This window comes from Filicampus tigris, chromosome 6, assembly GCF_054856515.1.
Source record: "Filicampus tigris isolate MCC_2025a chromosome 6, RoL_Ftig_1.0, whole genome shotgun sequence".
Classification (NCBI taxonomy): domain Eukaryota; kingdom Metazoa; phylum Chordata; class Actinopteri; order Syngnathiformes; family Syngnathidae; genus Filicampus; species Filicampus tigris.
Window position 1 is genome coordinate 12,429,470 of NC_141222.1, and position 144,179 is coordinate 12,573,648.

Consider the following 144,179-nt stretch of genomic DNA (forward strand, 5'->3'; position numbering starts at 1 on the left):
TGGTATGCTCGAAAAACAGATATACAAATGATGCTAGGCGCAGATAGGAATGGGTGGTTTGCGCCGTTGTGGGCATGAACACAGCCAACTTGTTTTGCAGCCAATGGAAAAAGCTCATCTCGTTCCCTTTAAAATTGGCAAGTGAGAGGCCTGCAGTCCTTGACATGTCGGAAGCAGCAACTGAGTTGCTGGAGGCCACGCAAGAGGCTGAAGTGCACAAATTACATTTATGAGGAACTGTAAGCAGACCTCCATGGGAAGTTGACCAGGGTAATCACAAATCACTGGTGTGAAGTAGGCACTTGGAGACTGCCTTCCACCCTGTAGGACGTGTCCGTGTGTGTGTGTTTCAATTAGGGCATGTCTGCCATTTTAAGAGCAAGCATGTTTTGCGATCAAATGAACAGTCCAGTTGAATGCTGTCCACCCAAGATGGGAGGGAAAAAATACAAAGTGAAAGTGACGTCATGTGCAAGTAACCTATTGCATGTCATGTCATAGCATTGACATTTAGCCAATCACAAGCTTGGATCTGGGGGACTGGAAGTAATGCTTCATATGATTGACAGAGCCAGGAAAAAGCTAGAGGAGCTTCTTTGTTCCAGGTCTAATTTGAATTATTTGAATCATTTCTCATGCATTAAAAACTAAAGTAACGACTCTGTTTTGAAAATGTGTCAACTAAAAATTACAGATACTGGTGTTGAAATGTAGCAAGTAAGTAAAACGCAGTCTAATAAACAAAATACTGGACAAAGTACTGAAAAAAAATACTCAACTACAGTAGCAAAGTATTTGTACTTCACTACTTCCCATCTCTGATTACAGCATTTCAGAATTTTTGTGTGGGCACTAATATTTTTTTAAACGATTGCAAGTTTATTGGAAATGTTTTTAAAAAGTGAAGCGAAATAGATTGGTTAGATTTTTGTGCGTGCATGACCTTTTTTAGATGGGTGTGGATGATGATCAAGCTTTGTTGCTCGAGGCCAAAATACATCATGCAGCTGTGCCTACTGGTTTTGGCTAGTGTCCGAGATATGTTGTCACTTAATCACACAGCACGTCTATTCTTTGTTTACACAGAGAAAAAAACATCTGGTGTGACACAAAACATATTTTACTAAACTGTCTCACCTGCACAACTCCACGTGAAGAAATACATGTGAGAGAACTGGAATGGGTGTGACGTGACTTTTGCGCGTTTGACAGGGACCACCTGGGCCATTCAGTTAGATGACTCATAATTGTATTATGATAGACTGTGTTGTGTTTAAATACATGTTTTGACTAAAGGGACATTTTCCAAGAGGAACCACTTATTTTCTAACTAACTAACTAACTAACTAACTAACTAACTAACTAACTAACTAACTAACTAACTAACTAACTAACTAACCAACTAAAAGTTGTTTGGTGTCTGGAAAAATAATCAAATGCCAGAAGTTTTTAAAAGTCAAAAATGAAAACATATTTTTAATAATGTCATTGTCATTTCCTTTTTCTATAAGTGAAAATGTTAGATTTTTTTTTTTTAGGTCATATTGCTTAGCCTTAAAGAAAAGTCAACCCAAAATTCACTTTACAATAATATGTTGTATGCTCCCCCACTAGTCTAAATATGTCATTTTGATTACAATTGTGTTTGTGGGATGTGAGTTAAGCAGCAAAATTCACCTGTTTTTATTCATCTCATCGGGCGGTCATTTTGTGACTTCTGTTGACTGAAAATGACATCATAGTTGCTCAGGGCTCAGGTAACAACCACAAAATGGCCACCCCCAGGGACGGATAAAAACAGGTGGATTTTGCTGCTTAATTCGTATTCCACAAACACTTAATTAATCCAAATATCAAGTTCAGTTTAGTTAGTGGGGCTGCATAGAACATACTGGAAATAAACTATTTTGGTTGACTTCCTTTTAATAATGATGTCCATGCTAAAGTGCAGGGGATCCAGAAGCTAAAAGGAATTTTCAGAGCATCAAAATGCACTGGAAAATAGGGAGCTGTCCTTCTTTCATTAGAATTTATGCCGGTTATTCTCGCCTTGAAATCAACATGAACAACTTAATTACATGAAGCAAAAACTCTCCTAGCAAACAATTTATTTAATTAAAAGATCTTTGAAATTATGATCCTTTGAAATTACTTGTGCATCACAGAAACTGTTTTGTCTGTTTCTATCCCATTTGGTGAGTGCATGTCAACGTGAATGAATCTTCTAAGAGGTAAGGGTTTCTGCATCAGCACATCTTCCTTTCAACAACTGCACAACCTGTTCTAACCCTTTTTGATTGCATCAGCAGAGCAGCTCTGTTTTGAGCATTATGTTGCACCATAACGGCCACAGTGGCGGGGAACAGTGTCAGCTTTACAGTAGTACAGTCAGTCTACCTGCTCAACTTTATTTCACCGCTGAAGTTCGAGACTTGCTCCCTATGAGATAAATGCCGCTACGCTACAAGGGAATGAAATACCTGTTCCACCATTCAAACTGCCAGCCCACTTTCTCTTCCATGCAACTTGCTCTTCCAGTCCTGGTTTGGTAGCGCTCCAAGGTCAAAGTCTTGTAAGGTCAGTGAAGAATGACACTAACATTCTCCATCATGTGTCCCTGTCATACTGTTTATTTTTGTACCTTATTAAGAGTTGTGTTGATGTATTGGTACTTTGCCCCATCAGAGGACTGTTGTCTTCAGTTCCTGGCGTACCTGATGATGATTAAGGAGGACTTATGTATAATTACGCTTTTTCAATAGCTCTGGCACTTGTTTTTTTAGCTCTGGCACTTGTTTTTTGTTTTATTTTTACCTAAAATGTAAAATTCATTTTCAGTGGTAAAAAGCTACGGTCTAATCTAATCGTAGGTCTACTTTATCTTAAAGCTTAACATTGGCACTTATATAGTAGGTTTGCATGTAAAAATGACATCAGTACTAATGTGCCCCCCCAAAAGACAATGTCGTGATTTAACGTCTTTTGTTGTGATTAGATTTATGACAAATTGCCCCACGCCCTTTTGGGGCATGGCTTATGTTATGTTTTCGGTCTCAGCGGTCTACGTCATGGGAGGGAGGCAAGCGTGGTAATACTGCTCGCTTTGTCAGTTCTGTTGTCTAAAACGGCTACCGATCGTCACCAAAATGCAAATGCACATTACTACTCTTGTCCACTTCAAACTGTGAAAGTATAAAAGTGTTCTGCTCAATAGTTTGGATTTATTGACATAAAACGTGATCTCATCATGAACACCTCCACAAAATCAAAAATACCGTGGCGATTGCTCCTCCACTTTCACAAGCTGAAGCGGACAAGAGCATGAATGCGCACACGAACCCCGACTGGTTATATTCCGGATTCTGTGTCAACTCCCAGGAGGGAGACGGCGGCTTGCAGCGAGCAGCAGGGCAGGCAGATTGGAGCTTTATACCCCCACACCCTACCCTCCCCGGCTAAAGGTGGGATAACAAGACGGCTGATAGCAACAACTAACTTCAGGCCGTTAAAACAAAAGGCGTTAGCACAACAACATTAGCTCCTTACTGTCGTGTGGAAGTGAACATGAGCCTGCGTCTTCATTTTGCGGGCTTGCCTCCCAAGCAGTCGCGTGCGGTGTCCGACACTGCTTGCAGCCGCCACCTTTTGCCTGAGTGAAGTGGCATGAGAGTGAGGTAAGCCCTCATCAAACAAACGGCAATGTTCAGCGAACAAAAAGTTCCAGCGAGGCTGACTGCACAGCCGAGTGTGGCCGCATTGGAACGTGCCATTTCAGCTGTTACCTTCCAAATTGGACGGCGCTTTGTAAGTCGAAAAACTGGGGCCATTCCTCATCCAAATAAATGTGCACGTCTACTCATTCCCACTTCAGTCTCTGTAAATATCCTGACAGGTGTTTAATACCTCGCCCGTCCTAACCGTGATCAGCGAAGAAGCAGTGTTTTTTTTTTTTTCAAGCAAAGAAGCAGTGTGCGCTGGTCCCAGCCTAAATCTATATAGCTCTGCTCACTTCCACATTTCCCCATTCTCATATAAATCAGTCATGGGGAGGTTAATCCTTTTGATATGTTGAAGTGGGCATTAGTAGGGATGTCCACATACATTTTGGTGCCAATTGATCGCCGTTTTAGGACGTTATAAGCAATGAAAGTACAATGATTTCCAATGGATAGGTTGGAATCGGTTCCTCCCGTGACTTCGGCCGAACAAGGATAGAACGGTAGGGGGCGCAGCCATTCTCCTCATTAACAAGAGGCGTTATTCATGGAGTCACTTATTTCCTATTTTCTCGCAAATTTATTGATAAAATAGAAAATGACAACCCTTTTCATTTTCCTGATCAAATAATATATAAAATGAACTTGTTAGTGAAAACATGGCCATCCCTTTAACTATTTGTGCTGAGTTGACCTTGCATGCTGATGTTGAATGTCTCAAGTGGGATAAGAAAATAAGAAAATCCCATTTCAGGTACTGGTAGTTGTCATTTTTTTTTACCCCCTATCAACAAGGATTCCTGTTAGGCTTAGTGAATTTGACATATTTGCCATTTGAGTGAACAGTTGAACTCTTTTGCTAAACTGTTTAAGATCCATTTATACCACACCAGAATAAGAAGGTTTTAACAGATGTTAAATTTAATGGCCTAATCGGTTTCACTGTGCTTTCTGTTGTTTGTTTGGATTGAAAGCAGAATAATAACCACGAATAATCATTTTGAACAAGCATCTATTTCACATGATATGTAATGATCAAAGGTCAGTTTTATTTTATTTACGGATAGACGGACCGGTCCGTCACATAGACGGAATGCCCAGCTGTGAAAATCTATTGTCAATATGGGTCTATGGCATTCGGAAAAGGTACAGCAAGCCTGACCAGCAGTCAGTGTCTGTTTCCGAAGTTAGGTTGAGTGAACACAACATTTTCCGACAAGGCAATCTTCTGTGCTGTTCTTTACTCTTACTAAAGTTGCACAATTTTGATCAAACTACTTTTACTGGCAAGACCTGTTTAATATTATGATGAAAATGCTGATGGGCAAATAAAGGCCTCCTCCCTTATAAATGTACTTCCCCTAGTGCTCTGTAGATGTCTGATACTCTTTGCAAATGAGTAAATACATGCTTCCAACAAATGTAATGTTCTCATGCATAGACAAAGTCACAAAACACCTGGCATCAAATAAACGGCCAATATTTAAGAGGAATACAGTAGATGGTAGAATAGAGTCACTGATATTGTTGTGGTACACGCGCCCGAGTTGTGTGCGGGCAGCGTGGGATCGATTCCCGCTGGGTGATGGTGTTTGTGTGTGTGCCCTGCTAATAGGGTTGCGTCAGGAAGGGCATCCGGCGTAAAAATGTTTTGCCAAATCATTGATGCGAATCGCGCGTGCACTTGATTCTCTGTGGCGACCCCCTGAGGGGACAAGCCGAAAGGATAACAACAACAGTATATGGTAGAATGCATATAAAAGGACAAAAGTTAAAAAAAAATTTAAAAAAAGACAATAGAAAATTCTTAAACCACATAACTGCTAAATCAATTCGCCAAGCCCCTGCTGTTGTTTTTCCACATTTTCAACTCCTGCTCGTCTCTCTGTTTCCCCATCTGTGACTGTTAGTCATCTTTTCTTTCCTATTTGCCCTCCGCCACTTCTCTTTTCGTAAGCTGAGCTGTCCTGCACTCAGCTGCCTCGCTGTCAACGACATATAAGTTGTCTCCTCATATTATGATGATCCCAAATGTTTATCTGCATGCATACCTTTACCGGATCTTTCAACCTTTCTTTACATCTATTCTGCGCTATTAAAAAAACAAAAACAACAAAACAATTCTCTGCCAGAGCTAAGTCAACCTTATTTTAGCCTGTGAATTGGAATGGTTATGTTGCATGACTATAATGCTGTGGCTGGATTTAATGCAGTGTAGTGCATATTAACTGCATCCAGTCTCCACCGGTCTTAAGTGATTCTGAAGTAAGCCAAACACCAAACTGGAGATAGTACAACAGACTTAATTATTGCTTTATGAGAAGGATAATTGACACCACTTTTATTGGGTATTATGATTATTTAGAAGGCAACGGTTCATAGTACTGTGCGCTATATTCGTAAGTGTCCATTATATACTATACATACACTTCAGTCTTTTGGTTGACCAATTTATAAAATCATGATTGTCAAACTCCATTTTATTATTGACTACAATTCACATTAATGTCAGCTACGGCACAATGTTGATCTCAGAACCATTTTCTTGGCCATGGATGATGCTCTCCCAGGCATGTGTTGTTAATACTTTCACATGGCTGGGATCATCCTGTGGTCTAACAGCCACTGATTTCTGCTTCAAACGAATGTGTTTATTATCACACTGCGTGTTTCCCTGATAAATAACATCTGTTTGCTTGATGAGTCACCGGCAAGATGCAGCATCAGCCCCAGCCTCAGTATTTCATTTGTGTGCATGTACTAGGGTGAATGACTTCAGATTTGTTGTTGTCCACGCTAAGCTGATGATAGTCAAGTTGACTTTGACGATTCATGTCATTAACTTGCTGTGTGCCAAACACAAGCTGGTTCACACACTCTCCCGCTTTCATCCAATTACATTCAGGTACCGTCATGGCTTTGCCAACGGGCCAATTTTATAAAAGACTCGCAAAAATCACATAATGCAACTGCAGTGTTGCTGCTCGCTACAGTTTAATATAGTAATTGTATGGGGGGAAAAAAGCGAATAATTTTGCAATATTGTGTTGTGGCAAACCTGCAGTTGTGTTTTGTGGATTGTTTCCAGAGTTATATGCAATTGTCTGTGAACCATGAAGGTGTCTTGTGATTTGTGAGTCTGTCATTTTGTGTATGCATGCATTTATGTGTGTGCGAGTGTGATAGTGTGTTGGGGTTCTGAGCTGCAGCCCCAGTGAGTTGCAATCGGGGTGCATGCAGCCACACGCTGTAGCACAAATCCAAACAAACACATGACGGCATATTGTGGCAACTCTTTTGATTCTCTCATAAACAAACAAACACACACACACACACACGCACACACACACATACACACATCTTAGACTTTTTCAGACAGAACACAGGCGTGTCGAAGTGGTTTTCCTAATAACGCTCATACGTTCACTTTCGATTTGAATGCTCACAGTCACAAACAACAGCTTTATCTGATAAACGGCAAGGAAGGTTGTGTTGCAATAAACAAACACTCAAATAAACTTTCACATTCATACATGCAATTGGGCAAGTGAGTGCACAGTCCTGCGCTTCTCAATTGGATGATTCATTAGTGCCTCCTCGTGTCGCAAGCAGAAACATGACAAAGGAGGACGAGGCAGCAGGAGAGCAGCAATGCAGCTCTCTGTACATATGTGACCTGACATTGGTCAACAAAACTATACACACACTGCACTTTTTAATGTGTAAAAGTTGCATTTAGGACTGCTTTTTTCCCCAAATTGTTTGATTTGTGATGTATTGTTCCTTTAGCATTTGATGATTCTCATTCAGCATATTGGAAACAGTTTTCTCCTGTGCTTTAAGTGAATTTTGCACTTTCACACTCTCCTTTTACAGCTGTTGTTGTTTTTAATAATATCACAGATGCCCACAATGTATTCATCCAGGTGTATTCTGGAATGTCTCTTGAATTCTTGGAAACAAGCTGATGAAAGCACATTTAGTGTAATTGTTACCAGCCTGACTACTTGCTGCTACCTAATGTACAATTTGGTAGATTACGCCTTAGGGCTTTTCAATTTTGCCTAATAAGAAAATCCCGATTATTTTCTCTCAAATCCGATTTTACGATTACAATTTCTTTGTAAAATAAAAAATAACGAAAAATGAAGTATTTTGAATGTCTTTTATTTCAACTTAATTTTTCTTTCTTTGAACGCAAAATGCCAGTCAATTAAACTTAATACACACAGAACAATCCATTGGGATTAACAGCATTTTACTTATACAATAGATTTCAGATCCGTTCTTAATTAAACCAATTATGAAAGAAGAAAGTGCATATACCATCTGAAACGAAATCATCAACATGAGAGAAAGTAGACAGTCAAGTCTGTAAACCAAACAGTCTGTCAGCAAGTCATTTTGCCAACCAGCCAGCCTTTCACATTTCTCCCTGGTCTTACTTAAACATAAATCAATGATTAATGCAAAACTGTCACTCAATAATACATCGTACTGTCAAGCTCAAGTACGGATGCATAGTCCGGCTGGACCAGAAGTCCATTGTATAGAGGAGAAAAAAAGACGTTTCAGACGTTGAGTTAATTGCTCACAGGTTGTATTGTACATGCGGGGCACACACTACACTACAGATCTATTTTTGCCCGATTTATTAACTAAACGCTCACTTGCCTGATCAAATAGCAGAATCGCCGGTAGCCATGGATGCTGTCGTTGTTTCGGACTGCGCGCTCGTAGGAGGAAGCGGAAATTCAGAGGAAACTACGGTGGCTTAGATACACCAAAAATAACAAAATCGAACGTGCCGATTTGAACGTTTTTAACATCGTTTTGTCCAGAAAATTCGGTCACGGTTCAAAATGGCTTAATCGAGCACCCCTATTACGCCTTCATCGAATGCAGCACTTCATCCAATTGAAAATGTCATACACTTCTTAGAAGAAAAAAAAAGATCCCAAAAGAAGATGTTCCACACGCAAAAATGACCTGTGCTGGACAAATCCAATGTTTCCTGGTGGGATACAATAAACATGTAAAAATGCATGCAGTCATTAATGTCTCTGGCAGTCTCCGATGGAAACATGCTCGGAAGTGGAGTGAGTGTCATGAGCAACAATACTTGGCAGTGGTCTGTGTCTGCAATACTTGTCTGTGTGTTTGTCCCACGGTCTCCTCTGCTGTCAGGCAGACATGAACGCTCAAATTGCAGCAACCCTAACACCCCCAAGACAGAGAGACAAAATACAAGACTCTGGGGAGTAGAATAATAAGTTTAACATTAAACGAATATATAAATTAACATCTTATGGAAGCTTCTGTACCACAGGTTTCACACATGTAGATGTAAGGTAACATTACAAAATATTACACTTTTTTTTTAGAAAACGTATATTAGTTCTGCATTCAAAGGTGAGAGTGTATTCTTTGCAGTAACACAGCAGGGATTACGTTGAGACGCTTTACACCTTCTAACATGAAGACCGAAGTTATTTTTAGCTAAAATGTGCTATCACATGCTGGTAATTTGATTAAAGTCCATGTCACAAAGTGCATTTAGGCCTAATGAGCTCCCCCTGACCTTGTGCCAGACATGAACTCATTACATGAAGCACCAGGTTTGCCTCTGTCACATGAGGTTACAGTCAACATAGGAATTAAAGAGACTAAATCCCCCCACTCACCCTCACTTTGCCCTCCAACAGACAAAGGGTAAGACTCAGAGTATGCCCATTGCGTTCACTGAAATGGGAGATGGCCTCAGGATAGTCGAGCAAACACTTCTACAGAATATTAGGGAATAATAAATTGAAATAATTAAGGCAACATTTTGGAAAATGTTTCTTTCTTTTTTATTTTATTCATCAACATTGAAACACAGCCAGAAACATCGGAAGTAAACACAGCCAGTGAGGTAATGTTCTGGTAGTTGTTGCGGGAAGCTAACGTGAAGCTAGTGTCATGTATCAATCATGATAATGTCTGCAGTATTGGAAATATTTGAATGTGGAAAGTGGAGACAGTGCAACGGCGACGTGCAATGTATGCTTGCTGTTCCCATTAATGAATGTGAGTATAAAATACACCACCATGACCAGGATTGTTCCTTTCAATGGATTTCATCCGGTTGTTGAGCCATTTGATGGCCCGGGCTATTTATCAAAGAATGCTTGCAACCAAAGTATTCTTTGTTATCGAATGTACAGTATGCATTTTGCAGATCGAATGTATTTACATGGCCGTCTTACACCACGTAAATTAAGGATGCTTATCACAGCTGATTTAAGAATTCACTCACACTATGTTCAGTCCCCCCCCCCCCCCCCCCCCCCCCCAAGGAGGCATGCAGAAAAGAACTAGGTGGTCATAAATAATCAAGATGCACATCCATTTTTGAACCCACAGAGAGGGCTTTGACCTTCTACACATTTGCCGCAAACGTTGTAATGTTAGACCAGGCATCCAGCTACAGCTACGCTTCCTGAGAGGGGCAGGGTTATTTTGGGACAGGTATGTGCTTCTTCAGGGAGACAAATTCTGCTGCGTACTGTACATGTTAGCATCTTTAAAATGAAGTGATGCACATGAGAGATATCAGAGTGAGGGGCCTGCATTTGGATGGATGTATTTGGACACATTGCTCAACTGTTTGCTTGGCAAGCAGCAGTGCCATAATGATATTTGAGCCATTCCATTTGTTTATTTTTGAAGAACCAAAGACGGAGAATTCTGCCGCCTCAGCTGATGTTATTTTGATGAAATGTTTCATAATTAGAGACATGCCACAACAGATTTGCTGGAAAATTATTGCTTGCAGTCCTGACAAGGGATTAATTGAAAAACAAGGACCCAAAGTCCCAAAACCCAAGTTGCTACAAAGAGAATAAGTGTAAGCAGGGAATCACTGCCACTTTAGGATGGACACTACACTCTTAAGAATAGTTGGTTTATTTAATCAAAAATCATGGATTGTTTGTCTTGGTCAAATTTGGGGTCAAATTAACCATTTATTGGTTATATGGCTGATAAATCAAGCAATAAATGGTTAATTCATTGATCAATCGACAAAATAATCAACAGATTAATCAATTATTAAAGCAACCGTTTGTTGCAAATAGGGTTGGGCATCATTTGAATTTGGACGACTCCGGTTCCAATTCCGGTTCCTCGATTTGGTTCCGCTTTCTAAAGATTCTCAATTCCGATTCTTTTCGGAAAGATAAAATCAGACTGCACTGCGGCTATGTGTTACCACACTGATAGTCTGAGCCGGAGTCAGACGGAAGGAGGAAGATCAAAGGAGGAACGGGACAGTCACAATCAACTGTATTCTGTTTATCTGAGGTGTTTTATCATTTTTGAAGAGCAAATCTTTTGATATTTTTTAATGACCTGTGTTGCACTGAGCATAACACTGAGATTTTTATAATATATATATTTTCACAAAGTTCAGCCACAGTTTTGATCCCCGCAAAATAGTGTTATCGTAACTCTGACTTGCGAGTATCAACTACACACTTCCAGCTGCTTCTTCTTCATGTGTATTCACAGCTTTCTTTGTGCCCCGCGCAATGTGTATTGTTGTGCATCACGCACACTCATTTCCAGTTGATCATCGTTCGTTCATGTTCGGCAGGCATAGAAATGTATTCACCCACAAGTGGTGATCTTGCAGTTCCTTATAAACATAGTTTGCGCTCCCAGATCTCCTCCATGGTTTTCAACGAGTCTGGTCCTGCTTCTGCAATGTAGACCGCAAACCTCACCTGCGCTGAATTTAAAGGGAACGGGAGGAGCCACTTTGATTGGCTGGAAATTAATCTGGCTGGGTTTACTCCCACAACGGCGCAAATGTCCATTTCTAACTGAGCCCGTCTACAAAAATGCCGAAAGAGAGAAAACTCCAGTTAGACCACTAGACTTTCATTTTCATCGTGAGCCTGCGGATGTTCCGGAATTCTTTCGAACCATAATGGCGGACGCGGGAGCGCTGAAATGAGTAACGGCACTGATATAGATGACGCGCTTCTGGACTTTGAACCAGTGGAACCAGTCCATCGTGATATATGATAAAGATATATATTTGTAGTCAATGACGATATCGTCAGCTTTGTAACAGAATAGAGGATGGTAATTACCACTCGATTTTTTTGTTATTAAAAATAGTTTTTCCCTTGCACTGACACTTTATTTTTACATCTTCGACTGAGACAGTAAAGACTGATAAACTCAGGCCTGTGTGCAAGCCACATGTCTAAGGTCTCAAATTATTTTCAAATGATGTTTCTGTCTGCTAGAGGGGCTGAGATATTAATTATTTTGGAGGTATTGAATTTCTGGGAAAACTTCAATTTTTTCCAGGGTAATTCCAAACACGACCTTAGGTTTTGGGGAGCTGTTGAGCCAGGTGCGTTAGGCCTTAATGGTATTTTAATGGCTTAAACTTCAGTAAAGTAGTAGTAAAGTAAAAACTCGGGCTTGGGCTTCCAGTCGATGGTAGCTATGGGCTCCATTATTTGCACTATACAATAATGAGCCATTATTTACACTGTACAGGATAAGCGGTGCATGTGGAAGATGAGGTGAGATGAGGATAAACAGGTAAACGGTGACTCGATCGCACTTGCACATATAAAAGTGTAATAATTCGATTTTTACACTGGAAAATGCATTGTTTCTGTATTGGTCAAGTCTGCAATGAATTGTCAATTGTGGTAATATGCTTCACCTGAGGGGTCGTGGATGCAGGCTCAGCCGAAGTGTGGAACAAGGGCGTAAAAAGGGACGACCGAGCACTTTGGAGAATTGGGACACGCTATGCCTGATTTTTCCTTTCCACAAAATTCAAGGCTACAAAGATCTTTTTTTTTTTGTCGTACCAACACACATTTCCACATGCCATGGCATGAAATACAACCCTGAGATTTCAGGTTAGCCCAGTAAGTCCCACGTTTTGTGAAAATAACATAAGATATAATAAATACGATAAAGAGATAAGGTCAATGCTTCAATGTGTGCAAAGATGCTAGGCATCAAAGGTGTGGCTGGAGCAGAGTGTTACACCGCCCCCCACCACCACCCCCCCCTCGCGCCATCACAACCACGCAATAAATTCACACCATGCTGGCTAGTTCTCCGCGGCAGATAAGATGTGACTTTTCTCAGCATAGAACGAGATAAAGCAGATTGTTCGTGCTTTAGGGGGAGGACAGAAGAGCACGGGGGGGGGGGGGGGGGGGGGAGTAGAGGGAGTGAGCGAGGGAGAGATGGGAGGAGCGTGAAAGGAGGGCAGCTGGAGCGTTAGGCGACTTTGACAGTGTTGGGCTCGAATGAGAGTCGTGCAAGAGAGAGAGAGAGAGTGAGCAGCAGTGCTGGCAACGGACTTACTGCAGTGCAGGTGGATCACATCCTGCTGCTCCAAAGGGAAGATTCTGAGCCACCGAGAAGCACGTTGGCTTTTAACAAACAGGTTGGTTGCACTTTTTTTCTTCTTCAAAACTGTAGCTTATTAGTAGCCTGGCTTGTGTTCTGTGACAGACATAATGAACACAGTGTTCTCCACCAACAGGGCTCTTATCTCACTGCCCTGCATTCTTATTGACTGTGCAGTTGTGATGTTTCCCAGAGCTGCCAGTGCCAGGGAACTATGACCTGCATGCACGATTTTAAGATTGCCATTTTTCCTGTTGTTGCATGAGATTCAATAAAGAGAGGGTGGACATTCCATTTTGGCTGCTTCAAGTGTCTAGCACGTTAAATGAAATAGCAGAGGGCCGTCTTCCCTCCTTTCACAGGGCCCCTTTTTACTACAGAGAAGAATAGAATGGGAAGATGTGAATGGGCCCGAGACGGCTTTCTGTGTGCACAAGAGAGGTGCCGCCCTCTCAAGGGTCAGCATGCTAAGCCAGTAGATGCTGAGATTGTGCGCGCGTGTGAGTCCGTGTACGGTGCGCGTGTGGGTGCGTGTTTGTGCGTGTGCGTGTGTAAGGGGCTGTTACATGTGTTTGTAGTTTGTAGATGGGGGCTGGGCTTTTGCAACTGGGCGCATTCAGAAAAAAGAGATAAGCTATTACCTGTGCTCCCCTCTTCATGTTGCACGTGTGAAAAGTGCGGGATTTTGAAGTTGCTTCCTCCGACTCTTTCCGCCCTAGTGTGACCGTGGGTGACGGACATAAGCTTTCGTCAATGCCTTTTTCGTGTCTGTAAAACACAAAGTTAGTAGTAAGAAGGCTCATTCTTCCTATTTCTGGCAGTTGCCGAATTTTTTTTCTTTGCATATTTAACCCCACCGACCCCTACCCCCTAAGTACACACAGATATTTTCACCCCTGGTTTGCTGGTGTTGTTATAACTGTTTGGCAATGTGTCTGCCGCATGCGCCACATGCACAGATGAGATCCTCACACTACTTGACGTGTGGTTAAACATGTAATTTGCCACTTCCACATGTTCAACTAAAATTAGCCTGCCATTTTATGGGCACATGTGCACTTCACACTCACTTGTTTCCCTTGGAAGTAAAATTCAGTGCTTACAACGTCTCTCTTCTTGGTTGTCATGGAAACGCAAAGCCGTATTCGCTTTTCAACCCCCCAGTAGATGGGGGTAGGGTCAGCAGTAGCTCCTCTAATAACCCCAATTCTAATAGCTGGGGATGCTCAAACAGGAGTTAATGTTCAAACTGATGAAATTGTTTTGTTTTTTGCAAATATTCATTCATTCTAAATTTCATGCCTGCAGCACATTCCCATAAAAGCTGTGACAAGGGCAACAAAAGTAATGCTAAAAAAGGAACCTGTTTGGAACATTCCACAGGTGAACAGGTTAATTGGAAACAGGTGAGTGTCATGATTGGGTATAAAAGGAACATCCCGTAAAGTGAAAACGTGTGTTGTGGTCTAAAGAGCCCACATGACAAATTTTGGGGGAAATCCTAGAGGTCTTGTCCTGCAGGCTAAAGAGGAAAATTACCATCAGGGGGTGTGTTAGTGACCATGGCATGGTTAACTTGCACATCTGTAAAGGCACCATTAATGCTGAAATGTACATGTAGTTTTTGAAGCAACATATTGTTCGCCGCCACCCAAGCAACGTCCTTTTCCGGGACATCCTTGCTTATTTCAGCATTTTGCATGTGTTACAACGGCATGGCATTGTAGTAAAAGAGTGGTAGTATTAAACAGCCCTGGCCAACAGTCTAGACCTTTCTCCCATTAAAAATGTGCGGCACATTATAAAGCACGAAATGTAACAATAGAGACCACCGAAGTTGTACATTAAACAAGAATGGGGAATAATTCCACCACCACCGCTTCAAATACACGCACCCTCACTTCCTAAATGCCTATGATTGTTCTTAAAAGGAACATTGATGTAACACAGTGGTAAACATGACTCGGTTCCAGCTTTTATGAAATGTGTTACAAAACAATAATATTACTAGCTTGAACATTAAATGTCTTGTCCCATCTGAATATAGGTTGGAAAGAATTTGCAAACCATTGTATTGTGTTACAACTCTTTAATTTTATTGGACTTTGGTGTGTACATGAGATAGAAGGTCCCCACAAACAACTGGTCAAAATCAACAAGAATGATAAATGGGTCTGTGAGTCCACTAGTAGTTGGAAACATGCTAGTCTGCTGCCTGACTACTGTTGAATTGGCCCTGCAGGACTGTTTGTGTGTCCTTCACACTGACATCTCTCCTCGCCTACAGTTCATGCGTGTGTATGAGTCGGGTCTCTGCGGTGGGAAACACACAACATACAGCAAAGTGTAAATTGAACCATCCCTTGAAGGTTTGTAAAAAACGAACAAAAAAAAGAAACAAACAGATAAGTGTGGTGTATTTTTGATTGTTTGAGTAGTTTGACAGAAGCATGTTTGAGATGCAGGCATTTTATTAACGTCCGAGCTCTTTCAAAAAATACATGGTAATACTTCTCCTTTGTTCAAGTGTAGTGCTTTTATGTTTTGTTTTTAAACCAAAACACAAAACATGGTTCCGACATCTGCCTACCACCTCAGTTCCAGTGAAATTTGCCTCAAATCTCTCTGCAGTGTGTTTTGACTGGCAGCCAACTGTTACCAACAGGATTGGGGAGGGACCTAAGAGATTAGGGTCCAAGTTATGTCTTGTGCTGCAGTTGATTTTAAGATAACAACCAAGTCAAACTGGTGTTAAGTGTTAGCACTGCTCGGTGTTTCTTCACTTTCTGACGTCATTCATGCATGCGCCTACATGGCATAAAACATAATGAATCATTGACTCAAACAGACTGGGTAACTGCTGTGTTGATCGAGTAATATTGCTGTAGACTAATTTTCAGACATCACGAAACTATACAATAGACATTTTTAATCCAAGCGGTGACGCTGGATCAACTCAAAATTGGTTTGTCTTTTCGAAATCGGTTTTAATGAATGAATACTTAAGTACATACAGTGCACTTTTTTAGTAATATTAAGAAATACTTCACATTACATACATAAAATCTTGCAGCCCGAGTCAACCGCAAAATTGTTGCCAGTTCGCCAGGAGAAACGCAAACGTTCCGCTGATGTTGTTTCACAAGACGGGCAACTGATTCTTATCGGGTCATAAGCGGAAGTGACGTAGGAGCTGCCTCGCAAAAGTAGCAGTAATATACTTTATATTGTCTTTTATTTAGTAATCCAGAACATACAAACACAACAGTCAGCGAGAAACAAAGAGGCAAAGAAATATATTACAGAAATATATTATAACGCGTGACGTCATCAGCAGGCGCGCAGCCCACCGAAGGACCGTGATACAATCTTGCAACCCGATCACATCTTTGACCCACACCGGCTCAGAATGGGCGCCGAAACAATACTACTATCAAAAAAAGAGCTAAGTGGGGCTTCCATCTGGCCTTTGACAGAAGAACTAATCACCTCTTTGCTTTCATGCAGATTTGCACTCCGGGCCCCAAACTCACCGTGATCAAGTTTCTTTACTAACCGTCGAGATCTCTTTGTTTTGTTATTGCTGAGGTTGCTCAGAGTTCAATTTCTGTGGACAAATTGGCCTTGATTTCCCTATTACCAAAATAAAATGTGCCGCATATCATTATCAGATTCAGTCATGTAAGGTTTGTAGAAAGGAATTACTCAGTCACGTCTGAATATAAATTGAAACGTCTGAATTATGCCACACAGGTAGTTACCCCAACCAGAGTCCTGACACAGCCTTTACCGTAACTAGCTATGGCTTGTTGGATGAAATTAAATTAACAGAGATGGCACATCCAGGTCCAGAAGATAAAAATGATCTTGTTTACCTGCCTGTTGAGTAGAACCTTTGGCTAAAGCCAAAGTGTGGCAGTGCCACCTCTGAAAATCAACACTTCAAATAGATCATGATAGGGAGGTCATGGGAAGGCTTGTCTGAAGTCTGTCCTCATGTGTATAGGTTTGTAGATGTTAATAGATATGTTCATGTAAAATGAGCGAATAATAAGTCACTCTGAAATTGTCATAACGAATGATTTGAAAAAAAACCCCATACAGTAGCAGAAAAAGCAATGAAATTTCTGTTTGTTAGATTTTTTTCTTAGTTAGCTCCTTGGCAATACATGTTATACCATTGCAAAGCCTGTTTATTACCCTTTTAAATGGTGCCACATTTGTAATGAACAAACATTTGTGGGAAGACCAGCAGGGGTGAGTATGTGGGTCGTGGCCATGAAAAATTCCCCCTAACTTCTCTGCCTGTGCCAGACATCTTAATTTGCTGTTGCTATTGACTCTTGTTTGTTTTTGGGTGGATTGGATGATTGAAGTTTGCAGAAACAACTTCATTATTTAACAATCAAGTGCCTGACTTGTATGTGGAAGATCCATCCACAGCCACAAGAGCTGGGCACCTCCTTCTCATGGTGGTCACCAGCCTGGCCGTACGCTGCTGTGGGACACTCTAAATTGTCCCTAGGTGGGATTGTGAGTGTGACTGGTTGGTTTTCTAACTTCTGCCCTGCGATTGGCTGGCAACCAGTTGAAGGTGTACACCGCCTACTCCCCATAGACAGCTGGGATAAGCTCCAGCACGCCTGCGCTTCTTGTGAAGATAACCGTGTTGGATAATGAATGGATGGATGGATGCCTAAGATGATCCCACAAGTTTTCATTGAGATTGAGGTCAGGACTGCTGGCAGGCTATTTCTCCCTTTCCAGTCCTGGATGAGTGTTGTCATCTTGGAGAATAGAGTTCGATGTATGTCTCTTTGCATGGAGATTGCCTTCAGTGATGACAAGCTTTGTTCCCCGCCCTCCCCAACACTTTGCCCCTACGATTCAACGATTTCGTGGGGCCCTGTAGGCATAAATAAATCATTTTGGTTGATGCTGTTTACAATTGACAATGTTTTAAATGTGTATAAGCTTCCTGATTTAATACATTTTTTCATTAGAAAACTGTATATTCTGCCCTTATACAAATTTCGTTTATCCATTTAAGTTTTGGCAGCACTGTGGAACATTTGGTCATAGTTTCCAATCCCAACTTGGTCCCTGTCTTTGTGGCTCGGTTAATTGAGGACTCAAAAAGTTTACGTAGGTGTGAATGTGAGAGATGGTCGTCTTGTCTATACTATACTGTATGTGCCCTGTAATTGTACCCTGGAGCGGTGACCCATTCAGGTGTAACCCTTCCTCTTACCCAAATTCAGTTGGGATAGGCTCTAGATCACTTGAACAGGATACAAACAGACGAGAGAGCTTGCTATTGTGATATAAATTCGACTCAAATTCTTTCCATAAGAGAAAAGCAACCTTAAATAGGGAAACTGCTTACTGATAGTTAAACAAGACACAGCCAAATATCAATTGCAGGCTTGTTGATGAAATAACTGGAAACACAGAAGCCATCTGGACTGAATATGCCCAGTTTGATGTGAATAAAGAACGAAATGATCTGATGAGAATGAATGGTTCATTTCTGTTTTCTCACTATGCTGTCATTTCCTGTGCAGCTGGTTCCGTCACAGAAAAACAGAACCTAGGAGATGAGAAGTCTAAACAGCAGTCCTGCTCGTGTGCTGGGCGTTCCCCACTGCTGACACACGTACAGTCAAATGGATTGTCTTATATCATAATATGAAGCTAATGCGGCGCTGAGAAGGCGATGATCACAAAGACACGGATGTGAAGCAGCATTTGTGTTAAAAAAAGGTTTGATGAAGTCAAAGTTTAATTGACCAATAATGCACACAAGATCCGAACGCTATTTTGACATGAAATTTTTTGATAGAATTGTAGACCGTCCGTATTACATTGTGGTCTGGTGGACCACAGGGCACCAAAGAACCTATTAAACATGGTGGGATCAGAGGTGGTTATTTGTCCAGCTCTCTTAAATCGGGCTCTCTATTTGTCCTGCCAAGCAGTTCCAGAGATTTATTGTGCATCCATAACCCTCAGCAGAGAATTGCATCGAGCTTTGGTGCACAGAGTTCATTCAGGTTCCACTTGACATCCAGTAGGCCTTTGCTCCAATAAAATACACCAATATCACACCTGACAGTAACCTGCTTCTATTAATTACGACAAACGGTAGATATGTACACATGCAGCACTGTGCACTTGCAGGACAACTTGACATTATGGGATAGTAGTGCCACAAAATGCTTGACGGTGTTTACGTTCTATCTTTTGCAATAACTGTGTACCAGTGTGACTTTGGGACATGCTGTTTTGGCTATAGAGTAAGCATATTTTTTGGGGGCCAACATACCATGCCAATCATGCAATGTCTTTTCAAAGAATTCTTGAGTTACAGCAAGGATAATTGGCTACCGGAGTAGAACATATTCTTTTACAAAATAACAAAAATTGCTTCATGGAAACACATTTTTAAGAACAGCCAACGGGGCAAACCACTAAGAGTAAACTTGAATATCAGCAAATATTTAATATTATTTTAAACCCTGATAATCATGTTAATATGATAAAGCCCTCCAGGCCGGGCTGTTGACTGTTGCTTTTGGAAGTCTAGGAAACAAACCTTTAAGAACAAACAATGGACACACTTGGAAAAGCAAACTTTTTGGAATAAATATCATCATATATTGAATATCGGTAACAGGACATTCATCCGTCATCAGTCCGCTGTAGTCATTTCTCTCATACAATCATAAAAACAAGTTACCACCTTGACTTATTATTAAAAGTTTAAAACAAACATTGACACATATTATGCAACTTTGGCATGGAAATTAAATTGTAATTTTTTTTTTATTAATGAATAAGTCCTTGGGGACAAGGGTGCAGCAATAACATTAACACATCACACTATTTTTTAAATATACAGCCAACACCCATTTATCACCATGCTACGTTCCACCCGCAGTAGGTAAACATCCATTATCGAGACCATACAAAAATGATGAAAGTCAAAAGAAAGAAAATTCATTTGGGAGCTTGACCAATATGTTTGTAACATGATTAATACAATGAATTTAAAGTTCAATGGAAAATCTCAAGTTTTTGGAGGTGAAAAGGGGAAGTCTCAAAGGCACCTTGTTATATTGACTGAGAACATGTATTATCAGATCACAGGTATGTCCGTCTGAGATAACTGTTTTAACGCAGTTCACCACTTCAAAGCATACATCTTGGCTTTTGTCCACACCACTCGTCATCAGTGAATGGAAAGCAGCTCTTTCTGAGTCTGTTGCTTGCCTCGTGCTGCCTGGCGTCTGGCAGGTAAATGGATCAGTCTTATGGAAGTCATTAAAATTCCTTGGGAACATGTGGACACTTGTTTATTTTTCCACCCAAGCCTTGAGAGTGGCAGGCTGCCAGGATAATGCACTGTCCTTCCTTTTCCTCAGAGGAGATTGCGAGTGGAGCGACATAAAGACAGGTGGGAGGGAGTAAAAATGTCAGATGCAGAGGACAGATGTATGGAGGATGAAATGAAGTTGAGTATGGAGGGATGATTGTAAAAGACGCTGTCTACTGAATGACAGTGAATTTGAATGGATTTCATTGAGCTGGATTAGACTTACTCAGACTCAAACTTTGTTCTGAAAACGGTACTGTTTGGTTCCGTTCTGTATAGTCTGTGTGCATGCGTAGTTCTCCATTTCATTTTTAGAATTCCATAACGACTAAAATAACAGACTGTTACAATACCAACTGCGGTATGTACAGGATGATTGACAGTCATCACTTACGTGGGACAACAGCAATGAACGGAAGTTTTGTTAATTTTTTTTTATGTATGTGGCATTGTATGAACGCAAATCTTTAGTCCAATGCCCAGCTTTGGTATAGGATCAGCAAAATGTTGACAAACAAATACACGGACACACACACATGCATTTCATTTGACTGAAATCTGGCGACGGGTCTGTCTAAGAGCATTCTAAAGTCACAATGGGCTTTTTCCCTGATTGGTAAAACAGAGAAGGAGCTCTTGAAGGAGATATAAATGCTTTGGTAGGAGCATTCTGTATGCTCCGTCATCCACTTTGTAAATCAACTTTGAAGATTTTACCACAGTGAACATACCCTCCACCATTGCTTCAGAATGTTGTGTCATTAAATGGGAAGATACCTCCATCGCTTCAGCAGAGATAATGGATGAGGGGTCACATTGTAATGCCTGAAGAGGGAGGATAAAGAAAGAGAAACAGGTCCTTGATTTGTTGGAGCATGTCAATGTGCAACAGCTGAAAAACGTATCAGAGTGAACGCTATTACTACAGATAGTCCCGTCTGTGTGGACCAAGAGACAAATATTGCAGCTGCTTGCCATTATTGATGTCACTCTTTATCTGTCTGTCTTTTCTTTCCATTTCCCGCATGTATTTATTTCTCTGTATTGGAGCATGGATCATCCTAAGTGTAACTGACATTGCAATGTGGCGCCCAGAGGTGATCCTCACTTTTAATTTTGAGACGTAACAACAGTGGTTTATGTTCTAAATACGACACCACTATAAACTTCAAACACAGCATATTGTTAAATTAGTCACGCTTATTGTGGATATTTGCAAGCTGTTTTATTGGATCTCCTTCAATTATATAGGTCAAACAAATCCTGTGGATGGTTAACGTACATGTGTGAATATTGATTGCATTTAATAGCCAAATTGATCAACAGATTAATCTTATCGTACAATTTGATTCAGCTCGGGCTTTCCAGGTATAAATGTTATGTGCAATGCTGGAACAACCGAATTGAGCCCATTTAAATTGACAAGGATGTTTAGTATGGTTTAGTTTAGTTTAGGATGTTTGGCGATGGCACCAACCTAACCATTAACCTTCAGGAGATTTTCTTCCGTTAATGTCTGACTCATCTTAATGGGACAATGATCACAGGCCTGAAGCTGTAGTTCAAAGGAGCATGCCTTTTGCTTTTTGATCTTTCGTCATTTGTCTAATCCACATTTTACATTCTTTGCTCTGCTTCTGCCAACTTTTACTGAAAATAAACATTGGTTGGTGCCCTGCGGTACAGATAACCTCTTTGGTATGTTGCCGCTCTCCCTGATGTAGATGTGTGATGGGCGTACGGGAGTGTTGCATGACAGCTTCACAATACCTCCTGTCAACTTGACAAGCAGATAAAAGAGCCAGAGAAGGTTGATAGTGTTCATTGTTTGTTATACTGCACTGTATATTGAAAAACAGTTGGGTACATAGTGAAATACACAACTTTTGTTTACGAAAGATCACTGTCGAGAGTCGAAATGGAATTGTCTGCATCAAAAATGGATCTTACTGATTGCATCACTAGGTCATGATGGCAACTTTGAGTCATAAAGCTCATACATTGCCAGGAAAAATCCAATCCATTGTGTTTACTGTGGATCTTCTTTAAATTAATCTGGATTCGGAAGGTTGGTTTATTTATGTGCATGTTGGCCTGCAAGCAGGAATTTGAGTATGCTAAGGAAACAGATGTAAAGCGCACTCACAGGGATCAATAGCCATTGTTATTTGATCCCCCATTTGTTTTTATGGCCCATAAATACAACATTTTCCAGTCATCTCTAAAACAAACCTCAGAATTTTGATGCTGCTAAAATTAGACCGTTTTTGTGCTTACACAGACAGAAAGGTAATACTACTAGTACTAATGGCAAAGAGGAAAAGTTGAGTGGAGTCGCAAGCCACGATGTGCATGTTTGGGAATTTGGCTAATCTATCTGCGCCATGCTGTACCGAGGGCATTTCGTTTGATATACACCCGGTACACCTGACAATTTGGTGTCTAAACTTTATGCTTGCTGGAACCATGTCTAAACATTGCCTCGTGCGTGAAAATATTTAAATGTTGTACTCTCATGTGATCCAAAACATATGTATGCATGCAAAAAAAATTTAACTTGATTTGGGTGAATTTGACTGAGGCACGGGCAAACAGTATTCTGAGCTCTGCGGACATGCATAGTAGATGTCATCGTACTCATTAATTTGACAATTGTTGTCAGGGTTTCGAAATTAACACCTGCCAAACGACCAAATGTTTGGCTTCCAGCTGGGGTAGGGCCAATCCATGGAGATGAATGTAGAAAGCTGAAAGGACTTGAAAAGAGTGTAAGAAAAGACATCTATGAGATTCACTTCTCCGCGTGGTCTCACTGTGTGTGGTTGATTGAGAGGCCCAGAGAGAGATGCTGATAATTGGACTTTTTTGGCTTCAATTGGAATGCTACATTCCACAATATCATGAATGAAAACTTTCCTGCGGCATAGGGCTAAAGTCCCATTCCACACGGGAGAAGTATTTCCCATCTTCAGTGAAATGCGCAGTCAGCGTTTATAGTCAAAGTTGACGATTTCACATGAATGAATGTGCAGTCAAAAGGATAACGCTCTCACACAGTCCTACACATCACTAAGTTGTGACTTCTGACACTGTCCCTTAACTGGACCCCACATCCTCACAGGAAGCTTGTCCTTCCTTCACGCTCACATGCTTGCCCATACACACTTGGTGTGTGGGTGTTTGTCAAGTGGGAACAGGCATTGAATATGAGCTGGAACCTCACCCATGCAGCCACCAAATAACATGATAAGGAGATGGATGAAAAAGCACACATACAGATAAACTCAGGAAATGATACTTAATCTATAGCCCAGCCTTGAACCCCTGAACAGTCAAGAACCTCTGTGCTTGTGTGGGTGTGTATGTGTGTATGTGTGTATGTATATATATATATATATATATATATATATATATATATATATATATATATATATATACATTATTATTTTGCCGATTTTCTTTTTTCTTCCTTGAAAGTTGGACCAGCCAAAAATGTCAATTTTTGGAGGGAAAATATGTTTTACAAAAACCGAGACATGGGTGCGTTCGGAAATACGCTCCGAGCACGCTGCTCAGAGCATTCAAATACTCAGACTGTTGTTCAAATCTGTCTTTCGGTTATTCAGACTGTTACAGTTAATATTAACCTCACTGTATATAAATGACCTACAATGACCGAGCACCTAATATTGAGGCACTTACTTGCTAATGCACATTGTGCATATTCTGAATTGGGTCAATTTGTGGAGGAACTCAAATGTGTTATGTTCCCCGTCATCTGGCGATTAGAGCGAATGGTAGCTTGACAAAGTTGGTATTCGGAAACTCTACTGGCAGCCCGTTAAAAATGATAGGCGGACCGCCATTACAATTTTTTCCGGCGGATAGACGGACGGCGGAAGTGTAAACTGGCTGTAGGCGGTAGGGGATGAACGGACCGCAAATTAGTAGTAAAATGCCCAGCTCTGTATATCTGTCATTATTTGCCAGACTTGACGAGTGCTGTGACAAGAATGCTCAATAAATTGTTGATGATGTGAAGAAGACTCTTAAGAGTCTGCATCAAGGTGCTTGACCTTCTCCGTGTCATTGACTTTCCCTCTCATTGATGGATGTTTTGTTTTGATTTGTGTAACAACCCCCCCCCTCAATAGGCTTTTGGCTGACAAGTTCGGAAACACGGGGGACTCGTTTGAGCACACGTGAACTCCGGACACGCCACTCTCTCTGACAGCTTGTTATTGAGCGGTCAGATGTGATAGAAGGGGTCAAAGCACAGAACAGGGACAGTGACTCACTGAGAAGAACGCTTGTTCTTGTTTCTCTTCCTGTCGTGGTGCGGATGTGCTGAGATTCTCTTTCATACGAAACAAAAAACTCTTGAGAGCTCACTGGCCAAATTTCAGTGTGTCAAGACCACCCTTTCGATCCACGGTGCAGCACACATGGGTCCAAGATGGAAGAAAACCTTTGTCCCACTGAGCAGCATTTCAGTAATATTGAATTTGTCGTATAGCCTTAGTTGTTTTTAAAAAAATTTTTTTTATCATTAATCAGAAAGGTCTGATAAACCTTATGTTTATTCATTAACACCAAGGCGAGCAATACAGTTAAACTCATATTTCTCAACACCTTGAGATAAATTGAACCAAACCTGTCAAGTGTGAGCAATAGCTTTTAAAGAATGTGCTTTATGCACTTTTTTATTAAAGTGGAATCAACCCAAACATATTTTTTTCAATATGTTCCCAGCAGGCCCAATAATTGAAACATGGCATTCTGATTAATATTGAGTTGTATGAGAATATCAGTTAAGCAGCAAAATCCACCCCTTTTTAGCCATCTCAGGGGGCGGCCATTTTGTCACCTCTGTCAACTGAAAATGACATCACAACTGCTCAGGGCTCAGGTAATGACCAATCACGGCTCAGTTTAAAAAAACAGGTCAGCCGTTACCTGAGCCCTTAGTAGTTGTGATGTCATTTTCAGTCGACAGAAGTGACAAAATGGCCACCCCCGTAGATGTCTAAAAACGAGTGGATTAACTTTTATTCCACAAACGCAATATTTATCAGAATGCCTTGTTTCAACTAATGGGCTTTCATAGAACATATTGTTGAAAAAAAAATGTTTGGGTTGACTTTCCCTTTAAAAAAAAAAGTCCAGTTTGATGTACAACAGCAGTGTGTCAATATGTATGACTGGTGAGAGAACTGATTCTGCATACAAACTGCCATTACAACAATTGGTGATCTTCCATAACCACAATTTCCCAATTATATTTGATTAGAATCACTCCACGGCTCCTCGCATTGTGGCTTTGCAGATGCTGCCTACCATTTCTTGTCATGTACACTATACTATTTATACTATACTATTTATATGCTTAGGAAATCCACTGTATTATTGTGTTTCCACCTTGCATCTCCTTCATCCATTCAGTCACAAAGCTCTTTTTAACATCTAAGTACAGTGCCTGTGTTTGATCTTGGTTAGATGGCCTTTACTAAACGGACTTAAAAGTCCAACACAACATTTGAAATCCAAATACACGTTTAATGTGTAGGCCTCCAGGGTTATCCGAAAATATTAAGATTCAACAAACGGCCTTTTCTTTGGTACAAAGCTGCTAGGTGGTTTATTCCTCTGTTTGTTCCTTGGGAGAGTAACATTCCTCTTTGTGGCGGTGTTTGTTTCAAACGTGGTCGACTGTATTCACGGTTTTGCTTCAAAAAATGTGGCGCTTCATCAGATAGTAATGGCCTGACTGTGACAACATCTGAATCTTTTTTTTTTTTTGAGTCTTTCCTTGTGGTACTTTGTTGTTGTCTTAAAGCTGAACCATTTGCAACGTCTGACTCCTATTTAAGGTCCTGCGCTAACGCTCCCCACTTTCCTTTTGTCCTACAGTCTTCACTGCTTGGCCTTTTTACCGCTCGGGTGGGGTCATCGGCTGTTTGTTTTCCGTCGCCATCGAAACCGGTGAGTGTGACTGTGAGCGAGTGGCCCCTTGTGCGTATGTGTGTGTACGAGCATGATTAGACCGCAGTTGTAGTTCTTGAATAATGACCTCACTTAGACACAGAACCCAAAATCTCAAATCTGTCTTCTGCCTCATATTGCGTAATGGATAGTCCCGGAATACAAGCCAGCACTCTGGCCCCCGCAACTGTGTGCGTGCTTGTGCGTGCTTGTGCGTGCGCTTGCGCTTGCGCGTGAGAGAGTGGGAGAGCTTGACCAGAGACCAGTACATTGCTTGTTGACAGCAGGAACAAAGCATAACTGATTTAGAATTTAATTTCCTAATGGTGCAATACAAGGTTCATTGGAAACAAATTCAGATACCAGGAAAAGAAGAAAAGGGTAAATAAAGTTCATGAGCTGATAATGGACTTCAGTGTTCATGTGGTGCACTTTATGTGCTGCATTGCACTGGATCATCATTGACAAAAGTCAGTCCTACCCTTCAAGTGGAAGTCAACCCAAACATAGTTTTTCAAGAATATGTTCTATCCACGCCCATTAGTTGAAAAACAGCATTCTAATTAATATTGCGTTTGTGGAATATGAGTTAAGCAACAAAATCCACCCGTTTTTAGCCATCTCAGGGGGCGGCCATTTTGTCACTTTTGTCGACTGAAAATGACATCACAGATGCGCAGGGCTCAGATAACGACCAATCATGGCTCCGCTTCAGAAAACAAGCGAGCCGTGATTGGTCATTCCCTGAGCCCCGAGGGTCGGTGATGTTTCGTTGTAATTTGTACAGGTGGAAACACCTTTTCAAACACGTACACCGTACATCACTGATTTCTGTTCACATGAAAGCAGCCATTGTAAAATACCGTATTGGCCCGAATATAAGATGGTGTTTTTTGCATTGAAATAAGACTGAAAAAGCGGGAGTAGTCTTATATTCGGGGTCGAGACATTATACCCATTCACGACGCTTAATGGCGCCAGATACCATTGAAGCGAATGCTGAACTTGACTCCGCAGGCCAAAGCAACCCCTGTCACGTGAGAATGACGTGCTATGGGAGGAGCCAGAGGATGGGATTAAGGACAGCGACACTGAGCACAGCGAGGCAGATAATTGTTTGTGAGGAGTAATGTTCTGTCGTGACAGATCTCAGCAACTCTCAAGTTAAACCAGTTTGCATTATTTTATTGCAATGTTTTCCTTATACAGATTTGTTTCAAGACTACAGTTACAGTTAGACTTCACTTTGATGGTTAATGCAGTTATTGCAATTTTGTTGTTTGATCACAATAGATAGGTTTATTTACATTTCAAAAACCAGAAGCCATTCATTTACGAATGTGATTGCACTTTAGTATACATATTTAAATGTTGAGATATTAAGATTTGAATGAGGCAAAATAACATGCCTTTTCTCTCAAATATATTGTTATAATCATTTGTTTCAGATGTACTGTAATTATTTTCTGTATAAAAAATAATTTGGTGTTCAAAACATTTTTTTTCAAACTTGAGTCTTGAAAATGAGGGGGTCGTCTTATAATCAGGGCCGTCTTATATTCGGGCCAATGCGGTAATGTGTCATGTGTCAGATTATCTACTGATATGTGAGAGCAAATTACAACTCCCGTAAAAATTCAGTTCACCCGGGGTTGACAGGCAGGTGGGGTGTGGTGGGGTGTGATTCCGACGCACAATGTGTCATTTGCGTTATGGGAGCACTGAAGCTAAAATACCAATAGAAATAAAACTCCATCCATGCTCCGAGTTAGACTACGCTTTGTGCTAGACTTGCGCTGGACACAAAAATAGGGCCCTTAAAGTGGAGGGGAATTAACGAGTACAAGGAAAGTACTCTGGAACCCTGTAACACGAAATACAAATTAAATTTGGTCAATTCAAATTTTGGAGGGGAACCCTATGACTATGAAAACTGAGATGTCATGTGAACATCATGTCGTTGTAACTCCGCACATTTTTTTTTTTACTTTGCTTTTTCATGACATTTGTTTTCCCAGAAGAAGGACCAGCCTCAAAAATACAAACTTTATTCCAGGAGACAAATAAAGTAGGAGCCCTCACATTCAAAGCGGATTTCGGCATTGCTATATGCATACACTTACACACATTTTAGTTGTACCACTGCTGCCTACACGACAGTAGGTGGGATGGGTCAGTTATTTTGGTGCATACCATAATGAACTGAACAGAAACTCTGCTGCCTAGTAAAAACAGAAACGTAACAGTTGTCCCATATGCAAAACTCATCTGTTCTATAGTGCAGTCAGTCCATGTGTGGTCAGCAAAAAACAGGAAGGTCTTTGTAGAAAACATCGGCGACACTTTAAGAGCAGAACAGTGGAGTCTATGTAAAAAGATCATTGTCCTTTGAAAGTGTCCCTAAACCAGATATTGATGTCAACAGGAGCTTTGAAGGAAGTCAAATAACTCACACAAGAGCTAATTCAGCACTCAGCTCCTCATTGTGTCACGTATCCATGGAGCTGTAATGATCGTTCAGCTATTCACTCCGTGCCTGATCGTAAAGCTAATGACTCCGTGTGTGCGTATACGCTAGGCTAGAGAATCAAAGGACTTAATTGTTTTGGACAGTTGGTGTTTTACAGTCCTTTCAGGTTTGTCTGTCTTCAATGACTTCTTGTTGGTCTTCATCAAATTTTCTATTTATGCTACACGTTTTAGTGTGCTTTGCTTATCATCATTAGGTTGGATATTATCATATTTTTAGTAGCAAATATGGTACATCTTCCCCCCTTCACACACACATAAGGGCAGGTTTTTACAAGATTTGTCTTTGTCTTTTTACGAAGCCAAGAGTTGTCATGATGATACATTTCTTTGAAGTGAAAGAACAATTTTGACCAGGGTGTTTTCAGTGTCAGCACACATATTTTAAGGACCGCACAGCCATTCGTCAGGTTTGAGGCATTGCTGGCCAATTTCATGGCAGCTTTGAGCTACAAAAACAAATGGAGGCGGCATCCTCTTTTGGTGGCTTTGATTTAAAGTAACAAGCGTTCTTGGAACGTGAACATACGATCCACAGCTTCGCCCTCTTATGTCAAAGTCATGGATTTGATTAACTTAAAAAAATCTGCTTTGAGCATCTATGGTTACATTAAATATATATATGAGCCATCTCACAGTAATATGATTATAACATGCCGTACTTCAACTTGGATCTGTCACTTAAAAGGAATAAAAAAGGGGCAGCAAATGATGAAAATTGAAATGTGTTGCGTCATAGTTCTGCATAATGGCCTAAATGGGCAGATGCAGTGTGTGCAGTTGTGTTTTTACTGCTCAGCAATCCGTCAGTTGAGTTCAACTTGACCTAGAGTACCACATCTGATGAGTTGATGACCAGGCGGAGACTTCCTGTCGTCACTTCCACAACTCATTAAATCACAATCAATGGAGGAAATGAAGCAACAACAGTGACCTCTTTGCAGATCCAAACACACACGCTGCTTCATCGCTTGTCCTATGCTGTCGGCTGTCGCCATGCATTTGAGCCACAAGGCCACCCACACAATGCTTGAGTGCGTCCTCCTCGGTTTTGTTTTCTCTGCTTTTCTAGTAACACAGCGGCCCAGACAGAAACAACATTGTTCGCTGCGCTTGTCACCGGAAGTGAATGTGACTCCGGCACATTGCATTAAACATGAGCATCCAACTAAATGCCTCTTGTGCCCTCAAAAATTGATTAGTGGAGATTTAGGATCACTTCCAAGGTAGCGTAAAAGTAGACAGCCTCTTAAGAACAGGATACATGTCTAGAGTGACAGCTCTCTCCATATGTGGGTGTACATGTAGATAAGGTCAAATATTTGCCCAGTGCTACTTTAAAGTAATTCCTATTTAAATGAAAATATACTTTGTGAAGGTGACACGTGATTTCTGTGGTATTTTGTTCAGGAGGATCATTTATGCCAACTTCCCGTGGGGGTCTCCATGCCAGTAGCCTTTTTCTACTTGGAAAAAAAAATGCAGTGGTCCAAGTCATGCATTTAGTGTTTTTACATTCCTGTGAATTGATGCCAGCGTGCATTTAGCCTAGGTCCTTCTCTGTTGTGTTTTGGTTTTTTTCCACTTCTTATCTGAGGGGTCATGGAGGGGATGACTGACTTCACCACTATATGGGATTACGGTACTTAAAAGTGCAGGGGTGGACGGATGATTCATTAACCAAACTTTTCAAAACGTTTGCACAGAGGAGGAAGCCTTTTGCTGCTTGCATTCAGTTTGACATCATCTGTAATTTATTGTAAGTCGACGTGAAGCAGTGATTTTGGTTGCCTTCGGTCTATGATTAGCTATCTGGAGAAGACAGACCGACAGTTATCAGTGAGTCACGACTGTCACCACCTCCTTCCTGCTGTAGTTGTCCTGGTCTTCTCTGCTTACGTCAGTCAAATAGAAGCAATGCTAGCCTTTTATATAGAACACTAAACTGACTGGCGCGTTCCCCAAATTTGGGGATTGTTATTAAAAACACTTTTATCACATGCTCTGTTAAAGTAAAGAAGAAATGTCTTGCATTGACCATCTACCATACAGCAGGGTAGAACTCTCACAGAGCAGAAAACCTTCCTTCCGGCTCTTTAAAATAAAATTCTCCACCCTTCTTTCATCATAAGTAGCCTTAAAGCGGAAGTCAACCCAAACATATTTTTTTCAAGAATATGTTCCCTGGAGGCCCACTAGTTGAAACACGGCATTCTGATTAATCTTGCGTTTGTGGAATATAAGTTAAGCAGCAAAATGCGCTAGTTTTTAGCCATCTCTGGGGACGACCATTTTGTCTTCTGTCAACTGAAAATGACATCACAACTGCTCACAATGACCAATCACGGCTGACCTGTTTTCTGAATCTGCGCCGTGTTTGGTCGTACACAATATTTATCAGAATGCCCTGGGCTTGCATAGAACATATTCTTGAAAAAAATATGTTTGGTTTGACTTCCGCTTTAAAAGAGGCAAAACAGAAGGATCCTTGGTCGGACACTACTCGCAGAGTGTAGTGTGCAAATTCACAGCCACGTACTTGGGCTTTATTTTGAAAATTTCTACCTTTGTTTAAACAAGATTGTGGCGCACGGTGATGTCATCAGTAATGATGAGCTAGAAAATGTTTCCCATCTGTTCTGCAATTTAAAGACTTAAACAATTAAACATTTCAGTTTTTGAAATATGGATATACTTGAGCGGGTCAGCTCCCACACATCTTTTTTCCATCTGTTGAATGCACTGCTCGGCACGAATGTAATGAAAGATGAAAAATACAGTAAATGAATTGATTTACACATTTATCTTGATATGCAGGAAAATGTAATAGGTAGCTCCTTGCTCCACGTACCCCTATTCAACAGAGTGAAATCTGGTGAAATAGTTTTTTTTTTTTAGATCATTGCAAACTTACTGCATATTAGCTGACACTCTTTCCACACAAATGCATACATACATACATATGGAACCACATGCTTTAGCACAGCCAAAACTGCAACTTGTGTGATTTTTTTAATGAAAACCTAATATGCTGGAGGAAAAAAATTAGGGCAAAGTTGGAATCAGCGAGTAGAAATGAATCTAGAAAACTTTATTTGCATCTCTGATAAAAAAAAAGTAACATTTTTTGACCAGTGTAATCTGATGGAAATGATGAAAATAAAAAACATTAAAAAAAAAAAGAAAAACAGGTCCTCAGTAGAATGTCGATCTCATCCAAGATCCAACAATCCTAATTATATAATAATAATAATAATAATAATGTATTTATTTACTAATATTTATTAATTAAGGGTAAGATTCAGCAACAGGTGGATTTTTTTTCTGAAACGTCATGGCAATAAATTACAACGAATGGTAAAATCCGTATTACACAAGCTTTCATAGGTCAAATTTAAAAAACACATTTATGAAAATATCTCAAAGACCCGATCTGCTAAAAAAAAAAAAGTGAAAACATTTTCTAAATGAGTGTTAAAAATACGTTTAAGGACACATAAAGCCTTCTCCGATTAAAATGTGTTATTGACCAGTGTTGATGAAAGTAATACAGTGGAAACTCCAAGGTCAAAAACAATACATTTCATCACGCTGGTTGATGTCTCATTGACTAAGTCATTCGGTGGTTATTTATTATTATTTATATATCTAATTATACAACTTCAGGGGCTTTCAACTCCACAGTTTATCAAAATAATGACACTATCCATTTTGACGTTAAAGGTTACTGTTTAGCACAGCCTGTTTACAAGTCGCACTGTTCACTGAAAGGAAATCAACAGCAACGTAATGTGTGTAGCTTTGTTACAGTTTCGCATAGTAGTGCATGTTACACGCAAACTATTATCCTGATCTGAAGTAGAGCAACTCCTAATTTGCCTCTGCAGGTTACTTGGTAACGTGAATTGTTTGCTGTGCACTGTCGACCGCAAGTCTTGTATTATACCACTGCTCTTTTCAAAGTTAATTCGGTGAAAAAAATGACTTTTGGCCTCTAATTCTTGGCTAGAGGCTTAGCAAACAACCCACTGAGTTCCTCGTGCTGCATGTGCTAACATGTAAAGAGGGCAACACCCAGTTCATAAATTAGTCTGTGGCCTAACAACATTTTTGGAAAACAATTTATTTTGGACATGCATAAAAATAAGAGTAGAGTTGTGTAACTTGTGGGGAAAAAAATACGAAATTAAGAGCAAAACAGAAATAACCAAGAAAACATAGCTAATAAGTCACCTGCTTACACATACCAGATCACTTACATGTTCGAAAAGGAATAGGAGGAAGTATAAACGTACCTACTCCTACTCCTGTATTTCAGTATAAACATTCATGGACTTTTCTGCATAGTTTGCCCATATAGTATACATACATTATACCATAAATATGACACTGTACATTATTACACCCAGTTATTTTGCAGCCTACTACTTAAGAAGGTTGAAATAATTTCACTTTGAAATTTAGAGTCCACTGTGTATTCCAAACTGTCAATCAATGTCCCCTATTTTAACATGTCATATGATCCCTAAACCAAATCCTTTAAAACCTTGATGAAAACAACATTATATAGGCTTGCTGATACTACTATAGCTTCCTAAAATACATACATGATTATAAACGTGTTCTTTGTTCAACATCTTGTTTAACATGAGTTGAAACAGCAGATTGCATGCCGGGTCATATTTTTCATCCATATTTGAGTCAAAACACATTTTACATTCACATAAAAGATAGAGTTGGATGACTGGCAATGTTTCACCCCGGCAGGTTTATGGCATCAGAGCAGGTGGACAGATAACGGAGGAGGTGCAGTTACCGTACTTAGGGTTCAACATATCTTAACAGAGCCCCATTGACAGTTTCATTGTTAGATGATAGCCGTTAGCTGTATAATTATCATCAAACCAATCTCTTGCTTAAACATTTGTCACAAGAACCTGCTGCTCAACCACTGTGAAATGAAAGTTGAATTGTTCACATCAATGCACATGCATTGTGCCAAAATAAGACAACACATGTGCAGCACGTGTATTAAGCCATGTCAAAGTGAGAAGATGCATGTGCCAAAGTAGGAGTTTCTCGTGCCACAATTAAATACTGAGCCAGTTAAATACATTTGAAATAAATAATGTTTCAGACTGTGCATTAATTATTGATTGCCATGTTGAATTATTGAATGAGTTTGTTGTCAGTTTAAATGAGTAACTTATCTTATGAAGCTAAAGCAAATTGAAAAGAGAATCTGTTTGTCACCAATCAAAGTGGCGGTGTAATCCGATTAAGTTGCAATGTAAGCCACACTCAACAAAAGAGTCCACGTTTCTCATGATTTGTTACTTCTCACAGACAAAAGTGACATGCTGCTGGATGTATTTTAATTCTTGTTCATTAGGAAGACTAAATAGGTCACACACGTTTGTTAACTATATTAGACTATTGAACGTCAGCATGTGCAGTACATGTGAGGTAAAACACATTTTTTGGGGAATACGTATATAGACCAACAGGAATGTCCCTTGTGTGAGGGCTCCCGCCTAGCGCCTGCGTCTGCAATGAATGTGTGCGTAGTCGCTGTGGAGCCATTGAAAGTGCAATACCTCTGTTCCCCTCTCACCCATGTATTTGAACAAGAAATAAATCGATTCATTTTAATGATGAAGTCATTGACATTATTGGATCGAAAAAGAAAATCAAATTGTCCAGAACAGTACAAAATTATTGCAAATAAAAAACACTTTTTTATTCCTGTTTGAAAAGTTTTATCTTATCCAAACTTACATTGATAGTGCTTGGGAGGAGCATAATAGCGAACATCTGGTTGCGTTCATGAGTCACGATGTCAGTGCTTCCCTTTTTCACCTTTTTTATTATTAGACACCCTATATAAGGGCTTTACAAAAAACAACTGCACTGTACCAAAATAGCATGTTTGAGAAACATGTACGCAACTAGCGCCTGAGTAAAAACAGCCATAGAGATAGAGATAGCTTTCGATTACCTTTGATGGGACAGTCTCCACTGCCATCATGGCTGCCACATTAGCCTGCTCAAGTCTACTGTAATTTTGTTTATCAATGATATGAGCACGTGACCAGTCTCTGTCTTTTGATAGCACCGCCAATTGCGGCCAATTAACAGACTTAATTAAGTACTTTAGAAGGGGCATTTAAAGTGAATTGGACACTATTGTCTGTGGCTCGTATGTTCTGGGTTCACTAAATCGAGGTTCCTATGCATTGGAAACAGCTGTGGGTGTGAACAGACACACACGCGCACACGCGCACACAGCATGATGATCGGTGAAATAAAAACAATATAGGACACATATCATTTCGTCAGTGGGACCAAAAGGTGTACAACACTGTTTTCTTTTTTCATTTTTTCTTTAGTTGGCTGCGTCAGGTGTGCGGCACCTGCGTGTGACGTGGTATAGGTTAAGTCTGTTCTCGAGTGGGGCGGCACGGTAGTCGACTGGTTAGCACGTCCGCCTCACAGTTCAGAGGTCATGGGTTCGATCCCGGCCCCGGCCTCCCTGTGTGGAGTTTGCATGTTCTCCCCGTGCCTGCGTGGGTTTTCTCCGGGTACTCCGGTTTCCTCCCACGTTCCAAAAACATGCATGGTAGGTTGATTGGACTCTCTAAATTGCCCCTAGGTCTGATTGTGAGTGCGGATGTTTGTCTCTGTGTGCCCTGCGATTGGCTGGCAACCAATTCAGGGTGTCCCCCGCCTACTGCCCAAAGACAGCTGGGATAGGCTCCAGCACGCCCCGCGACCCTTGTGAGGATAAGCGGTATCGATAATGGATGGATGGATGTTCTCGAGTGGGGCGGCTAAATATGCAGACGGGAACCAACTCTGCGGTACAGTTCCACACTACAGCAAAATACAAGCAAATAATTAACACGTTGTTAAACCTTCATTTAACAGTTTCATAAAGCCTTATTTTTTGCATGTCATCAGGTCCTTTTGTCGACTTATAAAGCCTATCAGAGTAGCATCACCTGACAGAGCTGTATGAATCATAGAGTAGTTTGAAAATGCATCAAAATAAAGGAGAGGTCGGCGTAAAGTTGAACTTAAATTTTGTGTAAAAAATTAGGTATGCACAATTAGTTGCTTTTTGGGGGGTAAAAACCGAAATTGCAAACAGCTGCTGTGTGGCAGACCTGGAATGTGACAGAGCATCATTGCATTACAATGCTTCTCTTTCAAAATTAAAAGCATACTTGTTACATGTCGCCGCTCGGCCATATGAGTCTCATGTACTATATGTGTCTTTTGTAAAGAACCAACTTTATAAATCAGTCATCTGCAGCAGGTTGCGTTGTCTGCGGCCAGACAGCGTCATAATCCACGACCTCTAAGTATAGTTGACCGGGGACGGTTGTGGGCTATGTGAGGTTGTGTTCACGAGAGATGTAAAGAGAGCGAGGATTGTGGAATGTGGAAGAGTGTCTAGGTTTTGAATTGATCAAAGAAAATGAGCAAAGGGGGAAAAAAGAACAGAGAGGGAGAGAGCGAACGAGAGAGGAGGAGGAGGCAAGGGTGGAGAAGGAAGGGTGATTATTGTGTCAGCCTGCTTCTGATTGGTCGACGTGTTTGTGTGTGGAGGCGTGCGCATGTGCGTGTGTGAGAGCCACTGGGCGGGGGGATTAAGCCTGCATCACGTGGTTCCTTTAGCTTCTTTTACACACATACCCTCATTTGCAAGAGTGCACACACATAAACTGATCCTCTCACATATAGCGTCACAGCTGTTGCTGCTTCTCTCTGCTGAACGGCGAGGAGCAAAGAAGCCCAGCAGGAATCTGAAGGGAGAAAGCAGCGTTCTGCTCGATCGCAACTCCACCAGAGAGCAGCTAAATGGAGGATCTATTCTAGATTGACAAGTGCACTGATTTGTTTTTACGATCGCTTCCTGGTGTTCCTTTAGTGCATATCCTGCTCGCTCTCTGACACACACGCGCGCTTTCTCATGCTCTTCTTACGCTCTGAATCTGTGGGAGTTCATGCCAGATTTGAGACAGCAAGTTAGAGAGGACAAACAGAGACATGCGCTTTTCTTTTGGTTTTGCCACCTACCACCACTGCCGCTTCTCTCCCATTCACTGACCAAGGAGGAAGTAAAAGGTTGGTTGGGCTTGTATATTTACACCTGCTTTGGCTTTCCCACTTCGCTGTCCTCAAACTGTCTCCTAGAGTTTTTCTTAGCCAGCCACGTTGTAGTTCAGTGAAGCTTAAATATGTCTTGTGTCGTTTTTCACCACAGCTGCGACTCCCAGTCATTCCATCCCTGTGACTGATTTTTACTTTAAGGGGAATACCGCGCGAGTACGGTTGCTTGGGCCCTCAGTGCTGCACTATAAACACACATGGTGCTAACTGTGCAGTGAGTGTGAGCGCCAGAGGAGATTAGCGCTACTTATTATCTCATGTGTGGAGTCTTTATGTGAAAGACGAGGCAGTTTGGGCTCACTGGGGCAAGAGAGCATTATTTTCTGAAATACAAATAAATGGACGTAAACTCGTTATCCTAGTTGAAGAACATACAGACCTGCATGCTGTGTGTGCCTTTTAGCTGCTCAGATTTTGCCTCGCACGCTGTCCTCCGGTTTCACTGCTAGCTCTGTCATACTGGCGTGCTTAATCGTGGAAACACGCCCCCTCCTGTGTCTTTGCGTGTGTTTGTGTTTGTCTATGTGCATGCACTGGACTGCAAGTGAGGATTTTGCATGTGTGGATATAATTAGCTGCCATAGAGATTCTTTCCTGGTATTGTTGCTGTTGGGGTTGTAACGTAACCCACAAGGTTGTCTATATTTAGAGGTGGCAGCCAGTAGGTACTCAAGCAGTCCCGCTTTAGTATGTCCCCCACGCATGAAAAAGGTATGAGATGGGTGTTTGTCGCTGCTACCGCCCAGTGGGCCTAGTGACGACTAGAACGGCGCTCTGAAGAGCAATGGCCTCCACCAGGCAGTGACAGTCCTAATTTAGGTCAGCATTCATTTTAAACCTGAAGATGTAACTACCTCCTGCTGTTTTATTTTTATTCTTTTATATTAAAGGAAAAAATCCAAACATATTTTTTTCAAGAATATGTTCCCAACAGGAACCACTAGTTGAAACATGACATTCTGGTCAATATTGCGTTTGTGGAATATGACTTAAGCTGCGAAATTCACCCCTTTTTAGCCATCTCAGGGGGCAGCCATTTTGTCACTTCTGTCGACTGAAAATGACATCATAACTGCTCCATACCTGGAGGTGTGTGAATCAGGTCATGTGCATGTGATTCCTGTTTTTCCATTGGTGCCTTGCAATTGGTTGCTGACCAGTCCAAGGTGTATCCTGCCTTTCTCAAAATCAGCTGGGGATGGGCTCCAGCTGACCTATGACCCAAATGTGGACAAGCTATAGAAAGGAGGGGTGGAGGAAATTAAATGAGAAAATAAGAATTATTCGCTAACCAACAGTGTAAAAAAATGAACTAAAATCTTGAAATTGCACCTTCCAGATCTGCTCTAAAATGGAATGGTGTCCTCTGTGGCCAATGTCTCGCTCCTCCACACATTAATGTGCAAGTCAGTTGTTGTGTTTTGAAGTGGTTATTTAGTGGACATAATCATCCTAAATAACAACTAACCAATACTTTCCAGTTCATCTACAGAATGTGATGGATTGTTCCATGAGGGAGGTTTCCAAATTGTACGCTCCTTTTCCATGCTACCTAATCACTATTGACGGTTGGCAAATGCAGGTACTAGTATGTTCTGTTTCCAGCTAGTGTTCCAATTGTGCCGACCTGATAACCATATAAAAAACACTGCCTCTCTCTCATTTTCCAAGCACATCCACCATTGCTGTGTCACTGTGACTTAGATAGATGATAGATAGACAAAAAAAACACACACACATGGACATGATTACTGTAGCTGTGCTATAGCTCTGGACAGCGGAGTATTTCAGCCGGGTCCAATATTGGGACATCGGGACAATGTTCATCTTTTTGGCTGAAATGAAACCAATGAGATATGCTTTAACTGCAGAATTTCAGATTTAAATTTTTTTATTTATTTACTTATCAATGTATTTATTTATTCCTTCACATTCAAATCGGGTGAACAGCGCACTGTAACCATTTGTATATTTGGCTCCCACTTTTTAAAGGACCGAAAATAATGGGACAAATGAACAATCAAAAATCACACTTTCCCTTTTTTACACTTGATGGCCACTACTTTGCAGTCATTTACAGCCTGAAGTCTAGAATCCATTGACATCACCAAGTGCTGGATTTCATCCCTGGTGATGCTCTGCCAGGCCTCGGATTCAGGTCAGGTGATTGGCTTGGCTATTGCATAACATTCCACTCCTTTGCCTTGAAAAAAAAAAAAAGTACCAACATTTAACTAATTAACTGCTAGGCATTCTAAGACCCTCTTTTACCCTAATGTTTGATTAAAATAGAAAAAATATATATAAATGAGTTCCTGGGATTGAATGGCTGGACTGTGAAAAGACATATAAAAACGTTTTTGGCAGTGATTAAGCACCTGAAATTATACTCCTCAGTCTTTACTTTGCTGCAGCGGCCGGGTGACTTTCATGACTGAAACTGCAATTTTCTTTATTAACTCATTCACTTCCAGACATTTTCAGACCCTCTTTTACCCTAAAGTTTGAAAAAATTTGAAAAAAATATACTGTAAATAAATTCATGGGATTGAATGGCTGGATTGTGAAAAGACAAGTAAATTCATCAATGGCAGTGAATGAGTTAAGCACCCAAAACAGAGTTGACTGTGTAGTGAAAAAATGACACTAGTCACATTTACTTTCTGTAGTTTTATGTACTATACTGCAAAAGAATAAAAGTATATGGATACGCGAGTACATGGTTGCTTGCTGTATGTAGACGATGGAGTGTTGTGTGTTGTCTGAGCTGCTGGCTCCAGACCAGCCCCAAATGTCATTGGAGCACTGGTGCATGATGGGTGAACATTCCTGCTAATAAACAGTAAGCTGCTATAATTGAGATCGAAGAGGGAGCTTATTCTGTAAACTAAAAGAAATTAAAGGCGGAATGCAGTCAAGCATCACGGAGGTCACGGAGGTCTCAGGTTACAGTCAACAAGTGTAACACAGTATATTACAGCAAGTCCCACATAAGGATCTTTATGAGAAGCCTTGTTTCAGTGAAATTGTTATTTTGGAGGCAGCAATTAGTGCCGCTGCTCCTGCTGAGCTGCTCTTCTGTTGTCAACCCCAATTCATTAAAGTGGACCAAAGACTGATTCAATCACCAGCGTTCTGATAATCGGACAAATTTAAACTCATACATGCAGAAAAAATGATCTCACTGTAGCGGCCAATTGCGGCAAAGGGCAGCAACGCTAACAGGAAAAATACAAGAGATTCCCCAAGATCAACTGAAACTGTGACTTTACCACTTGTGCATTGACACTGGTCGTTGTTGCGTGGAGTCCCACACTTGATTGGTTGACTAGATGACAACGTTTTCGTGGATGGCTTCCCCTCAGATGAAGATGGCGTGCGTCAGGCCGAGCTGCTGAAATGAGTGAGCGGGGTTAGAGGTCGTGGTCACCTTGTCTCGGGTGGTAGATTGCGGTCTAACTCCTCTTGAATAAACACAGTCTGAGTCATCTATCGACCATAGATTTAACGACGCCTCAGCCAATCACAATGCACCACCACGTTCCATTTTGCATTTGCACACGTGCGTTTCACTTCGACTCAACTTGTTGCTTAGCATTGCTTACGGCACCTGATTTACTACACGTGTGACCTGTGTAAATATGATTCTCTTACATGCATACTTTATATTCCCCGACCTGACACCCCCCAACCCCCAATAAGGCTAACCACCCCCAACATCCCCAAACAGTCGCGCTCTATCTGGGTGTGAGCAGAGATTGGGTTCAGGACGGGGACAACACTCTATTGACACACACCGAAAAGAGAATGTAAAAGCAAGGGCGGGGGCAACTCCTGCTGCCCGATTTGTTACACAAATCTGTGTGTATGTGTGTGCTGTTTTTGTTCTGACTAGTAAGAGTTTTGGGGCCTTGATATATTTTGTTGAGGCTACAGCTGTTGTGTTTTTAACACATAATTCCAGGTATTTAGCTAATTCCATTCGGACAAATAACTCCTTGCCAGATATAATTTTTATGCATCTCCATCGCTTTATTGTTAGTGTTAGTGTATTCATCCTTTACTGTCCAGATCCGATCAGGCTGACCTCGAATGTAAAATGTGTATACAAATGAAAACAATTACTCCATAGTAGATGAATTACAGTCAATCTGTGATGATAAATGCTGGATGAATAAAGGTAGCAACTGTACAAAACCAATGCTGTACCACAACATTTCTTTCAAATATGATTTTTTTTTGTAAATCACACTTTGTTCATTACAAGACCAATTTCTCCAGATGGGGTCTACAAAACGCTGATGTGTCACTGTAAACAGATTCATAACATGTTTTAGAATTTTCTGTTGATGATGAAACTTGGATCAGGATTTATATGGTTGTCCCAAAAGTCTCCCCTACAGGCAAGAGGGGGGGGGGGGGGGTGGAATTTAATATAAGGTTACATAACCATGTTATCCACCCGCCTTCCGTTTAGGAGGGAAAGCGTTCAACTTGTATTCATTTTGGTAAATTCCCATCCGCTGGATTTCTTTCCTAAATGTCTTCCTCTCTTTCCTTCGCCCTTTGAACCAAGACACCATCTGGTGGAGCTCATATAGGCCCCACCCCTCCCTAATACAGCAGCGGCTTATCCTCAGCTACAGCAGCCACTGATGCAATTTTGTATTTTCTGTCTGGTCCTCTCTCCATCAATGAGTGTTCATCTCGTTATGCTTGTTAAGGAAGTAACTAGCCGCTACATCCCTTTGCCTGTTGTTTTCCACATATCAAAGAAAAAATTCTTCCATCAGAATACTTTGACCTGGCAAGCGCCACTATTTCCCGGAATTTAATTGAAATAATTAATATTGTTTTTTGGCTTTTCTGTAACATTGTATCTTTCAAAGTGTCAGCTGACCTGGGAATAAATAATAAAGATAAAGAGCATGCTCCAAGTGAGTGTGACGCAATTTGTAAGGTTTATGTTCATACGTACAAACTAATTAAATTGGAGTGTCGATAATGATTCAGCAGAATCATGTGTCACTTTTTCAGGTTGTTAAATGAATGAAAAACGACATTTTTCTTCTCATTCCAATCTCACAATTTTTGCTTGCTTTCTGATTGAAACAGTTATGTGCAAAAACAGTTTTTTTTTTTTGCTTTGGAATGCAGTGTGCCATACTCTATGACAGAGTAGCATTTTGATGGTTGGAAATTTTATAGATTGGATTTTCAGTCCGACCTCTCCGTTTTTGTTGATTTCCTCAGGTGTGATTCCGAGCGGCAGTCATTCAGCGAAGAAGTGAAACAGGGATGAGTGTGGACAGCCACCAGGGGGTTGTGACCACCCCTCCCGCACCCAGCGGCGGGACCAGAGAGCGCTACTTTGATCGAGTCGATGTCAACGATCCCGAGTACCTCAGAGCCAGGAACATGTCGCCCGATCTTCGGCAAGACTTCAACGTTCTGGAACAGAAGAAACGGGTTACGCAGATATTACAAAGCCCTGTAAGTTCAAATAACCTTACCCTGCTTCAGAACACTTGACACCTAAAGTCCGGTATGCTTCACTAGTGTGAGTGCACTGATGCGTTTCCAACTACGGTACACTGCCACTTCCCCTCCTCTGGCACGCTTGTAAGTGGTCGGCTAGGGTCTGGCACGATTGGCCTTGCACAGGCGCATGAAAGTGTGCAGTTTGATGTGTCATATAATTATGGATAAATACTGCTATAGAAATACACACTGGCATATTTGAGGCAGGATGGAGGCAGGAGAGAAAGGGGAATTCTCAGCTCAGGTCTGGTACTGTTTAAATGGCTCGTGGGAGTACACTCAAAGCAAATTGAATCAAATTCTTACGTTCGTATTGGTGACTCAGGCTCACAGTCTTAGGAATTTTAACAAAATGGACTGGTCACCAAGTTAGTTGCTTTGGCGCATTTCTCAGATCAGAATTGAATTTCTCAAAAGTACTTGTTCAATTTCCACATCATGGTGTCACTTGTGGACTTTTAAAAAGCAGTTTCTCATTTCTTTGAACAAGTTGCAAAAGCTTTGGCACATCCATGCACATGATTATGTACAATTATCTGCTGTTTCCGACATTATTGATTGCTAATGTCAAGTTGATCAAAATACATGTTTTAAACGTTTCCCTCCAACGCACCTGATTCAAATGATCAGCTCATCAGAAAGCTCTGCAGGGGCCTGATATCAAATCAAATCAAATCAAATTTATTTATATAGCACTTTTCATACAAAAAGATTGCAACTCAAAGTGCTGTCCAGTAAAAATGTCCAAAACACAACATCCCTCCCAACAAACCCAAAGATATATATCCGCCAGTACATCAGCACTCGCACCTACACACACACACACACACCACATATACACACAAAGCACACAACCGTATAAACTTTGTTAAAAAAGACATGACAAGGCACAGAGGAACCATATGAGAAAGGGTACCCAAGGGGGCCTCGTTCACGCATATGATCCTGACATTTAAATCAGGTGTGCTGGAGGAGGGAAACATCTCAAACATGCAGGATAGTGGCCCTCGGCGCCCAGTTTTGACACATTATATCAACCGCTGCTCAACCAGTTTTCTGAAATAGCTCCTAGCAAGTGAAGATAATTGTTGTTCGAATTTGGCTTAATGTAAGTATTGTTTCTCAGTTGGATGCATTAGCAGTGTGATAAATGCAGTGTTATGTTCTCCCATTGCTCCTTTGGCTGTGACCCACTCATAATGTGTCACCCAAGGCCAGACATATGTTCTCCATTTCCACAGTCGACTGCTTTGATTGTTTTCAAGGAAATGGTGACAGTGTTGTTTTCCGAGATGTGCACCGCTCTCAAATATTTGCTTTTTTGGGCTCCAAAACACCATTATCATGACAGTGTATGGCCTTTTTTTCAAAGTGTTTTAACTGCTTTGTCCCCCTCAGATATATTGAAATGCATTAAAAACTACATGTGACAGATTTAGTGCAAAGACTGAGACCGCAAAATTAGTTGGTGACTGACAGTCTTCAATCCCCAAAACACTGATGTCTTTTCCTTGCACAGTTAAATTGCATAGTTTACCAGCATTTGCCCTCTTCTGCAACCCAAAGATTTAACAGGTTGTAGCATATCCAGCTATATCTTTTTAATAATTGGAAACAGAATGTTAGTGGCAATAGGGCTGTGCAATTAATTGAAGTTCATTACAATTACGATTATTACACTTACAAAATTACAAAATTGGAAAGGAAAGGAAATCATACTTGATTTTATACATTTGCACCTTTTTTATAACTAATTTGATACATTTTGTTTGGTCCAAAAGGAACTTATATTTATTTGTCTTTATGTTTTTCATGTTTGAACATTTTCTTGTTTTGTACCCAAAAAATAAACGATCATTTGAATAATCTTGATTTCAATTATGACCAAGATAATCGAGCAGCCCTAAGTGGCAAGCTAAAATCTGAATAGAAGCACCATGTGCCACACCTTTGCTCAGCTTTACCTCCAGAATTCCTCATGTGCCCTCCAGGCCAGCAGCCCTCATGTTGGGTCAGGTTTTGCTGTAGTCGACAGCTTAGTGAGGGCAGGGCATATTCTTGGCAGCGCTCGTCATGCCGTTGTTTGCTTTTCTATCCCCGGAGGTCCAGATTCTTGAGAATTACATGAGTTCATCCGTATAAACTCAGGATAAGTCTTGGAGGTACAGTTTGTGATTTTGGAGCTCCTTCAGGCATATACATTTGCCACGGTTATGTAAGGACACAGTTCGAGGGTGCTATTTAGGTGAACATATTGCGTTTCATTAACAGCAGACCGTGCTTACGAGGTTTTAGGATTGTTTCGTCTACTTGTCCCCGGGTTTGATTGTATCCCAGGCAGGAGCTCAGTAGCAACACTTGTGAACTGGTTTAAACAATGCTTGGTGTCATGTCTGTGCATTGCGCTTTGTATATTTGCCCTTTGAACACTTGGCATCACTTTTTATCAAGATGGTAGAGCAAACCTGGGGTCATTTTAGCCCCATTAGTGTCTGGAATATGTGTTCTGCGCTGTTGACTCAAGGCAGGTATTCAACTGAAGTGTTCCTGGGTGTTTGTAATAGGACATTGCAAGTCTGTATAAGGCTCATGTTTGTCACTATTTAAATATGCAGACGGGAACTCAGTGACGGTTAGGTGATGCCCAGCTATGAAACCCACCTCCAGATAATGAAAAATTGCCCATCACTCATTAACAACGGGGCGTGTAATTTTTTATTGATTTCACATTTCAAAAAATAAAACTTCAAATCGATAAGATTCAGGGCCTTATCCAGGGTCGTATCCAAAGTTTGGCCTTTACCATGATGAGCATCCAGTCCTATGACTCCAAATGCAAATTGCACAGTGCCAAATGGATTTTTTGCAAATATTGACGAAATCATTAGTTATCTTTGATTATTTTTTATGTGACATGACACATCATTGGTGACCGAATGCTAATGGACTCGGATGTTTTTATAGTCAGCCAATGCAGATGTAACTTGACTTTTCTGGTTACGGGCCCGTGTCCCAAAGTGTTTCTTTCTCCGTTTCATACTCAAAGTCATCTGTAGCAACAATACAAAAACAACATACTGTATGCGTCAGTAGCTCAGCGGCTTCCTTCTCACGACTTGTCTTCCTTTTTCAGTCTCTCCTTCTCTTTCTGTTTGCTTGTATTCCACTCTTCCAAGACTAGCGGACTCGTAGATTACACGCTTCTGATGCTCAGATTGCAGGTTGCGCTTAAAGTCAGACCAATATAGACCAGACTTGGAGCGACTCACTCATATCCATCATGCAACCGTGTTTACGTCTATAACGCTGAATCCTTTCGAGGCCGCACTGTCTTGATTGATGGAAAACCGAGATACACCGCAACTTTTTATGGCCATACAAAATAAATGAACAATAGCAGCAGAAGTGGCTTGAATTATTTTTATTGTGCACAAAAGATGCTCCCACATCACTACGACATTAATTAGCACATTCAGGGTTGCACATCGAGTATGTCGAGGCCTCGCTCACAACACTTGCATGTTTTCAGGTTGAGTAACAGGCAATGAAAGTGCTGATTTGTTTTGTGTCCGTGCTTACGTGTCTTTTGAAAAGACACAAGCATCCAAGTGAGATTTCAAGAGTGCAAATAGCTTATTTAAAGGGGAATGTTCTATGCTGGCCCAATAGTTGAAAAAAGGCATTATGATTAATATGAAATATGAGCTAAGCAGCAAAATCCGCTCGTTTTTAGCCTTCAGCTCAGCTTCAGAAAACAGGTGAGCCGTGATTGGTCGTTACCTGAGCAATGAGCAGTTGTGATGTCATTTTCAGTCGACATAATGACATAATGAGATGGCTAAAACAGGTGGATTTTGCTGCTTAACTCATATTCCACAAACACAATATTAATCACAATGCCGTGTTTCAACTAGTGAGCCTTCTGGGAACATATTCTTGAAAAAAATATGTTTGGCTTGACTTCCGCTTTAAAGACTCTTCTATAGGTTAACGTACAGTCGAATGGATACTATATAAATAGTGTTTTTCACACATTGAAAATATTAAAATGTGAATTAAACCAGTTCAGTTAATTGGAGTTTTGTAATTTATGTATGGAGCAAAAATAACAGGTTGTGTTAGTTTAATATGAACTAGTAAAGATTATATCCTTGGGATTATGCTCAGAGACATGAATCTTGTTACCACTGTAAAACTGAATTGGCCCTAATAAGAAAGACCAATAATAATGTGTCTAACTTCAGTGCGCTCTTTGTTCCAATGTACTTGACTTATTTGCTAAATGGAGCAAGATGATTTTTGTGACATTTCCTGAGGGGGGTTGAGGGGCTGTTTTTGTTTGTTTGTATTTTACATATATGCAAAACAAAAATTGGTTTGAATGCAGAACCTGGCAGCAGATTTGCAAAGCTAAGCACACAGTTTTTGGCTTCTGAGAACTAGTTAGCCGTGACTCAGTCTGTGGTCTAAAAGGTCAAAAGATTAGACCGCCTGAAATTGAATTTCAGTCACAGTTTCTCAAGCTGCTTCTATTTTCTGCATCTTTATGCATTGTCATCTGACCTGCTGAATGGCTCTCCTGCACTTTTTCCAGCATGTGGAAGCTTCTTTTTATTTGCACAGTGGCATTACTCGTCATTTACTGTAGTATTTTTGATAAAAGGAAGTGTGAATTTTGCCCGCTTCCTCTGCCACTTGTCAACAAGCACAAGTGGATAATTGATGTGCTTTGGCAGCTTCTGCCGAGAACGCGCTTGCGTGATGCTTCATATTACGGCTGCTCTCTATTAAGTTTTGTCTTTTTCTCTTTTAAAGTCCCGATGGTCTCTTTGATAGAACATTAGCGGTTGAACTTCCTCCAGAGATTTCTTTTTAAAACCACTCTCATTCCCGCAGAGCCAGCTGTGTTTCACTCAGGCTTTTTTTCAGCATCTACTGGGTAATGAACTTAGTGAAAGTTCTTCAGTCCCCACACAGCATTAGCGAGTAGGACAATTTAGTTGAACTCAGCTCATGTGCAACCGATGAAGCGAAAGCAAAGTCTCAATCAAATTGATTTGGTTGTTTTAATGCATCTAGTACTCACTAGGGATGGACCGATTATCGGCCGGGACGATTATCGGCCGGGACGATTATCGGCCGGGACGATTATTGGCGCCGATATTCTGCGTTTTGACAAATATCGGTATCAGCTTTTTTAAAATATCTGATGGCCGATAATAAATCAATTTAAAACTGTGTTTGAATCAAAACAAAGATATGTGAAAGTTTAATTTTCTGTCATCTTGAAATTTTGGAGAACTTAATTTAATGTCGAAAACTATATGGAGCTATTTTTTTTGTGTGTTTTCATTTCACTTTTTAAGACATGCTGACGACGCTGGGTGCACCCTGAACTTTTTGATAGAATTTGGTAACAAAGATGTATATTGGCAAAAATGTATAGTAATAATAATACCCCCCAAAAATCGACATTATGCAAATCTGAAAAATTGTACACTAAACATATGCTTTTCAACAAAGTTAAGATTTTTTTTTTTTCTTTCTAAGATTTTGATGCCAATATTTTCTTTTTTACGAACAATTAATATCGGCTCCAAATACTTGTTATCGGTCGCCTTGACTACTAATAATCGGTATCGGTATCGGCCATGAAAAAAACATATCGGTCTATCTCTAGTACTCACTTCTTACCTCGACAGCTTCAACAACAAATGCGTGGCCATACATATACAATATACAAGTACAATATTCACTGGTCACCTGCCAGATGTTTACAATACTGTTTGTGTACCATAATGGAAACTCTGATCTGTCAGCGAAAGGACCAAATCAAAGAAAGCAATCCCAACTAAAATTGTAACCTGAGTTCTGTGCAGAAATAATCCATCATCGTTGTTGCAGCAGCTTTCTTTGCCAGCTCCCGTGTGAAGCAATACTTCACTACTAACATGACAGATGACATAGAGCAGGTCCTGTTTCCCAGATGCATTCACAGAGGTTCAATTGGCGTAATCGATAGCGCTGCCCAGCCTGCAGGCAGACTCTCCTGCTCAGTAACACTGTCACGTTGTTGGCTTGCGTGAGCAACATTGTGCTGACACAACAGCAGCAAGTTTTAGGGACAACGGTTTTATTCAATATAATTATTGATGTTTTCTTGAAATGTAAATTATGCTATTCAAGCTGAAGTCATGTTTGTCATAAACTGGATGGCATTGTCTTATTTCTTATAGTGCGTTTGCACAAGTTTGAGCTGAACGTCCAGGTTGTGGTTTGGAAACAGTAAACACAGATGCATGTTATATAGATTCACCCGATGCTTTATTTTATGGTTATTGCAAACCTCAGCAGCATAAACAACATCCTTGATGTTGTTTTTGTTGGTGCGGCGGTCAGGAGGGCGGTCCAAATATGCATGATAGACCCACTTTCAGCCCTGGAATTAATCTGTTTGCATGATGCAGTCAAATCCCTGCTGTCATAATCTTTTGGAGAATTCAGTACTCACACAAACTGTTGAGCAGATGCCTGCTGGTGGATGTGTGCGTGTGTGTGTGTGTGTGTGTGTGTGTGTGTGTGTGTCTTTTGGAAGGCTTAAGCAGTTTTCAGTCTTCAGTGCCAACAAGTGATGATATTCTCTGACCAGTCACAACATTAAATACACCTGCACATGCACCACAATCAGTTCAAGAGCCAGATCTGGCTGGTGCAGTCCTAACCAAGAGTTGTTGCATGAACTGATGAAGCCTGCTCGGATGAGAGGCGAAACGTCTTTTAAGACAACCAGAACAGTCCAGTTGCGATCGATGCAATGCCCTCAGAATACAAGAGCTGTAAATTAGTTTCATTCAAATGTAAATAAAAACACATATTTGTGTATGATGCAGAGCGGTTTAGCATGACTGGTAACATCTATCCACTTTCTATAATATTGTCCTCATTCGGTTTGCGGGTGAGCTGGAGCGTATCTCAGCTGATTTGGGGCAAGAGGCGGGGTACACCAGTATCACACCATTATGTGCATGCTTAATTGCCCTAATCTCATTTGTTTTCCGCTTTAACTAGCAGGAGTCCTCCAAACAGACGCAAAATGTCAGATTCTGAAGCCGAGCCTAGATTCGGTCTTTAGAACACTGACTGACTGTAATGTAAATGCGATGGCAAACGAGTGTCTTCAAAAGAACTGTCCGAAACACAACCCTGAGCCATCACAGTCAGACATCCGCTCCGAGTCGGTCACCAGAGCAACACCGCCACCAGGGACAGAGGAATGTTTGGCCATGATTCAGACCCAGCAGTGCACCGGGACTCGAGGTGTTCCAATAGAGGGGGTTGCTCCACTTTTCACAAAACACCCTCACACGGGCCTGTCTTCTTGATCCTGAGGTTGGCGTGGTGGGGGCAGTAACAAAGTTCGACGGATGTCTGGAGACACAGTTCAGAGAAGTTGCAATCAAAACATCAAGACTGTATTAGACTATGCTGACTGAGTCCCCACTTGCAAAGGGCGCCATGACCCATTTTGCTAAAAACATTTTTTACATGCAATTAAAGGAGCGTGGACATCTGATCCAGAAAAAAATGTTCATGTCTAATAAGTGCCACAGATATTTTCTCACTTATTGAAATATAGCCAACATACAAAGCAAGCACCCTCATCACAGACCTCTGCCAAGGCTCAGTCAGTGAGGCATGTGAAGCTTGATCCAGATCCAGAATGGCAACCTTTCATAAGTAAAACAAATTATAACCTGCTTAGGATGAGAATTTAATGGGATCTTGATGCCAGATGTGCAATCCAGATCTTCCATTTCTGACACTGAATAAAATCTGAAGATTTGTCAGCCTTTCAAAGTTCCCCCGCTCAAAAGATATTACTTAACACATTTCTTTGAATTTCTTTCATTTTTGTATGACTTTATCAGTGTGTCTTTCACTAAGTGGAATTGATAAAAACTGCAACTGCACACAGTGTGTTGCACCCGATCTTAGCCGTTTTATTTCCCTCACGGGATGAATAAAGTATCTTTCTAGCTTTGCGTCTATTTGTAATTTAGTCACCAGCAAAAGTCATTTTCTCTGTGTTTAGGTTTCACGACAAGTGTGGCTCAACCTTGGATGTTTGTATTCATACACTCTAAAAACAGTTGGGTTAAAAATAACACAATTCTGGGTCAGAAATGGACCGATCCACAACTTGGGTCAATCCGACCCACTGTCTTTTTTTTTTTTTTTTTTTTTCAGAAAGCAACCCAAAAACTGGGTAGTTTAAACATTAAAACATTGCAGGAAAGTGGGTCAAATTAACCCAATTTGTGTATCGGTCCATTTTTGTGTTATTTTTAACTCAACTGTTTTTAAAGTTTATGGTTTCACGAGAACATGTTAATATACACTTCCACAGGTTTAAGCGGTGACTGTGGTCTGGATGTCAAGATTAGCCTCACAAACACAAAAGACAGCACATGCTGTTAGCTATTCAACCTATCGTGTGTAGGCTTGTTGACCAAGCAGCCAATCAGCTTCCCTGAGGCTGCCTTCCTGCTGACACCTAAGGAGCATGACTAATCTGTGATTAAGTGCTGCTTGTGTCTCACATCATGTTCCCACAGTCATTCTTCCACTGTCCCCTCGACATGTGCTCCAATGCCTCGCGAGCTTTTCACACAAGTGTGCGTGCGCACCACGTGCCATCATTTATCCTGAAGTTCTGAAAAATGTGCACGTTGCCTCATCACATCATCTAATATCTTCCTTTCCTAACTTCCATCCGCAGGCCTTCAAGGAGGAGTTGGAGAGTCTGATCCAAGAGCAGCAGCGCAAAGGGAACAACCCCGCCGGTCTGTTGGCCCTCAGACAGATTGCTGACTTCTTCATGGCGAGTTCAATGGCCGGTTACAACACTTCCCCACTTAGTGAGTACTCATTGTGACCTGTCACCGTGGTGACCAGTCAACTATATAAACAGCACGCCCACGCCCAGAGTAAAAAAAAAAAAAGAAAATAAAAATAAAGTGTATTTAAAGACACAAGCTTTGCCCTCTTGAAGGCTGATGTGCTGATCTGGGCCCAGACACCGGAAGAGCCATGCATTTTTCTCTCACTTTTGATTCTCTTTGACTTATGACTTGCAAACTATTTCCATTTGCACATGTGGAATGTGCAACTAAATGCAAAATCAGATGTTAAAGGGATCACAGCAGCTCAATCCATCTTTTTTTTAAGTTAGTCTATCAAAAAGGCTGTGGCAGTAAATAACGCAGTACATGATGTGTATAATATATCACTGAACAAATGGAAGAAAAGTACTTCAGTCAACTTCTAATTGTTTTTTGTTTGTTTTTTTGCATGTTTCATTCTGTATTTTCCGTTTCAGGTTTGGGGATGGTCACACCCATTAATGACTTGTACAACGTGGAAGCGAGCGCCATGGTGAAAGGAGAGAAGCAGACACGCTGTAAACTGGCTAGCCTCTACAGAGTGGTGGACCTGTTTAACTGGGCCCACTTTGCCAGCTCCTATATCACTGTAAGACCCCCCAAATTCATCATATTACATACACATTGACAGACCACTCATTTTATTAGTTCTACTTATACAATATTTTACTGGAGTTGTGTTAAAAAAATGGCTGCTGTGGCCAATGTGTGGGTGTCAATAATTGACACCCACAGTACTTTTTTTCAACATGTCTCAATCTGCTGGATCTTTGGGTCACTGCCCGCTATGAATGTGCCTTGTCCGGTGAAATGAAATCTTTTTACAGATCTGCATCAACTTAGATGGTTGGTTTGTTGGTGTTGTAGTTTTGACATAATGTAGGTAAACACGTGAAAATAGAAACCTCTCCTCGAGCAATTCATGCTTGGCAGAGGTAATGCTCATTGTTGCTTGACACTTTCATAGAAGTACTAAATATAGCACAATAAGTGTATAGGCTGCAGTCCATAAAATATTTGTCAAATCTACCTAAACACAAATGGCTCTCATGTTTATGCTATTTATGAGAGTATTATTGTATTACTAGATTTTAGTAGTGTTTATCTTCATCATACAAAGATTATTAACCCCGCCTCTCACTGTCACAATGTCAATGAAAATGCAGTGTTGTTATCTTTGTAAAGGCATTTAACACAGTTCTTTTACTGCATAGTATCACCTTAGGTCACGTGTGGGCAAAGCATGTATGTAGCTATTTAATTCTATCCACTGAGCATTACATTTTTTTTCTGACCTCATCTACAAATGGTCCGTTTTCAAAAATAAATGTGGCCCTTGAGCAAAAGCGTTTTCCCACTCACACTATAGCTTTGTACACTAGGTCAGTACTGTGCAGTTAAGTTAAGTGAAGAAGGAACGGAATGATTCATATTTGATCGTTATTATGTTGTCTGGGTGAATTTTTCAATCCGTACTGCAGAGGTATAACATCTGTATTTTCTTACTCCAAAGGCCCGAATCAGCAAAGAGCAAGATCACATCCTTATCATCCCCAGAGGGCTGTCCTTTGCTGAGGCGTCCGCATCAAACCTGGTAAGACTCAACTTGCCTTGGTGTCAACCTTTTGAAACAGGGCACCGTCTTCCACTTGGATTCATTTCACTTCAAGTAAACATTATATGGAAAAATGTACTTTGTAATGATTGTATACAAAACGCTGAATCTCTCCAGATGCCTCGTCAAGCATCACACCGCTACTCTTATTGAGAAGTCTATTTGGTGATAAAATGCTGCATCCACCAGTCATCACGCAGTGTAATCTCAATGGGTGCTCGCTCTAAGTGAGATAACGGCGTTAGCTTCTTATAAACGATACGTAATTGATTGCTCCGTAAAATTGTTGGTGGTCAGGAGGATAGGGGTGTTTTTGTTTGAAGATGTGTCCATGCACCTGCACAAAAGTGCTTTCATTGTCTTTAAAGAGGAAGTCAACACAAAAATTGTCTTTACTATAGATGTTCTAAGCGCCTCCACTAGACTAAACACAGCATTCAGATTAATATTGCGCTTGTGGAATATGAGTTAAGCAGCAAAATCCACCCGTTTTTAGCCATGTCAGGGGGCAGCCATTTTGACACTTTCTGTTGACTGAAAATGACATCAGAGTTACTCAGGGCTCAGATGATGACCAAATAGCTTTCTAATTAGACATTCAGAGCAGTATAATGTTAGTGGTTTTAAGTAGGACTTGGTGTGCATTTGAAACAAAGTAATTATACCAAAAGACACAAAATGAGGAAACCAGAAATATTTTGGGCTGTGTCTTTTTGTTAAACTTTGCTTTTAGCACATTTTCAGCATGACTGAAGCACATAAACATTGGCTGTTTATGTTAATAATTAACATTGTTAAAAAACATTTGACCTTCACTGAAAGCGGATTATGCATTCCTGCTTTGCTGGATTAATATTTCACTCCCTTAATAACTTGTTTTAAAAGGATTGTACATGGAAAACGAGCAGACACATCCCTTTCCTCATACTTTCTGGTTCAATGATGATGTGATCACTGTATAATATTGATGCAAGCGTAATTGTCATTGACCTGCCTCGCTCTCTACTCTGTTTGCCTTCGACCGGTAAAGTAGCTCAAGGTGTTTGTCCTGCTGGTTTTGCTTCCAAATATGTGTTTAGTGTTCAAGTACTGGGCTTGTCATGCGAACATATACGTATGCAATTATCTTCCACAACCCCTGCCTGCTGGACTCATTTCACGTTCATGTGTCCTTTGTCGTGTTTATTACAGAAAACACGAAAAAAAAAAAAAAAAATTATATCGGATTTATCCTGTTAATGTTTGCGGGGAGCTGGAGCCTATCGTAGCTGATTTGGGGTAAAAGGCCAACAACACCCTGGCCTGGTTGTTCGTCAGACACTGGCCGCATCGAGGCATCCATCCATTTTTAATATACCGCTTATCCTCATCAGGGAGCGCGAGGGTGTGCTCGAGCCTATCCCATCTGATTTCGGGGGAGAGGCAGGGTATACCCTGGACTGAACACCAGCAGACAAACGAGCATTCAAAGTCACATTCACACCAGCAGACAATAAGAGTCCTCAACGAGCTGAGCATGCATGTTTTTGGAATGGGTGAGACCAAGACCAAGGTCCCCGCCTCTTTATACACCCAACTCCCTAAGGCCCCTCCCACAGGTGGTGAACCCATGGGAAAGGGGACCTGCGTTGTCTCTTCAGACTGAGCCCGGCCAGGCGCCACGGCTGCAGGCCTGGCCACCAGGCACTTGTCATCAAGTCCTTCCTCCAGGCCTGGCTCCAGAGGGGGCGGGGGGCTCCAGTGACCTGGGAACGGGCGAGGGTAACTCGGTTCAAAATGTGTGTCCATCATAGGGGGTTTTGAGCCATAATTGGTCTGCTCCCCCTCCCCCCCCGTATCTGCGTGGGTTTTCTCCGGGTACTCCGGTTTCTTCCCACATTCCAAAAACATGCTTGGTAAGTTGATTGGACACTCTAAATTCTCCCTAGGTGTGATTGTGAGTGCGGATGTTTGTCTCTGTGTGCCCTGCGATTGGCTGGCAACCAATTCAGGGTGTCCCCCGCCTACTGCCCGAAGACAGTTGGGATAGGCTCCGGCACGCCCCGCGACCCTTGTGAGGACAAGCGGTATAGATAATGGATGGATGGATGGTCTGCTCCCTTATCTAGGAACTCTTTACCCTGGGTGACTCTGCCAGGGTCATAAAGTCCAAACCAACTTAACACACAAACCCCTCCACCCAACGTGACGGCCCACGGAGGAGGCGGACACTACACCATCATTGACACACTATAATCCTGAAATATAAATTGTTTGTTATATACCGGTATATGAAACATACAGTATTTTGTCTACAACTGTGATTGGCTGGCAACCAGTTCAGGGTGTGCGCTGCCTACTGCCCAAAGACAGCTGGGTAGGCTCCAGCACGCCTGTGACCCTTGTGAAGATAAGCCGGATAGATAATGGACGGATGGATGGATTTTGTCTACCAAAGTACACTCAGCAGGCAACATGGCTTTTTACATTAATCTGACAGTGACTAACTAATGAGAAACATCAACATTTTGATCCTAAAATAATGGGAATGTATCAAAAAAGAAGAAATAATTGCCTGTGCAACATCTGTTTTAGCTTTTTAGAAGAACTGCGGCTGCACTCAACCGTCTAGTTGCAACTATTATAAACTAATAGCCCACCAACAGGTGGGGTATGACAGGTGGGCTTGAATATTCATTCAAGTTGAATATTTGTCATTTTTACATTTTCAAGCTGTGAGTTTTGCTCACATTGGTGTTGCAGACTGACATTAAGCTATCAGTGACGCCTTGATCAGTTCCTGTCTGCCTCACCTCCCTATGCCTGTTTGCGATCCAATGTCAAGGAGAGTTCACCTCACTGCTAGAGTTTGGTTCCATCTTTCTGGACGTTTAGGCAAAACTGATATTAGAATTTAGTTGATGCAGCTGCATAGTTGTTTGTTTGATTCAAATCCAAGCCATTAGTTTCACACGAGAGGCTCTGCACTGTATGTTCAAGCGGTCAGTTTGCTTCCTGTCATCCCTCCTAAACCGCCACCCACCACCACTGCTCCTTGCTCTTGAGTGCTGTTGCCATTTGTAGACATTTCTTATCATCACCATTTTTTCTGACACGTTCTTTGACATCTTTCTATATATATAGATAGACATGCCGTGTATGTCACAGGGAGCCTCTTAGCTGTAGCATTATGTGACTGAGCGGCATCAAGGGCATGGCAGGGCTCAGTGAAATGTTACTGGACATGTGATGGAAGCAAATCAATGTTCCATTGGCCGACAGCTGCCTTTGTCTGAGTGTGTCGACATCAGTTTTGGCTGTTGCCCTGTTTTTGAAAGATCAATATACTGCGTGCCAATGATGTTGTTTCCATCTGAGTGAGGTGAAGCCAGAGCAGCATTTCTAAATGACTGGTGTGGTGGAGAAGATCATCAGTGAACTATGATCGGATTACCATTTGTACATCATGTAAATTCTGAGTCACCACACCAAAATGCCAAAGAAACATGTTTAGAACTTCCATCAATTTTCTACTGCTTAGGCTCACCTTCCCTCTTAATGCTTGCGTTTAGTGTTATCTGTTTTGTGCAGTGTCTTCTTGAAAAACGTCTCACTTAAAGATTTATTACTATTAACATTATTATTATTCAAAACAATTAAAGCATGTTTCATAAAACCATCTATTCTGTGTGTGTTCAACAGGGTGAGGTGAATGTGATTCATGTGCGTCCAACTGCGTGATGGATGCCCCTTCCTGTTTCTACAGCTCACACTCACAGTTTGTGTTGTGAAAGAGAAATATGAGCTTGTGGTTTTCTGCTTTATATCAGAACAACATGTGGTGGCAGTGCATGGTGCCTGCCGGCCGCAGATGGTTTCTGTTTGCGATCAACTTTCAGCCAGACCCTGACATCTGCACACACTTTGGTCATTTCTTTTTCTTCCGCTTCACACATCTGTCTCTTTGGCCAGGTGTCTTCATTCTCTCCCGTTCATCAGTGTCTACTATTCTTCCTTGCAGGTCTTGTACCTCTCTGCTCAAGCCCGTATCACTCCCAATCAATCGGATCAGTTGCCATGCCACAACTATATCGCGTTGCTTGTACAAATAAAAGTCTAGTTCATTTCCCGAGCATGATCTTACAGACAGGAGGAACGGTTGTTAATGTGATTTGTGGTGTTGGCTCCATTGCGTTTGTAGATGGATGGATGTCTCAAGATGTATCAGCTAGATTGTTTAATTTATGTGTTTTCACAGCATAAGTTATGTAAGCTTTCAATGTAAAACCATTCGATGGTACAAAGGTGACTGTCTGTAAGTTTTCTTGTGTTAGGGAAGAAAGGTTGGGTTACAAAACAAAAGAGCTGATTGCATTTTACAGCTGTCACAGCTTTTGGGAAGACTCAAGAGCTTGTCTCCAGGTATTTTTGTCCATTCATCTAGCAGATTTGTGAGGTCAGAGTCACTGATGTACATGAGGGAGGAGGGTGGATGGCTCAGCATCTCTGTTCTAGTTCAACTCAAAGGTGCTTGATGGGGTTGAGGTCGGGTTACTGTGTTATTCTTTTTCCATACCAACTCATCTAAGCATGTCTTCATGAACCTTGCGTTGTGTACTGGGGTCAGAAAATGGACAATATGGTACAATATGTTTTGGTAAGATGAAGAGTGAAGATTTAGTATTGTTGTTTAATCTATTATCATTATCATATTGAAAAAAAAGATGATGACCAAAAAAAAGTTGTGCTGACTCCATCTGCTCTCCTTACTTCCCCAGATGAAGGTCAACATCATTGGCGAAGTGATCGAGCAGGGTTCCACTAACCTGACCATCGACTCGGCCGGTTTCAGTCCCCACGCCGCCATCTATTCCATGCGTCCAGACACCCGCTGTGTCATCCATGTGCACACTCCTGCCACAGCTGCCGTAAGTTTGTTAAACACCTTCACAATTTACAAATAACTCAAAACTATAACAGTAGGCCTGAGAAAATACAATGTGGTTAAAAGTTGTGATTAGGAGAAAACCTTGTTAAACATTGGGCCTTATTTTTTTGTTTTAAAACAACACGATACACTTTAATAAGTTCAGTATTTTGGAGAGAAAGATCACATGTAAAGTAGGAGCATAAAGCATCTAATGACCTAATAATAGAATAGTACTCAATACAGACCTCTGTCAACGCTGAAGCGTTTACAAAAGTAAGAAAAACGCACCATTGTATTTGTCTGCACAGCAGTTTCTGTAATCAGTAGTGTGCACCCTGACAAGAAAGAGGATGAAAATGGGAATGAATGGCCTTTATTGAGCGGTCAAACACAAACACAAAAGACATTCCTGCTAATAATCGTTGTCAGTCAGCCAGTGTAATTGCCGGTCTGTCAAGGATGTACCCCTTTTCTCGTTCCTCAGGCACCATTTAGACCAGAGGTGCCAAAGTCCAGTCCTCGAGAGCCACGATCCAGCCTGTTTTACACGTTTCACTGCTCCAACACACCTGATACAAATGATAAGCTCATCAGCAAGCTTTGCAGAAGCCTGATAATGGTCCTGGTCACAGAATCAGGGGTGTTGGAAAGGGGGCCATTTAAAATAGGCTGGATACGGGTTTTTGAGGACCCGACTTGGGTACACCTCATTTAGATGGTCCAGTGTTGATTACAAAAAACAAAAATGAAAAAACAACAACAAGCGGAAGCAGCTAGAGATGCAGATGTGGGCAGAGCAGGCCTTTAAGTGGAAGTCAACCCAAACATTACTTTCAAGAATATGTTCTATGCAAGCCCACGAGTTGAAACAAGGCATTCTGATAAATATTGCATTTGTGAAATAAGAGTTAATCCACCCGTTTTTAGCCATCTCTGGGGGCGGCCATTTTGTCACTTCTGTCGACTGACCATGACATCACAATTGCTCAGGGCTCAGGTAACGACCAATCACACAATCTAATCACAAAAAAAGCCAATCATGGAAGACACACACAATATTATATGAAGATAATACTTTCACATGTCAGCTCTTGCTGTGTGAAACAATCTTCCTGATGGGTGAAACTTTTGATATAGTCTGTGTGGTTCACAGTTAATGTATTTCTGACAGCCAAAGTTGATAAAAATCGATGGTTCCCATTGGACTCCATACAAAATGCATGCGGGTCATTTTTGACCCACTTATGGAATCTTGGGGTAGTAATACAAAAACTAATTTCTTAAAAGGTATAAAAAGTAAGTGAAAAATGTGAATGGCATTATATCAAAAATATGTTTTTTGAGGAATATCTGGAACATGAAATCCTAACAATTTTTCATTACGAAGATATTTAAAGAAAACAACCTCACCGGGTCATTTTTGACCCACTTATGCATCTAAGGGTTAATCGGAGTACCATGTTTAGACACGTGGGACACATAGAACATAGTACTGAAAAGAAAATTTTGACTTAAACAAGTCTTGATACTCAACATTAACATGAGTGTTTGTTGGGTACACTCTGCTGAGCAGCACTGTCTTTATTCATGCAGTTGTGATTGGAAAACTGAAATGATGTGTCCCTGACAGCAGTGTTACCCAAGAAAAATCTCATAAAACACATCCAAACACAAATGTGGTGCAATATACAATACAATACAATACATATACAGAGACAGTATATTTGGAAATAATGATGAGCTCATCACAAATTTACTTTACTTTACATATATTGGTTAACAACGTAACATTATAGCATTATTTGTTTTGTATAATACATTTTATAACAATTGGTTAAAGTTGTTAAGATAATACCTCATGGCACACCTGACGATCTCTTACGGCACACTGATCCACAGCACAGTGGTTGGAAATCGCTGCCTTTGTTCCATCTTATTTCTCCCTCCTGCTTGTAGGTGTCCTCTATGAAGTGTGGCATCCTGCCCATTTCTCAGGAGGCGCTCATCCTGGGTGACATCGCCTACTTCAACTACCAGGGCAGCCTGGATGAGCCAGCCGAGCGCAGAGAGCTGCAAAAAGCGCTGGGCCCTACAGCAAAGGTAGGAAAGCCTTTTGGACACACAACATGGAACGTTTTAAAACAAGCAGGTTGTGTGGTTTTACACTTCCAGATAGGGATTCACGAAAACTAACTATGGGACTGATATTGGTAAATAATGAAGTCACGTCCATTGGTCCGATTTCAAGAAACTTGATCGAAAACTAGAGATGCCACCAAACCACACACATTAGTGGTCACCTCACGCGCCAAACCTCTGCAGTATGATGTAGAAGGTAAACATGGTGCAGCCATCACCAGTGTGGATTTTTTTTTTGTCCTTTTATTTTATTCCAAGAAGACACTACTTTACAGACACAACTCTACAATGTTGTTCCTCCACATGTTTGTCCAATGCGCGAAATATTAGTTTTACCATGGACGTCAAGGTTATTATAATTTGAACTTTTTTTCATTATAGTTTTAACTTTCTTTTTTTTTCACTTTTTAAAAATTATATTGTAGATTAATTTTTATCATTTTTATTATTAGTTTTAGTTTTTTTTAATATGGAGTATTTGTCGAGTGCAAGATACAAAAAAAAAAGGTCACTAAGTGTTGTATAATAAAGTAAAGTACAATTCTCAAATAACTGTTTGTCCTTTCTTCCTTCTGTACAGATGTACAGCACTACCGCTATAACCCTGAAAGCTCATATATGATATTAATTCTCAAATACAAATTCGACAAATACGAAAATGAAGGGCATTTGTGATATAATTATAGTTAGTTTTATTTAGTTTAACTAACGTAAAATGTAGTTTGTTAGTTTGAATTTTTAAAAACAATTTATTTTTAATTTTATTTTGTTAATGAAACTGTTTTTTTTAATTATAGGTTTAGTTATTTTGTTCGTTTTTGTTTACTACAATAACCTTGATGGACGTCTGACTTTAGTCCAGTGACTATGCTTTAGCTTGACGGCGTAATGCCTGGACGAGGACTATATAACATTGAAAAGATGACACTGCATTCACAAAAGTTGTCAGGTACACTCACAGCAACGGCGAACTGTCAGGCTTTTGAAACCATGCTTCGGCAGTGTAACATAAAGAAGATTATGTCACATAATGTTGAGCGACAATGCGCGTATTATGATCGATGCTACGTATGAAAGTGGACTCGCTAGCCTGGGCTGTGTAACGCATAAGCTTCAACTCGCCATAAGGAAGACTGTGCTGAGCCAAAGGAGGAGATTGCTAGCTTCGTGCCGAAACCTTGTGTGTAGTGTACAAAAAATATATTGATGGAACAAAAAAACAGCTTGCATCATGCATCCCTAAACAAACAACTGTCGGTGTGGTTCAAGAAAGTACATTCAACATTCCAGTCTGCCCAATTCAGTACTGTATTGTGGTTTTGGCTGTCAGTACCATTTATGTTGAAAAGAACAAACAGTTCTTGACTTCATAACAAATACATAAATCTGCTTATGTTTTTAAAGGTTCTGGTGTTGCGGAATCATGGCTTGGTTGCTCTGGGTGAATCTATGGAAGAGGCCTTTCATTACATCCACACTGCGCAATATGCCTGTGAAATCCAGGTATAATTATACAGAAAAGATTATTGTGAAAAATGTGCCAACATCTTATGTCAGCTCTATGGCTAACACACAGGTGAAGCATCTTCTTTTTAAAAGAGAACCAATAAGGCATTTATGCATGGCTGACTACATTTAGTAGCCATTTGAATTTGATTTTTCACATTATTGACAGTCTTTGTTTTCATTTATTTGTGATGTTGTTTTGTCTAAATCTCCTACATATCTGTCCGGTCAAGAAAAAAAAAAAAAAAAAAGAACATTAATCCAACAGCAAAGCCCAGCTTAATTTCTATAAATAAATCCCCCCAAGCATGTTTGTTGTGCTCGGTATGATGTATTCCTTAGTGTTGTTGAAGTCCTGTGTCTTTTGCTAAATTACATTTTTGTTCAGATCAGAAAGAGCGTTTCTTTCACGCCACTGGCACTAATTCAGCATACGGAGGATTTCAGTTGGCAATATTTATTTGGAAGATGTTTGTTGGTAAAAAAAAAAAAAAGAAAAAAATCCATCTGTCAAGTGTGTTGCATAAGGTGACGTCCTTCTTTCCTTTTTTTATGGCTTGGTTTAGGTGAAGGCCATCTCTTGTGCTGGCAGCATAGACAACCTGATTGTGCTCGACCAGGAGAAATACAAATCACGCGTGCACACCGTGGCCGCCTCAATGAGCGAAAACGTGAACAGTCCTTACAAGTGGAAGGTCGGCGAGCTGGAGTTTGAGTCTCTGATGAGGATGCTGGACAACCTGGTGGGTCAAATGTCCTGACTCTCGCTGAGCGTCTGTTATTGATTATGTCCTGTATTGTTTCCTACACAGGGCTACAGGACAGGTTATGCCTATCGCCATCCCATCGTACGCGAGAAGCCGAGGCACAAGAGCGACGTAGAGATCCCCGCCACCGTCACAGCGTTCATGTTCGAAGAGGACGTTGACGCCACGCGCTTACCCTTCAAGTTTATGCAGCAGCGGCAGCAGCGGGAGAAGACGCGCTGGCTCAACTCGCCTAACAGCTACACCAAGGTCAACGTGGAGGGTGGAGTCGAGCGTTACAACCACAACAGGACAACCACGGTGAGCACAATCTAACATTGTAATCATCCATACTTCATATTGACAAGATTCACAACTCAAATGGCTAACAAATATGCGTGTAGGGATCCTGTTTCGTTATTATGACTCTATTTTTTGTAAACAAGATGTCAGGCTCTGGGTATAGCACTCTAGCGTGATACTACCATGCCATCTGCTGGTTGAACGAGGTACTATTTTACTGTTTTTTTTTTTTTTTTTTTTAGATGTTTCTTTTTAAACCTCCCTAGCTTTTGATACTAAGTATCACTGTGTTCAATTTTTTCGCCAGTCAGCCACAGGGTACATATAGCTGTTCACACTGACATTTACACTATGGCTAAAGTCTTCAATTAATCTAAGAATCAAGTCTTTTGAAGGTTGGAAAACCTAAGAACAAAGAGAACCCCCAGGCAAGCATAGGGAGAACATGCTAACTTCACATAGGGCGGCCCGAGGCCGGGTCAAACCTCCAACCTCAAAACTTTGAGGTGGAGGTGCTACTCTCTATGTCGTCGTGCCAAACTAATACAAATGTAGTTTTAAAACAAATATCAAATTATTTACTATCAACGAGCTTCCTTAAATCTACAGAACATCTTAAAGGCACTAAAAAATAACATACATGCCTTTTATTGCTGGCAGTATAAGGCACACCTGTGCACTAATCATGATGTCTAATCGGCATCTTAATATGGCACAACTGTGAGGTGGATGGATTATTGGCAAAGGAGAAGTGCTCACCATCACAGATTTAGACTGGTTTGTGAACAATATTTGAGAGAAATTGTGATATTGTGTATGTGGAAAAGGTTTTAGACCTTTCAGTTCATCTCATAAAAAATGGGAGAAAAAACAAAATTGTTGCGTTTATATTTTTGCTGAGTGTACAAAAGCAATTTTTATGCAATGGGATCCATCCATCCATCATCTTCTGCTTATCCGTTGTCAGGTCGCGGGGCTAGGAGCTTGATGAAAAGATTGGTAGAATGATGGATTCTAAAAGTATTCATTTTATTATTATTATTATTATTATTATTATAATTATTTGTATTATCCATTTCAAGTGGATGAAAGCAGAGGAGACTGGAACGCCGATCAGAATTGAGGACCCCAATCAGTTTGTCCCTCTTAACACAGACCCCAAGGAGGTACTGCAGAAGAGGAACAAAGTGAGTCTGACGTCACACAATCATGCATGATGATTGCAGCTTCTGGCAGCTTTTTTGGTCATTTAACCCAGCTATTTTAAAAGTTGCTTTCACCTATATTTAGTAATCTAAAAAATATATTTATATTTTAAATATACATCAAATCATAATCAATGCATGAAAGGGTTAAAATATTTTTTTTAAATTTAGATTGATTAATATAGGCGAAAGCAACTTTTAAATAGCTGTCCACTGTAGTGACCACTGTGCATGAAAGGGTTAAGCAGAAAATATATGCGCACAGGAAATATGCAGACTGTGCATGTGTGTGTCATGCATGCATGTTTGCACCTGGATAGTGATGAGGAAGGAAATTCAGTGTAAACACATATGGTTGTGTTGTAAAACCCAAGAAGAAATGAGGGTGTTGAATATGTTTAATTAATATGAGTGCAGATTTTTTTTTTTACCTTCAATATTGTTCCAAATGTAGTTAGGCCCTAATGTAAGGAACTTAAGCTAAACAAACTTATTTTTCATTGCTATTTAGATTTACTTTTTTAAAAACAGCATTATTATTATTTTTAAAAGCCTTTTTGTTTTACAGATTAGAGAGCAGAATCGGTGCGATGTGATGACATCGGGGCCGCGCTCACAGCACCTCGCTGGCATCCCAATTGATCAACCACGACGGGTAAGATAGAAAACATAGTTCGACATGACATCAGGGTATAACACATCAAAAAATATAAATGAAGACCAACAAATAAACAGGAAATACCTCTGTAGGTTTTCAGAGATGTTTCTTTTATTTTAAGTTTTTTTTTGCCAAAGGCCATGTAGGGGTTCACACGGCGCTGAATGCAGCTGGTGTGGGATCAATCCCACTAAATGTCCCATTCACAATCACTTTCTAATTAACTGGTAACAATCCTAGGGTGTAGTCTGCCTTTGGCCTAAGTCTTTAGCGTTTGCAGGTCCAAATTGTTTACTTAAATATGGTCAACTAGTAACACCTCAGTTCCACAAGGGGGAGCCAGGTGACGGCATCCTACTGCAAACGCTAAATTACAGTACAGTGCATTATTCAATTTCTTTCTATCTTTCTGCTTGTTAATGGTACTACCGCCGTGGGATTATTTAAATGCTAAATTAATACATACATATTGATGCAACAAACACATGAAACCAAAAGCAATTCAAATGTAACTTTTTAATGCTAACTTGAGTGTGGTTGGTATCTTGTGTTGAAGGCTGAAGTGCAGATACACATTCTGGTAAATACCCGCAAATATTTATTTATGGTTGTTTGCAGTGTTTGAAATTTTTCCTCACTTTTTAAACTTTTGTATATTTTTTTCACAGCACAAACAGCATGTTTTGTTGTCTTAGAATGGTCACATAAAAACATTCACGTACAGTATTTTGTATTTGCACATCAAATCATTGTGCAGTGTTCTTAATTGGATGTTAACATGTAATGGTGTGTTTAAACATTCAAATGTGCTCATTTTATTTCACAGATGTAGTTGGGTTGTGGTTTGTGTGAATGCATGTGACTTACCACAATGGCAATGCGTGTGTGTTTCATTGTCTTGTCTATGCGTTTTTTTACATTTCTCTCTCTGGGTTCAAGATGTCAGAACATTTCTATTTTGAAAGTTTGAAGTGGTCTATATAGTTTCCACACTGGAAAAGCTTTAATGTGGTAATGATAAAATATATATTTTTTAAGACCGAAGTGGATGTGTGATTTTTAAGTTACTGATTATGTTCGCTGTTTTGGTGGCTTTTTTTGGGCTACAAGTTCTTCACCTCTCACTGTTTGTGTGTTTCCACGGCAGCCATACGTGCCCACAGAGGAGGAGCAGATGGCCCCACTGCCTCCCAACCCGTTCAGTGAGCTGTCAGAGAAAGATTTGCAGGAGTATCGCAAAAACGTGGAAAGGAGGCAACTGGGTCTCGGTAGGTGGTGCACGGCCACACACATACCTACCAGTCTTCTGTTTATTTTTTATGGCATTTTAGTGCTGAAGTTGCTCATGCTCAACGATGAATAACACACCTGGTTATTTGTGCACAGAGACACGTAATACTATCGGTATAGAAAAAAGTGCCATTAATGTGCACATAGATAACTATTATTACATTTTATTTTATTTTATTTATTATTTTTTTACATGTTATAACATTTCCTGTTTCCATATCAGGTGAACCACAGACATCTTTTAGTGGTTTAGTTGTTGGCCCATTTGCAAAATAAAAGGCACGTGAAGGAAGTAAAACAATTTAATATAACTAGCCTCATTTGTTTCATTTCTACGCAAGATTTCAAATAGGAATAATATGGATTTCTTACAGGCGGCACGGTGGTCGACTGGTTAGCACGTCCGCCTCACAGTTCAGAGGTCGTGGGTTCGATCCCGGCTCCGGCCTCCCTGTGTGGAGTTTGCATGTTCTCCCCGTGCCTGCGTGGGTTTTCTCCGGGCACTCCGGTTTCCTCCCACATTCCAAAAACATGCATGGTAAGTTGATTGGATACTCTAAATTGCCCCTAGGTGTGATTGTGAGTGCGGATGTTTGTCTCTGTGTGCCCTGCGATTGGCTGGCAACCAGTTCAGGGTGTCCCCCGCCTACTGCCCAAAGACAGCTGGGATAGGCTCCAGCACGCCCCGCGACCCTTGTGAGGAGAAGCGGTACAGATAATGGATGGATGGATGGATTTCTTACACATTAACTCACAGGGCCAAAATATTAGGTAGACTAACCCAGTCTCATGCCATCCAGGAATGATCTCTATTAGCAAGTCTGCTTTGACAAAATGCTTTTTTTCAAACAGCATCAGTGAGGTACAGTATGAATTGAACAATGTTTTTATTATTGTAAATTGTACTTGCTTTGCAGTAGTGCACATTTTGCCCATTTCCATGTAAGCTAAATGAATAGTCAAAATACACACACAACATACACTTTTTTCTCCCAGTAGACCCTTTGTTTCTGCAAGCAAAACAGATACACACACACACACTGAACAGCAAATGCTAATCATATTAGCTCTCAGCCTTTTAGACAGGCATGGACAAAATCAATAGTGAGCAGAGAGAGAAGAGGAGGTCGTATCAACAGTCTGCATTCTTCTTAAGGCCTAACACCTTGCATTCAATACATGTGTTCATTAATGTACTGTATGTGCATATGGGGCACAAGTACGGTGTCTGTGTGTGCGTGTAGCGTGCAGGCACAAGAGGCCAATATGACTAAGATGGCAGAACGAACAGACAGCAGGTCTTTACACCCGCCTCATGACTGCCGGTCGTTGCTATGACACGGTTGCTCCCGCAATCCCGTGAATCCCCAGTGGCCAATCTGGATGCCAGCTGGAGACCGTCTGGACTGGCCTGAAACATGACTTGCCTACATGCACACACACAGAGCCTCATCGGTCATCCAAAAAATCATTCCATAAATGTCAAAAGTGTAAAGAGAAGTCAACCCAAACATATATTTTTTAAAGAATATGTTCCCGGCAGGCTCACTAGTTGAAACACTGCATTGTGATTAATATTGTGTTTTTGGAATATGAGTTAAGCAGCAAAATCAACCTGTTTTTTTAGCCATCTCAGGGGGCGGCCATTTTGTCACTTCTGTCGACTGAAAATGACATCACAACTGCTCATGGCTCAGGTAATGACCAATCACGGCTCATCTGTTTTCTGAAGCTGAGCTGAAGGCTGAAAACGGTTGGATTTTGCTGCTTAACTCATATTTCATCCATACGTCCATTATCGATACCGCTTATCCTCACAAGGGTCGCGGGCGTGCTGAGTAGGCGGGGGACACCCTGAATTGGTTGCCAGCCAATCGCAGGGCACACAGAGACAAATATCCGCACTCACAATCACACCTAGGGGCAATTTAGAGAGTCCAATCAACTTACCATGCATGTTTTTGGAATGTGGGAGGAAACCGGAGTACCCTAGAAAACCCACGCAGGCACGGGGAGAACATGCAAACTCCACGCAAGGAGGCCGGAGCCAGGATCGAACCCACGACCTCTGAACTGTGAGGCGGACGTGCTAACCAGTCAATCACCATGCCGCCTCATATTTCATATTAACCATAATGCCTTTTTTCAACTAGTGGGCCTGCATAGGACATTCCCCTTTAAATAAGCTATTTGCACTCTTGAAATCTCACTTGGATGCTTGTGTCTTTTAAAAAGATACGTAAGCAAAGACACAAAACAAATCAGCACTTTCATTGCCTGTTACTCAACTTGAATACATACAAGTGTTGTGAGCGAGGCCTCGGCATACTCGATGTGCAACCCTGAATGTGCTAATTAATGTCATTGTGATGTGGGAGCATCTTTTGTGCACAGTTAAAAATTATTCAAGCCACTTCTGCTGAGCTGTATTGGCACATTAACTGTACTAACAAATGTTGCAGCTGAAAACATTTTATTGTATCACATAAAATATAAAAAAAATTTGACAAAAAAAAAAAAAAAAAACTTGGGCCATATGTGGTCCATAGATTGTCCACCACTGATTTAAAAGCTCAAGGTAGGGATGCAAATTCCTACCTTGATTTAATGCTTTAAAAAAACAAAACAAAAAAACATTTACACCGATAATGATGATAAACTGCCTAACTGAATAGAACATCCTGAAAAACCTACCCGATATACTGTACTGTCAAGATAATAATGTCCAAGAAAGAGAAACCCTGCTTTCCAAAAAGCCTTAAAAGAATCCGACGAGCATTCTGTCAAATTTTCAGAAGAGCATCTGTCCATATCTGAATCCTAACTTGTGTGTGTTATCACTAATCTCTTGACTCGGCTTCCCCCCCGCTTCTCTCCTGACCCTTCGTCCCAATTCCCGCACCCTCTGCCTACCCGCTCGTCCCCGCTGTCTTGCCACTGCTTCAATCCACCCAACCTCCCCCCACAAACTCATCCTCCCGCAATCCGCTCAACCCGCACCCGCTACCAACCCCCACCACCCCTGCAGATGGCGAGCACGAGCTAACCTCCGATGACGGCTCCACGCTCTCTCAGTCTCTGTCTCTCACCCAGTCCCCACAAAGCACTCCAGCTAAAGGTATCAGTCACTACATCAGAGCTGCCTCTTCATGCTGCTGTGTGTCTGTTAAGATGAAAGTACTCCGTTTTCTCGTGGTAGTTATCACTCATATCCGAAGTGTTGGTGTGGAAAGAAAATAATAGGCTACATACTAAATGTCCATTTTGTCAGAAACAGCTGCGCTACAGGGGAAAACTTAATGGGGAAAACTTAAACCTTAATGTCACAACTTGAAATTTGAAATAGCAGATAGCTTAGCACCTCAATCACAACAAATAGCCTGTGGTTCTGATTAATGGAAAATATGTGCTGTAGATACTATAAAAATATGCATTTTTATTAAGCTAACAGGCGCTAACAATCTACTTGTCCACTGGGCACAATTTATTTCTAATTGGGTGAATGGTGATGCTCACTATCCTGTTGCCATGGCAACTTGGCGCTCATGCCAAACGCACTATAAAGAACGATCACGTTTTCAAAAGTCACCTTTTTTATGGGTCTTTACAATATAATTACTTTAATGCCCTCACGTATGGGAAAGGAGAGCCACAGTCACCAATGCGCACTGTTTATTGAACGCTTTTTTGTGAGCTGTTTATTGAACACCTGAACTGCTATTGGCTGCAGTTCACGCTCAGACGCTCACACACTGACTCGTCGGGTCACCCCACATTAGGCTCCACCTCTTGAAGGCACATGCATGTACTGTATACACAGACACTCAATACAAACAGTATTATCTATGCAGATGCATTCAGACACATTTAAAATGTGTTTATATTTTGTTATCACCTATTACAGGTGGGTCTGGAATGTGTCCCCCAGACTCCCACCATAAATGGGTGTTCACTGTGCCTTTCGCTTCTATACAGTGGTACCTCGACTTACGGTTCTGGAAGAAATTTCTTAAGTAGAAAAGTAGAGACGCGTTTTCCATGTAAATGCCCTGATCCGTTCCAAACCCCACAATATTGAGACATAAATGTTTTATAAAGCATACAAATGCAACAAATGTAACAAATACATGTGACAATTAGATTATTGCACGATAAATGAGAGTTGTGCATAATGTAAAAAACAAAGAATAGAGTAAAGAATAAAAGTGATGGTCGTTTACCTTTTAATTGCTGTCCTCATTGCTTTTTGCCCTCTTTGGTTCATGTTCTCTCTCAGAAGTGGTTTTTGCCTGGCGTTTTGTAAACAACTGATTTAATAACGTGGCGACTGTCTTTACATTACAGTCATATTATTTGGCGAAATCAACCAAACGCATCCCTTTTTCATACCTTTCTATTATCTCTTGCTTTGTTTATATGGGGAAAAAAAGGATTTTCTCCTTTTTTTTCTTTTCCTTGTTTCTAATTCATGTAAAAAACTATCGGAACACCTCATGGCCCACGGGGCGAATGACGAGGACGCTGCATAGTCATATCTATCACATATATATCTATATACCTATCTATCTACACACATAGACACATACGGTAGAGGTCCTTCTTAGCCAATGGGATGCCATGAAGATGCTCGGTAACAGCCAATGGCAGAGCAGCTATGAGTGTGTTGCGTTCAGGAAACTCCGGCGCTGCGAGTGGCAGCCCATACTGTATTTTTACCTTTTGTATCCTGAAATTTCTTTCGTAACAAGAGGCAATATTTTCCGGTTGAGGCGTTTGGTAACATGAACATTTCGTTTGAAGAGACGTTCGTAAGTAGAGGTACCACTGTATGTTTCATATGTCCACCACGTGAAGCCAGCAGGATTACCTCAGAGAGCCGCTCCTCCTTAAATAGTAGCTAACAACACCACAAGATTGACATCCTGTCAACTTCCCTCGTAGCACAAACACACACAACCACACACCAGCAGTAGCAATTAACCCACAGCGCTGTCGGACTCATGGGAGCCATCTTTTATGATGACGCTACTGTGAAGTCAGACAGTTGTGCTTGAAACCAGGTCAGTTTGTTACATGCTTCATTTTCAGGATGACCTCAGTGTGTTGTTTGCTTTCATTTTGTGGCATGAAAATAACATGAGACGTGGCGATGACGTTTCATTATAGTTATCTAATACCAGTGGCCTGCTTTCGCTAACATGCGCTGACGAGCCCATAGGAGCAGATGTGTCACTCGCAGGCGTGAACAGTCGGCTATTCAAAACCGAGCCCTGCCCTGCCTTTTAGGGTGGGAGGAGGACAGGCTCTTTAGGCTCTCAGGTCAATAGGTTTTACACTGTCATCTTATGAAATATGTAGAGCACGAAGACAGTGGAAGTGTAGCACACATCTGAAATGGTGTTTGTATGCCCAAGCCAGCGGAGTGAGACATTTAGTATACGAGTGCAGTGTAGGGGCATTTAAAGCATGCACGGTAAATCCTAATGAAGTAAAGTTTAATGTGCCTGTGTTCTAGTTTGAACTCAGGAGGAGGATTTCACTACAGTTTCTTCATTCATCACAGTTAACAAAAACATTTTTTTTCAACAGTAGTATTAATCATAGACACTAAAATTGATACATTAGATACATTATGAGAGGAGACCGGTGCTTGATGTCACACTCTTTAGACTTTTATTTATTCCCTGGAATCAATACATCTTATATAGACAAAATGTGTACCAAATGAAAGACAAAAGTCTCATGTACAAGTATATACTTTGTGTCTATGTCATTTTCATATTTTGTGTAAGTGGAGAGTTATAAATAATCAAATAGTGTGACATGTTGCAAGTTGTCTCACTCTAATGGGGTAAGATATCACACTGGATTTTGCAACTAAGAAAACAAAGACAAAATTATTGCTGATCTTTTTTTATTTTGAAAGTGAACATTGAAGTCAGCCAAAGAAAATGTTGAGCTCGAAAAATTCGTTGAACATAGCCATTAACGCATGGCATTTATGCAACAAGCACTGGCTTAAAATCCTTCGGAACTGTTGGTACGTGCGCATGTCTCTGAGCCACAAATGCCTGTTTTACCTTCCTTAAACTGAAATTTCAAGATTGAATGGAATTACAATAAGCAAGAAAACATTGGTTCATAATGAAACTTTAACCCGTCCTGAAATGTGGACATAGTTCCGACAACAACTTGAAGATCCATTTCTAAACACTCAAAGATAACCTGATGACCAAATGTCCCCACTTGTCAAACTCATCATCCGAATGGCCATTCTGGCATACGTAACCCAATTTGCCAGGAGTGCATTTTTCATTGGCCCATTCTTTTCATATGTCATGTGACAACTAACCCCAAAATGACTGAAATATATATATACTACCATGTTTGCTAAGCCTAGCCCTAGTTTAAAGCTATCTTAAAACAGAACAATGACTGATGTATGACAAAATGACTGAATCTCTCCTCTAACAAGTCCACATGTATCGGAATTATTTCATGAATATAATTTTTATCTGCAAGACACTTGTTTAAAAAAAAAAAAAAGTTAACTTCTATTTTGGGGCGTTATGCAAAGGTTTAGTCGGCGTTCATCTCATCTCACAATGTGCTATTCTCCTCTCAAAAAGGACATGAGCCCTGACCAAAAAACTAATATTCCACTTTTTAGTTGTAACGCGACTGCAAGTGCAACTCAACAATCTACTCATAACACAACAAGCCGTGTAAGTAGTCATAGTATTCACTTGTCCCCCATAAAGGGAAGTAAAATGCCTTATAAATTTGACACGTCACAAACAAGAGTGTTGTTAACAAGCCTGACAAATTTGAGTGAAAATAAAAAATGAGGCTCCGGACTTGTATAAAATAGAGACCTCCTCCCAGCTGTCGGACTCTGTATGCACTGAAAACATGCCCCGCTAAACGTCATCCGTCAGTCAAATACGTTCATAGATGTGCTCAAATGCCTGTCATTTGAGCCTTAGGCTGAATAATGTGTGCTGCTGTGTTAAATAATAATCACCTTTCCTTGAAGTGTCTGTTATGTGGACCCACATACCGATATGACACTGGCACAACAACACATGTGACAAGACCATCGCCGGTCTGCCCGCTAGCTAGTGGGACAGTATGAGTTTCACTCTCTGAAATATTCATCAATATTCAAATTTATGGAGATGCACCTATAGGGGAAGGTTTTATTTAGGTAGGGGTGAAACAACTATGGTGTGTGAGGAAACACAATGCGCTTACGCATTCCGGGTCAAGTTGCTAGCTCACCCTTTAACTGTACCCATTTGTTTCACTTTGGCTCTCTATTGTTTCCTGTTAAACAGATGATTCATTATTTATTCAAATGAAACATAATCTCTGTCATGTTTGTTAAAGTGGTGTGACAAGTGGCCTTATTCCCCCCGCAGTCAACCACACGGGCCTGATGAACGGCAAGGACAACCATTGCGACGCGGACGACGAATTGTGCAAGCGGGTCAGCCAGCTCAACACCAGCGCGGAGAGCGTGGAGATGACGATGCGCCCGGGCGACAAGATCGAGGAGGTGTTATCCCAGGAGAGCTCGCCCTCCAAGTCGCCCAACGCCAAGAAGAAGAAAAAGTTCCGCACGCCGTCCTTCCTCAAGAAGAACAAAAAGAAAGAGAAGATGGAGGCCTAAGCGCCATCAAGATGATAGAAAGGAGAGGGCATCTTTTTCTTTGTCTTTTACGTTGTCTTTGTTTTCCTTTTGTTTTTAATTCTTTTCAGAGTTTTTATATACAAAGAAATAATTTGGAGGAAAAAAAGAATTGGTTTGTAACACAAAAAAAAAAAAAAACCACAAAAAAAAGGTTTCACAGGCAGATGTACAGATGGAATGTGGTCAGGCATTCACAAGTGAATCACGTATGCAGTACTCAAAGTTGGCTCAGTGACATCCTGCACAACTGTGCTGAAATCAGAATTTTTAAAAGTACCATACATTATTTCATGCTTTAAAAAAAAATCTAATTCTCAAGTCAAGAGTGAATCGTGCACATTTTTTTTAATCCTCATCTAGTGGTCCTCTGCCTGTGCTTTGATTCACCGAGAGGCTGCATGACAGATGACATCACACTGGACAGTTGCTCTCCCTCAGTGGCCACAGGGTATGTGTCCATTTGTTTACTAGGCTCTTCTAATTGGGCACCACTCTTTTTGTTTTTGCTCTTCTACAGCATCAACACACGTTTATTCACCAAACTGGAGTCGTGCGCCTTTTTGCGTTAACATCTCAAAAGAGCCAGCAGGACACTGTATATTTATGTAGCATTCTCCTACTTACTTTTGGGGCAAACCGGAATTTTTTTCATTTAGTGGAAGTCATCGCATGAGATCTAACCTTTTTTATTGGACATTTGCCTGTAGCCAGCGTCCTTTTTCTACTCATTTCTAAGCTTTTTCCAGGCGCCTATTTTGTCTTTTGCCAGGAGGAGAAGTGATTGCTCACGCTATATTTTAAAGTAGAGTACATAAATATAACACAGATATATTTGACAACTGGAAATGTCGGCTATAGATTTGTAACTATATATTTTTTTATTTGATTATGCTGCACTTTCCACTTGTGTGGGATGGTTTCACCAGTGAAGGAGACTGTGAAGTTGTAAATGGTCAAAATTGAGCAAGTAGCAAAGCAAAGGCCTGGATAATTGAGTCATGTGAAGACCCAGAAAGTGAAATCAGTGTGAAGAAGGAAAAACAAAAAAGGCTTTTCATGTGCAAAATGATGTCTGCGCTCAGCAAAAATAGTAAAAAACAAAACAAAAAAAAACAGGAAGTGTGTAGTGCGGATACGTCTAACATCTGCAGTCTCCAGCTGATATGAGAATAACAGGAGTATTAGGGCCTCACTTGGAGCAATATTACCAGATAAACAGTTAGAATGGTAGAAGAATAAAGTGTCCAGTATTTTCATGCACATGTAATGCAGTCATTCTCTGCGAGGAGTATTACATGTTTGTTAAAAAACATTTCAGGATGGTGTTTTTTTGTTTTTGTTTTTTTTTAATACACCTCCAAGCTTCTAACACTACAACTTTATTCTTTTGAAATTTAAAAATGTAATAATCTAATATTACAACTACAGTGTATAATATAATATTAAATAATTTTAATAATATTATTCTCGTAATTTTTTTTAATTACTAATTTAAAAAAATACTACTGTTAACATTTTGACTTCATGCTTTTTTCTTGTAACATTAAGTTTATCCTCATATTTTTGACTACTCTAGTCTAAAAAAAAACGATTTTATTCTTGTATAATAAGAGTTTTTTTTTTTTCTTCCAAGATTTTATCTATGTATGACTCCCACCCCACCCCCGCTTTTCAGTCTGGCCCTAATACTCCAGTGTAGTGAATGAAGTATGGAGCAGGGATGACTTTTGTACAGTGTTGATATACTGTATGTGCTGAAAGAGTGTGTGATTTAAAGCCATATTGTATTGTTTTTAGACAATGGGTGGTGATCCAAAGTGTGGCTTCACTGACCCTGACAGGACCTCTTGTTTAACCCCCTTAATGACTGCATGGCCCCTACTCTTGGGCTCAATACAGCACTCTGCGTCACTCCTTCAAATGCAGCTTTTCACATGCACATTCGATCCGTCTCTAAGCCCGCTTCACTCCCCTCGTGCAACGTTTTTGGCAAATGTGATATTTGTCAGATGACCCGTTGTTGACCTGCACTTCCCGCACCCCCTCCCTGACGGGATGTACCCATACCAAAGCCAGCAGTGTAAAGTGGTCAGGCCGTATGTTAGGTTGTATCCAACACTTGGTTTTGGCCAGCAGCTGGCTGGTGTGTATGTAAGTGTAAAATGGAGAAGGGAGGAAGTGAAGCTACACAACCTAATAGCAGTATGCTTTCAGCTTCTTTCATTGCATCTCTCGTCTTTGTCATCCTCCATTCATATGGCTATATTTATTCTATGTTTGTTCATGAAGTATTTTATGGGCACAAATTGCTCCCAGGTGAACTGGATGTGCATTACTTCATTTTGACTTTTTGTTTTTGTTGCACCTTGCGCTACTAATGCTTCCCAATCCATGTTTTCTGTTTTTTTTTTTTTTAAAAAGTTTGCTTTTGCATGCCACAATGAGCCATGCCACTGTTTGACCTGTGAACACCCCCCTATATAAATGCTAATCTATGGAGTTGCTTTTAGATGTATTGCTAATCAGTGTACATTCACAAATAAACTGTATTTTACCAAAATAAAAGCTAATTTTCATCTGTTTCTGCATCCATGTCACTCAATGTATTGTTTTGCACTTAATCCATACACAATCATGTTCTTTTGCACCGCTGATGTAAAACGAGCAGTTCAGTTAAGTCTCATCCATTGTTGCATCCGTAATGATTGTTGTTTGCATTCTAGCACTACAAATTGGATGAGATCTATTGTGAACGGGAAATAACTGGTTGTTTTTATTTGTCTTGGATGGGAACAGATGTACAACCTGTGTGTCTGTGGACTGATCAATCATATTTGCGACAATGGTTGAGTCTGACTAAAATAATCAGTGGGACAATGACAGGCACAGGAAATGTGGACCTTCTTGTCAGAAATACCAAAGCCATGAGAAGAGGCCTTGAGAATATCATGAGGGAAATGCACGAGCTTCTTTGCCCTTAAAATAGCTGCACACGTTTCATAGTACACCCCATTAAACAAATATATACACTGCTGCTTCGTACCTTTCCAGGGTCAATGTCACAATGACATATGCCATATCAGAATCACTCAGTTGTCATGAAAATGTAGCAGAATAGTGAAACTATAGCGTCGTTGTCCAGTGAAAAAAACTTATGAATGGGGTTTATGCGTTACAGACATCGCATTAACATGAACATTTAAAAAGATTGGACATAAGTGTTTTTCACAGGACAGCGACAATATATTAAGTGACAAATATTTGCACATTCATACATTTTCTTTTTATCACCAATGGATGAATGTGAGTTTGGCATGTCACACACACTGCTCTGTTCATCGGAGTGTGGGTGTGTGTGTGTGTGTGTGTGGGGGGGGGGGGGGGGGGGGGGGGGTGTAAAAATCGGTTAAATGACACAGTATGAAAAAAAAGTTCATGCTTTTGCACTCTAAAAACAGTTGGGTTAAAAATAACTCAATTTTGGGTCAAACATGGACCAATCCCCAAATTGGGTCAATTTGACCCACCTTCTTGCATTGTTTTGTACAAAACAGCCCCATTTTAGGAGTTGTTTTCGACAAAACTAGCAATTTCTGGGGTTGTTTTCTGCGTTTCTGCAAAAACAACCCAGAAAGTTGGGTCAAATTGACCCAAGTAGTTGATTGGTCCTTTTTTTTTTACTCCAAATTCTGTTATTTTTAACCCAACTGTTTTTAGAGTGTGAAGTTTTTGGGTTAAATTAATCACACAAAAAGTTGAGTCCTTCCCTTCTTGACCCTATCTGAGTGATTTTTGACCCAACAGTTATGTATCAAAGGTAGAAAAGCGTGTCAGTGTCCCTGAAGTTGCTGTCCACCCTGTCATTACAGGGTAACTCCCCTTTAAGAAGCCATCTGATGTTTTCTGTGACGTTATTACCAGAATTTTGTCTTCTTCAGTGGAGGCTGAAACAGTTGGTAGTTGCAGAGAAAATATTTGCACTTGTACTTTTGTAATTTTCATCATCTCATGTATCTAGTTAGTCAAGTTTAGCTCTGTCATACTGAGAAATTAAATATTAAAGAAAAACTTTCAGATAGTCATTATATATTTGATAAACAGCACAAACTGAATCATGTTCTTAACGTCCACCTTGTGTGCATAAAATGCTAGGATTAGGAATTTGCTGTTAGCTTGTACTTTGTCTGCTTGCAGTTAATTTATTACATCAAGGCTAGAAAAAAGCGGTTTCGCGTCGCTGTTTGCGTGTCCAAATTTATATTTTGTGCCTCATTAGTACATATTGAATAGCAAAATTGAGACTCAAACGATCAAGAGAAAGTAGCAGAAGAAGAAGAACCACCGAGATGGTCCCAAAAAGCTTTGCTGGGCTCAAGTCGCCTACTGCGGGTTGACGGATTTCAAGAGAAGCTGTGTGCTACCTAAACAGAAGAAGCTAGCAAGAAACAGCTTCGGGTGGCTTCTAGTGCACCTAAACACGTTGCAGAATCGCTCCTAAATCAGTAATCATTTCCTGTGTGACAGCAAATAAGGTAGATTTCTGACAAGTGTCATACTCACAAAGGGATGACAACAAAAGACGGAGAAGCCGTACTAAATGCTAAGCTAACCTAAGAATGACACGGCTAGTGTGTTTAATGACACAATTAAGGGTGATCGATTACGCTTTTCGCAGACCTTTGGCTGGAACTGCGTTAAAGCGGTGAACATTCAGCTTTGAACAGCAAAATAGCAGGACAATTCTGGAGAGAAAAATCATACACTTAAGCTGAATCAGAACCGGAAATTAATTCACTTCCACTGCGGTGTACATCAACCAGAAGGAACGGCCTATACGCTGAAAAGCATGGGAAAACTCAAAAAAGTTTGAGACTCCCGAGTAAAAGTCTAATAATATAGTATGAATTAATAAGTAAGTATTAATAATTTATCAGTAATGTTACTTCTTTGTTTTCACAATAGAGTCCTGAGTTTTGACTTTAACTTTTGAGGTCTGCAAAATAAATGTTCTCAAAATTACATTACAACAGAGTTTTGTTTGGTTTTGTAAATCAATTTAGCTTTGCTTCCAAACAATTTAAATTTAAGAAATAAAAACTGTTGATTCTATTTAAAAAAAGAAAACCTATTGTTCACTCACTATATTGTCATATTTTTATTGTTTAATAAAACCCTTGCTTCAATTCACTGGGATTAATCTGCAAAAAAAAAAAAGGAAAAAGAAAAATTGCTTCACAAAGTCAGAAAGTTGTTCCTCAAATGAGGTCAGTGATTCGCAAAACTGCTCCGCAAAGAAAAAAAATATTTCGAGCCTTCTATATTTTATAATAACAATTATTATTATTGTTGTTATTATTATTATTATTATTATATTTACTATTGTTATTATCGTTATTATTTTACATCTACCTAATTCAATGGAGTTCAGTGGAAAAGCTAAATTTTTTGGGAGGAAGGGGGGGCTAAAATGGGAAGTCTCAAAGGTACCTTATGGTTATATTGACTTATTAACTGTTTTCCTAATGAGCCTTAGCACTCTTCATTGATTGGCTATGATAAGTCTCGTGGTTTTGCTACCTAAAGGTGAAGCATGTGGCATCCATCTTGTTTGCTGCAAGATACCAAATACCAGATACCTTCTTTGCCCTTTAAATGCCTATACAGATACTTCCAAAGAATGGCCCTCACCCCTGAAATTCCATGCTACTACTCGATGGCTGCCTGACTTTGTTTTGCACAGCCAGTGTGCCTTGACCTCACTGCTGCCTGCTAACACTCAAAATTTGTATCCAAATGATGTGTTGCAACTTTAATGGAATATTCCTAATGGCCAAGATAGTTTAGGCTCTTAATTTGTCAATGGTTGCTTAGCAATGGCAAGAGCAACTTTTTCCTACATCCTATAACACACTATTGCTCCGGTTACAGATAGAGAAAAACAAGGAGTATAATGTCACACACAGAAGAGAAAAAAGGGGCTTATTTATAAAGTCATGATATTACAAGCATGAATATGAATCTGTGTTAAGATGAGGACAGTAGGGGATGGTGTCACATTACACTTTAATATGAGTTAACCATATTTATGTTTTACAAGCAATGGCGTGACGAGGATATGACTGTGAATACCGTATATTGTTATAATATTGTCTGTGGAAATGGTGCCATTTGCCTCCATGTCAATTAGTGTTAGCATTAAGATAGACGGGCCTTTCCTTAGGCAGTTGTTTATCTTAAATTAACAAAGTGTCTTTAATTTGACAGTAAACTTCAGCAAGGAGTGGCATTAAACAGCGTGAAGCCACTTTTTTGTTGTGTTGTTCACCATTTGTCCACCTGCTGCTTATTGTGAAGTGTGTTGAGTTCAATGCCACAATAAAGCACTCGTGTCTCCAAATAAGGAAAAGCAAAAAATTCAGTCAAATCTCGAAGAAGTCAGGTCAATCATATCCCTGCGCTGTAAGGCGCCACTGTGATACATTAACTTTATTTTCGTTACATTATGGTTTTATTCTTGTAATCTTGCAAATTGTTCTGAAACATAAGTATTCCGACTTTATTCTTTTGTTCATTACACCTTTTGTCTTGATAAATGAAAACATTTTTCCGGAAAAATTATGATTTTAGATTACGTTAGATTAAATGTTATTCTCCTGACATCACAACAATCTTTAATCATATTACTTTTATTTTTCCCGTAATACCTCTTGTTTACAATGAGAAAGTAAAATAGATGTCCAAAGTTGTCAGTGTTTTTCCTCGGATAATCTGTGCCAGCATTAAACTGTTACCACCAGAACACATTCGCTGCTCGCCTCTGCTTTTCAATTGTCCTTATCTTTGCCATCACTAATACAATTTGCTGGTGGCTTCATCCTTCAAAATAAAAATCTGATAGAGTCAAACTGGGTGTCATCATCATTTTCATCACATCATGGACACCTGCATTCAGGAGAGCACCTATAGTGGTGGTATCACAAAAATGTGTTTTTACCGTGCACATGACATATAAACAACTTGAATCTTGGATCTCAATGTGTAACTGCTTCGTCTGTAGCAGTATGCTTAAAATTACTGTTAGTTTTGTGTAAACCTAAACAGATTTAATTACATTTGAAATTAAACAACATTTTAAATCTTTGCTTTTTAGGACTGCCGCACACACACACACAAACACATAGTGATGTGGAGGAACTGCACACTCATGCATATTTTGCGAGTGGTCGAGTTTTGCCCATGGTTTTGCGACGATTCAATGAATCGCAGTTGCATGATGTGGAGACATCACAAATTATAGCCAATCAAAATGAACGGAGGATTTCATACAGGGAAAAAATCAATTTGCGGGTTATAAGCGAGTGCCAGGACACTACCGCCCACCACCACGTGTCGCCAAGCGATAGAAATACAGTATATACAATAAACATATTGTGTTTTACAACAATATCTAACCATATTAAGAATTTAATATGGACCTGTGGGTGAAATAGTGAAGCTTGTGGTAAAAATATATGTGAGTGGTGTATGTACCACGCCGGTTGCATTCAAAAGAATAGGAGCGAGCTCACGCTTCAAATATATGACAATTTTTTCACTTCTACGTCCTCTTGCAACCTGTGCCTTTCTTGACTGATACTCATCTTTCTTTGGATTAGAAAAACAGTGATACGGAGTTTCAGAATGTGATACAGACTCACACAGTTCACATTGCAAGGAGCTAAATTGCCAAACGTGCGGGGGTGAGTGGCCATTGGCATTTTTTGCCATTGTTGGGTCCTCGTCGGTTTTGGAAGTATCGCACAGTGTGTGGTGGCCCTTAGGAAAGTGTGACAATAATAGTTTGCCTTCTTTTGGGGAAATGAACAATGCAGACAAGTACAAAAGTAATAGTACTCTTTATTATAATGCAATAATAACACTAGTAATGTCATCTTTTATGGCTTTGGCTTCATCTGTTTGAATGCGGTAGAAGTCAGTCATCAGTTGCGTTTGTGGTTTAACGCTGCGTTGGTATTCACGTTCTTGTGATGCCGTCTTTGAAATGAGTTAATAAGTATGGCATTCTGCCAAGAGCATGTCGCTAGCGAGCAACCATGACATCTGCAAGCCAAAAGCTGAGCTGCAATATGTTTCTTTACGCTTTAAACATGTGGCTAATGCTAATCCACTTCGTGTTCCTTAATATGTTCTGTCGGAACCCCAGTATTCATTCCGTCATATTTCATAAAAGCCGATCATTTTTTATGATGGGTAATTATTTTTGGACAGAAATCAAGGAAATGTAGCAAGCATTCATGGGCCACATAAAATGACCTTAAAGTGGAAGTCAACATAAACATATTTTTTTCAAGAATGTGTTCTACACAGGCTCACTAGTTGAAACAAGGCAATATGATTAATATAAAATGTGAGTTAAGCAGCAAACCGTTTTTAGCCATCTTGGGGGCGGCCATTTTCTCACTTCGGTCGACTGAAAATGACATCACAACTGCTCAGGGCTCAGGTAACGACCAATCAGGACTGACTTGTTCTTTGTTTGTTTTTGTTTTAAGTTTATTTCCCCAACGTTAAATCAGAAACACAATATTGTTTTACATTGTGAAAAATCTGAAGCTCAGCCACGATTGGTCGTTATCTGAGCCCTGAGAGTGTATGATGTCAATTTCAGTCGACAGAAGTGACAAAATGGCCGCCGCCGGGGATGGCTAAAAACGGGTGGATATTGTTGCTTCACTCATATTCTACGAACACAATATTAATCGGAATGCTGTGCTTCAACTAGTGGGCATAGAGAATACAGCACTTAAAAAAATATGTTTAGGTTGACTTCCTTCTTTATGTTTGACTCCTGTGCTTTAGATGCTAACTGATCTGTTCTCGTGCATGATGTCACGCTAAATAATGGCTTGACCTCCAACTTTTGTGGCGAGTTTAGAGGCATATTTTGCATGACTTTGCAGGTTGTACTGCAGAATGTTGCCTTTTCATGGTTCATATGTTCCATCTATGAGAAGAAACAACGTGTCATCCTCCAGAATCACGGGCCAAAAATCTATTCTTAGGATGGCAGCATGCTGAAAGTTAACAGGGAAACTTAACTCCAATGCGGCCCTATTAGAAAGGCGTCAATGAGGGAATGAGAAGATGAAATGGACCAGACCCAATTCCTCCTCGTCACGACTTTGTAAAGAATCACGGCTGTAACTTCTGTGCGTTATTTACAGCCCGGTGCGAGCCTGCCCAGTGAATGTGTTAGCTCTAGTTCAGCACTTGATTTGGCAAAGCTCCTGATATAAACAATAAAAAGTGATCCAATGACTCAGCAGCATTTTGTGAGTGTCATGACTGCAGCTCGTTGCGTCAGCTCGATGGCGGCTGCTGACAGTGTCACACACACACACACATCCACTGCTCTTCCCTCTATCAAGGTGATTCCAGTGTGTTCAAAGGACGCTCACCTGATTTGTGATCATTATCTCGCTGCAGCATATGGAAACACAGCAATAAAAGAGATTAAACTATGGATCCCCTTTGGAGAAAATTGGTTCCAAATCAATAATGTTTCATTACATCAGTGTGCTGTTGTGGCAGGAAAACATAATTGAAAGGATGGAAAAAGGGACGTTTATTGTTTTTGCTCCCGAAAAAAAATGCTATTGGCCTAGCACGCCTCCAATTTTAATCACATCCATCACGGTGGATGCTATTTATTGTAACTTAAGGACTAATCAGTCTTCTCAATTATAACAATCTTTTTACATTCTATCACATATACGCAAAGTACACTAAAGTACATGTTCACAGTCCAATACAGAAACTGCATACAAAATTCAACCTTTACTAATTTAATAATGCTCACTTTGTCTGCAAGATATTTATGTAACAACATAATTACACATTCATTATTGCGGTTACCTCATCAAAATGGGACAAACCATCAGTACAGTTCTTAACAACTGCAAATTACAACCACAAAATTAAGAATATTTTAAAAAGATGCAACCCTTCGCTGTCAATCAAAATTCAGTATTATGCTTGTGAAGGTGAGACATATTTTATTCAGCAACTCCAGAAGATGGCTCATGTAACATAATCTTATTTCTGGTTCGTTGGCCGGAAAGCTGCATCACTAATGACAATGCACATAAGTATGAAACTTATTTAATGAATACAATAGAAATGGTATTTATTACATATTTATCCCTAACACAACTGCTTACAGTGTTTTGCCACTATTTTGTGTCATTTTTAGTTAAAAGATGATCAATTAACCAATGAAGTTCTCCGAAACTCACCATTTAGCCCATGGTATCAATAATCTCCGTTTGACGTGTAAGCATCATATTGAGCATTATTAAGATGGAGGAGATTGTGGTAGTTAGGGGAGGAGGGTGATTTGTGTCTCTGCGCTAGACAGCACCATGCTGTGAGTGTCACAACGATGAGCCTGCTTCCGTTCTGATGCATTTGCTGCTGTCGTTGGGTTGCGGAAAACATGCTAGACCTTTTTAGGGCAAACCCCCACTCACGAGCACCCTTGCCCCGAACCCAAACATCCCCACACAGACACTACGTGACTCCCAGGCTCACAGCTAGCAGACACTGTAGTCGTGCCCAGATAGCAGCAGGAAGAATTCAGGCATGAAAAAAAAACAACAACACAGTTTGTGTACACCCCATTGGACCACCCACAGACAGGCTTTCTTGTCTATGATTGCATCACAGATAGGCCTTCAGAAATTGTATTGTATGTATTGCGATTGGAGTGTGAAGAAGTACATTACTGTACAACATAGTGACAAATTACTACTACTACTAATAATAATAATAATAATAATTAAGAAAATAATAATAATAATTGTCTCTGTCTTTAGAAACCAAAGCCCAAGGCCAAAATCTTGAGATGTTGACATTCAGTAATCATATCAGTCACTAAAACAGCCATTTACCAGTTGAAAAACGTATCCAGACTGTAAGGTTGCACGCTCCAAGAAGACCAGGAGAAACTTGTCCATGCTTTATCTCCAGTAGACTTGATTTTTGGAACTGTCTTCTTACTGGACCTCCTCAAAAGAGCATCAAACAACTGCAGGTCATTCAGAACGCTGCAGCTCCAGTTCTGACAAAACCAAAGAGATCATAACATTCTACATTTCTTTAAATCTTTTTTTCATTTAGATGTTTTAGAAACCTGCTTTTATTTCTTTAATTTACTTTTAAATGTTTTAAAAGTGTTGTGTTTATGTGTTTAAATGTTGTCAATATATGTTCTTTTATTAATTTGTGTAAGCTACTTTTTTCTCTGCTTTCCTTCTGAATATCATTAGCTGTTGTGTTTGTAAAAGCTTGTAGGGGTTGTTGAAGCACATTGAGTTGTCTTGTGTTTGAAATGTGCTATATAAATAAAGCTGCCTTGCCTTGCCTAATACAGTATATGTAACATAGTCACATATTTAGTAATACTTAATGAATTAAGGGTTAGGTTCATCAACAGGTGGATTTTTTTCTGCATCGTCATAGCTATACATTACAACGCATTGTAAAGTCCGTATTGCGCAGACTTCTGCTTGTCAAACTTTAAAACAAAAAATGAAAATATCTCAAAAACATGATGTGCTGGAAAGTAAGTAGAGCCGTTTTTTAAATTAACATCAAACATATGTTTAGGGACACATAGACCCATCTCTGGTTAAAATTTGTAATTGGCTCAAATATGGCAAAACTCATTCTTAACGGGCAATTTTACTAGTGCCATTATTGGGTAAGTGAGCATTATAATTATTGTACTTTAATCTGAAATAAAAGGTTTTTTTGCATGGGTCCTTAATTAACCCAACCATAGACCACCCACAAGAGCATGTGATCCGCCCACCATGCAATGCCAACACCAATAAGACTTTTAAAATGTCCCTTGACATTGAAGTTGGGTTTTTATTCAGAGATGTAGTATGCAGGAAGAAAAAAAAATACATGTTGATGGTCCCCACCCCAGCACCGTGAATTAGTGGTTGGCTATTTTACTCATAGTTCTGAGATTGTGGCTTTGAATATTGACTCTGGCCTTCCTCTGTGTCGTTTGCATGTTGGGTTTTCCCCAGCTACTGCAGCTTCCTCCCACATTCCAAAAACATGACTGGTTGGTTAATTAAAGACTCTAAATTGTCCTTAGGTGTGAATGTGATTGTAAATGGTTGTTTGTCGATATGTGCGCTGCGATTGGCTGGCGACCATTCCAGTGTTTCCCGCCGCTCACCCCCTCAACTGAAATAGGCTCCAGCTCACCCGAGACCTCAATAAGGACAAGTCCTATGGATAATTAATGAACTCGTTCCCACCCCGATTTGAAGGAAATAAAACACACGTCGCATGATGTTGTTGTTTTATCATTCCTCTTCCCTTTTGCTTGACAATCGTTTTTTAGTATTCAGGGACAGAGACACAATGAAGACCAGAACAAAAGTGCGACGGTAGAAGGAAAAAGCCGGTGATGGATTGGTCTGTTGCGTGAGCTCCTGAGTTGGCTGGGAAAGTCAGACTGCATTCAGAGGGAGCAACATGGGGAAATAATTGAACTCTATATATCTTTGACATGCACAGTAGATGCTCTCTGACTCGCTAGACGCTTAACAAACAGTAGGTTTCACAGGATTTGTGAAACAATCAATTACAATGTTCTGCACGGGGCAATACAATGCATAGATAAAGAAAGCCTCAAAGGTTTTATTTTTTCTCAGCTAGGTGTAGATCACTCACACACAGTACAGGATACAGTATATATCGCCATTGTCCTGTAAGATGATATATTTGAGATGCATATGAGTTTCTTGGACATTTTTTTACATAAATTCATCTAAAGTCTCTTGTCTTAAAAAATCACTTGATCTGGTTGGCAAGAATGCTGGCTCAAATCTATCCTGCTTGGGGCTGCTAATAATACATTTATTTTTCAAAGTCTGCCCCCTCCCCCCAAAAAAATCCGGTGATATATAGTGGCACTAGTATGGTGTCACATGATGGATCTGTGGAAGGAGTAGAATTTTTCTGTAGCTGTCATGACAGATTCTTAATTTAAGACGTGGGGTGCACGGTGATCGAGTGGTTAGAGGAATTTTTTTTTTTTTGCTCTTCATTTGAACATGTATAACTTTCAGTTGGCTTGCCCTTATTTGAAATATAGTCCTACTTTTCTTGAGTGCATGAGAGAAAATTTACATAGTTGTGTTCATAAGTTTGATTATCCAGGCAGGATTCATAACGTGAACCATTCTTGAAAGAAAGAAAAAAATCAGAAAAGCACAATCATTAAGCAAAACATAACAATAAAGAAAGAAAGAAAACAGTGTAGATGTTTAATATAATGGAAATTGGTTGTGCATATCAACTATTATCCGACAGAAAAATTGTGGCTGGTGAGCAAAAAACCTTCATGTCAAGCTCTGCCTTCCACAATAAAAGCAATAGATGTCTGTGTTTTAGCAGTAAGTCCCAAAAATAAAGATGGTCCTACAATTTGACTACAAAGCAAAACTTGTAGTAGCACCGTACATACCAAAACCATCACCGCTGAGTAGTCTCCTGACTGTTCCACCACTGATTTAGTCTGAAGTCATTTTGAGCTAAAATGACTTGTTGAGAGGCAGGTTGCATTTGAAGATGATAATCTGAAACTGGGGGAACTTGTTAGCACATGTACTTGAGAAGGGTTTGAGAAGGACCACAGAGGATGGTTTTTGGTGAGTTGTAAAGGAGTTGAAGTGGCCTCAGTGCTCCCGCTGACTTAAGCTGTGGAAGCAAATGGAAAGCAGCTTTATGGTCTCTTACAATCAAGCGATCCCTGTGACAAATGCGGCCACTGCACACAGGAATTAGTGGCATAGATTGCCTATGGGCCACACAATCATTTGTCCTGACTATTGACTCTCTGCTATGGCTTATAGGCCACTCTGTCACACCCTCCTCCCATTGTACAATGAGACTGTATCCTTTTTCTATTGGAAATCTCATCCTCCAACCCAGATCAATAGCCTCCCATTTCCTCATCACTCGTAGAGGACTCAATAGAATACTGCCATGGACTCGACTGCTCGTCTGCTGAATTAGTTTGACTCATTTGACGCAAACTGCGCAAACTTTGATCAAGTTGTGCGAGTTGTTTCATTTGGTAAAGACGCATGCGGAGCATTAGAATCTATAAATGTGATGTTGAACACAGTACCACACATAGCCTCAATCAATGTGACTGAATTGAGTAATGTCTGCCATACAATGTTTTGGTTCAATAAAATGAAAGAGTTGACATTTATTTCATTGAAGTGCACTTGCGTTACTGAGATTGATCACCAGTGCCGTGCACCTGAAGCCATATGAGCATAACGCTTCTGTATTATTCTTTCTCATGTCCTTGCAATTACGATGGCTAAAACAGCGGTTGAAAGTTTTTCTCCCACTGAGTGATATTGACTATTGGTTGTAATAAACAGTTGTAGGAATCAATGACACAAATAGGATGACTCAGAGGTTTGAGTGCATGCGTCCTCAGCAGAAAAGTGAAGACCTCCCACAGTTTGTCATTGTGATCTATAGTCCAATGATGGCACCTTTACACAAGCACAAACACACACATGCTGACCTTTAACCCCCTTGTCACGAGGAACCATGTTGCAGGAAGGAATCGACATACGAAAGTGCGCTGGCCAAGTTGTGTTCTGGGTGGTTTTCCTTTTCAATTACACAAGTTGAGATGATGAGAAGTTTTGAGTGCGAACTGGGCCGGACTTCTGGGCTGCACTGGACAGCATTGGACTTAAGTAGGACATATAGCACATCACTTCTTTGCCCTGGGCCCTGACTCCACTGGATGAACTGATTGGACCAGACTGTGTGAAATTGACCTCCACTTTGAACTTGGCCAGATTTTTCCAAGAAACATGTTTTTAGGAGAGCTGCAAATAGGCTAGAAGAGTGTAATTCAATAAATAGAAATCCTTAAAGTCAATTTACCTGAGAGAGAGCTACGTACACATGTAGATAGGTCTTCATCCTTTTTAGAGACATCCTTCTCGGAGTTTGGGTAAGGCTCGTTTCATAAGGGCATTCTTGGATGACTGGTGAAGAAGAACTTAAGATACTTGATATCAAGGCCTAGAAACACCTTTGAGATGAACTAGAACAGAGACTGAAAGTAATTTAGCTCTCACTAAGGTCTAATATTAGTGAAAATTTCCCAGATAGGATGACGTTATAATGTAGCTGCAATGGGAACAACAACTTATTTTGTAATGTTTACATATATGTGTGACGTGTCCCAATACTTTTGCCAATGTTTCATCACCAAAAGCTGAGGGCCTGTTAAAAAAATAATATAATATAACATAATATAATATAATATAATATGATATAATTCTTGCAGGTAAATGGGAATAAATTTTCTCTCAATGAAGCTCTAATGATCGACAAGGTTGAATTGGATTTGCATCCAATACCTTTCATCCCATCCTGTCACCTAACCCAAGGGAATATGCAGCCTCTCCTTTTTCAAAAATAAATAGATGAGTGCGCTATATGTTGTATAGGGTATGCATCTGCCCAGCGCTAAAATCCCAGTCACACGGCTTCCCGATGTGCACGTTTGCTGACAATGCTTGAGCAAGGACACTGTATCGTCTTCCAATCCTCCTGTCTCTCTTGTCTTCCTTCCTCTATTTCCATGGAAGCAAGGGGGATAGTAATAAAAGGAGATAGCTAAGACAGACGCCAAACTTGGGAAAGGGGTGCTCCTGTCATAAAGGGGGGTCAATGAGGTACAACCAGCTACTTCGACTTGGGTTTTGTGGGCTGATCCTCTTCTTGTGCCAGCCACTGTGTCTACGATGAGCCACTAATGGGGGACTTGGATTTCCCTAAGTGACACTGATTAATGATTATAATGAAGACAGATCTTTCGTTCCCTTATCAGTGCAAGAATTTAATTATGTCTTTAAGACTGACGGGAAGTGTGCCCTAAAAAGGCTTTCTCTGTAGTGTTTTTATTCAGATTGATGCCAAAAACTAGGTGTTTAGAGTGTAGTTTTGTTGGAGCAAAGAATAAAATAATCATCGCATGACTACAATTACATGCTTGCATTGCCATGAAAAAGTATTTGCCCCTTTCTAAAATGCTTATTTTTTTGTGTACTTTCCCCACTTTAATGTTTAATATCATCAAACAAATATAAAGATCATATAAAGAGAGCCTAAGCAAAATTAAAATGCAGTTTTTAGATTATGATTTTATATATTAAGGGGAAAAAATATTCCTGTGTGGAAAACTACTGTCCTCCCATGTCAAATCTTAATTATACTGCGACTAATCACATTTTTCACTTCATTTTCACTAACTACACCCAGACTTGTTCAATCAAGAAATCACCTAAATAGAACCTGTCTCACAAAATTAAGTCGGCCAAAATATCTAAAAAAGCTGCAACAAAATGCCATCATTCAAACAAAGTCAAGAATTGTTTAATGATAGGGCAAATATTATGGGTGTGGCCAAATATACAATTTGGTTTGTAAAGCCAATTTTACAGTGGATGATGAAGTGTATGATACTTAAGTTTACTCAGGTAATTATTCCGGGTGGAACTTTTTACTTATTACTAAAGTACTCTTACTTGAGTACAATTTTTCACTACTCTACCCACCTATGACTATATCATAGAGTACACTACTGCACATTTTAGGCTGAAAGCAGCAATGGTTTTCGAGTTACGGACCTTCAAATAAATTATTAGGGACAGTAAATTACATTACATTTTTTGTTAGTCAGTGACTTGTTTGCAGTTTTGCTGCTGCATATTTTAATTGAAACAGTGGAAAAATGTAATCTTATTAGTAAGTTGTGTAACGGTACGCTAATCACATTTCGGTTCGTCTTTTTTGGAAACTTCGGTTTGGTACAAAAAAACATAATTTTCTTAAAATATGTTTATTTTGAAAAGATGACAAGTAAATGGTACATTTTTTTGAAAAAAAATAAATGCAAACGCAAGTGAACCGAACCGAACATGCCATACAGAAAGTTATTAATACACCCACGTGTACCGTTAAACCCCTACTTATTAGTGTTATTTGTTTCAGAGAACATATTGTGCAAGTCTCATACTTGCATTCATATCATATGCACCGCTTGGGATGTGTATTCTGTAGACACAGACACAATATCACACCCCTGGGAGCCGCCGGGTGCTTTGTCTGGCCCGGATCCCTCTTTTCTGTCACTGGCTTCTCCCCCTCTACCCTCACACTCATCTTCTTCCACTCCGTTATCCCAAAATGGGATATTAAAAAAGGATGAGAGGAAAAATGTCCTGCCATCCTGAGAACCATTCCTCTTCACTCCCTCCTTCCCTTTTTCTTGATCAATCTTTCTTGGGGGTGCCAGCAGAGATTTAGAGGGGTAACAGCAACCGCAATAACAGTGGGGGTTGGGGAGGAGTAAAGGTGGGGGACGCAAAAGTCTATGTCTTCTTTTGAGCCTCTTCACTGTCAGCTGATTTGGACGGTGACAACAACAACAGCAAGGAGGATGTACTAAAGTGTGACTTTTCAGTGACCACCCCTGTGCCAATGTGAGAAAAGGAAGAGGGTATAACGTATCTGAGAATGATGAATGATGGCAGACAAGTGAAAAAGCAGAGACGGGCATTCCATCCCAGGGACGGAACAGTCTGTCCTAGTGGTTCAACACGTGTAATACCATGAATTATGCTGCAGGACCCCATTTCACTGACTGACAGAAACACGCCCAGCCTGTCCTGTGTGTGTAATCCGGGATAAGGTATCTATTGGATGTAGGAATGCCCTGCGACTGGCTGGCGACCAGTTCGGGGTGTAGTCTGCCTTCGCCCATTGACGGCTGGGATAGGCTCCAGCAACTCCCCGCGACCCTATATAGGATAAGCGGTTTGGAAGATGACATGACATGACATGGATGTAGGAAAAAGGTGTATAGGAATTTTGTTAGCAAATCTGTTAACATTTAGTTCATAATTACCCCTTTGCATGAATGAAGTAGTACGAAGTATGTCCTTGTGTGGGACATCATTAGACCGTAAAATCTCCGCAACCGCCTATGTACACTTAAACAACCCAGAAGTGGAAGTCTTTCATTTCTTGCTAAAATAACCTTGGGTTATTTTTGCTAACCCTAAAACGCAAGAGTTTTGCTTTATAAAGCAATCTTTAAAATTCTCGTGATGTCCCCTGGCGGGCTCTGGTGTCCTGCCCATCGTGTCGTCCTATCAATTCTTGCGCACGCATGCTCACAACGCCAATAGTTGAGGTGTGTTAGTTAGGTTGAGGCGTAGGCTATTTAACCAGCCTCCGGTAGGAAGTTTTTTTTTTTGTTAACTAAACTAAACTCTTGATTAAACAGTTGTAAACAATTCAATCCACTCATGGTACTCCCTGCTGGTAAGTGGATGTGCATAGAAAATTAGCCAACTAATGAGCTTTAAATAATGTTTATGAGAGCATGGACGCTATCTTCTTTTTTTTTTTTTGACAGAAGGTAAGGACGGAAACTCTTTTAAATGACGTGGATGGACAGGGTCAGAGAACAATTATATTTATGAATAAGGATGAAGTGACGATGAATGGAAGGGTACCCAGTAGGGCTGCTTGATTAATATTTTGAACCGTAACCGAATTGTCTGGATAAAACGATTTTTAAAATGTTCAAAGCGTCACATTCGATTTTTTTATTTTTGATGTATGCATTTCCGCTTCCTCCCACGAGCGCGCAGTCCGAAACAACAACATCCATGGCTAACCGTGATTTTCTTGTTAGGCAAAATCGAACAGCCCTAGTACCCAGATTTACCGGACTTAAACCAAGAGAGCATACATTTTACCAGGAGAAACTCCCAGGAAAAAAAACCAAGAACTGAAAGTGGCTGCGGTAAAGATCATTTCAAATGAAGAAAGTAGCAGTCTAGTGAAGTCCGTGTGTGGCAGGCTTGATGCAGTTATTAAAACTACGGGTTATGTCACCAAATGTTAAATGTTATTCACTACGTTTATTTAATAGTGTCCATTGCAATACATTTGCTCACTTGAAAAATGGGTGCATTCCAACAAAAGGTGCTCTGCCTTGAGTTGTTTAGCACATCTAGATGCAAATACCATGAAATAAAAGCTGCAAGACTGAACTTTTGTGTGGTATTCATCTTCTGATCGGAAACCCAAATGTCTTCAGTATACAACAGAATCGAAGGGATTGACCTTGCCATTCCAGTACTTTTGGAGGGGACTGTATTTTTCAAAAATAGTCAATTAAATGAGCTTTAAATTTCCCCGTAGTCTTACGAAGATCAATCAAATGGCCAATCATTTTAAGAAGTGCATCACAATTGAAGCAGAATTGTGGATTGTAAATATATGTTAATTGACAAAACAAAATGTGGTTATTTGTTGGCAGGATAGAAAATGGTGACAAGTGAAAATGGGGCCTCCCCCAGGCTGGAAATAGGCGGGACACAAGGAGTGGTTGTAGCTTCATCCTCTCATTGTCACGTTGACCTTCCCTCTGCCATCCCACTCAGGAGTCACACTGACCTCCATTCACCGCATACTAACGAGGGCTCTTTCACCCCACGATACCCACACATAGCCCACTGTACCACTTCAGCACACACACACAAAACACTCTTTCGTGTAGTTTTCTCTCATTCCAATCACAAGCCATGTTTTTATGTGGGCAGCCATGTAAACACTATCTCCTTTATCTCTTTATTACCGCAACACACACAAACACTCGGAGGACACAAGCACATGGCGATGCAGATCCACGTTAAATTGAAAATAATCGGTAGGTGTTTTAATGCATTCAGCCATTGTTGTATGGATTTTAGTAGTATTCATGCTTTTAACTCTCCATCCATCATTTTTCTCCCACTTATCCTGTCGGGCCGTGAGTGTGTTGGAACTGTAAAATGACACCCAAGTTTCTGCACTTTACTATTTCTAGCATTAAAATGAAGGAAAACAAACGTGGTGTGTTTTTTAAACTCACAGAAGGATAGATATGGACAGCGACCTTATGTACGTTTGTGAAATATGCTCCGGTGTGTCACTGTCAGTGTTTTTTATTTATTTATTTTTTTTAGTTTTTTTAATTTACTAATACATGTTAGCAGGGAAAATTTTGAGAATGATCGAGGAATACACACATGAATGTTTCATGGGAACATGTATGCTTTCTCTCACCTCAGCAGGTACTGGTTTATATATAAGCTTCATGTAGGCATGCATAGTCTGTACACCTATGTATGCGCTATACAGTACAAAAACACTAAGCTTTTAGGCTTCCTCCCATGAATCACTTTAGCCTACATTGAACATTTTACACACATGCATGTGCGCACATACTATATTCAGACAAGCGCATTTGCCCATAGGGGCACATATTTGCAACATTACATGCTCCTTTTGACTAGTAAACAATATATTCCACTATCTTTTCTGACTTTATCATGAGCACACTTAGAATTGCACACAGCCCTCCCTCTCTTATGTTTCTCCCCGACCAGCACACACGTACACACATGCTTTATACTTTCTGTACAGTGTAAGGGACATCTGCCAGAGTGCCTACGTACGTCCCTACTGCCCATTATAATGCACACATTGTGGTGAAATCCCTGTGGATCTGAAGTGGGCTGACAAGCGCCTCACTGTGCCCGAGGTCCCTCCTCATAAGCCATTGTAAGCCTTTGCATATCACAATACAGGCTCCCCCTCCTACAAGACAGGATATGGGTTAATGGGTCAAAGGGACAGAGCGCCGCTGTGCATTAAATAGGAATTATGACTCGGCCTCCTCTCATCTTGCATATCTGCCGTAATCACCTGCAGATTATCCAACACTGAATGCCGGCCTTAATCAAAGTGCGCTTAGGGAGAGTAGACAAGGCATGTTGACATGTTATGATGTAGCCTAAACACGGCCGGGATGGGCTCAACGCTAATCACACACATGGAAACACTGTGACCGTGTTATCGGAGCACACCTCTCCAAACAAGGGTAAAGCTATCTGAACACAAGTCAAGCAGCTACTCTGGATTGTTTTCTAAGACGACCAAAACACTCCAGCTGTGATCGATTCAATTGCCTAAGAATGAAATGACCTGAATTCATTCACAGGCATACCGTGAGTTGACTTGCACAAGGATGGTTACTTCACTCAAATGATACAGACAAGCATGTTTGAACTAGCCATCTTAGTACAGGCGACAGAACCATATCATAACCGTAACCCAAATGGATGTCGCACAAGGTTGGCAATGTGCGTTTGTAGTTTCTTATGTACGGTAGTTAGAAAAGCCTGTTTATTTCCCTTTTAATTATACCCCTGTGATTAGCTAGCGACCAGTCAAGGGAGTACTCCACCTCTCGCTCAGTCATCCGGGACTGGCTCCAACTCATCCGCGACGCTAATGAGGGTAAAGCGGGAGAGAAAAGGAATACGTGGATTATGTCTCATTTGTAAGACACGTGCATCTACTGTCTGTGCATCGCAAATGTACCAAATCTTCATCGCCAGTGCCAAAAAAAAGCTTATTCTGCTGTTGCTATTGAGCTTTGTTGGTGGTTGTTTTAGTGGAATGAACCACAGTAACCATCAGTAACAAAGAAGAAAAAAGACATTCGTTTTTTTAACAAACAAGTGAAAAAAATATGCAAAGCCACAGCGGCCTGGCATGTCTGCCTCATGCTGTTCAACAGCATGGTCACACAATGCCGTGGGATGGCATTCCACTCGCAACCAGGCGACGTCACAAGTCACTCAAGCCCGAATGCTATAGCTGATCCCACGAGTGTTTGGTTTTATGTTTATATGAGAGAAAGGTGTATAATACTGGTACTTACTCATTTTAAATAGATGTTTATTTTTTATTTTTCTGGTTTATCTAGTACTTTAAACAGTTCTTATAATGCACGTCAAATGTCTTTGGATATTTTTGATAAAGGCTAAAAAGGCTTAACAGATAAAACCATATTGGAGATAAGTGGAAGGGATTGTTCATTTTAGGTCAGCGTAATCTTATCGTTGCATTTCTCTACAGAATGGCTTGCTTGTTTAGTTTTGGTTTCAACTTTGTCATGGCCATGTAGAAACCAAAACAGTGCGTAATGCTGCTGTGTATCATGTAATATGAAATATTGCTGTCATTTTTACGCATTACTCGCGGTTTGATCAAGCTAACTGAATGTGTATAAGGATGATCTTGCTGCCTATCCGCCAAATTGAAAACTTTCAAATGCCAGTTTTAGTGACTCTCCCGCTGCATTCTTTTCACCTTCGTAACCGTGCATGTGACCTAGTGAGGAGCAAGGGTCATGGGCCAGTGTTGAGGGGGTGTTAAGGTTTTGGAATGGGGGGTCCATCAGCTCTAAGCCTTTCTTGTTGTGCGCAGAGCCCCCCTGTCCACCATCTCTTTCTTTGGGCAGCTGAAATGAACTCCATGGGAGGGCACAACGCAACATCGCAGGCGTCTGCTTTGCACCACCCCGCCCAAAGCCAAGGAGGGCCAGCCATCTGCGCCCTTTGTCTAAGGAGGGGGAGAGCGCACCCTATTTGCTACCCCTGCACCCCTACACACACACACACGCACGCACACAGAGCATAAGCAGCGATAGAGGTAAGCATATTTCTCAAGAAGAAAGAAGTCTGTTTAGCCAGGGCCCCTCCTCTCACTCATTCACTCCCTCCCTCCGTATGGAATATCAACGTTGCATCGTCTTTTTTCTTTCCCGTCACACATTGTGGCACACAATGAGCGTCTGTGTTTGCTTGGGAGTTGCCGAGTGACTTGCCGAAATTGTTCACATAGCTCATTGTGTCTGTCCAGACCTTTATATTTTCAAACGGGGGAGGGACCAGACACCTCCCAGAAGGATCACGCTTGAATAACTCAACAGACTGATAACTTCTTACCAAAGTTACTCTCACTTAAATAGCGTAGGATTGGAATATTAAACATCATGCAGCGCAAAATAGCAATGGCTCCTGAAGTGTCATTGACATTTAAACTCTTTTTAATTTGTGCTGAGTGAAAGAAATCATTAAGTGACATCTTACATGGATTCAGCCGTGGAAATTGTAACAGAGCACGGTTCATGGCCAGGAGAATTGAACAAAGCACATCAAATAACCATTGAGGGGCTGTAAATGTATGTGAATAGAAAAGAGATCTTTGCATTCGATAAAGCACAGATGTCCAATAGGGATGCCACTCCTAAACGAGCCTCGACTCCTTCTGGCTTTTTTTTTTTTTTTTTTGTACTGTAGTGAATTGAGATTATTGAGCATGTTATCACTCCAGGCCCATTGTCTGTGAAGGGTGGCGCAGTGAATGGAAGACCTAGTTTAGGGCTGCGGAGGTCTGGAGGACCCTCTCTGCCACTCTCTCCCATTGGCTCCTATTGTTTGGCTGGGCCTCTGCCTTGCTTGAGGCCCATCCTAGACCTACTTACCCACAAACGGGCAAACTACTGAGGTTATCGTCCAACCACTGAAGGTCAGTGGCAGGATGCAGTGCAATGTGGTTTTTGCCAAGCATGGGCGTTTTCAACTTTATCAGTCCCACTAACACTTTGGTATGTGCTAACACTTTGTCACAGGGTCATTATGTCAACGACTCACTATCTCAAGTTTTGAAGCCTGAAAGCATTTGAAAATCAAAGTTGATTCGCCCAACCCCCCCGTGAAAAAATAAAAATAAATAAATAAATAAAGTTTTTCAGGTTAGCACGATGGAGTTCTGGTTAGCACCTGTGAGTAGCAATCTTCAAATAATTGCTGAAGCGTCCGAATCTAATGAGCTGACATTTTGTATTATTCAATGTGCTATTGTCTCCACCGCCGCAATCAAAGCAACCTTAATATTACTTTTCAGTCCCAGATAAACCTAAATGGAAGTACCTTTCTTTTCAAACCTAAACTACCTTAATCACTGCCAAATTACTAACATTATCATTTAGAAGATGTTGCTGCATTTGGAGCTGGAAATGGCAGTGATTATAATTCATCAAATTTCTTGGCCAAAAGCGGAACAATTTGCAAAGTCGAACATTAATAAGAACATTTATCATTAGTGCAAAATGTCTCCCAGATTGATGATTTTACATAATGTATGCTGATGGTTTATTTTAGGGAACAGCAGAGAGGTACAGAGGCTGTCTCAGAAAGGTTGCCGTGTCTGTACGCATGTGTGATAACACTTGGGGCCCTATTTTCGTAGACAGCCGCACATTCACTCGGCGTAAAAACTGGCGCATCTTCATTTTTGTTCCGACCCAAGTCTAGTTTACTGTGTTTGGGAATTTGGCAGAAAGCCAGGCGTGCCGAGGGCATTTTCTACTGCACACCCAGGCGCACACAAATTGATGACAGACAGTAAACAAGACTGTAGACCAGGTGAAATCAGGTCTAATTTGTGGCTCAGGCAGTCTCAAGCGATTTTGGTCAATTTGATCCTGGCACAGGCAGAGAGATTCTGCATTCCGCTCATGTGTGTGGTGGATGTCAACGAATTTCAAAATATGACATCATCATGCATTGAACTAGGGTGACCATATTTTGATTTCCAAAAAGAGGACACTCGGCCCAGCCTCAAGTTACTCAAATGATAATCAAAGTTTACTCAAAGATGGCATACATTTAGTAATAGAAAAATGAGGCTTCAAGATGATTCACGAACCAGTTGTGGTATTTATTGATTCCTCTATATGGCACTCTCTGTTCAACATCGAGCTGACTTGCCATTTCTTAAACGACTTTCTTTAAACCAGGGTCTCCAAGTCTGGTCTTGTGGGCCCCTATCCAGCCTAGCTTATATGTTACCCTGTTCCAACACACCTGATTTAAATGATCAGTATCGTTACACAGCTTGTGCAAAGCTTGCTGATGAGTTGCTTCAGAGGTGAGACCGTCCGTCCGTCAGTACTGATGGAGGGTCCGTGTGTCAGTTTCTGATGGACTCCCGATTTGGCTGGCCAACTGACGACTCATGGTAACTGACACTGACGGAATAACCGCAGACATAAGCAATTTTCGGCCCTCAGAAGACTGCCACAAATCTGAATTGCAAAGACGAGGGGAACCTTGGGGACAAGAAGTAGGACTAGGAGCAGTAATAGTGTATTTTTCAATTTTTCTGTGTAAAGTGAGTCCAAACTGTTTCCAATTGTGTGCTACCTTGTAAAGTTTTTTCCTGACGGTCGAAAAATAGTGGTGACGCAATGTAATTTAGCAAAGCGCGTTCAAAATAATGATGGTGGAGTGACGGACTGGCGGATCATGGCTCAGCTTCAGAAAACAGGTGAGCTGTGATTGGTCGTCACCTGAGCCCCGAGCAACTGTGATGTCATTTTCAGCCAACAGAAGTAACAAAATGGTCGCTCCCAGAGATGGCTAAAAAGGGGTGGATTTTTCTGCTTAACTCATATTCCACAAAAACGCACAATTAATCAGAATGCATTATTTCCATTAGTGGGCCTGCATAGAACATATTCTTGAAAAAAAACAAACATGTTTAGGTTCACTTTGCTTTAAGATGTAATTTATGTTGTTTCTCTTTAGAAACCACTCGTATATCTTGCTCCCTGCCCGCATTTTTTAATTTTCTATGAAAAAGATAAGAGGGTAGCCTATCGTTACTTCTGGGCTGGCATCAGTCCCACAAACAAATAGAAAAACGGTGCCGTCACCAGCATCATACCATATGTAAATCTAAATAGCTTCCACATCTTATGCCTCTGTTTGGAGAATACTTTGTACACATTCTGTCAGACAGGCACGTGCATACAAACATACCAGTCTAGATCACATTCTAGACAGCCACCCGACAGTCTGCTCCCTGCCCCCCTCGACTCATGACTGCAGCTGCTAAATCCTTATAAGTCTAATGCTTCCATGTTTCTGTCAGCGAATGAACGCACCCCCCTGCTATGCACACTGTTGTGCAGGGTGCTTGGGTCAACTTATGATAGCAGGAAATGGACTGTATCGACTGTTTGCCAATCTTCCAAAATGATGAGTCGGAAAGAACATAGGAATTGGATAGAGAAATAGGTGTGCCAGAAAGTGCTGAGTAATATTATTAGACTGCATCATGCTGTTTGTTATCCCCATGGTAATGGGATTGAGGGCCTTCAAAGACTTCTCTGCAGGCCCAAACGGTATCAGAAACACAGACTTACGTTTACACCTTAAATGAAGTGATAGTAATTTATTTCCGAAAGTCTTTTGTCTTGATTTCATAGAATGTGCCTTGGCCGTGCGGCTTCTAATTGTTTGTGGGTTATTTACCGTACTTATTTATTTTTGTCCACTCGGATTTCGGCTTCAATGCATTGCCTTGCACGTATTATTTCGTCTAACACCTTCAGAACCTCGAATGCAGGCGTTGGCAACACTCACATCATTGGAATCGCTGTTTATTTTCTTTTAGCCAATCAGATTTTAGGTTCACTGCTCAGTGCCTTCTCGAAAGCTCGGTTACGAGTAAGTTTCTCTGTCCTCTCATTGGTTTAGCTACTATTACTTCTGATTGGTTCAGCTCTGTTTGCACCGAAGCTTGATTTACTATTGATGACGATATCGGGCCACAATTAAAAATTCACTTTGAAGGCGCACTTTTCAAGAAAAACTGGACTTTAGGCTAGATCAACCAACACCGCTTTGCTGAGTGGCTTGTTTAAATCTGGAATTTTTTTTTTTTTTTTTGGGGTGGGGGTGCACTTTCAGAGTAGTTACTGTATGTATGAGAGGAACAGTTAGCATACGCAGACAGGCAGGAGCCTCTGCATTATAGGATCTATGGTAAGTATTATGTTATTTATTCATTTAAAGTTTTTAAATTGATAAAAATGATTGTGAGGTATTATATTGTACTCTTTGGAGTTGTTGAGGTGATGTATTGGAAGATAAATGTAACTGTGTTTTTTGCTTTTGTAATATCCCCAAATACAAGAAATGCTCTTCTTTCATGCCACACATCGGCCCCTTTCATATGTGAATATAAGTTAGATATGTAGACGATGCGTGCAGGTGAAGGTGCTTGGAAGGGAGACTATACAGTCAATCGTCGGTAAATCTGCAGTTGTTTTTAGTAACAGTTTAGCAACACGCCATGCAGTGTGAACGCAGCCATAGTTTTAGAGTGGTTTTTTGTTGTTTTTTTATTTTTCATTATTTTGATACGTAATGGTGTTATTGACGAGGTGGATTAAGTCTCGAACAGTGAACACTCCGAAAACAATTGGGTAAAAAACAACACAATTTTGGGTAAAAAAAAAATGGACCAATCCACAAAATTGGGTCAATTTGACCCACCCTCTTGCATTAGTTTGTATAAAAACAGCCCTTTTTTTCTGCAAAAACAAACCAGAAAGTTGGGTCAAAAATAGTGGATCGTTCCTTATTTGACCCAAAATTGTGTTATTTTTAACCCAACTGTTTTTAGTGTGAAGGACCAGGTCTAAAACTCACCTCCTGCCACGCCTACCGTCATGAAGATGTTAATAATTTTCCTGAACGTGGGGAATTCATTTTCCCACACATACAACCATTCCATTCTGGCATTCAGTTCCATAGTTCCGCATCCGGGATGTAGTGGAAACACACGACATTGCAAGACCCTATCACCTGATCTGGATAGTGTGGCATCTTTCTGTGCGTGAACATTGCCTTCATTTTGACAACTGGCTGGTTCGCTAAACGTTTCATCGTGGACATGTATTCATCACCTAGTGGCTGTTCAGATGTTGAGTGGTCGTGCAGAGTCTTTGGGCCACCTTCAAAATTGCATGGCAGCAGAGCAGACGGCAGAACATGGACACAAAACAACATTACATCCTCAAATCCATTACTTGTAGGCCTACATGTCCAAATAAGAAAAAGCTAGAGGTTTGACCAACTCAATACTCACATAAATTGGTGAGGCCTTGTCTGCCAGATTGGGGAAGAGTGTGATAATTTCATGGGCATGGATAAAGCGGACATTAACTTTTCACACGAACGCTTCAATGCAATCAAATTCCTTCAAGGATCCTTGGCTTTTCATATCATCTTATTTACTTGCTACATTTTGGAGAATAGGCATATTGCTTGTCAAGCAGCTGACAATTGACATTCATAAGACTGAATGGAGTCAGCTGCACTACTCACCAGTCCAAAAAAAGGCAAGTGCAACTCGTCACACTGACTTGCCTACACCTGCTTCAACCAAAACATGTTGAATACTGTTAATGAACCTGACTGGCCATGTAGCCCATTGACGTCACACGAAATACTCCCACAGGAACTCGACTGATTAGACCTGTCAGGAGGATGATGGGCGGAGCTATGCCGGTAGTTACATGATGTCACAGAATTAATTGTAATGATAACACCAAGCCAGGCAGTTTACAGTATTTAAACACTCGTGTAGGAGGAACATGCATGTGGGAGCTGCTTTCATGCATGTTGAGTCATTGCATTACTCAGAATACTATGAAAAAAAAAACCATTATCTGAATAGCCCTTGCTCAATACCGTTTTGACATTTATTCTAAGCATCATCCTCTACTCCACACTCACACTGCTGGTCAACTTGTATTCATCATTTTTCGACAAAACTGACCAATTAAATCTGTGTAACTATTATGGGAACATGAACATTTATAGGATAGTAGTCATCGCTATCTGATTTCATTTTTTCAATTGTGTATTGTTGCAGGTCAAGATTTCAAGTTCCGATTTAAAAATGACAGCACTTATGCTGATATGGCAAATGGAAGAGACAATTAAAAATATTTCAATAGAAAGCAATTTTGCTGAGAGTACAAGTCTTGCCATCCAGTTGTGCTCATTAGGGTCACAGCCCAGGTGAGCTACAGCCTACCCCAGGTTACTTTAGCAAGAGGCGGTGGCGTACTTGCCTGGACCGATTGCCAGGCAAGTGCAGGGCACATCTCGACTATAGCCATTCACACTCATATTCACACCTCTGGGGAATTTAGAGTATTCAATCAACCTGACGTTTTTTTTCATGATTATACTCATTACCATCAATGATTTTTAAATGTGGGAGGAAGCTGGAGTACCCGGAGAAAACCCACGCAAGCACAGGGAGAACCTGCAAACTCCTGACAGGAGATTCCAACCCCACATTCAAACCTCACAACTGTGAGGCAGATGTGTTTACACATCTTACCATTTTAGATAAAGCATTTTCAACGGCCCAAATTCAAATCCTTCTCCTATCTGACAGAGGTGTCAAATCCAGGTCCGGAAAGGAAACCCTGCCACACTCACTACTCAAGAGCTCGTTTGCCTGTTGATTACAAGCACCTGTGGCTCAAGACAACCTGTGGCAAGCTTTACTTTGTGGACATGGATTTGACACCGCCGTCAGATAAGAGGATTTGCATTTTGGCCGTCGTTTTATGTTATCATCATGCACAGCAGAGTTCGACAAACTTTAACATTCAAAGAGCCATTTTGACCCGGTTTGCACGGAAAAGAAAACACTAGGTGGCCGCAAACATACGCACATACACACAGATTCACATATATTTGCAAATTCGATCTCCCGACTGCCAGCACCTTTCCTCTGCCCACGCGAAGCGTATTTTGGGTTCCGGAAGGCATCAATGTCTGATATATGCGACCTGCCGTGGTTCAGATTGTGGCCGCGTTGAAAAAAATCCAATATGTATCCGATCTAGGACCACATATGAAAGTGGCCAAATAAGAAGACATGGTACATGTTTTTGAGACAAATAAAATCAATCGGACACTTCTAGCCACAGCATGAGGATGAATGAGCCGCATGCGGCTCCAGAGTCGTGGCTTGCCGACCCCTGATGTACAGTATATTACAATTAAACATTAGTTGTCTCCTGGTCCCAACAACACACGCAATAAATCATCCCGGTATAAATACAGGGAGTCCTCAGTTCCGTTCCTACAATGGCGATGTAACACGAATTTCCGCATATGTCAGATTTCACCGTTAAAGTCGGAGTTTATGTCAAAATACTTTTTATGACAAAACGAAAATACATTAAAATAAAAAGCATAAGGTGCTGTACTAAGCATTACTGCTGAGAAGTGAATGGAGAAGGAGGAGAGGCGATAAAGGCAAAGATAATGCCAGCGCGCAAAAAGACACGATCGAGACACTCTGCGCATGCTCAACCGCAAGAAATGCTGGTCTTTGTAGTACAGGAAGTGCTTGTACGCGGAAGTGCGTTGTTTGGCGTGAAACCCATCGCAAATACATGAGCAGAGGTAAACACACTTTTGGAACGAGGAGGAAACCGGCTGCTTCATTCATGTGGTGAGTGACGTGAATATCAAGTGTTTTATTAACAGTTGAAAGTAACAAGCGGAAATGACGTCCATTTGAGTCACAACGCCGTGCGTCGCCGTTCACAGTGGATTATTCAAATGCCGGAGCAACTCTGTCCACTCAATCATGTAAATGGGATATTCCGAATGTTTCAGAAATTGGAATTTTGATTTTAACTCGACTATTGACGTACGTCGTAATACGAGGGCTGCCTGTACTAGATGACCAACAAATTAACTTCCTTGTCCAAGCTATCCTATGCTCTTTAAAATAATGCATTTTACATATCTATAGCAATGTATGGGTAGCAAGAAATGTAAACTTAAGTTTTAGTGTGACCGGATGTAACAAAGTTTGAAAAAGCCAAACGAAGACATTTGGAATCTAAACCCCTGACCATATGTGGAGCCAAGACGCATACGCTCACTCACGCACACACACAACACCAATAGACATAGGCAACACGACTCCCCCCGCTGTGCGCCGTCTTATCCTAATGGGATTGCCATGGTGGAAGTATCCCAATAATGCAAATAATTAAATCAGCAAGAACGCAAAGAAAGGTTTGTGGTGCTCTTGCAGGGAGCAGCCCTAACCAGACTGAACACTCTCCCCCCCACTACTGCCTCCCACCTCAGAACACAGACAGAAAAACACCGGGGGGGCTGGAGGGGGTGGTTAGGAGATTTGCCCACAGACCCTGGGGGGGCGGGGGGTAGGGGGGGTGCAGGAGTTGGAAAGGAAAAAGTAAGCGACAAAACAAAGAGCGTGGGGTGTTTGAAAATACGATAGGAGAAGAGATGAGATGCTTGATCAGATCTGTCAAGTGTTCATCACGATCACAGACCCCGTAAACAAATGATTCAGATGCAAATTAAACATTTAGAAATACAAATTGGTTTGACAAGAGTGGTGGATAATTGTTGGCTTTGCAAGGAGAAGCTGACAATAGATACAGTACTCTTCAAAAAAATCTGGGGCAACCACTACTAGTGCTTCAATTACCCTTTTCCACACCATTATTTTGGCATTAGCAAAGCAGTAGATGATGGGACATGTCTGCATAGCGCAATGACATCAATTAGGTTTTCTTTGAATTGAGGTTTCAGAGCTAGTATATTGCTCAACTGTAAGGACAAGGGGCGTAACGATTAATTGAAAATCGATTAAAAATCGGTTCAAACCCATTAATCGAATAATCAATTTGAATTGAGACGAATCGAACTTGGACATCTCGGCCCTCACAAGCCCTACAAAAGACAACATACCTAGAACATTAGAATATACTAATTTAGAGTCCTAAAAAATGATGCCTTTTTTTTTTTTTTACCATTCCAGATGCATACCACATTTTGAATGTGTAGATCACATTATTACTTGCGCCAAACATCATTGCATATTGCGTTTGTGGATGGCTGCAGCAACACACTAGCGCACAGAGAAAAGCATGGTAGTGATTTTTTTAAAAATCGTATCAAATCGAAAATCGGGAACTGAAAATCGAAAATCGAAGCGGGGCTTCAGTGAATCATTACATCCCTAGTAAGGACAATTTTGTACAGTACACATGGACAATGGCATTGGAACAGCTGGCCCATCATGACACGTGGAATGACATGACACACAATAAGTGAAAATATGGATTTAGTTGTTCTTTACTTTTTATTGACTTTCTACAAGATTTATCCAGAGGAACTTCAGTCAGGGCAGACACTGATTAAAAATTTGTCCAAACAGTCTTGGTAAATTGAAGGATTAAAACTCACAGGCAATTTAGGAGTCTGGGCCAGGCTTTGGTTGATTAATGAATTGATTAAGAGATATTCCACAAGACTTTTGTCCACCTTGGGTAATTCTGAGCAAGTAATACAAAATGAGCCGTGACCATAGAGAGCTAGACTGAAACAAAGCTTCTCATCTGTCCTGCACATACTTTTTCCTCATCTATATACTTCCTCTTCATCCTCTCCATGCAAATGTAGCCCCCGTGTTTTGTGGCAGCTAACTCTGCAAGCCAAAGTAACTCAATTTTCCTAACCCGATGTATTTTGTAAGAATGTCCAAGCGAAGTATGTCGTGGCATTCTCTGATTTGACCAAGCTGAACAAGCAACAACCATGAGCTCATGTCTCTTTTCTTATCCCTTTTCTTCATCCTTCCATTAACCCCCCACCCTCACACACACACACACACAGGACCCCCATTACTTTTCCCCTCCCACATAGGTCCTTTGAACCTGCACTCTCTTTCTCCTGCTATCCGTCCCACACACGCCCTCCTTCCCTGCTCTTCATCTGCTTCATCTCCTCTGTAATTTGCAGAACAGGCATACAGCCCCACTGCCCCTTGGCTAATGTGGAAGCATCCTATAGACTGTGGGGGCTTGTTTTTACAGTTTTAGGGAAGTGGGAAGCCCTGAGACACTTTGTCTGAGGCTCGTAACAATAAATGACAGGCTAGAGGGACGCCAAATAATATTGACACTACTATGTCTTACAGCAGAAGAAGACTTTGAACTCTCCTGCTCATTAACTCAGTCGTCACTGTCTAAATATTATATTGCTGGCGTCGGGTCGAAACCTCATAAGTCACAATTTGGTAAATTTCATATATTTTTTCAAAAATCCACACTACTGGTCAGTCCACACATGTGGATGTTATTTTTACAAATTATTGACCAATCTAAAGTGCTGAAAATGGCTTGCTCTCTTTGATGATGCAATATTAATGATTGAACAAACATGCTGTTTTCATGCCTCCTGAAAGGTGACGATTTATTTAATTATTAATAAATTAGATGGCACATTTGTCAGTTTTACTCAGATAAGGGTGATGCAGAAATGAGTACAGCCCTCAACAAAAACTTCTACATCTAGTACTTTGTATGGCCTCCATGATTTTTAATGACAGCACCAAGTCTTCTCTGCATGGAATAAACATACTGGCATGATTTTGTTCCATCAATCATTTCCCATTATTCAAGAATGACCTCTTTTAGAGACTGGATGCTGGATGAAGAGTGATGCTCAACTTGTTTCCTCAGAAGGCTCCGTAGGTGTTCAATTGGGTTCACATCAGGAGACATACTTGGCCACTGAATCACTTTTAACTTACTCTTCTTCAGAAATCCCACAGTGGCCTTAGATTTGTTTTGTGATTTCATTCGAGTGAACCCCAAATGAGGACACCGCCACCACCATGTTTCACTGTCGGCACCATGCATTTTCCCTTGTTTTCCTCACCTTTGCGATGCCATACAGTTTTGAAGCCATCAGTTCCAGAAACATTTATCTTGGTCTCATCGCTGCACAGTATAGAGTCCCAGTGGTCTTCATCTTTGTCAACATGTGCCCTGGCAAACTCCCGGCGCACTTTTTATGCCTGGGCTTTAAAGAGTTGCAATGTTTTTACAACTTTTACTGCAGTATTCTGACTAATCGGTAAAGCTTTGTTGATCTTCTGTTAGCCACCAACTTTTCGGTGAAAATAAATGATTTTCTTTTACAGGTCTTGTGACATTTCTCTTCCATGTGGTGCCGTTGCCAACAACATGAAATGGGAAAGGATTTTCTTTAGGTAACACCCATTTATAGTCAACTGTCTGCTCGACACCTGTGTAATGAATAATTAGACGCATTTGTGGACATTTGTAGTCAAAAATCTAGCTTTGCTTCAGAGTCTTTCAGTAGGGTGTACTCAATTTTGCATAAGGCTGAAAAAGTTGTTCTCCAAGTTATATTATTGACCTTACTTTCATGTTACAAATTAAACACGTGATACAAATTGAGTCTTGTCATCATTTTGGAAATTGTTTTTGTTTTTATTGACGTTTTGTTTAGAATGTTATTTTTCGAAGGGGTTTGTACTCATTTCTGCTGAGCACTGTCTATATTGTTTTTAATTATGCTTCATCTACATCCAGTAGATCAGACTTTCCTGTACAGTAGAGTATACCGTACTATAAATGTCATGTCACCAAGATGCTCCAATCCCATGGTTGACTTGTGTGCGTGCCTTGGAAAGATATTTTCTCCAACCATTGGTAGCGTCAGCCACCTTTTCCTTTGTCCGCTTGACTACATTTCTGCATGTGTGCAGTTGCCGGCTCGTTTTCCTCTTTCCCGCCGTGTCCATTGTCACCAGATGTCAGTGCCTGGGAACAGAAGCGAACAATGGTCACAGAGAGCCAAAGGGCAATTGCTCGGGGAGGGGTAACATCAGTCTATCATCTCACAGGTTCGTACTCCACCAGTTCTGCCAGCGCAACGGTGTTTGTGAGTAAGTTGGAGCCGTTTCAAATGTCTGCACTAACATTCGGACTGTACTATCTAGAGATGGAGTAAGGAGTTGAGAATTGAGATGTGCAACAGTTGTTGCATCAGCAGCATTTGGGTAAGGAATAGGGTGGGGTGCAGCTGTCTAATGTGTTGTTTTGATACAGTATCTCAAGGAAGGGCTGAGAATATCCTGGAATAGAGATAATAGCCAGGAAGCCTTTCCCCCGGCGGCCACTCGGTTTGAACCAAACAAAAGCAAAACCTGCCTGGGATCTTGATGGAAGACAGATAAGTATCTTCATTAGAAAACCCTGACAAAGCAGGGACCCACGCAGCTCACAGCTCCTGGGAAAAAGAAACGGGCCGTAGTGTCAGCGCCGGTGTCGATGTGAGGTCAGTTAAAGAGAATGACACTGCTTTGTCACTCTCGCCTCGTCATTTTTCCGTGAAAAAGCCTCCCCTCGGCCTGACGCTGACGTTTGGAGCACACTGCACGAGCACCTGTGCTTGCTCGCAGTCTGTTTGCACAGTGTCAATATAATGTAAGTGAAAGACAGCAGCATCTATTGTACTGCAGCTGGGGGCAATTGCGCCCCCGGATCTGTGAGTGTAAACGGCAGAGAGACACGCTGGCTGGGTTGGTGGCGAGCCAAAGAGCGACATAATTGGCCTGTAGAGGGAACAACAGCAGGCATGACACGTATTCAGTGTTTGTATGTTTAGGCTTGACCTCCCACCAAGAAGCAGTACTGCATGAGAAAGATGAGGACAGGAGCGAGAGGTTAAGGATGAGGGTAGCTTTCAGGGCCCTTGTTAGCTACAACATGCAGCCACATAGGAGAGAGGCCGAAACAAAAGGGGTTGATTTAGCTCTCACTCTCAGGCTCCACCTATAGTCTTTGGGAAATACCATTAAGAAAGTAACATTTACATGAGTATTGTATTTGTGGGCCCTGTTTTATTGGCGCTACAATTCACACCTAAAGTTACGAAATAATTTCAAAGTACTGCATGGATCTACGCTAGGGTAAAAAGACAAGTGTGCTTATTTGTTTTGAAAAGCCCAACAACACACTGGAAAGCACAGCTGTAAAAAAGGTCAGTTTTATGAATGACCACTTTAGAAATCTCTGCTCGGACAAGTGTGTCCCTTTGGAGTGCTGCATTGTGACGATATTTTAGACTATTCTCTATTACTCACTTTCTACGAACATTTTTACTTTGCTTTTTTTTTTTTATTCCTCTCAGTCCAGCCGAGCGATGGTGGAAGTGCCCGTGATGAATGTTGCCTAATAACCCAGAAAAACACTCGCTGAAATGGTCTTTGAGAATGATGTAAGTCATTGACATTTATGAAAATGTGAGATTTCACAGGGAGCAATAAAAGGGTGGGGTGAAAAAGATCCATTATAGTCCGTTTTATGAAGGCAGTTTGTCTTCCATTCTGATGATGCACAAAATTTTAGGGTTTAATTCAGTGGCAGCACTCTATATTGAACCCATAGAGATTGCATGGATCACGCAAGATGGTTCCAGCAACACAAACCAACATCAGATTTTTTTCATACCATGCAAAAGATTAAAAAAAAAGATCTACAATTGCCGAACATTGTTGCTGTCTGTGCAGTGTTAAATGTTTCAACAGCAGCATCAGAACTAGACCATCTAGTTGTGTTCAACATTGAAAATGAATGTTGAATCATGCAATAATAGCAGTATGCTTTATTTCTTTCTTTAATTTGAGGAGGAGGTTATACACAATATTATTGTTAACGATTCCCTTTTAAACTCTTTTGGAAACAAATGAGCATTTTAAAGGCTTCCAACATGACCATATGACATTTTGTGAAGCTGAAATTATTACTAATTCCTCTTTGTGAGAAATGCTTTACCTTATGTTTCCATCTCTCCTCTTGATGTCTGAGCTCTTGCTTTACCTTATGTTTCCATCTCTCCTCTTGATGTCTGAGCTCTCTGGCTTTGTGGCTAAGGCTTGACCCACTGCCTGACAAGGGAGTTGCCTCATTATTAAAGCAAGTGCTTCCTTTAATTGTAGCAATAGAATGAGGAGAATATGTTGAAGTCCTGTTGGTGAGTGTCTACAGATGTGAAACATCAATAACCCAAGCTATAATGTCTCAGACGTCTTCACCTTCACACTGTGACCACAGTTGGCTACTGGGACAAGGGACGCCCTTCATCTTTGCAGCATTCCACTGAGATCTGCTGGGGTCTCTCTCTGTGATTGAAAAAGAAACCACGAAGCAATAACAAATTCACATGGTAAAACTCATGACATGTTGACATCTTTATGGGAAGAGAACCATTTTAATACCAATGCACATTAGTGCTGTCAAACCTATCGCGTTGTCAGGCGGTCATTAAATATTGTAATGGATCGCGTTAAAATATTTGACGCATTTAGCGCATGCGCAGAATGACCATGCATAAGCCCACTCAGTGCAGTTACAAGTGTGTGTGTGTGTGTGTAGTTGTAAAGCAGGTAGCCCCTCTGCGTGGGGAATTCATATTCTTAAAAAATACTGATTGAGTCAAGTGACATGCTGGTGTCACTCGCCGGTATGCTGGCTCTGACGCTGCTCGCGCTACTAGGACTTATCACTTGTCGTAGTAGTAGAACTCGCACGGTTATCTCCTGTTGAAAAATCTCCTGCGCAGTTGGGTAACTAGTGGCGCGTTTGAAGTGTTCCGAGGCAATTTTTGTCATTTGCCCATTTCGCCGAGAAGGTTGAGATTAACTCTGACCGCCTCGCGACCACGTCACGCGCATGAGGGACGATTAGTGGGTCGGACTAAAATCCACCTCCGTCCTTGCTTAGTCTGTCCCATTTTGAAAACTTGTTGCCCCCCATCCGCAGTCCCCAAAATGGGCATCCGTCCATGATGGAAGGACGGACTGTTCCACCTCAGGGATGGAGTGCCCAGCTCTGATATTATACTTTGCAAGGGGAACAATTCATATGTGCTGCTGCTACTATGCTGAGACAGCATTGTGTTCCATCATTGTTGTCCTGGTTGGGAAGTACTTTCGCGTGACGACCCTGAATGCTTATCTCTCAAGTGCAATTGTTTTCAGCTTTTAGAAAGGAATGGGTCATTTATAAAAACTTTGAGACCTCTTTTCAAGGGCAAAAAAAAACAAACGATTGTCCAAAACAACAGCATTTCCATCTATTCCACCATTGGAATGCTCAAACGGGTTTCTGTTTTGATCTCCGATCCTTATAAAAGGTGGAGTAGGGACCTTCAAAGATTCCCCTTTGTGTTGCGTTTCTGTCTGTGTGAACTTTACATGAAACGAACACGAGCTGCTACTGGCGCTTTGAAGTGGCAAAGGGTGTGTGTGGGGGGGATTTCAGAGCTGTACACAGGCCTGCCTTGACACGTTCTGGTTAAAAATGGACTTTGCTGCAGTATAAAAATGGCTCAGTTAAAGGTCTAGTGACAGTGGTACAGGATCAAGGCTAAGGACTGGTTATCCCTGTCACATACAGCTTGATCTGTAAGTTTACAGCGCGGACTGGTGAGTTGCTCTCCTAGGCGGTATCATATATCCAACAAATTATTGTATAAAGTAGGTTGCGATCACAAAGATCTCTATAGTTGAGGATTAAGTGAAAAAACTTCACAACTTTTTATGATTAGTATTATTATCGCTGCAATTATAATGACAGTGCGATTGGCATAATTAAAACATTATTATGCTTTCATTATAACGCTTACTGATTATATGAACTTCCTATGTACAACCAATTAGGACTGAAGTAAACCTTGCATTGGGGCAATATGACCTCAGATTTCATACGTGGTAAAATATCTGGACAACATGTGATTGACTAGTGACCAGTCCACGGTGTACACAGCCTCTCACCCCAAAGTCAGCTGGGATAGGTTTCAGCTCATATGTGGCCCTAATAATGATGGATAGATTGACAATTTTTAATTAATAGAAAACTCCATAGACTAAAGGTTTTTATGCAAGATACAACTCTAATGGAAGGTGATATGTAAACACAAAACAAAATACAGTACTCAAATCTTTCAAATTCGTTCGTAATGTTGGACAGTCGGATCAGTCGCATATGCTGTGTGAGTTTTTAGAGCCTTCAAGTTTGAAGATGCACTTAAAGCGGACGTCAACCCAAACATATTTTTTTCAAGAATATATTCTATGCAGACCCACTAGTTGAAACAAGGCATTCTCATAAATATTGTTTGTGGAATAAGTGTTAATCCACCCGTCCATCCATTCCGTCGTGATCGTCAGCTGCCGTGGTTGAAGCTCATGTTCCTCTCACAGCATACAGCTTGGTATTTATATTCATTTTGCATTTTTATAGTTAAATTGATTGTTTAACAAGTATTTAGAAGTGTGGGAAACATGTCGGTGTAACAGAGGCGCAAATCCCCCAAAAATAAAACTGTACAATAAATATCAAATAAAATAATAATAATAATCATAATCATAAGTCCGACTCTACTTTGCGGGTTTCACTTTTCGCGGCGGGTTCTGTCACCCCATTAGCCGCGATGAATGAGGGATCACTGTACATCTAAGGCTGTTATAGAAATGTAAAATTGTGTATAATGTATCTGTATTTACCCATATTTACAAAACCACATTTTCTTGTGATATTTTGGTAGATTAAAGCCCAGAATCTAATTCAAATGCAAATGCTTTTAATGCACCTCAAAGCCAGTGACTCATGTAAGGAAAAAATAAGAAAATGAATAAAAAATGTAGTGTTTTTCACATGACAGCGACGAAACGCAATAATTATCAGAATGCCTTGATTAGAAGATTACATAGACGGGAAAAAATGGGCTTCTGACTATGCTTAGTCCGATTAATTTTTAAGTTTCCCGTTTATCGCCTCCAAAGTGGGCATCCGTCATTGGCGGATAGGCGGACCGGTCCGTCACATAGGCTCTGGTGTACATGTGAGCCTAACGCAGTGCTTCTCAACTATTTTTTTGCTGCCCACCCCCCCCGGAAGAAGAAAATATTTCACGCTCCCCCAACTCTGCGCATCTACTATAATTAGTATAATTTGCCTATACTGTAACATTGTTGTAATTTGTAAGTATACCTCTGCAGAGGAGGTAAAACTCCTTGCGCACTCTCTGGCGATGCCAATGCTCCTTCCACCTTCTGTAGTGGATGTGCAATTACACTTTACTCAAGTGTGGAAAAAAATACAAACATGTTCCCTGAGGTCACACACCAATTTGAGAAAGACCAGGTCAAGTGAACACTCTAAATTTTCCTCAAGTGTGATTTTGAGTGTGAATGTTTGTTGTTTGTCTAAGTGTACCCTGCGATTGGCTGGCAACCAGGATAAAGCGGCTCAGATGATGGATGGCCTAACGTCATGATGATGAGACGAGCACAAGGACCATGCAGAGCTCCTCGACTCGAAGGGGCGGGTTTAAATTTTCTCATGGACCAGCATCCACTGACATTGGCTGCTCCCCCACATTAGACAGCCCGCATTCATAAAAAAAAAAAAAAAAAAAAAAAAAAGAACAGCACCGACCTGACACGAACAGCGTCCACTGGCACAAGTCTCACAGTTTCTCCTGAGAAGCCACGCAAACCTACAGGGGAAAAAAATGTCCAAAAGTGAGAGTCATCGAAGAAGTCTGAAGAGCGAGGAGTTCTTCTTTGATTCCGAGGCGTCTGTCTTGGATCAACAAGACTTGGAGATGTCCAGTTGTCCTTTCAATGACGTCTTCAACTCCAAAGACTCCCACATGGATCAGATCAACACTTTTCTGAAAAATGTGCAGGTGTTGCTGGAGGCTGCTCGCTTTCTCGAGAGCGCCGAGAGGAAGGACGGAAGTGAGTTGATGTGTGCTGTGCGATGTTGTTCTGCATTTGACTAACACACTTCATCGTGAGCACTCAGACAACAAAGAACTGAGTTAATTCAACTAAGTACTGTGCCTATTATGAGCACTGTCTGCGCTTGGTCACCACCACGCACACAAGACTGATTTTCCTTGCAATGAAAAGATGTTACGCCGTCGTTATAACGTGAATCTTATCTGCATTATATGCACGCGATCTACACTCGAGCGTGTCAATGCACGTCTCCACGCAGGAAGGCATCTGTCATTGATCTGCGTACAGTTGAAAATAGCAAAATGTGACATATTGATTGGATGAGTGGGTGTGCATGCTGGCTCCCACTCAGATGCAATATATCTGACCATATTGCAGCGCACTGCAAGTCATTTCTAGGATGATGTCATTGCGCCCCCGCAGAATGTCATAAAAAGCCTCCAACTCGCATAAGCAAACGTGTAGGACAATGTGATACCGAAAGAGGTGCATTTACAAAATAGCATTGTAAAATGATGATTTTTACATTGCGTTCTATTTTTGATGTTCCCCTGATTTGATGTGATTCTGTACGCAACTGCTTGTTCTGACGTTTTTGCAAAGAAACAGGAAATATAGCTCTTTAAATTAGACTATTTTAAGTAAATGGCTGGAAGATTCACTCATACAGTTCCTTTATCTCCACAGTTCTGTCGATTGTTTGCTTCCTGCTATTTGTGGGCGTGTCACGCTGGGTTCCACATGGCGCAAGGTCGATCTCTGATTGGATAGAGGCGAGCTCAGCCCTCGAAGTCTGTCAAAGACATGTGCCAATCAAAGGCCTCTTCAGCAGCTATGTCACGTGTTGCTGGGCCTGGCTTTGCGTGTTAGCCACGCCCATTGCTCGTGGTGTCTCATGGGACTTGTAGGATTTATTGTGAGCAGAGAGGATACAGACCTGTATTGTCAAGTCACTGTATTACTAATATTCATATCAGTGTTTAGTTTGTATCTTATTAGGAATACATTAATGGCTATACTATGTGTGTATGTGTGTTTATGTGTGTATATAGTACACAGAGAGACAGATGTAGCTATATAGATATATATATTAGAGGTGTTCCATATTTGAAAAACGTGATAAGCAGTATAGGTGTCTAATATTGCGATATCGATATTATTGCAATATATATGTACCTAAAGAAATTACATTTTTATTATCTACTAAAAGAAATATTTTTTTATGCACAACCATCAGCAGGCTCAATATATTCTTAGGAGACCAGCCTTGTTTCTTTAGTTTCCAGTTCATTTTAAATGCCTAGTACAACTAAAGGTACACTTGTTTGGGCCATTATATCACTAATAACAAAAACTGGTCAGAAGAGTTGCATTTAAGAGCTGATCGATACATTTTCTAAAGGTTTTCTTGATAATAATAAATTTACCTGACAAGTTCTTACATCAATAGCTTCGACATGTATTGCCAAAAACTGCTTTTTAGACCATGTGAAGACAGACTAACATCTAAGAAATAGTCATTATAGCACTATTGCACATATGACAGTTGAATGGCCATACTAGAAAAAGACACAATTTCCCAGAATGCCTCTCACTGATCGCGGACCCTCCTCTTTTATGTCCCCGCCTCCCAGCTGTACAGCTATGGAAAGCAAACAGGAGAGGAGAGGAAGCGAGAAACAGCAGGCACTTGCTGGCTCGTGTCACCCTCGGGGATTTTTTGTATAGTTTGTATTTAATTTTGTAGCAATTTACCAGCGTATTTTATGAGTACGTTTTACTATTTTCATACGCTGGTTTTGACATTTTCTATCAACCTGGCAAAGGATTGGCAGTAACTTGCTAGCTTGTCAACACTGGAAACACGATTTCTCCTCCTCTCAAAAGACCCCGAATAAGATAGCTAAACGACGTTTATTATTATTTTTCAAATATATATATTTAATTTGTTGCACTGACAACTGAAGCACTGTCTTCCGTGTTCTTTTTTAATCGTTGTATTACTGTTGTCAATGTTAAACGCTGTAAGACAAAATAGCTAGCGATAAGGTGAACAACAGAGGCTTAGGAAAGAATGACGGCTGTTCAGCTAATGAATATCCAGCGACTATTGGAAGCAGCCGAATATCTCGAAAGGAGAGAAAGAGGTAATAGCACAATGTGACGTTGTCAACAGGAACCCATTAAAGTGTTGCTAGTAAAGGTCCCCGTGCACGGGTGGCTTTACCTGCAGCGTGTTTACATTCATCTAAGGGATGATAGTACAGTACTTTATGTTGAAATTTACTCATGACTAAATGCTTACCAAATATTTCCTTCTTCCAACAGAGTGTGAACACGGATATGCTTCGACGTTTCCTTCAAATCATGACACAAACTACCAGAGGCAAAGGAAATTCCGAAATAAGAAATTCAGCAGTAACCACAATAGGTAAGAGAACCCCTATGTTAGTGACAGTCCGTGGTGAAACATTTATTTTGTGCTTAATTAGCATGACTCGAACGATGTTTGTCACCGGACTGGACGTCCACCCTCATCGCTGTGTGCGCTTTGGGGCAGGAGTGCTCTGTGATGGCTTTTCATCATTTGATTGTCAAAGAAACTGCAGTGGCCGAGGCTTGGGATCGTGGTAAAAATAAAAAACGAAAAACCTCCTTGTTGCTTTGCAAACCAGAGTCACCTGGAATTGTTTTGATAGTTCACATGGTGGTTTTTGCCTGAAGCAGGGCACTCAATTGAAGTTGTTGTTGGTGGAGAGTATTGACCTAAGGCGGAAACTATAAAACGTGACTAGTGTTTACACCGACCCAAACATAAATATCTTGAACCCTTTTAATAACTACTTAACTACGACAATTAGTTAGTCACACCTACCTAAACTGATGACAACAAATACAAGATACTCACAAAACAACTATAATGCCCAACGATGATGATAATGAATCATTTTTATTGCTGTGTCAACAGCAAGCAGCATAGTGAACAAGTGATTAGCACGACTGTCTCACAGTAGGTGAGGGGCTCAAATTTCAACTCTGGCCTTCCTGTGCGGAGTTTGTATGTTCTCCCCATTGTTGTGAAGTTTTTTTTCTGAGTATTCACTTGTATTCTTCCCACATTCAATAAACATGCAATGTTGGGTTAATTGAACACTAAATTGCCAATAGGTATAAGTGTGAATGGTTGTTTGTCAATATGTAGCCTGCAATCGCCAACTAATGAAGGGTGTACCTCAGCTCTTGCTAAACTCAGCTGAGATTGGCTCTGGCTCACTCATGATCCTAATGAGTTATTAAAAAGAGAATGTATCAACAACTATTCAACAATAAATAGCACTGAATTATACTGAGCAGTGTGTCTTTGTAATTTACCCTTATGGTGTTACTAAATTAGGTCATCCAACTAGTTGTTGTATTGCATCTCATTAGATTGTGCAAGTCTAATCAAGTGTCTGGTGCATGCGCACACTTAGGTAAAATGCAGAAAAGATACAGCCACTGCCATAATTTTTTTGTCTTAAGTCACACCATAGATGCAGTTGCGAAATGCTCACCATATGTATAAGGATTCATTTTCATGCATGACATATATGTCACTGAATTTGCTGGTGATGAATGAAACTTGCATTTAGTAGAGGAAGGAAATCTCCCAAATAAACAGCCATTGGCTTCGAGTTCTTTTAGGTGCAGGGCTGCTTACGTGAGTCTGTCATTTGATCGTCATACATCAAACGAAAGGCCCACTCTCATGCTCTGAACGCTTTAATATTAATGTGAGAGCAAACAACAAACAGGAACTCCGCATTACTCATTATCAGCACAGAATGCTGCCTACTGCATGGCAACAGTCAGGATCATAATTGATTTGAGGTTCTCATAACGCTGAGAATTCTTTTAAGAATGCTAATGATGTTGTGCAATCTAGTTGAATATATACTAAAATTAAAGTCACCAATATGGGGAATAGCACTGCAAATATATTTTCATATGTGTAATTCCCCACATTATTTTTTTCATTAGAGTGATCGTGTAAAATGGCATTATGGGAGTGCCAGCCAGCGTGTTCGCATCCTCGATTTTCATTTACATTACAAAATACATGTATATATTTTGCGTTGACTTGCAATGTCTCATGCCCTTTTTTACTTTTACTTTGCTTGTAATTTCCTTCAGGGGGAAATGTATCAGTCATTGTGTTTGGCCTCAGTTTCGCTCACCATCACACAAACGCATTCACTACTAGGCCAGTAAAGTAATACCGTTTTCATTTTCATGTCATTAAAGGGGAAGTCAACCCAAAGATTTTTTTTCAAGCATATGTTCTATGCGGGTCCACTAGTTGAAACAAAGCATTCTGATTAAGATTGCGTTTGTGGAATATGAGTTAAACAGCAAAATCTGGCCATCTCAGGGGTCAGCCATTTTGTCACTTCTGTCGACTGTAAATGATTTCACAGTTGCTCAGGGCTCAGATAACAACCAATCATGGCTCAGATTCAGAAAACAGGTGAGCTATGATTGGTCGTTACCTGAGCCCTGAGCAATTGTGATGTCATTTCAGTCGACAGAAGTGACAAAATGGACACTCCTTGAGATGGCTAAAAACGGGTGGATTTTGCTGCTTAACTCATATTCCACAAACACAATATTAATCCGAACGCCTTGTTTCAACTAGTGGGCCTGCATTGAACACATATTCTTGAAAAAAATCTTTGGGTTGACTTCGTCCTTAATTTTGCAGGGCACAAATTTATATATAAATAAAATATAGGGCTGTCACTATTGAATATTTTTAATTACTGTATCCATTAGTCCATGGATTCATCAAATAATCGGATACATTTTTTTTTTTGCATTAAAATGTGTTACAAAACATTTTTTTTTCTTTATTACTGTTTGTCAACCAATTAGTGTGGTATATTTTTGAAGAAATACAACAACAACAACAACACAAAAGTAAGCAATACCACATGAGAAGGATTGATGTTGTACTCACCAACCTTTTTTGAAACTGACTCACTTACTGGTTCAGTCATTGTTTTCTGAAGTAAAAGCAAAAGTTTCCAAATGTCCTTTTTTGATCAAACACACTGCTTTCATGAAGAAGTAAAGAAATGAGAGATTAATTACTGTTGAAAGACTGAAATCAGGATTTGGACAATTTTAATTTTAACAATTGCACTGAATACGCAATTAGTAAAATTTGTGTCGATCAATTTGATAATCGATACGTACATAATATATGTACACAAACATCCATACATACACATTTGGATCTCTTTGGTGTCGGCCCTTTTAGTTAGTTGTGATGTCACAATATCAAATTATTCAAACTACCGTTTAACATCTGCTGCCATGTTTAAAATATGATGCAGCTGCATGTCATCTACTCCTCCTAAATGACAAAAATGATTATGTTGACCAGAGCACCATACAAAGCCCATTTATCTAAAGTGAGAATTTTCTAAATGGAAGATAAAGGTAAACCATCATAAAACAGAAATGGATTTACACAAACAGCAAGTTTTGGGCCCTGACTCACTGCCTTCCATGAAACATGTTAAGGCTTAAAGTGATGGGTTTATCTAACTGTCCTCACTTGCCTACCGTTTATAGCAGGGGTGCTTTATCTCATTGACCCACTCGGTCTCTGTGTCTACATGCACGTGCACGTACAGCCGTACACACACGCAGCCATACACACATTTATGGGCGGGCACAAATAATGGCCTCCCACTAACCGAAGTAAGCATACTGCAGTTGTGTATGGCCCGGAGCCAGTTCATTATCTGCTTTGCAGGATTGTTGAGCTGCAGACATGTTGCTATCTGATTCAGGATGAAGGGAAAGTCTTTGTGATGATAAAGGGTATTGGACAGCGAGCTGACTTAGATTGATCCCCATGAATGTGTGGCTATATAAAGGATGTAAAGAGTGCCAGCCTCATGCTTCAACTCTGAATAATGGTGTGTCTGTCAGAGTAATGAACAGTGTAGGTGACATCAGTGTTACTCCATTTATTTTTTTTTCCCCCACGTTTTCATTTGTATTTAAAGGGGAAGTCAACCCAAACATATTTTTTTCAAGAATAAGTTTGATGCAAGCCCACTAGTTGAAACAAGCCATTCTGATAAATATTGCGTTTGTGGAATAAGAGTTAATTCACCCGTATTTAGCCATCTCTGGGGGCGGCCATTTTGTCACTTCTGTCGACTGAAAATTACATCACAACTGCTCAGGTAACAACCAATCACGGCTGACCTATTTTCTGAAACTGCGGCAGACATGATTGGTCGTTACCTGAGCCCTGAGCAGTTGTGATGACATTTTCAGTTGACAGAAGTGACAAAATGGCTGCCCCCTGAGATGGCTAAAAAAGGGTGGATTTTGCTTCTTAACGCCACAATTCCACAAACGCAATATTATGTGGGCCCGCTGGGAACATATTCTTGGAAAAAAAAATGTGTTTGGGTTGATTTCCTCTTTAACACTGATCCCAAGTCAAACCTTCCATCTTGTGCTTGATTTGCTGAGTGTTTAACAAAATGGACTTTATTGCACATGAAATTGAAACAATGGTGTGAATGTTGGTGTTCAAAGCAACCCTGACACATTACAAGCCCAATTACAGATGACTGTGAAGCTTCTGGCACAGAAATAGTGCTTCTGCATTGCAGCTGCATAGATTGAACCACTGCCATTTTGAAGTAACAACACTATGTCCACAGGGTTTCTTTTTATTTTCTTTCAACTCAACCCAAATTAGGAATGTTATCCCTCCGTGGTACTCAAATCTAAAGAAACAAAACATACAGTGGGCTCACGCAGTTTGAGGATCATGCCTGTAAACAGCAAATATCTGCTAATACATGACAGTCCCCTAAAAGTTTTTATAAATGCCTAGATTAACAGTTTAAACCATAAATGTACCACAAACTCTGATTCCGACTAGGATTGGCCATTGTTTGAATTTGGGTGGTTCCGGTTCTGATCCCGGTTCTCTCGAGTGTAAACACTAGGCTTCTCTACTAAATTAAGATGAACATCGGGCCATTTTGTAACATATTCCTCCCACACTGTAATCCCATAAGGATCAGAAAGTTGCTTTACACCTGGCAATGTTAGTTTTATAAAGTAATTTTCGTGATCCTTTACAGTTTGCCGGCTTGTGTGTATATTTTAACGTATCCCACCGTCCTTCCTGAACCAGTGTTGCACATGCATCCTGGTTACATCATCGTTGTTTACAAACCGGAAATGCGTCTGTAGGTTGAAATCTAATCTATAACTACTTACAATTGTGTTTAAGTGTCTTGGTGGTTTGTCAAAGAAAACAGATTCGGCATGACAGAAACTGCATGCAAGCTGCTCATTTCCTCTTTCTCTCCGAAGTGAGCCATGGAGAGGCTAATTGTTGTGATGTTTTCAAATTGTCTGATGATGTACGTACGGTATGTTACCACTGAGGCTCTTGTATGTGTCTGGCCTTATGTTATTGCAGCCAGTCACATGGCCATTGGTGGCCTTGTCATCAAAAATCATATCCACTGCCACAGCTGATTGCACAGCCACTCTTGCATACCTAAGTGAATGAAGTAATGTAGTCTAATGCAGACATATGGTGTTTTAATTTGTCAATTATTAATCTGGAAGAGATCATTTCTTCTAAGGCAGTCACACTGAACAATTGCACTTTACTATTTCTAAATTCAGGTTACAATGATAATCAATGTCTATTGGACACATATTGCAGCTTGTTTACATGCCTCAGGGGCAAGTTGCACATGTCACCCTCCCTCAGAACTAACACTCCTTGAGCTGAGGTGGAGTGCAGTTCTGAGTGAATGGACACCCAGCCATTTAGGCATGGGGAGGGTGTTTTGCCTCCTTCCAGTATGTTGCCCCACAAAGGCAGTGCTAGGGACCATCTCATTCACATTACATTATTCACGATGCACTGAACCCTGCTTGTTTCCTGCACAGGGCATGCACATGTTCCTCACACGCTCTCCAGCAGCCCATGCATGTATACACACACCCATGCCCAAAACACACTCATGTGCAGTGTCATCTTATGTGAACGCAATTCACTGTTACATGTGCAGCACTACTGATTAGTGTTGTGTATTATTGAGGAGATGATAGTGCCTGTCACATTGATATTTGATGGTGCAAAGGATTCTGTGAGCTCTGCTTGAACTTGGAGAGTCTCTTCTTAATGATGTCTGTCTTCTCCAGCAATTGGCATGCAACTCAATGGGTATTATAGTTCATAGCCTCCTGACGGGCAATTCAAGCTATCATACGGAGACAACCTTTTCCAACCATAATCAAACCTAAAGACAATTCAGCATTCCTTTTTAACCTGACTTACTATAGGACAGAGCTGCCGGTCCGTCCTCCGTCCGCGACCTGGGTACCCTTCTGTTCTCGTCCCTCCGTCCTTATTCATAAAAATTATCGTCCTCCGACCCCGTCCGTCCTCATTCTTTTAAAGCGCTTCTGTTCTTGTATTCCGTCGGTCCGCCCCACCCAAAAAATACCTCCGTGCACTCATAAACATTATTTAAAGATCATTATCTGGCTAATTTCCTGTGCACATCTACTTACCGGTTAGAAGTATCGTGAGTGGATTGAATTGTTTAGAACTATTTAACCAAGATAGCATTTATCTGCAACACAAGACCGTCGCGATGTGAAAATGATTATGATGATGATGATGCCGACTGGACCAAGCCAGGGGACATCAAGTGAATATTTAAGATTGAGTAATAACGCAATACTAGTGCATTAATGCATTAATGCAATAATGCAAAACGTTTGCGTTTTAACGCAAGACGTGTTCAGTTTTTCTAAAATAATTATTGCTAAATAACGCAAGGTTATTTGAATAGGAAACAAAGACTTCCACTTTCGGGTTGTTTAAATGTATACGCTGGTAGAAAGAACCCAACACAACAGTCCGTACTTGACCCGGTTAGTGACAAATAGAGGGATGGACGAAAACCCACTTCCATCCTTGCCTAGTCTGTCCTTTTTAACCCATTTAGGCCTAAAGCGCCTGGCTCAACAGCTCCCCAAAACCTGAGGTCGCCTTTGGAAGTACCCTTGAAAACCTGAAGTTTTCCCAGAAATTCAACACTTACAAAATAATTAATATCTCAGCCCCTGTAGCAGACAGAAACATAATTCCAAAAGAATTAGAGAGCTTAGCCATGTGGCTTTCACACAGGCAGAGTTTATTACATTTACTAGTAAATAATAATATATTATTATGTTTCAAGCGAAGATTTAAAAATAATGTGTCAGTGCAAGAGAAACACAATTTTAATTCAAAAAAATCGAGTGGTAATTACTATTCTCTATTCCGTTACAAATACGTCAATATCGTCATTGTATACAAACCATATCATATCCCGTTCGACTGGTTCCACTGGTTCAAAGTCCACAAGCGCGTTGTCTATATATCACTGCCGTTACTTATTTCGGAGCTCCCGGCGATCGACGGCGTCTGCCATTAGCCTACGGCTCGAAAAAAATCCACGACATCCTCCGTCACGTGTATATTCTGATGCATTAAATTGGCTAAGAGATGGAGAGTTGGATTAAAAAAAGACACAGATGTATCCGCTCTTCCAGCTTTAAAGGTAGAAAGACGCAGCAGCGCTCTCGGCTCTAGTGGTAGAAATGCGGTTATGCGCTCTTGTCCTTAATGGGTTAAAAGACTCATTCTCCGTCTGTCCGTCCACACAATAGGCATCCGTCCGCGACAGACAGACGGACCATTCCGTCCCTGGGACGGAATGCCCAGCTTTGCTGTCGGAGGCACTTAGAGGGATCACATAAACGGAAGTATAATAGAGCATTCTGTATGAAGTGACAGTGCTGGGGAAAAATGTCAGCCAACTCAGTTGTGTCGACCAATTTTTGTGTTGCCACACCAATGGCTGAATGGGAGGACGCTGCCGGCCAGGGACACCTCCCGCTCAGCCTTGGGTGCGGGGAACCAGGGCACCTTGCCCCTACTGTCGGGCACCGGCACTCAGAAGTCCATCTATCCCCACAGAATCAAATCAAGTTTGTGGCTTTACCATTGCTAAAATATACACTATATGTATTGTGTTTTAGAACAATTCCCATACCATATTTGTAATTTTAAAGGGGTGAAACACCAAATGTTTGTGGGAAAAATGTAGTGAGTATTACGTGCATCATTGGGTACATTCAAATTATTAATTTGATCACAATTATTCTGTTTATTCTCAGTCAGGTCCTCTTCCAAATGTTATTTCTTGCAATGTTTCGGTCCAAACTGGGTTCAAATTCATTGCGTGGCATGCGGTGGGTCAAAGTGTTCTTGAAAAGCGACTGTATAAGGAACAAGGATCAATAAACACTCATACAATTATTATCTTAATTCCTTATATTGCCATTTAACTTTCCTATGCGGTTAGTATTTTGTCACAATTGATCATTTTTTTCTATTTTATTGTAAAAAAAAAAATATATATATTTTATTTTCACTCCATCCTCTATGGCTATTTTTTTCTGAATTCACAATGTTATTTGTCAAAGTTTAAGAATTGAAAAAAAATCAATGTTAAATTGAAAAATTGCGATTTCATTATGAAATAAATTAACATATATTACCACAATCACACACACACAGGTACCAAAAATTGGGATCGTTGAGCATAGCATAGCACTAGTTCTCAGCATAATCATCAGCCACCATGATTAATAATTCAGTGAAGCACATTTCACTAATAAGTCACAATGCCTTGGTTTCTTTAATGCAGTACATCTAGTCAAACAAAGGCCTTTGAAAATACTGCACTCTATCTGCCAAATATACTGTCTGTGTGTAGGAAGTGTATTGGGTTCCTTATTAATAATGTGTGTCTAAACGTCTATTTGTTTTTTCTACCCTTGCAGGTCCACACACAACGAACTGGAGAAGAATAGGTGAGTGGACCCTCTTCTCCCATCATTTCATCTTCAAGTCATAACACACTTCTCACTTGCCTAGACACTTTGTGTATGCCTTTTTTTTTTTAATGTAAGACTTTGCTCCTCATCACGTCCTCATAATCAAAACTAACCCCATGTTTCTTTCTTGTTTATACTCAAGGACATTTACAAAGCACAACATCTTTTTGCCTGAGGTCTTTGACTTATCACACATGCAACCACGAAAAAGGGTGCATACAGTGCAAAGCTGTAAAGGTTCAATGATTTCTGAGATATTTTGTCAGTTGCTACATTCAGCTTTACTATATATATACATATACACGGTACACTCGGGTGTATTAATACGTTTCGGTATGGCATGTTCGGTCCACTTGCGTTTGGTTCAGTGCACTTATTAGCACGAGCTTACGCACGGACGCTGACTGTTGCATGCGGGAGACGAGAGTGGCGGCACGAAAGAGAGAGCCAGAAAAGAGCCAGAGCTCGAAGGTCCCCGCGTACACTGCGGTCTCCTGTTTGGGAACATTCTGGCTTTCCTGTTCCCCATCGCCGTTGGGGAAAGGTGCGTGGATAAGTCTGAAAGTTGTGTGCCGACATTGCTACATGAAATCGGCGGCTATGTTGCGGCTAGCACGTCTAACATGTACGGCATCATCCGACATGTCCGACATCGGACATTAGGCGGGGGACACCCCGAATTGGTTGACAGCCAATCACAGGGCACACAGAGACAAACAAACAACCACGCTCACAATCATAACTAGGTGCAATTTAGAGTGTCCAATCAACTTACCACGCATGTTTTTGGAATTTGGGAGGAAACCGGAGAACCGGGATTGAACCCACAACCTCTGAACTGTGAGGCGGGCGTGCTAACCATTCGACCACCGTGCCGTCCTAGTTTTAATATAGTTAGCAATAATTGTAACTGTTATTGTATGTATTTTTTTCATCACAAAGTGTATATATGTACTGTAATGACCACTTGGCTTTAACTTGAATACTTAGATGTGTCATAGGCTGTTGCTGCTGAGTGTTTAAAGATTTCAGTGTTTTAATAATTTACAAAATTAAGAGATCTTTATTGTTAGTGTATTTTTTATTCTGGTGTAATTTCTTAGAATATTACCCGAATGGTTCGCTTTTATTTATTTTTTCGAAAAAAAGTACAGTTTACTTGTCATCTTTTCAAAATAAACATATTTATTTATGGCTGGCGACCAGTTCGGGGTGTAGTCTGCCTTCGCCCATTGACGGCTGGGATAGGCTCCAGCAACTCCCCGCGACCCTGTATAGGATAAGCGGTTTGGAAAATGACATGACGTGACATATTTTTATATATATATATATATATATATATATATATATATATATATACATTTTATTTTATTTTATTTTTTTTGCTGCTTTTGTGTTTTTGGAGTATGGCAAACTGTTGTCTTGAAGGCCATTTTCTGATTTGAGTTTACTAACCATTTGGGTGCTTGCTGGTGGTGTTTACTACATGATCACAGACTGCAAGAGTCAATCTATAAAGAGCTTTCTGTGACGCCTTAAATAACAGCGGCTGGACTTGCACGATTTATAGTATATAGGAGAGAAGAGCGTGCCTTCCATTTGATTATCTTTGTGGATGCGGGTACATTGAAAGGATGCGGGAGTGTTGTATCCATTCAGTGTAATCACATATCACCTCGGCCTGTTGTCCTCACCATCTTCCCTGGCAGATTCCAGTAAAACGATGGGAACATTGGATTCAGTGCGTTAAATATAGACGGGTTGATGTGTCACCATGGAGCTTTCATGTGATGCCGCACATGGCAACGCAGTTGGCTGGCTCATAGCTCTGGCAGACTGTAGCTCCCATGCCAGTTTGAATTTTTTTGTAGTATTTCACTTACACAAGCGTGTTCCGTTGTTTGTTCACACAAAACAGTGTGAGTTCTGTTTTTGTGAGTCCCTCCACATTTTTGTTTTCATTCTTTGATGTGTCCTGATTGTCCCTTGCTGGTCCTTTGTGAGTCCAGGCAATCCTGTAACATACCACTGCGCCAAAAGCCAGACACACTGAAATGGATCTTGCGTCTTGAAATGCATCTTATTTGTCAAGTAGTTCAGTCGGCAACTTTTTTTTCCCCTCAGTTTAAGAAAAAATGTATTTCTGTTACCAATGAAAGTGAGTAAAATTGATGTGGTAATCCGTCATTTTTGAAAGCGCACCTGTCAGAATAATTTATAATCCCCCGTCTTTGCCAGCAGTTAATCCAATTCCCTTTCAGGACATGCCCCACTGTAAGATGTATGTATCAGCCTAAGTTGTTCACCCGAGTGTTTCAGGCTTATACCATGATTCTCCTAAGGCAGACTTAGAAGTTGTGAAAAAAGTCCCAATCAAGCAGAACCACGATGGAACTGAAATTTATAATACTGTAGTGAATTTGCTGGTGCCGCGATGCTTTGTCTTGCGTTGAGACCAGAGGTCCACAACACTGGGAAAAAAAAAACTGTGTGTGTGTGTGTGGGGTGGGGCGGGTCCTGCGGTCGGCGCAGAACATTCCAGGTGAGATAGCATCATAGCATGTTGCATTTTCACCCCTTTTATCGAAGGGATGTCTAGTCCTAATTCGGTTAATTGTTTGTCTTGAAAAGAACAATTACTTTAAAGAGACAACATCGTTTTTAGTACCTATGCTCTGGAGGTAATGTTTTCACTTCTGTTTGTTAGTTAGCAGGAAGATGTTTAAGTACAAAAGTAGTAGTGTGCAACTGCTTAAGCGTTAAATGTCTTAATTCGTCAGCATCAATCCATGAATGCTTAATGACAAAAGTAAGATGCATGGCGGAAGGTGGTGTCAAATACTATTTGGAGCAGATCCAGATTGCTCAGCCTTGTCAAAGGTCTTCACGCTACTGAGTGCCATTCCAATGTCAGTATTTTCCAGTTTGATCGCAACAATTTACAGCCAATCAATACAAGACTAGTTGCTGCAGTAAATAATGAAACGCTGCTTATCATTTTAACACCACCACCGTGCCTTCATTTTCATATCTTCTGAAGTCAGGCAACAAGTCTTAGAGCCTGATTGAGACATATTATTCTTGTTTTTTTTATGAACCTTGTTATAGTATGTTTTGTTTTTATAATATAACCTCAAGCCGTTTACACGCATAAAGACAACCGGGCTGTTTTTGTCCCAATTTTGCCCCTTCCCGGCCAAGAACGTCAAACGCACCACAATCTTATGCTTTACATAAAACATAAAATCATAAAATCTTATGTTTTATAAGATTGTACTATAAGATTATCCTTATGTGTGAGTTGTGTTAAAAGGGGATTTGTCCTGAATATAGGGTCCAAAACCAAACGGGGAGCGACAGTCTTAAACAATGAACGTGTTCGATATTTTCGAGCAAAAATCTTTGTGTGTGTGGGGGAAGCCGAGCTCTCCTGAGTGAGTTGACTCCACAAACTGTGAGATGGTGGAATGTAGCCAGGCAAAGAAGCTCTCTGACAAACAAGGAGGTGCTGGTACATAAAACAAAAGTAATATGCTACCCAATGTTCATCTATCCATTTTGCGTTTGTCCTCCCTCACTTGGATCGCGGGAGTGGTAGAGGCAATCTTAGCCGTCCGTCTTTAGGTGGTAGGTACGGACTGCCCAAGGCATGGAAGAAAAAAAAATCTTTGCCTTCCCTCGCATTGATTGCGATATAACCCACTTTTTTTGCAAGGAAACACTTTTTTAATGCCTACATATCCTTGCTGGAGCCTTTATAATAGTGGGAACTGAACTGAGCTATGTTGTGAGAGGCCTCAGGGTTGGATGAGCCGTTAAGCATGAAAAAGCCTGGGCTACATTTTCTGTGGCTGTGCTAAAGCTTGCTGTTCTATGCTCAGTGAGTGCCGCCTATTCTCAGGCCTTGCTGCAAGCCCCGGGACTGGTACCATTTGTCCTGACCAACGTGACGACTTGTAAGCTTTTCTTGGCTCAGAAAAGCCGCTTAAGCGGCCTGATCTTTGGTCTGGTGAGCCCAGCTAGAGCATGTACACGTGTTGGGGCACGTTCGTCATCCCCCTAACAAACGCACACGCACTCACAGAGGTCACCCGTTCTATACTTTAATAGCCTCGCTTGATGCTGGATTAACAAACGATCGAGTCAGAGGACAAGGAACTGACTGACAAGCTGATGGGATGAGCAGGGAAATAGTCAAACACACCTGACTAAGGGTTACTTAAAGCAGCACACAGGTCTAATCTATGCTCCCTTGTGTGCCAGTGAGCACAGTGAGCTATGGCTCTGACTGGAGTCCTGATGAAATAACGCTTGAGGGATGGTGAAATTCCTGATGATTTGTGATTTGATTTTAATTCTTCGTTATCTAATTTCCTCTGAGCAAAGGAAAACTTCCAAAGAAAACCGTGTAGCATGTGGTAGTTCCCCGGTCTAATGTGTAAGAACAGTAGATTATCCGAAAAGCTTTTTGAAAACAAGTTTTCGTCGATTCACTATCAGTTGGCCAGTCACATTACCACAAAGGAGGCTCTCTTTATCACCAGAAGTGTTAAAATCAATAGGCCTGAAAAGACACAGAGAAGTCAAATCTGGGCTCTTTCACTAGTAGGGGTGTAATGATGTTTTTTTGACCGATACAATACTGATTGATATAAGGCCTAACAAGTCGACATAAAGCGATACCACTTTTTTTAACGATAAATAGAACTATCGCTACACCCCTATTCAGTAGTCTTCCAATTGTATAGTAAAAGTAAAACTAATGGTAGATAAATACAGTTTGTCGGACATTTGGAAATGTTAGTACCCTTTTATTTGAGTAAATTCTTTTGTTTGTTTTTGTTTTTTGTCGCCATAACTTATATGACAGAATGACAGCTGAGGACAAGGTGAATTTAATATTGGGTATAAAACCTTGTCTCTCTGTCTTCCCTGACCTTTTTATCTTGGCTTCTTGTTGTTGTGCCCTTATGCCACCTACAGTATGTGCATTCCGGCCCGGCAGCATTTAATACAGGTAGAAGAGTATAATCAAATGGAAAAAGGCTATCTATAAATGACATGCAGTCAGCAAGCGGAAACCCAGAATTTCGAGGGAAATTGTGTTTTCAGATGATTCAACCCAGTAGAGTGACTTTATGCCCAGCTGTACAGCAATACAATACTTAATTTCTGCCACATTGTGGGTTGTCCAACGTGCCATGAAAAACATTTTGTCTCGGTTATTAAAAAATGAACAAAGTTGCTGTTACATACTGTCGCAGGGAGTATTTAAATTTTTTTTAAATCCCCCTTCCTCGAGCAGATTGTCATCATGTTTTCTGCCGAACTAACTAAATCTTACCTTGAGGAGATGTTTGGGAGTTTGGGGGACAGACAGTGAAACAAGGCAAAAAGGAATAGGATGCTCGCAGAAGAAACAAGACTCAATTAGACTAAATCTGACTACAGCTTCTATTTTTAGCTTTACAGCTGGGGCAACAGGGAGAAAACACCACCGCCTTCTGACCAATCACACATGTTCGCTGTGCACCAATGAGAGCCTTGCGATGAATGAGCAGTGAAAAAGGTCGTCACTCCTTATTCCTATTAAACTGCCTCCGGATTCATCCACAGACAGTTGCAATTAATACGTTGTTGGAAAAAATAGACTACTACCAATAAAATTACTTATATGCCAAACCGTTAAAGCAGGGAATCACCTCTTAGCCTAAATGGGCAAAATATTGAGACCCACTGGTGAATAGTTTCCACTAACATGACTGGAGTGAGGCACCTTTGTGGAAGGTGGGCTTGCCTCTGGAAGTGAAGGGTAGTAGTGTGACAGTGTACCGTGAATAAATTGTCCAGCACAAAAAACAGGTTTAAATCTGTGTTGAGGGTACTGCTTTGAGAATACATAACAAATCATGGTCTGACAAATGATAGTTAGCTGGGACCTGAAGGACTTCAGACCCGAGACCTCTGATGACTCTGAAAATGAGTTTAAGTCCACCGGTGAGGAACACATCTCTTAATTTTTCAACCCAAAATATGAATGTTCTCCTCAGAGTTTTGTGACACGGTTATAAGAGAATCAAAAGACATTTTCGCATGACTCAGTGCGACCATCCCAGACAACTGGGACAGTGGAAAAAAACAACTGCCTTAACACACGGTTGTATTTGCACTTTAGTTCTTACATTTAGATTACATACATACCCCCACCCACTGGTGAACATGTTAAAATACATCCACATGTGTTATACTACCAACCCCCAGAGCCAACATCTGGCCAAATCTGTTTTTTTTTGTTTTTTTTTCTCATCAGACTCATTTTAGAAGCCCATCCATATTAGTGCTCTAATCCAAAACTCCTGGCCAATACCCCTCAGGTCACACTGAGCTAAAGGGGGAAGTTTGCGTTCATCTATGATGTTTGGAGGGTTGCATCAAGTCATACTGGAAGACAAAAGGACATGCTATATTATATATATTGCTTATTCAAATCGGATGTTGCATGATTAGACACACAAATAGGAGCTACAGGGATTAGGGGATGAGTGAATTTCTAATCACATGATCTGTATGTGTGATTTTGAAGGAGATTTGGACGTTATATGTAATTGTTTTCATAATATTCTTGTTTGTTGTAGTTTTGAAGCTTAGACCTCTCCAGCTCTTTGTCTCTGGTCTTGCCATGTTTTTTATTTTTTTCCCCCTTGTTCATTTCTCATTGGAGCAGATTAAAAGGCAGTGTGCACGTGTGAACTAATCCATGAGTTAGTGATGGGTTTCAGCCCCGGAGTCTCTTGGCCCTGTCATGCAGCTAGCACATTCCCCCGCCGCCCCCCTGCTCTCCTCCTTCACCAGTGAACTTTGCACGAGCACTTGTGTGTGTGTGTGTAAGCACGTGTTTTTGCCTGTGAGCGTTGCTTGAGGAGGGTCAATTGCTGCTCTGTTGTTTTATTCTGACATGTTTTCTCCCATAGTCCTACTTTTGCCCATTAGTCCTTGGTCCCTCCGCTGCACTGTTGCTATGCGTCATGTTGCATACCCTTTGTGGCTCGAGGTGGCCCCAGCACTTAGCGTGACAACAACATTCGTCTGCTTAGTGATCAACTGGAGTTTGACTGTATTTACTCTTTGTGGTCATAGCACTGGCTAGGCAGGGCGGAAAGTTCTTTTAACATTTTATTGTCCCCAGTTTGTATTGTTGTGCTGAATATACAGTATATGCATTTTGCCAAGTTTTTTTGCGCTCACCCAAAATATTGTTCCAAACAATAAATCTCCATTTGCGGTTTGAGGTCACAAATGCATGCTCACAGCTATCCAAGTTCTATTCCCACCCGCACACTCACAAATGCTAAAATGAATTTCTCTCCTCGACACTTCCTTCATGTTTGCTGGCATGTAAGCACGAGAGGTGGGTGCGTCAGTAAATTTCGGCGGTCCGTCATTCATCATTCCCAGAATCCGGCCTGTTATGGCCTGTTATTCGCCACCGCTAGTTTTTCTCCTTTGCCCATTCTGCCGTGATAGGATGAAGTGAACTTGTGGCGGCATCGCTTCGGTGACAGCCATTCGGCGTCAAGAACATACTTACTACATCACATGCTGGCGCAACACAAGCAGATAAACAGACAAATAAAGTTAAAAAAAAAACAAAAACAGACACACAGATCATGGTGATTGGTGAAATTAAAACAATATGGGACAATGTCAATGCGATCTGTTGGACCAAAAGGTGCATATACAACACAGCCAGCTTTCTTTACCGGCCGGGGCGACCTAAAAAAGACTGCTCGGCTTGGAGACTGGGAACCGAGATGTAGCAGCCAACACAACCACAGGCCATCAGCGTGACTAGCGATGTTCAAACTTTGTTTTTTTTCTGTTGGAGGATGAGGAGCCCTTCCTCCACTCCGCTCAAAGCAACTCCGGTGTAGTCACCCTCGCGAACAAACACACGGGAGACGTGGTACGTGTTCCCGTCTATTGTCTGTCCGCCAGCAAAACGGGAGTCTGTCAGTGAAGGACTGACGGACTGCCCACCACTGGGGTTTAGGACGTTTCGTGTGACAGCCGAAAAACCACCATCGTCCATCAGTGTTTCAAAGTTTCTGTCAGCATCAGTGACAGACTAACGGACCTTCCGTCGGTACTGACTTATAAAAGTTTCCTTTTACTGAACTATAGTCCGTACAAGTCTACCCATCCAAATGGCTGCACATGGTCATCTCTTTTTTTTCTTTTTTTTTTTTTGGCATGCACCATTACTAAACCGAGAATTAGTCCTGACTGGTTCCCGTTTTGTGCTCTTGGCTAGTTTCTGGGCAGATTACACACACATGGCACCCCTCTCCTCCCCCATGCTCTACATCTCTCGCCCGTTCTATCTCGCTCCAACTCTTCCTGTATCTCTCCCATCTGTCCGCATTTCATAAAAGGAGAAGAGGAATGTATCGGTCAGACCAACGAGACAAGCCTGCAGTTGCTGTAGGGAAATTATTCCTCTAATGTGGCATGTGTACGGAAACGTGATGGACTAACCTTTGTTTGTAGAAAACAAAAGAGAACTTTCACAAGTACACAGAGCTGTCTTTGCCTCAGGCTCGAGTAGAGACGGGAGATGTTACTAGCGACGTGATGAGTGCCCACCATCTTTGTGGAATTTTTTGAAAAGCATGAAATGAGCACTTCAAACGTCTCTAAAATCCTCCATAACAAATAAGGTCAGAAAAAGAAGTAATTGATTACTAAAGGACATGACCTATTCTACTGCTTTTGTCGCAAGCGATACGGTTTGAAATGCCACGGTCATTTTGACGCGTTGACTAGAGGACCCTTGAGAATTTAGGCGTGTACAAGCTTATTAGTTTTTGTATTTAACTGAAACGTGTCAGCCAATCAGAGAAGGGGTTCCCCGAGGAGCAGACGAAAGCAAAAGCTTCAGGAGATATGCGGGAAATAATCAAGTAATACTGTTTTACTCTACTTCGAAGGTGGGTTTTTTTGTTTTGGTTTGTTTTTTATTTGCCAGATTTTCTATAGGCAACAAACAAAAACATTCCCCCAAAAGGCAATCCACCCCAAACACATACCACACACACACACACACACACACACACACACACGCACACACCCACATGAAAACTCCATTACTTTGAAGCCCCAAACTTTTGTTGGGTTGTACTCAGTTTAACACATTTTAATTGTGTGCAAACAATTTTGGGGTGACTTTCTCTTTAATCACATCTGGCCATTTGTGGTAGAGTATACAGGCGTTTTTTTGTTTTTTTTAATGCCCCAGGCAGCACTGGCATTTCAGTTATGCTTCTCTTCCTATTTGATGAGCTACGAATGTGGTCTTGTTAAAGGAAAATAACTACCCAGACGTGATAGTTTGCCTAAAAAGGCTTTCTGCCAAATCCAGAAGTTTTCTACATATAGTTGTTACCCATCTGTAAGAGCCATTTAGTGGACTTTACATTTATGGTTCACATAATAAAGCTGTGGGTTCAGGCACATATGGAAGGCCCCAGTTTAGCGTCCAGGCTGGTAGCCCTTAATGACTGTTCCAGCAGTTGTGAGTAGTAGGTTCCCCATTAACATGAACAGCCTATTCATTCAGGTGCTGCAGGTTGTATTGGAGAACATGTGACTATGTGCGCTCATGTGAGCGAGAAAGGGAGAGAAGGACGGCCCGCTCCATGAAACACAGGCGCAGAAAGACCTACTGTACGTGGGGGGATGTGAAACAGCAATGTCCTAGCAGCGGAACACTTAGTAGAAAAATGATCAGCTACCTATCCTGTTGCTGAGTCAGCTCAGGGAACATTTTTATTATTTTCATTTATAATACCAATTCCATTTCTAATCAAGACCATTACTCCAGGTCATCATTGGGTTGCAGAGGTCCATTATGTTGAGGAGCCGCATGAAGTTAACTTGGTAGAGCACCGGTCAAGTGGTGTCTTGATTATACTGTACAGCACATACAGTGAAGCGCCCTCGGCAGAGTGTGGAAGCTCTGTGGGACCAACGGAAGTCAGTCAGAGTGACAGCAAAGCATTATGGGGGATGGATGTATGAGCTGCCGCGTGAGCGGAGCCCTTCTCCTCTCCATATATATTGCATGTTACCATCTGCACTGTGGATTCATGTGCCGCGTTTACATGTTTTTTCTTGACGTATGTTATAGGAAGAAATGGTCTTATATGGGATTTGCCTTTGATAGCCGGTCTGGATTGTTTCAATAGCCTTACATTTTATCCTTGTTATTTTTTAACTGGAATGGAATGCACTTAGCACAGAAAGTAATACAAACTATGTGCACATCGACTGTGTTTGATTTAATTGAATTCCTCCGTAACATGAGAGAATTCCTCGTAGACTTAATATTGTGCCCAGTGGACATGGATTAGACTGCTTTAAATGAGGCTTTGCATTAGAAAATACTCTAAATGTGTTCCTCTAATCTTTTTCATCACTGTGCATTAGGTTTTTGGGCTGCTTCAAATGAGCCTTGACTATAAAGTTGTAAGAGCATCGAGGCAAAGTTGATCTCCCTTGCAAAGATTTCTTTTTTGTTTCTTTTCCAGGAAGATCACCCTTTGTCATGATTATGATTCCAGTTGTAAATCAATTTAGGAGATTTACCTCTGAGAGGGACAGCGCTGATGTGTAATTAGTGTAATAACTGGGTGAAGGGTCAGATTTTCTTTCCCTTTAGATCAAATAGAATTGGGTCAAAGTGTGTGTGTGTGTGTGTTAAATGGGCTTGAGAGCGTGGCGGATTTGCCATGGAGATGATGTGTATTGACTCTTATCTGAGCTGGAAATGTGACCCTGCCTTTAAGAGCACGGCAAGTAATAATGTCAGACATCTCGGGCCTGAGAAGTTATCTATTATTTATGTATTCACAAGTTTGGAATCTAGGGCAGTCTTTTTTTTTTCCCCCTCTGTCACCAGTGCTGTAGCTTCAAGTATAGCTTTAAGACTGCTTTGAATAATCAGAAACACGGTTTGGTTTATCAGCGCAGTTTTTAAAGGGGACAATTACAATTTTCTTCATGTTTGGCCTCAGGCTTGTTTTAATGCAACTAATTTATTCAAAGCATGTAAACATTTGCTGAAATAGCCTTGCGAGTAATGCAGTAAAATTTGCTTTCACAGTAAATTCAAGCTATCAAAAATACAACACTGAGCGACAATCAATAGAAACATTTTGGTTAGGAAAGCAAGGAGAACCAATATTAAATGAAATTAGGGTTTGGAAACCATATCGGTGGTGATTTTATGTTTTACCAAGACCGCAATGACAACTCTTAGTTATCTTAAAGTTGCAGGTTTGATTTTCTTTTGCTGCCATTGTGATGTGCATCTGTTAATGTGCTGGACAGTTGCTCATCATATGTAGGCCTATGTGTGTTTAGGGATTATAGCAGCGCACGGGAGGAGGCGAGTTGTGAGCACTCCTTTGAACTGACTAAAAGAGATATACAGTACATGTGATGTGCGTTGGTTCTGTAAAAGTAGGTGGGCAGCTCTCATATACCAGATGGGGAGAGAATCAAAGTGCTTCTGTAAAAATAAAACCCACACTAGAGTCTGTTTTCTCACATTTCAAAGCTCGAGCGAAGCAGCTACTGAGCACATTAGTGCTGAATTTTTTTGGAAAAAAAAAAGATTGCATTCACACGGTGCTGCAAATGGAAATGAGTTAAGTCATGCGATAGAAAAAGCACTGTGCTCATGCGATCGGCGGGGAGGGGAGATGAGGCAGGAGAGGTGGGGTGCAGTGACCCATGGTCGCCTGGCTCCTCACCCACATGTCAAAGCCAAAAAGGCAGAGCCGCCCTCCTGCGTACCCATCTGGGGACCATCAGGATCACAAGTCAGAAGAACACACTTACACACACAAACATGAAGAGATTGGTGTAAACACGCGCCATGTGAGAATACATTTTAGGTACAACTGCTATACTGTGATGCATTACAAGAATGATATCAAAACACAGATCTAAATGTTCTAAATTGATCTACACTGTCAGAAAGTAGTCACAATATTGTAGCTGTGGTTTGCAGCGGTGTAGAACATCACACTGCATTGTACTCAGAGATGGTAACATTTTGGTTACCTATTTTTCTACATGATACAGGTATCATCATAAAAATAAATTCAAATAAACATACAGTATTGTTAAATGAATAGCTTTCTGACAGTGTCAGATCTAAGTTCATTTGTGCACTGTGAAGATTCATGTAAGCATACCTTTTATTCAGTGTGGTTACAATTTGTTTCCAGCTGTCACCTGCAAATGCCCACATGGAAAAATGCACGGAATCACAATTAAGGTGGAGGATTTATTGCAAGTTGATTCACTTCAGTTGCTAAATCTTTGCCAGTTTATCTGACAAAATATCTAATGATGAAACCATTCAGTTGCTACTTTGTTATGCAAGTACAGAATCCAATGCCAACTGTCCATTTAAAATCGGTTTCTTTGAAATAGCTAGTTGCATCATGTATCGATCCACATGCACAATCCACGGGTCAGTGAGTCAGTATAAGAAATCAGCTATTTAGTAGTACAACCAATGGTTAAAAAAGAAAGAACAAATACATGCATTATATTTGAACGTGAGTCTCGCCCACCGTGTTGTCTTGGCCACAAGAAGGACAGACTGTTGTGGTAGTCAAACCTGTGGATAACCTTCTGGTTACCACAGGAACCCTGATGGACGCCTGCTTTGCCTTGTGTTGTTTTTGTTTGTGAGACTACTGGAAGTATCTTACATTGCACTCCATAATTACTGGCACCCCTGGTCAAGATTTCTTCTTTAGCCAGACAAAAAAAAAAAAAAAAAAGAGTAAAATCCAACCTTTAGTTCAATTGCATTTATTTATGGTGAGCACCACAAATTGAAATCTAGAGTGCATATTTACTGAAATTAATTTGGTTTTTGAGTTGGAGTAGATTGCTTCCTAACAGATACAAGGTTTATGTGAATTTGCTTATACACGCTGTTGAAGGCCCACTTCTGCATTTGAGATTACCACTCATCTAACCAGACTACCCTATAACGAGCTCCACCGATCTTGTGATGTTACAGCCATCCATTTTCTATTGCACTTAACCTCATTAGGGCGGCAACTGAGCCCGAGCCTATCCCAGCAGACCTAGGGTGAGGGCCTGGGTAGACCCTGGAGTGGTCACCAGCCAATCAACTGTTCACACTCACATTCAAACCTATGAACAATTTAGATTGAAGCCAAGCTACAAGGAGAAACCCCATGCAAGCATGGGGAGAAGATGTAAACTCCATTCAGGAAGCTGCATTGCAGAGGAACGAAGGGACTCTGTCAGTACTGTGTAACTATTTATGGTAGCAAGACGCCACTCATATTGTTATTAGGAAATGGCTTAAACTCTCTTAAACTTTGTGAGTCTACATGATAAGATATCAGTTGCGAGGCTTAGGAACCCTTTGAGAGGGCCTCCCGATTAGCCACAAGCTCATGGCCTTTAACCTCTTAGTGACACATTTAAAGATAATGCTGGCAGGACAAACTTGCATGATAAACCTGCATCCGCTTTCAGCTATCTTTAGTCACTTGCTTGTTCCCGGACCACAAATGAAATGATGACTTTCTTTTTTTTTTTTCCAAAATACTTGGCTTGCCAGTCTCATCGGTATCACAGTGAACAGAGTACAGACTGTCTGTCCTCCTCCTGCTCACACTGGATCAGCTGAAAAGTTCTTCTTCAATTATCAGAGTGTTCCTAACAAGAGTCTGGCTTGTGTCCAGACATCAGGACAAAAGCCATGTAGACGTTTTGCAATCTTGTCTATCGCTGAGAGACACATCAAGGGTGTTTGAAGGCAACATGCTGCCAATGAGCCACTTGTGTTTCTAAAACAGGAGATCACATGGTACACATGATAGTGTCAAAAAGAACAGAATCAGAACTCTGAGTGCTTTGACAATACACACTGTATCAACAATTGGACATGGACATGTGCAGGCCTACCAAATAAAAGCCAGCAAAGACGGAATGGAATTTTTCTCAGGACCAGCATCTCAGTCTTTATTCATTATGGCCTTGTAGAAGATTAAGACAATTAAAACAAGATATGCTTCAGACTAGGCTTCATTTGATGTGCTACCATAGCAACCTGTCAGCCTGAATAGAACTATGCATATTCATGGGACTGTGAATTGTATTTATTGTCTATTTCGACACAGTATGTACTGTTTTCTTTTTTTTTTCAAGTGCAAAAAATCAACAGGCGAACAGTCAGAATAACCCCCCCAAAAAGAAAAAAATACTACACCTACACTGGGCATGCTGCAATTATTGTTGGCCTACTTGGCCATAGACTTTTTAGACCTTATCCAGACCTGTTGTGGGACTTTGGCCTATGTGACTGCATGACAACATTATTGCCATGTGGGTGTTAAATGATTCTTGTGATTTCGCACGGTCTTGGCGAAAGCTGCACAACAAGCGACGCCTCACAGTCACAAATAGAAATCTTGGTGCAAGGAACCAGAAGTGAAATTAGCATGGTGCTACTCTGTGGGTGCCCCTGCCGATCAGAGATGAGTGAGGTTAAGGGAGAACAGAAATGGTCATAGGGCTGGTTTTTGGGTTGTCGGTTGAGATACCAGACTGGTTTCAGTCCTGGTCAGAGCGGAAAACAAAATCTTGGTGTTTGAGGTCTGGAATTTGTTAACTGCACTTTGACATGGCCAGACAGGTCCTCAAATGACCTGCACTTTAGCCTTCATTATCTATCACCTCTTCTACATTGTGGTTGTAGATGATGCACAGACATCGATTCATATTTTTTTTTATCAAGTGAATCAGTAATAATAGGCTAGAGATTGTGGACTTACGCAGCATTAAATCTCTGTTGTCTGTGCTTTTGTCACCTAGTCGCTTTCTTTAGTTTATTTTTCCCCTGTTCATTACTTGCCACATTAGCAGGTTTTTAATTGTCCCGAGCAGCCAGTTACCATGGAAATGTAGCACATCCTTGTTATTTAGCTTGAGTTTGGACAGTAAAAGTATCGGGCTTAGGATCAGTGTCTTCACCAAGCATTATTTATGCATTCATTTATTTGATGAAGACTGGCCGTGCATGAGAGAGCCGTCCGACATGCTGCATCTCTCAGATGGAGCCAGGTTTCTTAGAAAGAGAGATGAACTGTCAGCTGATAACGTGATGGTTGAAGCAGAACTGTGGGTGTCCCTGTGAGGCAGACACAGACTTTGCTAGGCCCCGTCAGTAGAAGATAAGGCATTACGGCATTAACAAAAGGCCCGAGCCGGACTGATAAACATCACGACGCTAACAGCCAGACTAGAAGCATACTTTGCGTGCATGTCTTGTGACCTCCAAACTTTGAGCACCATAGATTGCATCATGGCACCTCCTCCTTCATTGGAAGAGCACTCTTCTTGCTCGTGTCAAGCTAAAGCGCGCCCTCATACATACTTGCCTTGCTCTAATGGTTTTCACTCTTGTTCTTATCAGCTGCATCCATGTATACCTTAACCTCACATTCACGCACACTGACAGATGGATATTCTGGGCTGCAATCATCTCCACCAGCCTTAAAGCGACAGAAAGTAGTTACCGCTTTGGATCCCAGTTGTTTTCATCTCCTGAGTGTGGGCCACTACACCGAGCCCCCCAGACTCCTCATAGCCCTCCACCCAGCCCTTCAGGCGGGCTGAAAGGGCAGCTCCTGTTAATGGAGCGCTGATTATGTTATAGCCATAATTATCTCTCTTTATCTCTCAACTCCGGGCCATTAGCAGGATAGATGTCACCCCGGGCTTTCTCCCAGTCACCCAATAAGGTGCTGTCTAGATGATGGAACGTATGATCTGAGAGAGGTCCAGGAAATGCCATTACACCTTTCCTCCCTTCACGGCACCTAAATATTTGTTATGGAGATGAGCGGGCTAACTGAAGCTGGCTGAGAGAAGTGCCAACAGAGGATCATGTAACGCCCAGAGGCTTAAACCAAAGGTAACCTGCTGAGCCACTCGCTACAACTTTAAGCTTATTGACAACGTATGCCTTTTTCCTTAAAGCGGAAGTCAACCCAAACATATTTTTTTCAAGAATATGTTCCCAGCAGCTGCGATTGGCTGGCAACCAATTCAGGGTGTCCCCCGCCTACTGCCCGAAGACAGATGGAATAGGCTCCAGCACGCCCCGCGACCCTTGTGAGGACAAACGGTGTAGATAATGGATGGATGGATGTTCCCAGCAGGCCCACTAGTTGAAACACGGCATTCTGATTCATTTTGCTTTTGTGGAATATAAGTTAAGCAGCAAAATGCACTCGTTCTTAGCCATCTCTGGGGACGGCCATTTTGTCTTCTGTCGACTGAAAATGACATCACAAGTGCTCACAACTACCAATCACGGCTGACCTGTTCTCTGAATCTGAGCCGCGATTGGTCGTGGAAACTGTTCAGGAGCTTTTAAGATAAGATAAGATAAGAATGCCTTTATTGATCCCACAGTGCTTTCTACAAGTCTGCCATATGTGCCATGCAATATGTCCCAAGGTTACAGAGCACATCTTGCGTTAGGGTGCTCAAGTGCAAATCTTTCCTGTCTCCTCATTAGCTCTCAATTGCAAATGGGTTGCTGCCACAGTGACGTCAGTAACGGTTGGCATCTGTGTTTAGCCTTTTAAAAACGCTCGCTGATTAGCACTAACATGAGAGGGAGAAAAAGCGTGTCAACAGTGGAACCTCGATTTATCGGCCTGAATGGACGCAGGGGTCATCTCTTGATTGTCCATTAAATTGAATATTTTTTTGGTGGCCTAAAAATGCCCAGTATAGTGCAAAATTATTGTAAATAAATATAATAAAGCTTTAAACCGTTTGAAAGGTTTGAAGGTTTATGCAAACATACCTCGCTGATGCTCATAATTTCACAACTTTAAATGCGTATGACCTGCGGTGAGGGGATGCCCGACTGTCCAAGGTGGCACAATGGGCACGGTTGCCTGTGCTACATCACATATACCTACGTGCATTGCATTTCTTCCCTTGTGTTCAAAAATTCACTTTTCTACCCCCATGTTTTGTCTGCAGACGGGCTCACCTGCGGCTGTGCCTGGAGCGCTTGAAGGCCCTCATCCCGCTGGGACCAGACTGCAGCCGCCACACCACACTGGGCCTGCTCAACAAAGCCAAAGCACATATAAAGGTAAGTAAAAGTACATCCATCCATTTTATCTGCTACTTGTTCACTACGGTACCTGGTGAGCTTGAGCATCTCCAAGCTTACTTTAGCCGCTGTTCCATTGTACCGGTTTCACACCAGAACGGCCTTGCTCGGTCGGCCCTGAGTGAGCGAGTGGCAGGGCACACTCTGGACTGGTTACCAGGAAATAACAGGGCACGTATAACGACAACCATTCACACCGATGGGCAATTCAGCGTCTTCAATTAACCAAACATGCATGTTCTTGGAATGTGGGAGGAAAGCACAGCCTGTTGAAATTCCATTCAGGTATGAGGGGAGTACCAATGGAAAAGAGCCTTTTGCCCTTTATTGACTGCGTTTACATTTTATTTTTGAAATGTTCATTAATGTACATTGTCCCTCTATAACAAATAAAGAAAAAGAAAGTAGAAATTTCAAACTCCACACTGGAACACCAGAATTGAGATTTGAACCTCAAACCTCTTAATCGTGAGGCAGACCTATAGTAGGTATATTGTATATAAGTATACACAAAGACTTTAAAAGACTCCCAATGAAATTCATCAGTTTGTTATTTTGAGATAAGATGCGCATTTAAAATGTGTTGGCAAGCACTCGAAACCTGATGTGAGCGCAGCACGGGTGCGTGTCATAGAGAGGGAGATGGAACAAAGGCCATATTGTTGCTGCCCAGTTTATCCAACGACACCCACCACCACTCGACGCATCTGCTGCCGTCAACGTGTTTCACCAACGATGACCCTTTGTTTTACTCTGTCTCAGAAAGTCGCGCTTGTCATCAGTGACATAACGCTAAAGAACACAAAGGGGGTGTATACTGTCGTCCGATTGCCCACACTTTTCTTGTCACCAATAATCTTTTTATTTGCGCTTGTTAAGTTCTGTTTTCAGGGCAAGTTTCAGCATTTGAAACTTTGACCGTAATGGACCACCAACGCACATAATTGTGACCCGTTGACGTCTCGGAATTTTGGCCTGCCCGAGCAATTGGTGAATATTTTTAACTGAAACTTGTCACCCGACACGAGAAGGAGGTTCCTTGAGTAGAAAACGCCATCAATGGCTCAAGGAAAAGTTATACCGTTTTACTCTAATTTCAAGGTGTTTTTTGACCAGGTTTTCCAACGGCAAAACACAAAAACATTCCTCCGTGCCTCGCTTGAGTGGATGCACGTAAATTGAAGCCCATTCCCTCCATCTCCTACCTCCAGAAACTTGAAGAAGCGGACAGGAAGAGCCAGTACCAGCTGGAGTCTCTGGAGCGTGAGCAGAGGCACCTCCAGCGCCAACTGGAGCTGCTGAGAGGAGGCGGAGGTGCGCCCGTGGAGGGCGAGAGGATACGCATGGACAGCGTGGGCTCCACCCTCGGCTCCGAGCGCTCCGACTCCGACCAAGGTCGGTTGTTGTTGTTTTCATCAACTCGTAATGAGGCAGATATCATCATGACAGATTCTGTGATATTTTTGAAAAGCTTGTCAACGGGGTCAATGTTACATTCCTTGAGTAAGTTAAAGTTTCAAATCATCGGTGGGTATCTGAAATCATCACTGACAACTTAAGTATCGGCAGCAAAGAGGACGTACGTATTGTTAGGAATAATCATTCCCCTCATTCTGTGGGGAGTTTTATTTTTTCCTCATCAACCTGAAGCACTCA

General features: G+C 40.9%; 2 protein-coding genes and 1 long non-coding RNA gene across 9 annotated transcripts in view; 2 read left to right on the forward strand and 1 right to left on the reverse strand.

Moving 5' to 3' along the window:
• The first annotated feature begins 13,003 nt into the window (after positions 1–13,003).
• add3a (adducin 3 (gamma) a) lies at positions 13,004–76,336 on the forward strand. 5 transcript variants are annotated; one of them, XM_086033131.1, is made up of 16 exons: positions 13,005–13,185; positions 26,434–26,505; positions 42,463–42,702; positions 51,530–51,668; positions 52,130–52,281; positions 53,206–53,286; positions 58,065–58,214; positions 60,173–60,316; positions 61,760–61,858; positions 62,428–62,604; positions 62,674–62,928; positions 63,993–64,097; positions 64,684–64,770; positions 65,921–66,041; positions 69,092–69,181; positions 73,485–76,336. In XM_086033131.1, the coding sequence occupies exons 3-16, from the start codon at positions 42,508–42,510 to the stop codon at positions 73,733–73,735; spliced, it is 2,046 nt and encodes a 681-aa protein (XP_085889257.1). In that variant the 5' UTR covers positions 13,005–13,185; positions 26,434–26,505; positions 42,463–42,507; the 3' UTR covers positions 73,736–76,336. The 5 variants fall into 5 exon arrangements, with proteins under 5 accessions (XP_085889260.1, XP_085889257.1, XP_085889258.1 ...); XM_086033134.1 differs by lacking the exon at positions 69,092–69,181 and having other exon boundaries at positions 13,004–13,185; XM_086033132.1 differs by lacking the exon at positions 26,434–26,505.
• Positions 76,337–107,181: 30,845 nt separating this feature from the next.
• Positions 107,182–114,307, reverse strand: LOC147145856 (uncharacterized). Of its 2 annotated transcripts, XR_015087234.1 has the most exons (4): positions 113,973–114,307; positions 110,567–110,653; positions 110,307–110,415; positions 107,182–108,290 (listed from the first exon to the last, which is right to left on the reverse strand). It is a non-coding gene; the product is annotated as an uncharacterized LOC147145856 (long non-coding RNA). The 2 variants fall into 2 exon arrangements; XR_015087235.1 differs by lacking the exon at positions 110,307–110,415.
• The window catches only part of mxi1 (max interactor 1, dimerization protein), a 37,486-nt gene continuing 5,123 nt past the window's right edge, over positions 111,817–144,179 (forward strand). The window contains exons 1-6 of one of the 2 annotated variants that reach the window (XM_086034140.1): positions 111,817–111,958; positions 113,746–114,277; positions 116,609–116,711; positions 125,216–125,245; positions 142,388–142,502; positions 143,735–143,918. In XM_086034140.1, the coding sequence (XP_085890266.1) occupies positions 114,049–114,277; positions 116,609–116,711; positions 125,216–125,245; positions 142,388–142,502; positions 143,735–143,918 (661 nt within the window). In that variant the 5' untranslated portion in view covers positions 111,817–111,958; positions 113,746–114,048. Of the gene's footprint in view, positions 111,959–113,745; positions 114,278–115,574; positions 116,428–116,608; positions 116,712–125,215; positions 125,246–142,387; positions 142,503–143,734; positions 143,919–144,179 lie in introns of those variants that run through there. The other variant, XM_086034141.1, reaches the window with a different exon arrangement.

What these genes read in the sequence shown, in the direction of transcription:
- add3a (XM_086033131.1), top strand. Translation starts at nt 42,508, where the DNA reads ATGAGTGTGGACAGCCACCAGGGGGTTGTGACCACCCCTCCCGCACCC. An exon ending in ACACTCCTGCCACAGCTGCC is followed by an intron (nt 58,215 to 60,172) that starts GTAAGTTTGTTA and finishes TCCTGCTTGTAG; the next exon opens with GTGTCCTCTATGAAGTGTGG. An exon ending in ACAAAGCACTCCAGCTAAAG is followed by an intron (nt 69,182 to 73,484) that starts GTATCAGTCACT and finishes TTCCCCCCGCAG; the next exon opens with TCAACCACACGGGCCTGATG.